This window comes from Furipterus horrens, unplaced genomic scaffold, assembly GCF_987537825.1.
Source record: "Furipterus horrens unplaced genomic scaffold, mFurHor1.1.pri manual_scaffold_2, whole genome shotgun sequence".
NCBI classification, from domain to species: domain Eukaryota; kingdom Metazoa; phylum Chordata; class Mammalia; order Chiroptera; family Furipteridae; genus Furipterus; species Furipterus horrens.
Window position 1 is genome coordinate 32063375 of NW_028327172.1, and position 132115 is coordinate 32195489.

Here is a 132115-nt window from a genome sequence, read left to right on the forward strand (position 1 = left end):
TTATAAAAGCAGTCCTGAGGTAGTTCAGAGAGAGATTCCTTACGAAATAATACCTGATATTTATTGAGTATTCACCATATGCCAGTATATTAGATTGCTAGGGCTGCCATAACAAAGCACCACAGACTGGGTGGATTAATAACAGAAATTATTTTTCTCACAGGGGGAGACTAGAAGTATGAAATCAAGGTGTTGGTAGGATTGGTTTCTTCTGAGGCATTTCTCCTTGGTTTGTAGGTAGCCATTTTCTTTCTTTGTCTTCACATGGTCTTCCCTCTGTACTCACCTATGTCTATATGTCCTAATTGGATTAGGACCCACTCGAATGACATCATTTTGTTTGTTTGTTTATTTATTTATTTATTTATTTTATTTTTAGAGAGAGGGGAAAGGAGAAAGAGAGGTAGAGAAACATCACTGTGTGGTTGCCTCTCACTCGCGCCCCCAACTGGGGACTGTTGCGTGAAGTTTGTGGAAAGAGATGCAGAGATAATTCCAGCAAGCAGGATGAGTGGCCAGCAATGAACGGAGGGCTGTAACTCTCTCTGGCAATCAGCGATTGTTCACAGCCCGACCATTCCTTTTAATGGGTTGCAGAAAAGATTTTTTTTTTAAAGTAAAACTAAATAGAAACTAAAAAGGCTTACATGGTAACAAACATCCTTCCCATTAAAAGGGATAAACATTAACCTATAGAGCTACAGAACTAAAAGGCTTATGTGATCCCACTAAGAGGGATAAACATTAACCTATAGAGCTACAGAGCAAAGCGGTAAATCACAAAGGTCCAAGGGTCTGTTCCACATCCGATATAGTCGCTAGGGGAGAGAAGACACTAATTTTCAAGCTTCTTTGTTCTTAGAGACTTGTAAACTGACCCCCAAGAATTGTGTGTGGGTAAGGGTCCAAGGGTCTGCACCACATCCGATGTTATCACTGTGGGAAAGGAGGCTTAGGTCTTCAGTCCCCTTTGTTCCCTGGATTCTGTGACTTAGCCACCAGGAGCCGAGTGCAGCCGCTGGTGTTGGCAAGACTCGCTTGCAAGTTCTTGCAAGCTGAGGTCACAGGACACCTGGGCAGAGGGCTTGTGACTTTCGCCTACAGGGGACCTGACGAGCAACCTAGTAATGTGCTCTGGGAATCGAACCGGCGACACTTGGCTCGCAGGCTGACGCTCAATCCACTGATCCACAGCAGCCAGGGTTCTAATGACATCATTTTAACTTAATTATCTTTTTAAAGACCCTATGGTCACACTCTGGAGGGGTTAAGACTTCAAGATATGAATTTTAAGGTCACACAACTCAGCCCCTAACAGTTAGGTACTAATCTATGGTCCTTACATGCATTATTTTATATCAACTCTATCATTGCTATTTTAATCTTATATATCAAACTGAGGTGCAGGGAGAGATTGAGCACTTGCCTAATTATACAATACCTAGGAACCGATAGAGCTCAAGCTTAAACCTGGATAACCACCCATGAAAGACTTATGAAATTCTGAAAGATGAGTTGGAGCTGACCCAGCAAAGATTAGAGGAAGCATACCAGGTAGAGGGGAGTATATGGAAAGGCCCTGCAGTGGAAGAGAGCTTGGCACATGTAAGAGTCAAGGTGATGATGCTAAAGAAATGGGCCAGAGAAAATCACAGCAGTCCTTATAGGCCATTGTTAGGACTAAGATTTTGGTCTTTATCCTAAGAACAAGAGGAAACCATTGGAGGATAACACTACCCATTGGATAGCAAACCACTTGAAGGAAACACAAAAATCTTAGTTTTAATTTTTTACCGATGAAGAACTTGAGGTCTGCTAGTTTTTTCAATACATTGCACCGAAGCCTCCATATCACTCACAATTGCAAGGGTGAAACATTTGTAGAGTTGGTCTCCTGCAAGTGTTAACTATCTAAAATAGGTATATGTATATGAAAGGCATAGGTGGCCTGTATGCTGTGCTGGGTTCCCAGAGGGAATAGGAAAGTTGAGAATTCCAGTTCTGTCATTGAACCAGCTGAACGTTAGTCTGTTGTTTTGGCAGCCTTAAATGTAGAAATGTAGTGAGGGCTACAACTCAGCATTAAACTTCAGTTGGAAGAATAAGACCAAGAAGCTTTGTCTAATGTTTTTTAACAGTTTTATTTTGATATAATTTGCTGTAAAACTCACCTGTTTAAAGTGTACAATGATTTTTAGTAGATTTATAGCACAACCATTACTGCAACGCAGTTGCGGAGTATTTCCATCACATTGAAAATGATGGGGCACTCAAATGTTGGAAAATTTTAGTTTCAGGTAACAGCTAATAAGCTATTGTTTCAGGAACTGGAGCTATGACCCACCTTGATTCTGGGAGCCATAAGCAGTTCCACCTTTGTGTCTCAGGAGGACTGCAAGCAATCAAGATGGTATCTGAGCCACTGTACTCCAGGGTGAGACAACCACTGCCTGGGACACAAAAACCACAGCCCTTGACATAGATGAAAGAATGCTGCAGCTTTTATCTGATTAACCTTTTTCCCTGAATTCTAAACTCTTTACCTACACTTTTCTTCCCCTTATAAAAAGGGTCTCTTTATAATGGAATTGAAGACAGTCTGTCAGGGTACAAACCCACTGTCTTCTCAGATCGCCAACCACCTGAATTAAGCGCCCATAAAGATTCAATCCCTGTCCCAGCGTATGGGGTCTGGTAGATGACAGGCAGCACGAACACTGGCTTCTCTGGCTTCAAAAAGATCCCTACTTTGTTTACAATAAATTCCGGCCTGTTCCCACTTCCATTCACCAATTCGCCTAATGAGTGTATTTTACTGGGTTGAGATAACCTTATAGATCCCAGATAACTCTTAAAAGGAAACGATGACTGGACTCCCAAAGAATATGAATATGGGACATACATGTATGTTTTATCAGTGTGCCAACTATGTCCACGTTTGGTCTGTGAGGAATTCCTTCATCCACTGAGCAAAACACGACCCTACGTGGTTTATTAAGTTTATTATTTAAATGGGGCAAAAGGAGTAAGCGGGTGTCTCTAAACCTGGGACGTGTGCATCTGTGTAGGACGTGAGCACACACCATGTGCCAGGACGTGATGAATAATGTGTATCCAAGACAGGACAAGTCGGTGTCGTTTGCGCCTGCGCAGCTTCAGGAGCGCCTAGAAACCAGTAACTGAAATCCCCCTGCTCGAGACCTGTCACAGGTTCTGCTGTTGGGGCGTCGCCGCTTCAGACCTGAGCAACCACCCGTGACACCAAACGAACCCAGGCCTGGTAGGTAACCGCCACCCCCTCGCTTTTCCTACCCCCAGCTCGCTAGGGGCACCAAGATTGTAAGGCTACGCGTCACGGCCGCTAGGGAAAAGGCACTCTGTTCTAGCCACACTCCGCAGTTTGCTAGGTCTTGTCTCCTTGGTTGGTGAAAGGCTTAGCCCCGCCCCTTTCGACGTCACCGCCACGTATCACGTTTCTACGTGTCTTATGCCTAAAAGCGGAAGTTACGCCTGGAGCTCGCGAGTAAAGTGACAGACCTGAAAGGATGTAGGCTGCTTGAGGAAAGGGGGTGGGCAGGCGGCATTGGAAGGCGCCGGAAGTGGTCGTGTTGAGGAGGGGTGGGAAAGGGGCTGGCCAGCCACTTTACTTGGCTGCAGCTGGCCACCTGGGAAGGGCGATTTTCTCGCTCCGCTCCGAGTGCCTGGCCCAGCCTATCCGATTCGGTCAACATGGATTTCAGGGAAATTCTCATGATAGCTTCTAAAGCACAAGGAGTCAACAACATACCGGTAAGTAGCCGCTGGATCCTAATCTTCAAGTTTGGAATGTGTATCGGTCGGGTGGAACTTCCAGGCATCCGCCTCTCAGCTCCGAAAGAGGAAAGATCTGAACACCTTTATTTACTTTTCTTGGGCATGTACTTCTGGGAACTTAGAGTGAAGATGGGCTGGCGACGAGGCTGGAACCTTATAGCGAGTGGGTTTTGCTAGTTCAGTTTGCGGTTTGGGTGTTTTAGAGTTGAGCGAGAGCTGATGCGTGGAGTCGTGCCTGGCACACAGTGGAATCTAGCGCCAGTAGTTTCTGGCTTCGGTATAAAGTTCTACCCAAAGGTTGGGAAGAAGGATGTATGTTGGGAGATCAGGCGTTTTAAAGACTTGGCCTGATATCTTTTTGGCTGATATCCCGGCGATTTTCGGGTCAAACCTTTAGTGATTTCCCGAACAAGTTCTCCTGATTTGTGGCTCCACCCATTTAACAAACAGGGCGGTTAAATTATCATCTCCCAAGGATCATCTTTTGTGTTGGGAAGAGAAATTGAGCGGATTCCACGAAATCCTTGGCTAACAGCGTGGGTGAGCTAGTTTTAGGTTCCATTTACTTGTGGCCTTCCAGATTTGTCTTTGTTTGAAACCTAGGTTCCATTTGCTCAAGTAATGTTTGCCAATTCTCTAATAATCGCAGAGGTGGTTTAATACTTTTAAAATCGAAACACGGAAATGGTGGAAAGTACTTGGTTTGCGGGGTTGTAGCTATTTTGCATAAACGAATCATTTCTGGATTCTCAGATGGTACCCACAGGACAGCTGTAAACCGATAAATTGCCTTGTGATACCTGTGGTTTGAGCAGTGAGATGTAGAACATGTACAGCTTTCTGTTAGCCAATTCGGCTGGAATTTATTGCGCTCTCACTGTGGTCTGCATTTCTTAGAATTTTATGCATTACAAAATTGTCTTCTGATGCTGGCTCATTCTTTTATCCTTTTGAAAACATTGATCTGAAGATAGTAAAATAACTGGTAAATAAAACTGATATCTATCAGTTTATAATCTGTCTTGCCATCTCCATCCCAAGTACTCTGAATAACCATTCTCTTAAGCCATGAGTCATACTATTCAGGTTGAAGTTCTGGGCTTAAACCTTTGAAACCCTGAGCAACAATTATTTTCTGCATCTGTAAATTTCTGAGACAAGTCAATAATGAACCTGGTAATACTGGACCTTTGAATAAGGTCCATATTCCTCAATCTCAGTGAAGGTCAAAAATAGATGATAATACTAGCTTTGATGCCCAAAAATATTCTATGGAAGAATTAAAGAGTTAGTAATTTCTTATTCTAAAAACCAATAGCTGCTGGGAGGAAAGCTGATATTACTAGAGCAGAAGCAGATTTCAAAATATGTGTATATTTCAGAATATATATTTTATCCATTGATCGATCTATTGATCTGTCAAAGACTGGAAGCAGAAAAGAAAACAGGTAAATTGGTGAGGTCATTTTTACTTTTAATAGATGAATACAGGCATATGTATTACGAAAGCATGCTTTTCTCTGCCCCACCCCTCAAAAAGTATAGAAGTTCATTTCGTTAGCAGCATTATGATCCTTATCTTTTTACATCACATGAAAATATGTCACAAAAGAAACTGTTGAGGAATAGAGCAAGACTTTAATTCAGTTTAACCCATCATCTTCAGCTTGATTCATCTAATTATTCTAAGTTGTATTCTTGATCAGCTCAAAGTCCAGCCTTTTAGAGCACACCATCAGTGCAACAATGTATAAATAATAAGGCCCATGAAAAGTGCTTTCTTTCTGCAGGATTCTTTTTCCTTTTAAGTCGACTGGAGAAAGAGACACATTCTTACAAAATAATATATATAAAATTTTTTGGACACTTGTAAACATATAGAATGTTAACACATACCTATATGCCCACACCTCATATTTAACATATTAATATTTTGCCATATTCATGTTTTTTAAAAAGAAATAAAGCCTAATTGATACAACAGAAGTGTCTCCCAAGCCCCATTTCCTTTTTTAAATATTGTAACATATGGTGCAGGGTAAGAGAGATTCTTATTAAAAAAGTATCCTTGTAAACCCCTATCTAAATAAAGAAACAACATTTCAAGCCACATACACCCTGCTTGACATAAACTTTACTGATTAATTGGTATTCTGAGAATTACAGTCTTTGCAGTAATTGGCAGCAATAGCACCATCCCTCTCTAGTGCATAGTTCATTTTTCCTTTTTAGCCTTCTTCTTCCCCACCTTCCATTTGAATCCTGTCAGACCTGATGTTCAGATTCAGTTTTCATGGTTCCTATGTGAGACCTGTGCTACAGAAAGTTACCACTAGCATTGATTAGAGCAAAATCCAAGGAAGACTAATATCTAAAATACCTGTACAGCCACTTTGAATTCTTTGCAGGGCTTTATTTTTAAGAGGTGTTTATTGTATCTGGCTTGAGAAGCAATGAACATTTCCCTCATGGGACATCTTTCTTTTTTCCTGTTGTTTCTTTTTAAAAGAATTAGTTATTTTTATAATGTTCTAGTTAAATCATAGAAAGGATTGCATCATGCCTAGAAATATTAGGCATGCTCTATTTCCCAGTGGAAAACAGTACAGAATAACAGCTGATCAAGGTGATGAAACCAGTCATTGTCATTAACTCTGTTTATATTTAAAGGAGAAAAGACATTTTTTGTAACCTTGCACTTAGGATTTTCCTCCCTGCCTTCCTCTAGCAAAAAACAAAGCAGTTATCTTGTTTTGATAGAATAACTTAGAATATGGATTCTTCTAGGTTTCAAGGAGCTATAATTAATGACTTGTAGTGCATGAGACAAGTTACATGGTCTTTATCACATTGAGACTATAAAAATGTTCTCAAACAAGATACCATAGTTCTGATGTGACCCTCAAACCAAAAGTAAAAGGGAAGCCTTTATGTGGTACCAGATATTATCAAGATATGGGGGGGCTATGGCCCCTTAAGAATAAAAATATAGGAACTGAAAATGGAGCCTAGGAACTTGAGCTGGGATGGTAGTTACAGATGTCTTCAGGGACCAGATATTGTAAATTTTTGAAGTAGTCTGGATATAAAATGATAGGTCCCAAAAGCCCATGTATTCCAGAGAAACCTACCGTTTATTACAATAGTTCTGTTTTCTTTTAAATAGCAGTATGGGCCAACAAAAAGTTTGTACAGGCAGTGACTTTGTAATTCTTGATCTATTGGGTTGGCCATCAAGCTTGTTTGTTTTTTTCCATAGGATGGCTCTAGTCGTGCTTAGTTGTCTTTAACTTCATTCGAAACAATTTTGTTAGTTTGTATTTTGACTGCTCTCATATCAGTGTGCATTTAAAATAAATCAGCATTGGTGAGTTTTTGTGCAACCATTTTAATATTGAAGAGGGAAGAAGATATGCAAAATTCTTGGTATATTATGCTTTATTTCAAGAAAGGTAAAAACGCAACAAATGCAAAAAAATGGTTTGTGCAGTGTATGGAGAAGGTGCTGTGACTGATCGAACATGTCAAAAGTGGTTTGCGAAGTTTCTTGGTACTGTTGATATTTTGGCCAAATAATTCTTTGCTGTGGGGCTGTCTTATGCATTGGAAGATGTTTAGCAGCACCCCTGGCCTCTACCCACTGGAAGCCAATAGCAGGAGATAGCCGGCATACTCAGAATATCCAAATCAGTAAAGTTATTGGTGAAAATGAAAAGTATGTCTTTATTTTATGGAAAAAACCAAACAGACTTTTTGACCAACCCAATATAATCAGTTATAACTGGATTGCTCTCCACTCTTGGACCTGACAATGACTTATCCAGTGCCTGGTGCAGCTTTGGATTTCCAGCACAAAGCGGTACTTCTCAGCCAGTTTTTTAGGGAAAGGGTCTTTTAGGAACTACTGCCCTAGCAGGCCTTGTTATTTCTCTTCCTCATCATTACCTATATAATCTTTTTCTAAATAATGATGGCAATAGCATTCATATTTATAGTGCTTATTCTGTGCGAGGCACTGATCTAAGCACTTCATATACATATTAATTAATTTAATCACTATAATAACTCTATAAGGAAAGTTGTTTTAAAGATAAGGAAACCTGAGGCCCGAAAAGATGAAGAAGCTTGCCCAGAGTCACACAGCTAATAAGTGACAGGGCAGAGCAGAGAATCTAATTCAGGCAGACTGGCTCCCAGAGTTCCTGCTGTTAATCAGGAGCCTGTGTTGGATGAGGAGAATGTGTTAGATACAGGGTGGTAAGGAAGGTTGTCATCCGTACAGCCTGAACCACTGAACCCGTCCAGCTCTATCCCCCACTCCAGGCTAATATAGTCTTAAGCAGTAACCCTGTTGGTTTTATTTGTGGCACTTCTCTGTGTACACTAAAGTCTGATGGGAGAGGTATTTAAACAGTATTTGAAACTGGTAGAGAAATTTTTGGCCTTTTAGGAAGAGTGCCTGCATGGTTAACAGAAAGAGCCTGAGGATGAAGGACAATGAGAAGAGAAAGGTGAGTGGTGGATCTGTTTGACATAATGGTATTGTTCAAGAGACAGATGGAAATTAGGGAATGGCATTTAAGATTCAGGTTAGAGCCCTGTCTGGTGTGGCTTAGTGAGTTGGGCGTGGTTCTCCAAACAGAACAGTCACAGGTTCTATTCCCAGTCAGGGTACATGCCTGAGTTGCATGCCAGGTCCCAGGTTGGGGGTGTACAAGAGACAACCAATCCATGTTTCTCCCTTTCTTTTTCCCTGTCTTCCCCTTCCGTCCCCTGTCTCTAAAAATAAATTAATAAAATCTTTAAAATTAAAAAAAAAAAATTACTTAGAAAAGATTGAGGTTAGAGCTAGAGATGTTAAGTGTTGGAATTAAATTAGAAGTGAGGCATGTTACAGTGGGAACACTTTTGGACTGCACCAGACCTAGATTCTAATTCAGGACTCTGCTACAAGCTGGAAATACATGGTTGTCCTACCTGGGGCATTTCTAATATAGAAGTTGAATTGAAGGCTCTGAAGTACCTATCTGATATTACATTTTATTATCAGATATATTATGAACACGGTAATAATAAGTTTTACACTTAATACAATAGCACTCCTGAATAGCAGACTTTCTGGTTGTTTTATTTTCACCTTCTTAGCTACCCAGCTAAGCAAGTGTGATGCAAACTATTGGTTTTCCAGGCCTGCATTCATTTTCTGACTATGATGGTTTGAGATTTTAGAAATTGTGTGGTTATTAAAGTTAAGAATATATTCTCTGAATATTTCTAACCCCTAATTCTAACCAGTAAATAGCTCTCTAATGTATGTAAAACCATCAAGAAATTTATATTTTCTACAATGACAACAATATGTTATTTCCTGAGTAAAGAACAGCTTTCAAGAAGGGATTGACTATTGATTCCAACATAACGTATTTGGTGAACACATATTTCCAGACTGGAGGCTCCTAATTTTCTTTTTTATTGAATTTATTGGGGTGACACTGGTTAACAAAATTATACAGGTTTCAGGTGCACAGCTCTATAGCACATCAACTGTATACTATATTGTGTGTTCACCACCGCAAGTCAAATCTATCCATCACCATTTATTCCTCCTATGCCCTTCTCCCCCAACCCCCCGCCTCACTTTTCTTAATATGACTGACAGTATAGTCTCAGCGCAAGGAACTCGTGTTTTAAAGTTACTTAATGTCTTCGAGGTCTGTTGGCTTTAGAATTACAAATCTTGACAAAATCTCTGATACTGTGTTTAAGTGGCATAAGCTTCACTGGTGTGGATCATTCACTGGAGTTCAGCAGAATGACTGAGTTGGTTTACAGTATAATAAAATCAAAGAAATTCTTGTCCAGCTGCTTTTCATGAAGCTGAAACAATGAAGCAGCCTGGTGCCTTGAATCAGATTCAGAATTGGTGGGTGCATCTTGATGTGCTGCTGCTAGAGCTAAATGTGACCATCTGATGCAGGGGAAAGTGCCAAAGAGTCTTCTGCTTTATAAATAGAATATAATGTAATCCAGGCTTGAGGCTTTTTGCAGCATTTTTATTGAGATGTACAAGGGGGGACCCAAAAATCCCAGAATTTATTTATTAAAAAATTGTGTGTGTATTCTTACATCTTTAAACTTCAGTTTCAAAGTACTCTCCATTTGATGTAATACACCTATCGAGACGTTTTTTCCACTGCTCAGAACAGTTCTTGAACTTGTTGGTTTTGATGCCTTTTGATGCTTCTGCCATTTTTTGTTCGACCTCTTCCACATTGGCAAAACTTTTCCCTTTGAGGACTTTTTTCATCCAAGGAAACAAAAAATATTGCTTGGGGGCGGGATCAGATGAATAGGGAGGGTGGGGCATGGGGGTCATGCTGTTTTTGTTCAAAAACTGCTGAACACTTAGGGTGGTGTGGGCAGGTGCGTTTGTAAATCACGCATCATGAAATGGGCAAACGCATTGAAGAGTCTTCAAAAAAAAATTCCCTGAAGCTGAATGCAGCCTCTCACAACAACGCTGTTTGGACCACTAATACAGATGGGTTCCTAGAACACTCACCCAGTAGGGAAGCCTGTGCTACAAGGGGCCCACCCTCCAGAAGATAATTCCGGTTTTTTGAGGGGGTCCCTCATCGTAATTCACATACCATAAAACCCACCCATGGTTTTTAGTATATTCGCAGTTCTTGCAACCATCACCAATATCTGGTTCCAGAATATTTTCATCATCCTCAAAAATAATCCCTTGGACCTTTTAGCAGTCATTTTCCACCCATTCCCCTGTCCAATTAGCGCTGGCAGCCACAAATATATTGTATGTCTCTCTGAGTTTGCCAGTTCTAGACATTTCATATAAATGAAATCATATACCTATTGTAGCCTTACATAGTGATAATTATCATAATGTAAAATGTATAGGCCATAAATAAATGATTATACAAAAAATATATATATTTTTTTATTTTGAAAACCTGCAATAATTTTTACTTGACTGTATCATTAAGTATGAAAATAGACATCTTCAAAAGCGAAGAACTTTTGGAGAATGCTCTGTAAGCTGGTTCTTATCATCCTTGAACTGAGAAATTATAATTATTTCTCTTAACTAAAGAAATAATTAGTTTCTGTAACCATTAAATGTTTCAACAGGGGTTTCATTTTAACTCTTCTGGAGTAAAAACAACATCCTAGAACTTTTAAAATGGCAATTATGTATGTAAATTTAAACAGGAATGTAATTTTATTCTGTAGTCAGTGTTGACCTTTCTATTAACTTATAAAAAGTGTGGGTTATTTTTTTTCTCAAATAAAAACTTTAAAAGGAAAAAACAATATATAGCTGTGGTGGTCAGTTTTATGCTAGCTTTTGGAATTTTTTAAATTTATTGATTTTAGAGAGGAAAGCGAAAGGAGGAGGGAGAGAAGCATAATTGTTGTTCCATTTATTTATGCATTCATTGGTTGATTGTTGTATGTGCCCTGACTGGGGATCGAACCTGCAACCTTGGCGTATCAGGACCATGGGCGCTCTAACCAGGGCGGGAATTTTTTTCTGAGTGAATCTGAGTTCCTGAACACCCCCACCTTGTGTCTTTCTTGTGCTCTTACTTTCCTGTATTTGTGTTCCCAGTTTGTGTTTCCTAAAGTCCAGGGCATGTAGCTCTGGCTCTACCATGATTTTAGGTGATGCACCAATATTTTGCCAATACAGTAGTTGTTTTTTTTAATAGTTACATATTTTGATATGATTTGGAAAAATATAACTAGCCTTCTAAACTAGTCATTTCATAGATATTACTACTTGAGGTAAAGCTGTAATAGTAAGTCGTGGTGTTAGGTCTACGAGCTTTCCTTTTCTTTTTTTAAGATTTTATTTTTAGAGAGGGGAAGGGAGGGAGAAGGAGAAGGAGAGAAACATTGATGTGAGAGACAAACATCGATTGGTTGCCTCTTACATGTGACAGACCGGATGAACTCGCAACCCAGGCACATGCCCTAACCTGGAATCCAATCGGCAACCCTTCACTTTGCAGGGCAATGCCCAACCAACTGAGCCACGCCTGTAGGTCTACGGATTTTCTTAAAATTAATAATAATACAGGTGGAATACTAAAAGGAGAAAAATCATGAAAGTAGCATGCGAATGACTGAAGCTTAGTAAATCTTGTGTTAAGTTGTGCCCCTTGACATTGTTTTCCCGTTGGGGGCCTGTATTCAGCAAGGACTAGCTTTTGTACTAGTCATAATCCCATTACCTGTCCCTTACAGCCCCAGGTTAGGAAGAAAGGTGTCTGTCCTGAAATCAAATTAGGAAGTGCTTATTACTTAATATGTAGATAACAACACAATTTTATTTTAAGTAATTAATGCTAATTGTATATTGGCATTTTTCTGTGGGAAACACTGTATATAAGCTTTGATTTGGCAGGTGAATCTATGGCAGGGACAGGAACGTCTTAAGTCTCAGCAAGGAAAATCTACCCTTCCTCTCCTTCGGGTGGAATGAGTGTGTGCACCTCTGTTTATGAATCTGTATATGCTTTATGCAACTTGATTCATACTCACGGTGGCCTTGCCATTATGAATGTATGACCTTCTTTTCTATGTTTGAGGTTCTTGGAAACCAAGGCAATTTTATAAACTTAGTTAGATAAGCAGCATGCTCCGTCTCCTCAGTCTTCCTTTACTGCTCCTTTCTCCTTTAAGTATTGGGCCTCAATCCACGATGGGAAGGGTCTACAACCAAGTTTATGAAGGTATGATTATTATTATTTTTTTTTTTTTTTTTTTTGAGGATCTCATTATGACTCAGCCAAGAGGACTGGTAAAGATCTCTGGATGCTCCTTTGGGATTTCTTTCTGTCAGGGATGTGTCAGTTCTCAGCATTGTTATCATGCAGGATTTTCAGGTTGGTTAGGGACTACTTCCTTGGCTAGTTGCTTCGTTGGTAGACTGACTGAGCTGGAACTTCCAGCCTGTTTCAAGATACCTTGTCTTTGGCAGCTGTATGGTAAGTGTGGATTCTTTGACTTTCCTTTTAAGAATTTTATATCCATTTTGGTAATCACTTTTTGATTCCTAAGTAACTGAATTTTTTTCTCAGGTTACTGTTTCTTTTTTACCTAGCACAGCAGTAGGTTACATGGATAAGAATGTCATCTGCCTAATAAGACAAAAGAGGGAGGGCACTTTAAAAATATTATTTCCTAGCCCATATATTTAATGTGGGATGGTCCTGGACATGAATCATCTCATTCTGAGCTATTAGCTCCGTTTATCATACTTCTTTAATGATAGTTACTGTATTTTTCTCACTATAAGATGTACCTGACCATAAGATGCTCCTAGGTTTAGAGGAGGAAAACAAGGAAAAAAATATTCTGAGCCAAATGGTGTACTAAAATATTTAATAAAATATAACAATAATATTTCAACCATGTAAAGTGAACAGCAGTCAACCGCGGTATTAAGAACTATCATCACTGTCATTAACAAATGAGGAGAGACTTGAAGGTTCAAGTACTATTCTAGTTTTCTGGGAACCCCAAGAACTCATCATTGCTAGTGTCAGAATTTATGAAGTTCAGTTGCTCACAATCACTGATAGCACTTTCTTCGCTATCTTCATACTGACTCGACGCCCTGAGGTTCAGCAGTAAAGTGGGACATTTAAGCGTCCCCAGGGGTTTCACGTGGGCCCACCGCTTCCTCTTCTAACAGCTGTTGCCACCGCTGACAGGTCAGGTAATACACATCATGGTCTGTGATGCAATATTTACTCCATAAGACGCACAGACACTCTCTCCCCACTTTTGGGGAAAGAAAGTGCCTCTTACGGAGTGAAAAATACTGTACTTACAAAATGGATATGTTTTTCTTTTCATAGTTCAAATGAACAATATTCTAGTGTTAGTCATTTCCCAATGTGGTTACATAAAAAGTGAAGCCCAGAGAAATACTATCTGTGCCAGGATAATGTTAGTACTTTTTGGGTGGTCAGAGTAAAATCTCAGTGTTTCATGTTGTAAGTAAATAACCTATGTAGCCATGAGTCCCTACTAGAAAATCAACTGGAGTAGGGTACTCAGGAGAGAACATAGTTGTGAGTAGTAGTTTTTACTGCTTGTTTCAAACATTGGACTTTGAAATGCTTAATTCTGAAGAAGGCTGCTTTTTAAAAAAGCTTTTATTTGTTTGTTTGTTCGTTTATTGTGAGAGGGGAAGGGAGGGAGAAAGAGAAGGAGAGAAACATCAACTGGTTGCCTCTCACATGCCACCAACCTGGCCTGCAAACCAGGCATGTGCCATGACCTTTCGGTTTGCAGGACAACACCCAGCCCGCTGAGCCACACAAGTCAGGGCGAAGGCTGATTTTTAAATCAGAATTTTGAAACAGTCTCTTCTAAGTGGTGAATGTACTTTACTTATTTTTATTTATTTATTTTTAGCCTCCAGTCCAGGTACCTTTTTAGGGGGAAAAAAAACCTTGAAAATAGTATTTTTCTGAATTTTTTATTTATGCATTATTTGGGGTGTTACAGAGAAACTCTATACATAAAAATGATAATCATATTTAGCCTGAATTTTATGGCCAAACTTTAATGTGTGTTATATGATCCTTTTAATTATTCAGAATAGGTTTTTCAGTCAGCATTTAAACCTTTCTATTGCCTGGCACAGTGCCATTCACTAATAGACAATATAGTTTTAAAAGTTGAATTGTTTATAACTTTTACAACAGTTTTTTTGTTTTTTGTTTATTTTTTAGAAAAGGTATAGTTTGGCAGTGGGTCCTCCCAAAAAAGACCCCAAGGTTAAGGGTGTCCAATCAACAGCTGTACAAGCTTTTCTGAGAAGAAAAGAAGAGGAACTCAGGCGAAAAGGTACATTATTTATAGCCCAACTCTCATTTTAAAGTCCTCCACCTTCCCAACTAGCTTGTATTTACCCAGTGGATGTTTGTAATAACGTAACAGGCTAATGGATTTGTTGTGTATGTGTATGAGTCGACTGTATTTATAGCATTATATATGTTATGTTGATCATTTGCATGGATGTTATCTTTTATTTCCTCTTAAATAAAAGCTTTTTGCGAATAGTGACCATATCTTCTAATTGGCCATAGTAACCCCAATAAGAACTCCATTCTTTGGCCTTGGTTCTGAATCTGCTTCTAGCCTATTTTGTATTTTAATTGTAAAATTATTAAAAGTGCTTCTAAAAGATTGAAGTAAAGGCAATTTTTGAAAACCAGTAACCCCAAGAAGTAAGTAATTTTACTTCATGAAGATGACAAGGAAACCAATTCAACAGCTTTAAGTTTTTGTTGAGTCATTGTAACAAGGGCTAAGGGTACTAATGTTCCCTTAACTTGGTATATTTATTTAGTATAAACTATATTCTATATTTAAAGCTAAAAGCCAAGTTTCTCACTTGCTTAGTCATATAGAAAAACCCATGTGTGACCCACTCATTATGTTAAGATGACTCAATTGATACTTGTTTAGATGACTTCCTCATTTGATTCCTAGATGTCTTCAGACTATAGTTTCAAACTAAATGTTGCTTATGTTTTGGCCACCTGCTGATTTCAGATGAACATGCTGTTATATTCAGATCTTTAAATATATTCTTTTTTGTTCCCTTTAGCCTTAGAGGAGAAAAGGAGAAAAGAAGAACTAGTGAAAAAGCGAATTGAGCTAAAACATGACAAGAAAGCAAGAGCTATGGCCAAGAGGACCAAGGATAATTTCCATGGTTACAATGGGATTCCTTTTGAGGAAAAGTCAAAGAAGAGACAGGCAATGGAAAGCCACACTAGTCAGGGAACAGATCAAGAGTATGAGATGGAAGAAGAGGATGAATTCTTAGAATACAATCAAGCAGCATCAGAACAGGAGTATGAGGAAGAGCAAGAACCTCCCAAAGTTGGAAGCAAACCAAAGGTCCCCCTTAAAAGCACCCCACCACTCATGAACTTCACTGATCTACTGAAGTTGGCTGAGAAAAAACAATATGAACCAGTAGAAATTAAGGTAGTGAAGAAAACAGAAGAGCGGCCTATGACTGCACAAGAACTTAGGGAGCGAGAATTTCTGGAACGAAAGCATAGGAAAAACAAACCTGAGGCAGATGCAAGACTACCTCCAGCCAAAAAGGCACCATCTCAGAAAGAAAGTGTGGGCACAAAACTTAGCAAAGTTTCTGGGGACAAGCGTCCTTCTTCCAAGGGTACTCCCCTTCCTGCTGAGAAAAAATTGAGACCCAGCACTGCTAATGAGAAACCCTTGGGTTTGTCTTCATCCAAATCCATGCCAAGAGAGAGGACCAAAGTAGGATCTGGCAATTGCTCCCAACCCTTGCTTCGTGAGGACCATGACAGACCTGTTTTCAATGGGGCTGCAAAGATCCACTCAAGCACCTATTCACCAGGTGTCCCAAAGACTTATGCTAAAGGGACTTGGAAATCTGCTACTGAGCACAAAGCCAAAAAATCTCCTCCCCATCCTAGCCATTCCAGGCCTGGGCCTATGGTCACCCCACATAACAAGGCCAAGAGTCCAGGTGTTAAGCAGCCAAGCAGCAGCTCCAGCTCAGCCCCTGGGCGGCCCAGCATAGGGACTGCTCGGCCTACAGTTAGTTCTGGCCCCGTTCCGAGGCGCCAGAATGGCAGCTCCAGCTCAGGACCTGAGCGATCAGTCATTGGGACCAAGAGGCCAGCCAGTGACTTGAATCTTTCTGGACGGACAGTCTGTGGTAAAAGTGGCCCTGGACGACCCATCAGTGGCCCAGGTGCTTCTGGGAGATCAGTGGGCAGCTCTGGTGGCCCTGGGCGGCCTGTGAATAGTCCACATGACCTTCAACGACCAGTGAGTGGCTCAGTGCCCACCAGGAGGGCGGTCAGTGGGCCTGGGCATTCAGTAAGTGGCTCAGTTCAAGCTGGGCGGACTGCTGGTAGTTCAGGCCCTGGAAGACCAGTGAACAGCTTGGGACCTGGGCGAATAGTTAGTAGCTCAGCACCCTCCTTGAAGCCTAAGTGCACTGTTGTCTCAGAAACAATTTCTTCCAAGAATATCATTAGCCGGTCCAGCAATGGACAGATGAATGGAATGAAGCCTTCCTTATCTGGCTACAGATCTGCCCAAGGTAAATTTGCCGCTCGCCCTAACAGTATCTATTTGTCACTAGGAAATTGGAAAGCATACTTTTTTTTTAATATACCAGTGACACTGTAATGTATGTGCCCTTTAATGTATTCTTATGTTGATAGAATCCTGATGTTTTGTCTGGTGCCTGAGAATTCCTTTAGTGATCATGGCTTGGACAAATCTTTAGAAAGACACTTATCTAGGGCCCTCTGTGTTTATCCCTGTAATATCTCCAAGTTTAATAAACACAGCTGTGTGATTTGTAAGACAAAGTGAGTGTATATGCCTTATATGGTTCAATGAATGGATTCACCTCTTCATGAGACTATAGAGACCAGTCTTCATGTATTGGAATGTATTTGTAAGCTTGAAGCCTTTTGGTACATTACTTAGTCATCAAATATTTGTTAAGTACCCAGTATGTGCCAGGAACTGTTTAAGACTGCCCTTGTGTTTCTGCTCCTTATAGTGAGCAACATTAAGGCTCTAGTTACTAGACCTTTAGGAATCTACTGTCCCAAGGTGGCACCTACTAGCTGCTAGGTCATAGTTTCTTTGTGGTAATAAGCGTTTGTTAAAGCACTTGTTAGGCACCATGGAGAATATAAAAAGAAAAAAAAGATTTTCATCCATGCTTTGAACTTCCTAATTTAGCTAGAACATTGGTTCTCAACCTAGGATTATTTTAATCCCCAGTGAACATTTGGCAATACCTGAATACATTTTTTGATTGACACAGCTGGGGACAGGGGATGCTACTGGCATTACTAGATAGAAGGCAGGGATGCTGCTATTATCCTACAATGCCCAGGACTGCCTCCTCATAACAAAGATACTTGGCCCGAAGTGCCAGTAATGTTGAAGTTGAGAAAGACGCTCTGAGCTAATGAGACAAACCATGTATATAAGAATTTTTAGAAGAACAAAAGGAATATATACAAAGTGGTTGTTCCCTGATGCTGGTCTATTGTTAATCCTTTGCAAAAATTTTAATCAGTCTTTAGTAAAAATGACAAAAATAAGGATAATATAGTGACTTGTTCCTAAAGTCAGCCTTTACTCAGTTTAACAATGATCCATAATTCTGAGAATCTCTCCTACTTTATTGGACTTTTAAAAAATTTAATAAAATTATAGTGATAATAGATGGTAAGTTGTTACCTTTGGTGTCTTTTCTTTGCAAAATTAAAAGTTAGTGATCCTATAGCTATTTGTAATTTTTTTTTTTTTTAAGTTCCCAGTCTTAAATCCAGAAGAATTTTAGTAAGCAAAAAAAATCTCACAGATACTTGTAAGTAAGTCCTGGGATATACAGGAATTCTCATCGTTGTGGAAATCATGAAACAGCAGGGATAGTGTAGGAGTGAATCTGTGCCATGCACTAGCTTGCTGGCTCCGGCTTTTTGAGAATACCATCAAAATCTCAGTTTACATAGAACTTTGTTGGGACTATTTTAAGGAATTTTTTTGGGGTGGGGGTTGCTATTTTAAGTTTTAATGCACTTATAAATAATGGCTTTTCTTTTCTTAGGTCCTCAAAGGCTTTCCTTCCCTAGTGGTTTTAAAAGGCAGCGAGGCTATGAAGAGGAGGATGATGAAGAATATGACTCTGAAATGGAAGATTTTATCGAAGATGAAGGAGAATCTCAGGAAGAAATATCCAAGCACATTCGAGAAATCTTTGGCTATGACCGAAAAAAGTAAGGCTAAAGAAGATTTTGATATACTTTTTATTTTGAATAACTCATGCTAAGAGGCAAAATAAACATTAATAGTAGAGGCGTTGAATACAATTCTTAATTAGGAACCTTTGCATGATTTAGATTTACTTCTTTGGAATTTAATATCTAAGAATTACACAACTCAGAATTATCTGTGTAGTTCCTTGCATGAGAGCCAAAAATTATTCCTTTTCAAACACTTGTCTTTAGAAGATGTGTATTTAATGTGAGTGAAGCAGCCTGGTATAGTAGAATAGATTGGCTTTGAAATAAAAAAACCATCCACAGAGCTATGTTGAAAGCTGGTCTGATCTGACAACTGCTTTTCTTTGGTGTAAAAAACTTTGCAACTTAAGTGTTAACTTTGCAACATTAACATCTGAGAGCTTGTTAGTAATGCAGGCTCTCAGCCTCACTTCAGATCTACTGAATTCAAATTCAGCTTTATAAGATTCCCAGGTGATATGCACATTAAAGTTTGAGAAGCATGTAAAAGAAAGATCAGAGTTTAAATGCAAGTTCCACCACTTGCAGCTAGGTACTTGAGTAAATTATTTTATATAAAATGACAGTTGGAAGGATTAAATGAGGTAGTATTTATGTAGAACAAAGAGGCTTTATCATAGTGCCTATCCATCAACAATTGCTACTTCCTTCAAAGCCATGGAAAAGAGAAATCCTAAAGGTCTTTTTTTTTTTCTTTTTTCTTTCTTTCTTTTTTTTTAAACACATTTAGTAGAAGAAAGAACTGAATTAAAAATCAGATCTAAAAATCTAATCTAGCCCTGACTGGTATGGCCAGGTGGGTTGGGCATCCTCCTACAAACTCAAAGGTTGCTGGCATGCAAGATGCACCAATCAATGTTTCTCCGACATTGATGTTTCTCTCCCTCTCCTTCTCCCTCTTTCCCTTTCTAAAATAAATAAATAAAATATATCTTTCTAAATGTCAAAACCAGTAACTTTTAAAAAAATAAAAATCTAACTTATATAGAGTCATTAAAGCTGTATGTTCTTGGCCACGCCATTAACCTAAGTGCTTCAGCCTGTGTTCTAAGTCCTTTTCTCCCTTGTGATGGTCGTGAAGTTCCAATAAACCTTATACAAAACAATTTTCACATATATCGTGCTTTTAGGATTTTAATATGAACATAAGTAGAAGTGAGCTGAGAGTAAGCATTGTTGGATTAATGCCGTCATCAGCATTAGATTCAGGAATCTGGGGGTAATAAGGGTTCATTTAATTTGTCTTCAGAAATCCACCCTATTCACCCTCTGCCCCCTACTGTCTGCCAAGCAAGGAGTAATCCTCAGTGTGTTCGACTTAGTTATAAAGATGTCAATTTTAAAAACAGCAGGGTTTAGTTCTTTTAGAAAATTGGATTTTTATTCTTTTTTTAAACCATTGTGATCTCCTCTTCCCAGATACAAAGATGAAAGTGATTATGCCTTACGTTACATGGAGAGTAGTTGGAAAGAGCAACAGAAGGAAGAAGCGAGGAGGTAGGCACAGAACTTACCACATTCGTGTCGTCATGTCTTAAAACTTTTCTGTTTGCTGTTTCAGTTGCACCTTTGGGGGCAGGGGCTTTGGGCCACACAGTTCTGAATTCCAGTCCTGCTTGTTTGCTGTGGGGCTTTAGACAAATTCCTTAGCCTTTCTAAATCTTGTTTCCTTATTCCTAAAATGAGACTATGCTGTTTTTACTGAGATATTGTGAGAATTAAGATAATGTGGACAAGTTGCCTCGTGCAGTGCCTCATCCACGTAGGCACACAAGAACTGCTAGAGGCTTCCTGGCCCTGTTGTAGGACCTTCCTGTTTTTTGTTCTCCATCCCAATTCCCTTCCCACATCAGACACATCTCAGTCTTGCTGTCCTGGGCCACTGCTGGCCTCAGGGACCCGATGAGGGATATTAAATTCCCTCTGATTCCTGTTTGGCTACCTGATAGCAACCTAATGATAGTTTCTTAGGTAGGGGTAACAAGTGAAATAATTTGTAAGTTGGTGAAATACTTTGCCTTAGTTTCAACCCAGATCAAATCTTTTTCTCCCTCTGTCCTCCCTCTTCTGTAGCTAAGTATCAAACTAAAGTGTTGGGAAGGCACAAGCATAGAATGTTATTTTTGTATAAATGTTTCTTGTTCTTTATTTTTAAAAGCTGTTGAGATAATTTCTATTCTATTACTTTAATGGGACTATTAAGGTACTTTGTGTTGAGGTTGCACGTGAGGTCTTTTTTTTCACTATAATTTGAGTCAATGGCAGTGGCTCCTGGCAAATATATTTCTGCTCATCTGTTTTCAGTGGTAAATAAAGTCTTGAGGCTTTTGAGTGCCTGATACATTCCATCTGAGCTCTCAGTTGAAATGCCATTCTCATATTTTAAAGAAAGTAGTAATTTCATGTGTATTAACAGATACCTTTCTTTTATTTTTTATTTTTTCTTTTTTGACAGTTTACGACTAGGTATGCAAGAGGACTTAGAGGAAATGAAACGTGAGGAAGAAGAACTGAAACACCGAAAGGGCAAGAAGCTGAAAAGGTGTTAGCTGCTGCTTTTATTTATTTTTGTGAAATTCTGGAGACACTGCTGCAAGGAAGTCCTGCCTTCAGACTGAAGAAGCCCCTTTATCATTTTAGATTTATACTTGGGTCCTAAGGAGAAGGAAGGCATACTGTATATTTTGAGCATAAAGTATTTTCAAATACTTTCCAGGGTGAAATCTGTAATGCAGATGACATCCTGCCCAATGAGTGCTCTTATGAAGTTAACTGTTCACAGGTGCCAGGCTTGATCCTGATGAGCTATGCACTCTAATGTGGGGCCACTCAACAGTCAGCCAATCTTCTGTTGTTCCTTTGCTATTTTAAAAAGGAAAAAAAAGATTGCTTCTTGACTTCCATAATTATGCTGATGCGTGAGTAGAGCAATGGCCGGCTCCCAAACTTATTTTCTTTTAATGAGGAACCTGGCCCTTCCATGAACGTTGCCAGCAATAAAGTGACCTGTCCTAATCTATATGTTTGGATTGAGAACTTGGAAGTGTAGAGTAGGCTTTATAATTATCACATGGATTTCATCTTTGTGACTCTGAAGTAAAAAGTAGAATAAATTATATTGTATTCTGTATTCATGGATTGGATGCTGAGCATTCTTATTCACTAATTTAGGTGATTAGGCAATTAACAGAATTTTCAAGTTAAAATACAAGTTATGCCATTTAGTATAAGAATATCTTTTCAAGTTTTCTTTGCAGATTTATTATAAAATAGACAATGTCACTGCTGATTTTTATCTAAAAATTCATTTTTATATTGAAGAAAATAATATTTTATTCAAACATTAGAGTTGGAAGAGTAATAGTTTAAAAAAATACGCAAGTGACATGTGAAGCTTCCCTCCTCCCCATCCCCATCCCCCACTGTAAAGATACTTTGGAATCCAAGGTGCCCTTATATCCCGTGATGTTAATGACTTTGCATTTTTACCTTAAAATTCCTTAGCAATTAATGGCAAAACCAAAAACTAAATTCATGTGTATGAAGAGCACCACCTTCTCTTTTTGCCCATATTGCACTTTTATTTCAAACTATGCACTGTGAAGAAATTTTTCCCCCCAGGTAGAAAAGGATGTTCCCTATTACTCGTTTTATACTGGGCTGTGGAACTTCCTTCATTCTCATCTTTCTTCAAGTCCTATCTATAGACTTGCTATCTCTTAAGCCTCAAATCCCAGCAATTCCAATCAGGCTGGCTTTGAGTCTAGCTAGAGAGAAGCCAAGTCTCAAGGAAAGTCAGCAACAGAAAATGAGATGATGATGATGGAGAGCATTTGTCCTTGATTCTAAATGTGGAGGGTTGGGAACAGTGAGACATAAGCTTATAGAACATTGTGGCTACTTTAAGCCATTGAACGGTGGGGATTAAGCAGGAAAGGTTGTTCTACCAAGAATCCTTACTCTTCAGTAGGTCCAAAACTTGTTTTGGTGTATTCCTTTTTATCCATCAAGCTTTCTTTATTCTTCAAGTTTGGCTGTTATAGGTGACCATCATCAGCTTTCTGTCCGTCATGGGTTGGCTATGTGAACCAGTCCCTTAAAGCTCTGACACATTTTGAATTGACTTTCAAAGTGCAAGGATGTAATTTTGAAGTTGAATCCAATGAAAGGTGTCTTCATCACTAGGAATAACACCCTTTCTAATGTTCCACATAGACTGTTACAGTGGTGGCAGAAAATCCTATTAACTGCCTCACGCATCTCAGATACCTTCAATGAAATTGATTTAAGGGTAGTGTGACGTTCCATGTAATAAAACAGGTTGGGAACATTATTTCCTTTGCTGTCATTTATGTACTTTTCTTTCCCACTTCGTTTTTTCTTGGATTTTTTTTTTTTCAATATTCAGAGTCTTTGATATTGGCAATTACAATCAAGTGCTTGTTACAGCTGAAAGATTTTAGGTGGCTTAAATTAACTAGCACTTTACTCAGTGATATTGAGCAGCCATTTGTACAGAAAGGCACCGCTGTGCTAGATACACGTTCCAGAACTTAGAAGAGTCAGGTTGTGTCCATGCATCTATCACTCCTGAGTGCGTTTCTTCTATAATAAAGATGCTGATTTTACTATTATTCAACATCAACATTAATAAAAATGTACTTCTGTAGCTCATTTTTTAAAAAATTGAGTCTTATAAATTAATCTTGGCCTTGTTTCCAAATCCTGTCTTCCATTTTGTTCTGCAATTCCTGATCACTCTTACAAAAATCTCACAAACCTTTCAAGAAACTGGAATAGGCTGTTATTTTATCAAGGTTTACAAATTAAGTGTGTGATTTTTAATGTAACCTTTACTGTTTCAATTTTCAGATTTTCTTAATTCAATATTTCAAGATGTGCCTTTTATTGGGTAATGTTAATTCATGAATGTAGTAATGTCATTTCACAATTGTAATAATGTTACATGATCATGGGTGTGGTATTCTCTAACAGATGATGTGAAAGGAAAGTAGTTTTCATAAAACTCACATGCCTCTGATTGCACAGTCCCACTTGCTTTTAATGTTTCTATGACAAAGCAAGGGGTACTTTCTTTTAAGGCTACTTTCAGAACTTGTCTTAGTATTTTCTCTAAACTATAAATGCAGTTATGTCCATTTGGAGGCCAGGGTTCCACATGTCACAGGCAGCCTTACATGTGTGCTGTGAAAAGGTTCAAAGACTGTTAACAAAAAAGAAAGTCTGTGGGAACTCGAAATTTCATTTTTTAAATGTAAGCCCCAAGATTTTCGCCAAGAAATAAATCAGTTTTTGTATTTTCTAACTTAAAAGCAGCTATTAGTACATTTCTGAAATATAGCAGGAGACCAAAACATGTTTGGAAAGAGAATAAATCTATGAAGAGAGACTGGTTGGTTTATTTTCAATGTGCTGAATATATCAGACTATTTATTTTGTGCGTGAACGTGATGAGATAAATATTCGGGTGTGTAGTGTATAATTAAGAATGGAATATAGATTTCTTTGGAGTTATTAAATCCATAATGTCTTTTACATAATGGACAAATCAAGTTTAGAGACATTTACATAACTTAGCTTGTTAATCTGGTGCTGATGACCTGCAAGAGAATCTACTTTTGCATATACAGGTGAAAGTTTTACAATTTATGTATAAAAGAAATTGTAGGCATTAAAAATATTTTATTGATATTTTCCCTGGTTTGCACTTATTTACCAAAACCCTCCCATCTTCCTTACTTCATCACCCTGAACATTTTTCCACCTAGGATCCCCATTAGACTCATCACTTCAGAGATGGGGCTTGCCTCCTTCCACACAGGCCTCTGTTCGTTCTCCCGTACGCATTCCCGTCTGCTCAGCTCCTACTACTGATACCCTGTCTCCCTCACCAACTCCCAAAAGAGGTATATTCTGAACTGGAGGGAAAACGACGACTGGGTGTAGACTTCTTGCCAAGAAAAGCAGGCTCTGATCCCATGTAAAAAAAAAAGCCTCAGGTGGCTGAGAAGATGAGTCCTTAGGAATATATTAAGAAAATAGGCCCTCCTGATTGAAATTACAGCTCACCATATGTGAGGCAAGTGGGCACAGCCATGCAGCCAGAGGATGCAGGCACTTAATGAAATGCAGGTTGTAAGAAATACAAGAGGTGCTAGTATCCTAGATTGAGAAATTAATAAGAGTTTTGCTTATGGATTTTGAATTCAATTTCTGTAAAAATAAAAAGGGTGATCTCTTCAGTACATAGAGCCACTTAAAATAGTTTAGCAAAAGTGTACCAAATAGTCATCAACAAAATGTGTACAAAACCAAAAGATGTGCTGGTAAGGGCGCACTTCCAGACATGAAACTCAGTAATCCCCAGTCGGCCACAGAATGGGAACAGTCTCATACAGTTTGTTGAAAAAGTATTGCATTTACTCCTGTTAAGGGTGTCCCTCTCTCCTCCCTCTTTAGGGTCAGAAAGCTCTAAACCAGGGGTCCCCAACCTCCTTCCTGGCCATGGACTCAACTAGCATTACCTCCTGAGCTCTGCCTCCTGTCTCCCCACCCCCACCCTGGTCCATGGAAGAACTCTCCCACAAAACCGGTCCGTGGTGCCAAAAAGGTTGGGGATTGCTGCTCTAAGCCACTAGAGGGCTATTAGGAACAACTCTGGACTCAGACACCCAAATTAACTGCATTTATCTTATACTTGGGTTCCATCCTCGGTCTCATAAACAAACTGCATCATCATGAGGACTAAACAGTTAGCTTTTGTTTCTACACATGCCTGTATTAGCAGCAGTCAGTGCTAAAAGAATCATCAGACAACTTCTTGGCTCTACAGATGAGGGACATATTTGAACGAAGAGGCAGCCATGTTCTTAGATACCCTAGCCTCTTGTTTGGCCCCTTCCCTTGACACATAAAAGCAAGTCAAGGAGAAGGCCTGGATCTTAATCTTGACTGCAACTCAGAGCTGTGTGGGTTGGTAAGTTCCTTAAGACAACTTCATTTTTGCCATTTTGTAAAATGAGGCTACTACCCAGCTTAGGTTATTGTAAGGATTAAAATAATTATAATTTAGTATGTAGCTCCCAATATAAAAATGGTATAAGCTTTGGGTTCTTAATAATAGCTGTGGGAAGGCCACAGAGAAATACCCCAAAGAACAGGCTTAAAGTTACTGCAATCTCTAGCCCTTTACCATTTTTTCAACCTTGAACCCAGAAGAAAGACATTATTTGGGAAATAGGTCTAAAGAGCTCTTAAGAATTTCTATCCTTAAGGATATAGAATAGAGGACAATTTGAACTTGGTATCTTAGTATTAATACCAGTCTTAGGGACTATGAAACAGAGGGGACCCAGTCATTTCCATCCACCCCGACTACCTCCCCACCCTCCACCTCCCTGTTTCAAGCTAACAGAATACCAAGTTTTCATCTTAAAAAGGTGCGGTAACTTTACATTAAATGTGACAAAAATAATGTGCCATTACTTTATGTGAAACCAACAACAGGAACTGTATAGCTGGTCAGGTGAGCTTCAGAGCTGCATTACTTCACCAGGATCATTGTTAAGTATTTCCACCGGGGTCTGAAGGGAAAAAGGTATATCAGGTGGGTCATGCTTAGTGTTTGCTAGGTATGGGCTGAGCTAATTGCCCTCCTTGCCAAGGCCAGACAGGGGTAGCTGTGTCCAATTTTGTCACCTAATGCCTCTGATCTCAGTTGCCAGAGGGGCTTACTAGTAGGGGAGCTGACAAGATGCAGAGGAAGGACAAATATACAAGGTCCAACAGGAGGAGAGAGGAGAGACATGTGCCACCAGAACCATTACAGACCAGTGTTTCCTTGAGGGAGAGTTAAGTGTGGGTTGACCTAAGAAATGGTATTGAAGACTGAGCATACAAAATGTCCCATGAGAACAGATTAAGCCATCCACATCAGACAGCTCTTACCCTGGGCCTGAGAAATCTTTTAACTCTACACCCCCAATTTATTTGAAAGAAACTGAAAAAGAACAGAGACTCAGGATAATATGTATAAAAGATTACATGAGAGGCAGAGGTGACTCTCCTAACAAGTCAAAAGTGAATAATAATAGAAGTAGGTAAGCTACTTAAGTTTTTTTAATAAAGAAAAGGGTATTTGTTTCTAAAGTTGCTACAGTTGAATTTTGATGCTTAGTTTATTTATCTTGGGGAATCCATTTCAAAGTCAGACTAGAGAACAAAGCTAAAGGCACACTTACCCCTCCTGGGGGATACTTATATCCCTTCCACATTGTTCCTGCAATGAGAAGCATCCATAAGATAACAATCATCATGGGCTTCTGGCTCAGTTGGTGGTGCGTGCAGGGAAAATGGGTGGTTCTGAGAGGTGTGTTCTATTCCTGGAGTCCTGGGAACTGAGTTGTCTTCATTCAAAACCTGGTGGTGGATGACCCAGCATGACAGCTCCTGGCTGAGGAGCTTTGTGGTCTAGTCTGAACTGAAATAGCTTGCCATGGCCCTTTTGGGGGGCAGAGCTCAGATACCAATTGTGACATCAGCTCCTGTGACCTTGTGAACCAGTCAGAATAAGTAGCCATGGGATGGTTAGCCCGGATGCCAGGTGTGTTGGGGGCTAAGGAACCCTTATCAGAAGGGCCCTGTTCTCTGGTGACTGTGCGTGGTTGGGATCTAGTTGGCATCAGATCTTAATTAATTCATCACCTATCAAAGTTTGGACTACTGGCTTTATGCGGTCAAATGCAAAAAAATAAAAATAAATTCCTGTGTAAAACAAAAAACCAAAAAATACCCCAGATTCATTGGGAGGATTAAGTAGCTAGGTATGCTAGGAGCAATTACTCTATATACAATTGTTAGGCTATTCAAAGAAGAAAAACCTTGCATTTCACAAAATAGCACAATTAAACCTTCGTACACAGTAAGCCTCCTCACAACTTCCCTCAGAAGAGAGGAGAAGGAAGGTGGGCTGTTTTGCTCATTTCACAGCTGGAGGAAATGAGCCACAGGAGAGTTTCAGTGGTTTGGTCAGGACCGTGGCAGTGGCTCAGCTAAACATGCCCATGTAACATGCAAGGCCTTCATTCACATCCCCACCCCTACAGAGGTCTGACTGTGTGGTGCCAATCATCTCATAGGAATTCTGTGGCAGATGGAGGGAAAAAAAAACAAACAAACCACGGAACCACCATCGTGCCTTGCTCTTAAGTGTATCTGGGGCTGGGATTTGATACCCCTGCCTTCCAGAGTAGCTTCCCAGAAAAATTGCTCCTCAGGTTTCCTTAACTCAGAGTTCAGTTTCTTTTAACTATGGGTACATCTTTGGGGAAAAAAAAAAAACAGGTCTGAATGAAATGGGGTGGGATATGAGAAGCCCAGAGGGGACGGTTTGCTAAAAGGACACTGTTATTAATGTTTGCTGCAGACAAGCTAGGCTAATAGGAATGAATGCAGGAGGCTATTAAGTTCAGAGATCCATGCTGACATCCCAGCTTCATAAACAAGTTGGTCTGTATGGCCTTGGATAAACAGTTAAGGTCGTTGCTAAAGTAAATCTTTGTTTGACTGGTTCATGGTTCTGCTTAGTTAAGTTGGCATATTATATGTGCTAATTGTCAAGTTTTGCATTAAATGCTTTTCATGAGTTCCCAAATGTAATCCTCACAAAAAAATAATAAGATACTGAAATAACTCCATTACACAGATGAAGAAACTGAACTTCACAGAGATTATAGCTAGTAAGTTCCAATGTTAGAACTTGAACCCAAACTCATGTTAACTCCAGTTTCAGGATCTTGCAAGGGAGGCATTTACAATGCTGGCCCAATTTATTATAGAGTGTGGGAGGAGGAAATAAGTTAATACATGGGAACAGTCTTTGAAAAGAATACCTTTCTTTTCAAAACAGACCAGTGTGGTTATTGACAAATCTTGGAACTTTGGTTTGCTGTCCTCAGCAGTGCTCCCCGAATTCTCTTTCCCTACCATATATCTCCAATCATTTACCCTCTTAGGGTTTATTATATTTTCCCGAGGAATATAACTCTCCACTGTGAATTCAGGGTGCTACCAAGTTCTCTGGAATGCTAGGAATCCAGCCCCACAGACCTGATCACAGTTGTAGATCTTCATCCAAAGCCTGGCTGCTCCGTTGTGCCTTGCTCTCCTGAACAGGCCACCTCTCTTTCCACCTCAGAGTTGGAGGCTGAGGTCAGAAAGAAACTGAAAGGCAGACGTGGCTCCACGCATTGGCCCAGTAGGCAACTGTCTCTGTATGGGACTGGAAGGGCTGCTGAAAAGTCTGCCCCCCAAGGCCGACCTTCACTCTCCTGATCAGCAACCACTGATCCACTTGGTCTGAAATCCAGAAATCTAGCACTATTTCCAACGGATCACTTATCAATTCTGTAATGCTTTGACATAAGTGATGTTATATATACCTAAAGGGAGGGGGGACTTAAAGATATCCCAATGGGATGGGAAGTAGCCTGGGAAACTAACTTTGTTTCCTGACCTCTAATTAGTGGTGAATCTCAACTCCCTTTCCCCCTTGGTCAGAAACCCCAGCTGGGAGAGTCAGCTAGAGCCAGGACTTCACTGCCAGAGATTTACAGGCAGGGTTATTACTTACCATGAACTCTGGAAACGTGCCCATGTAACATGCAAGGCCAACAAAAAGCATCCAGCCAAGCACAATCATGATAAAACAATTTTAAAGACACAATTGCACAGTAAAAAAACTCTTCAAAATCTTGTTAAAGGAGTATGCTTATGAAACCCTCAGGTGGGAGAGCTCTCGCATGTCAGTTCTAGTCCTTGGCTCCAAGGGATCCACAACTCTCTAGTGGAGAAGCTGGAGTCCAGCAAGGCATTGTGACATCATTGGTCATATGCCCCATGCTCACACCTTGTCAGATCTCGTAATTCCGCTGTTCAAAACCCTCCAGTGGCTTCCTCCTTCTGAGTAAAAGCCTAACAAAAGAAAAAGCAGCTCCTGGCATTGAAACTAATCTGACCCAGCTAGGTCTCAGTGTTGTTAGCTGACTTGGCATTCACAGCTAGGCTATGTGATTCTCCTGTGGGTATAACAATCTCACGAAATCCAACATCAGATGGGTCATTCAGACCATGATAAAATGAGACAAAACAAGTCCATTTCATAATTTTGTCTAAGCAGACAAAAACAAAGTCACCGTACAATCCATGACATACCAAACATCCTCTTCCGTCTGCTAATACAAGTGACTACAGTACTTCTTTACCAATCACAGCTCTACCATCACTTTAGTTTGCCCATCTTATAGATATTTTTGAGATATGCAATCATAGAATTGTCCTTTTTGACAGCACCCAATCCAAAGTGAAACTTGGCTCCTGAAACTCTCCTCCAAGTCATCCAAAGCCCAAAACCTGTTATAATAGGTTCTTTTCAACACTTTTACTGAGCTGTCTCAATGGTTGTCTACAATATCTATTCCCTCACTGCAAGGAGTAGTCAACCCAACTTTTTCAAGTGTGGGTGTTATCATGCATTAGATTCACCCAGGTTTCTTAAAACAGAGTGCTTGACTCCACCCCTAGAGTTTCTGTTTTTGTATGTCTGAATGGGGTCTTAGAATCCGCATTTTTAACAAGTTCCAAGTGCTGCTGAGGTTGTAAGTCTGGGAATGCACTGGAAGAATCACAGCTTTAAACCATGTGTGGCTCCCTCTTATTTCTCTGATTTAGCCTTCTTCTGCTTCCTTACCTCTTACTTCATTCTACTCCAGCCATACTGGCCTCGCTGCTTCAGGCCTCCCCACTTCAAGCCGTCCCAAGTTCATGCCTGTCTTAGGACTGCCTTGAATGTCCTCTATATGAAAACGCTTACTGTTTTACCTCTCAAGGTGATCTAACCTGATCTCCTTGCCCTGTCTTATAAAAATTTATTCCCATAACACTTAATTACCTTCAAACATGGAGTCTAGTTTACTTATTTATATTTACTGTTTTGTTCTCCTCCTACTAATGAAAGAATGACAGCCTTAGGACAGCTGATATTTTTGTTTATTTTGTTCACTTCTGTATCATCAGACCTAGAAAAACATAGCAAATAGGCAAGGCTCAACAAAAGTTTGTCAAATGAATAAATGCTCCTTCCAGCCTTTCACTTTCTTCTCCTAATTGAACCACAGAATTCCTGCCTTTAGGTCTTCCTAATAATACAGTCATTCTACTGCCAGCCCAATCTCCAGACAGTTAAAATAACCAGCCTCTGCGAGTTTTTAGGCCCAATGGCTCAAGCCAGGAATACAAAGCAAGTAACTCACAAGTCAAGGAGATCAAATAAAGAAAGCCACCATATTGCATATCTTCACTTTACTTCTCCAGATGACCTTATCCACCAATCTACCTCCTCTCTTGTTTTCAAAGTCTTTTTCCCACCGACATGCTTACGGCACTCCCCGCCCTAAAAAAAAAGCACCCTCTCCCCCGATGCTGCATCATCCTTGCAACGCTCTCCCGATCTCCCAGTTCTCCGACAACGCTCCCGCGGCCTCCGTCTTCCTTTTCTAGCTCCCTGAAATCTCGGGTTTGAAATTTCATTACCTCTTTCTTCCTAAATTCAACCACAATATTCGGTCTGGATCTTTTTTGATACTCTGCTGAGTGTAACACATCCTTCTAAAAACTCTCTCCCAGAACAGTGCGAGGTGCATCCATCTCCTTTACTGCTTCTCCTCAGGTCCTTTCTACTCCTCTCTTCACAGATGTCCCCAGGTTTCTTTCCAGCAAGCTGGTGCGCGGTTCCCTTCGCGCTAACGCATTTCGGGTGGTGCTCAGGGTTCTCGCTGGAGCGAAGATCCTACTGCCCGCGGAGCTGCCTCGGAGTCCTGGGCGTTGAACGCCGGTTGATTTTCGAGTCGGAGAAGGGGCGGGGCCTTGGACCGCTCAGGAGGTTTGGTCCTCGGCGGCCGCCGTTCAGGAGCCGGTGCGAAAGAACGTCCAGGGACTGGGGTCGCGGAACCTGATTTGGGAACGTGGCTGGAGATGGAATTCGATTGCGAGGGTCTGAGAAGGCTGCTTTGCAAGGTGCGGGCAGCCCGCCGTGCCGGGCGGGTCTGGGGAACCGGGCTTCGGGGGCGTGTCCACCTGGCGGGGCTACCCCTTCGCGGCGTGTTCCCGTTTGGAGCGGAGGGGTGTTGGCCTGAAGTTTGCTGCGGAGAACGGCTCCAGGGAAGCCACTGGCCTCTCCCTCCCAAGTCCCGGGCTCTGGCTCCACCCGCAACTCCGAGGTCCCGCAACCTCCGTGTATCTGCGAGGTCCAGTCCCCACCCAGTGTGAGACCTTACGCCTCCAGCTTCTGTTGGTCTGAAATAGCCTCCAGCACTCACCTGTCCCTTTAACCACTTCCTTTTCTCTCTGCTAAAATGACCTGTCCCATATATCTTGACTTGCAGTCTCAGCCTTTGTATGACCCAACTCCGATGTCACTCCCTGAAAGAATCACTCCCTGCTCTCTACTTGCTTTCAGAAATACGAGTTATCACATTGTGGAGTAATTATTGATTTACGGACCTTACTCATGCTTCTGAACTCCTTGACGCCCGACTCGGTGCTTCCCCTAGCTCTGTGCCTGCCAGAAACGGAGGTGCTAAATAACTGTGCAGGGAGTGAAAAGACCTGGGCAGACTTAGGGATGAAGACGGGGCTTGAAGGCCCAGAGAGCCTCTTAATATTGAAAGGTTAAGTGGGAAGGCTGACCCAGAAGTCTGACCTACATTTCTGGGGCATGACTGGCGCCAGTTTCCGGGTTAGCCCTAGCTCTCTCATTTCCCACCAGTGTCTAGTCTGAGGCATCCCCCCCTTTTCACCTGTTTTCTAGTTAAGTGATTCTTAATGTTTCCTAAGACTTCCCTCGTGCGAAAACCACTCATTTGTACCTTTTTGTTGTTGTTGTTGTTGTTGGATTTGCCTGTCTTATTTGTTGGGGCAGTTTGCACACGTGTGCGAGATTTCAAGCCTCATGACTGGATGCGATTTGAATGATTCTATCTACTGTGACAGGTGTAGATCTTGTAAGACGAGACATATCATCATGCTTAGAGTTAAACTCTATCTTCAGACAACATGAAATTTAAAAAACCACGCTATCAAGTTCTTAAATGAGGGAACATCATGTATTGTCCAGTGGCAAGAATTGTTAAAATTAATAGTAGAAAAAGAACCCAATGATTTTTGTGGAACTGGAATGAAGGAAAAAGACAAACGAGAGTGATTTTTCTCGAGGGTGGGAATAGACTTGTAGAGGAATTTTTTTTTTTTATCATTAATGCGTAACATAAAGTCTGGCACGTGGGCGCTAGGTATTTGTTGGATGTGTAAGTTAAGGAAACCAGTTAGAAACAAGGCTAATATTTCTGAAGTTCCTTAGCCCTCGTACTAGGCAAATAATATGATAACTTAATATCTAGAAATAATTTTAGTGCTGAAATATCTGTGAACAATACATTAAAATCAAACAACCATATGGAGAATGTGGAAATTTTTATTGACAACAAATGAAATCTATTAAATATTTCAACCTAAATAGATATCCCAACTTCATGGATATGAAGAAGTCAGTTTTATCCAAATTGATCTTTAGAGTCAATACAATTCCGATCGAAATTCTAACAGGTTATTTTGGACAATTTTCAAGCTGGTTGTAAAATTCATTTGGAAGAGCAGAAGGCCAAGAATAATTTTGACAGTCTTACAGAGGAAGAGTAGGTGTGGGGACTTGCTCTGCAGCTCTCAAGACTAGTAATTAAGGTTGAGTGTGTTATTGGCTTAGGATAGACAAATTAACCAGTGGAACAGGACTAGAGGGCTTAGAAGCATATTCACACGTTTGGAAATGCAATATGAAACAGAAGAAGTGCTGCAGATAACTGCGGAAAGGAGGATACAGGGACAAATAATTACCCATATGGGAAAGAAATAAAAGTAGATTGCTACCTTTTATCAAACTTAAAAATTCCCTGTGGTTTAAATATTTACGTATACATGACAAGCTTTAAAACAGAGAGAGATAAATGTGGGGGAGAATTTTTATGGATTCAGAGTATGCAGACATTTTAAATATTAAGACATAAAATACTCAGACTGATAAATTTGACTGCATTCAAATTAAGAACTTCTAGATACCAAAAGACAGCATGAAAAGAGTAGAGTCAAAATATAATACAATCTTAAAGAAGAATTTTGTAACATATAACTGACGAAGTATTGATATCCAGAATATTTAAATTAACACACTTATAAATCAATAAAAGTAAAAGAAAATTGGACAAAAGACATGAATATTCTTCTTTTAAAAAACAAAAGAACCAAGGAAATGAAGGTATTGCTCAATACATTAGTAACTGTGGAGAAGCAAATTAAGGTCATGGTAAAACACCGTTTTCCCTTAGTAGGCTGGCATAAATTAAGATAATTTCAAATGATTCGGAGGAGGTGGATGAATTGGAATTTTAAGCACTGCTGGTCGTTAAATGGTTATTTAACCATTTTAGGAAACAATTTGGCCTTATTTTATTGATTTGATCATGTGTGTTTTATGTCTCATTTACCTCTTGGTAGATATCAGAGGGAATTCAGACTATATGAAGCAAGAGACATTTGTAGAATTATATTAGAAACAACCCACATGTACAGTGACAGAAAGGAAGGATAATTTGTCGTATGTTCACACATGGAAAACATTGAGTGAATATACAATATTCACACATGCAGCTGTGAAAATGAATGAGCCACAATGTGCAACAATACATATGAAACTTAGAATATTATATTGAGTGAAAAAAAACAGGCTATGTACAAAATTATATTTTGATAAAACCAAGAAACCAAACTAAACAAAAATTAATGAACTGTGTTGTTTAGGGATACACAGGTGATAAAACTACAGAGGGTAAAAGCAAAGGGACGTGAATACACAATTCAAGGGAGGCAGCTGAATGGGGAGAAGAAGGAGTACTCCTACAGATGTAATGGTATCGGAAAGGTCTGTGTTGTGCAGTATGGTAGCCACTAGGCGCTGTGGCTATTTAAATCATTACAATTAGATAAAACTTAAAATTTAGTTTCTGAGTCACACCTGCCACATTTCAATGTCCACAGCCACGTGTGGATGTGGCCGTTGTATCGGACAGCACACATACAGGTCTTTTCCATAATGGCAGAAAGTTTTGTTAGCACTGTTCTAGATTATAAGTGGGTGGGTTGGTGCATGGGTGTTTATTATTCTTCAGATGTGTGTATGTGTAAGTATGTGTATATTTGTATATATTATTTAGTTTATAGTAAATATTAAGTTTTTAAAAACTCTCTGGTTCCCCAATTCCTATTTTTCACTCCCTGGCTGAGTTACCTTGGACAGGTAACTTAACCTAGATTTGCTCACTCCTAAAATGATAAGATTGGGCTTGATCTGGAAGATTCCTTCCTACTAAAATTTTTTTAATGAAATGATGCCACAAAGTATTCCTCAATGTTCCCTACATTAGAGCATTGTCAGAAGAGTATTCTTGATATTCATAAATATCAGTCTACTAAATAAAGATACTGTAGTATATCAGATACAGTTAAGATTTTTGTAACACCAACTTTTCAGTCTTACTAATTTTTATGACAGTATAATTGCTTTAGTTTTAGAATCTCATGGGCCATTTTGTCTCTGTAGTGACATGCCTACACTCTTCAAGCACATGGCATTATCTGAGGTACATTTCCTTAGAGAATATTATGCAGACTTCTCTTAGGTGATTCAGGAGCAGTAATGGAATATGTCTTAATATTACACTAAGAAGATATCTGTTTCATATAGTGAAAATGACCTGAATATTTTTTAAAGGACATAAAATAGACCTTTTCTCATTGGATGTCAAAAAGGCAAATCACATATTTGACTCGTGCTAGTGACTTGGGTCTTCAGCCCTAAGTAAGAGGCTTTTGCCATCTTTGGATAAACTTTTATGGCAGTTTTGCAATTCATTCAATTCTGGTATCTAGTTATCTCTTTAGCTATTAATAATCATATCTTCAGCAGATGTTAAGGATGTAGAAAACAGCTTTTAGCATTAAGTGGAAAACAAAACAAAAATTGTTTTTGTTTAGATAAATGGGTGTTCCAGGTGACAACAATGCAGCCTTTTGTACATTAGTGTTTGGAGTTGGGTGGATTTCATTCACTTTTGTTTATCCGGAATCAGGGACACTGATTCTGGGGCTCATTTCACCCTGCTGTAGTCAATACTGATCAGTTCTTAGTTTTGATGCTCAATCCTGTGGATCACAATTCCTTTTTATATCCACTGTACTCATGTCGATCTGCCTCTTTGTTAACTCCTGTCCAATCAGCCTACATTTATTAAAGGCATACCCTGTGCTAAGTAAGTGCTGTGGGGAGATACAGAGATGAAGAGATGATTCCTGCCCTCAAATGGTTAATAATCATAGGCTTTTTCTTCTGCCAAATTCTTTCCCATCTTAAAATGACCTTAGAGGAAGAGAAGAATCTTCCCTGTAATTTTCTGTACCACTCTAGACTCTAAGGTGAATGGTAGATAGCTTTTCCTAGAGGCCTTTCTTTAACTTAGATATGCTTATGCTGTTTCATCGTTTCTGGTCTGTACTTCTTTGTATACATATTTTGTTTAATATCTCACTTTTACATATCTTAATCATGAGATCTTCATAAATGCCTCTTGACGTTGGTGGGCAGTAGAACTGTCTCCTTTGCAGTTTAAAGTTCTGAGAGAGGAAGCAGGATCTATTAGCAGTCATTCCCCATTTTCTCTCAATCTCCCCCTGCCCTGGGCGCCCACTACTTTCTGTTTCTATGCGTTTGCCTATTCTGGATGCTTCATATAAATCATACAATATGTGGCCTTTTGCGTCTGGTTTCTTTCACTTAACAGGTTTTTAAGGTTCATCCATGTTGTAGTATGTATCAATCAGTTCTTTATTTTTATGACTGAATATTCGTTTTATGAGTACATCACATTTTATCTACTCATCAGTTGGTAGATATTTGGATTATTTTCGCTTTTTGGCTCTGTGAATAATGCTGCTATGAACAGTTGTGCACAAGCTTTTGTGTGGGCACATGTTTTCATTTTTCTTAGGTATAGACCTCAGAGTCAAATTACTGGGTTGATGGTAACTCTGGGTTTAATCTTTTCAGTAAATGCCAGACTCCTTTCCAAAGCGGCTGCACCATTTTATCACCAGCAGTGGTATATGTATACGTGGGTTCTGATTGTTCCACATTTACTCCCACACTTGTTATTGTCTGTTTTGTTTTTTTTTTAATTATAGCCTGTATTTTTATTATAGTATGACTCTTCCAATTTTTTTGTTCTTTTTAAAGATTGTTTTTGCTGTTCTGGGTCCCTTGAGTTTCCATATGCATTTAAGAACAGTTTTTAAAAACTTTGCAAACAAAAAAGCCAACTGGGATTTTGATAAGGATTGTTGATTATTGCCTCTGTTGGGGAGTATTGTCATCTTAACAATATTAAGTCTTCTGTATGGCAACAAGAGATATCTTTCTATTTATTTATACTTACTTTATTTTCTTTCAACAATGTTTTGTAGGTCTCAGAGTCTAATTTTTGCATCTTGTTAAATTTACTCTGAAGTACTTTATTCTTTTTTATGCTGTTGTAAATGTAATTGTTTTCTCAAATTCATTTTAAGAATGGTAATGTACTCTTAACATACTTTTTAAAATGTTATTTAGTCCTCAGCTCAAGTCTTTGAGTTGGGTATTATATCTCTTTGCAAATGAGAAAATCAGTTCAAATAAATTAAATGATTATGCCCGCAGGGTAACCCAGGTAGAGTTTCTGGGAGTGCTGCAGGATGAATGAGGAGACACTTCACTCAGCTTGACTGCAAACCCTTGCATGCGTATGTTCTTTCTTTGAAACCCAAGATGCAGTGCCAGGGGGGTTGGAAGGGAAATTCAGGAAGGCTCAAGTGAATGAATGAGGTGTTCAAGAGTAAGAGTTGGATCTTGAACACTGGTGACAGGAGTGGTAGGCACATCCTGCCCTACTCCTTGAGCCTTCAGGTCGTATTTGAAAGCAGTTTCATTTAGTGATTAAAGGCCCAGGTCTTAGGTTTGAGCTCTGGCTTCCCTACTTAACTTGCTGTCTAACTCACAGGTTATTTTGATCCTCTGGCTTTCATTTTCATCTTCATAGTGTCATTATTGAAAGGATTAAATCAAATACTATTCATGTTGGTAAAACTCAGAGTCCAGAACCTAGTACATAGTAAGTGTTCATTTAAATGTTAATTGTAATAGTTTTGTTGCCTCTAGATTTATTCTTATTCAATGTTCATTTTTCTCTTTTTCTCTTTTCAGTACAAGTTCAGGGATCTAACTGTGGAAGAACTAAAGAATGTGAATATGTTTTTCCCACATTTCAGATATTCCATGGACACATATGGTAAGAATCATATTCTCTAGTTTTTGCTACGTAATATAAACTGTTAATTATTCATTCCTAGGGAGCTACAAAATTATAATTTCTCATTTCTCTGTTTTATCCCCTGATTTTCAACTATACTTTGTGACCTGTGATCTCTGAGGAAATTTAAGATAATACAATTTATATTGTATTAATTTTCTATTGCTGCCATGACAACTTAGCACAAATTCAGTGGCTTAAAACAACACATATTTACTGTCTTACAATTCTGTAGGCCAGAAGTCCAGCACAGGTCTCTGTAGGTTAGAAGTTTGGACTGAAATCAAGATGTTGGCAGGTCTCAGGTCCTTTCTGAAGGTTCTGGGAGAGAATCCATTTCCTTGCCTTTGGTCAGTTTCTAAAGGTCACCCTTGTTCTTTGGCTCCAGGTCTCTGTCTTCAAAGCTAGCAATGTTGCATCTCTGACTTCCTTCTGTAGTCAGATTTGACTATCCACAGCTAGGAAAAGTTTCTGCTTTTAAGGGCAAATGTGATTAGTTTAGTCCTACTCCTTCAGAGAAGGAAAACTCTGATTCCAAAAAACCTCCGCTGCCTTGCGGCATACCTCTTCAGGGGAAAGGCTAAGGGAGTAAACCCCAACAGAAAATCCGGAGCCGGAGTCCCTAAGGCGGTTTGACGTTGTAGTCAACACCGGCAACTCCTGCGGCGCACCTGAAGCCAAGCTGTATTGACTCCGTCTTTCCCTTGGACCCTTCAGCTGCGAAGAGAGGGGGGGTCTGCTGCATGGACAACAGCAGACCCTCCATATCACCCTGCCCAGGCTCTGTAGCTTCAGCTTCACTGGAGAGGACACTCCAGCGTCATCGCAAGATGTCAATTCAACACGGGAGGAGACAGATACCGTGTCACTCCCGAGTCGGACTGCACAGCCATTCTCGGCGGTGCAGATAGACTCTTAAGAAGCTACACCATCGTCTCTCGAGATGGATGGCTGCCAACGACGAGTCCTACTCCTATAATACAGGATAATTTCCCTTCTCAGGGTTCTTAACTTAATTACATCTAAAAAGTCTCTTTGCCAAATAGGATTAACATATTCACAAGTTCCAAGGATTAGGGTATTGGATATCATTGGAGGCCATTATTTTGCCTGCCACATATATGGTTGATTCAAAATAATTAACAACAAAGTTTTAGTTATCTTGTTCACTTAATGTAGAGGGTCTGGCTACCTAAGAAAGATTTTACTTTACTATCTTTCAAAAATTTCTGCTCACAATCCACACTTGGAAATACATTTTTTATCATGACCCCATATATACATAACTAAACTACTGGGGACACCTGGCATTTTGTCTTTTGTTCATTTCATTCCATTTAAAAACAAATGCTGATTAAGACTCAATAAATTAATTTCAGGACCCATGAATTAGTCAAAACACACAGTTTTGAAAAACTTCTTTGTTTTACATGGGTATGTTTTATATTTGAATTAGTTTGGGTTAAGGAAATGTACCTAATTCAGATGTATACATTAGAAATTTTGAGGAGTTAATGAAGTATTTCTTAGGAATAGCTAATTTTATATGTGGAAGAAATTATTAGATTCTGGCCCATCTGTGACTGGCCTGTTTTGATTGGCAAAGATACTTTTTAGATGGGGAATGTAACAGCTGACTGCTTGAATATCAGATATGTTTCCAAATGTTTTATCTATGTTATCTGACATATATTTTTTTACAGCCAAAGCTGTAAGTTAAGTATTATCGTCTGTATTTTTCGGACTAAAAAAAAAACAAGACTCAAAGAGTTTAAATAAATTGCTCAAGGTTACACAGCTAGTTAGGGATAGAGCTGGGTTTGTACCCATGTCTGTCTTGCCTTCTGCTTGTCCCTTTACAGTGTGTTTCTTCATTATATAGATTTATTATTCTAGTTAATTCTTATTCTGACTTCACCCTGTCTAGAGAAAATGAGCCATGGTGCCATTATACCCTCAAGCTATAGGATTTATATTGTCAATGTATATTTTATTGTTAAAGACAATGATAGTCATGTATCTTAATCACTTTTATTTTAGCTTTTTGAATAATTTGGACAATAAATATTTACACCTATAGTTTCTCTACCACATTTCTAGATTATTCTGTGTCCCTGAGTAACAATCCCTGTTCCACACATCTTTCCATTTTAATTTTTGCCATGGAGTGATCTCTTCACCTATTGTTACCTTTCATCTATGTATTATAGTTCAAGGTAAACAGTTGTACTTTTGTACCGTCTTGGACTTGAGTTTTCTGTCAGCTTGGTTTCATCTTTTCCCTTTCTCATAGATCATCAAATCTACTTGGAATTTTTTTCTTCCACTAAATATTATAGTTACTGAAGTACTAAAGGAATACATTCCAAGGCAGTATGATAGCTTGGAGCCAAAAGTAGTCTTTCTGTATTCAGTTCAGAGATTAGGGCATTAGTTCTCCACCAGTGTGTCCCAGTTATTGATGGGTGAGTGGAAATTTCAGGGGTGTGAAGATTGAATAAAGGCTGAGAATAATGGAGTTGGAGAAATCAAAGAAGATAATTATTGATCTTTCTAAAAGGTCAATTTAAAAAATAAAGTTAACATTTTTCTGTGATTATAAAAGTTATAATCTGATTTCTGAAAATGACTGTAACTGATTTGTTATATGTGACAATTATTTGATAATGTCCCTACATTTTATAATCCTTTTTTCACATTATCTCATTAGGTCTTTATGACACCTTTATTATGCAGTCTTGATTATGGATGATCAAACTGAAGATCAAAGAGAGTAAAGTAACCAAAAGTCACATGCGTCTAATGGGGAAGGTGGACCTAGAACTTGGGATTTCAGTATTTAAAGTCCTGTGTTTTTCTGCCTACTCTCTCTGCATTCTAAGAAAACAGCATTGAGTAATTTCCTTTTGTTAACATCTTTACTGATTCCTAGATTGTGGTAATTAGAAATTATGTGTTTCTGTATATGTATGCGTGCGTATGTGTGTTACCTGCCGTTGAGCCAGCTTTGGCTCCTGGCAACCCTACTTTAATGCACTTCTTCCTACTTCTGATTGCATATTTTGAGGCTTTTTTTTCCTTTCAGTTTTCAAGGATGATTCCCAGAAAGACCTGCTGAATTTCACTGGTACTATTCCTGTGATATATCAGGGTAAGTATGAAGTTGAGAAATTGTGGGAATTTTCTCAAGGAATGGTTTAATAAGATCTTATATTTCTTTAGTGCCATAATATTCCCAAAAGTGTTTTGACATGTGCTTGGTCTATACAGAACCTTATTGAATATAGTAGATTACTGTCCCAGTCAAGAAAGGCTTAGATTAATATTAACAAATTCAATCAAATCAATAAATATTTATCAAATGAAATTACTGGGCATTTGAAAGAGGAGGTGCATTGAAACGGGGCTGAGGAGGATCCAGAAACCCAATGGGAAGAGAACTGTGGAGTCTGCTGTCTCTTACAAAGGGTTGAGCGCTATGTAGTGAGAATACGCTGTCCAAAGGGCACGACGAAGCTGTATGTTGGGGGACTTTTTCAAAGTAGGTGCTTCGGTATGGTAGTTCCTAGATTATTAGAAACCTTCCTTAATTTCTGCCTCTCTCTAACGACTTGTTGCCCGAAGCACACTCGTGGTTTATGTCCCACCATGACACCTCCTTTGGCACAGGAAATGCATAAGAATTTAGTTTGGTTTTTACACATAGGAATGTGGTTTGAGATAAAAGTAAGCAGTGGGTTCTGCAGAATTTGCAGTGAGGTAGGCAGAAAAGGTATAAGGTTTATTTTTATTTTCCATTCATGCTCCTCTCCTACCAAGCTGTCAGACTATTTTCTGGCTGCCTGGAGAACTTGACCCAGACCTGCTCCCCATTACTCACGTTTTGCAGTTCGTATGTTTCGATGTTAGAAAGAGAAGGAATTCCTACCCACCCCAGTGACTGACTGACTGACTGATTGATTTCACAATTCTTACCCATCCCAATCATTTCAAGGGTGGGTGCATAATAAAAGAGGAGCTTATAAATTTAAATGAATCGTTGCTCAGTAGCATTACAGTCTCTAGAACGGCGTGGGGAGGTACCAGGAGGGCACGCAAGGTTATCTTAATACTGTCGGTAAGATACCCTTCACTGGACGCTGACTCTCCTAGTGCCATGGGGTCATGTCATTGATTCTTATGCTGCCTGGGTCTTTCGAGGTAGTGATGGTAGCTGTTCTACCTTTTTATTGGCAGTACACTTTTCTCTCTCTCTTCTTTTTTTTTTTTTTAAGAACTTTTGGGATTTATTTTATTTGGGTGTCTCACAGTGGTTAGAGCCACTCTGTCTACAGAACAATCACAGCACAGGAATGCACCACCAAGACTGCCCAGAAAGGTCTGACCAGCTGAATCTTACTTCTTAAAATACACATATTCAACTGACAAATGGTGATGCGCCTCACATGCAAATCTTCTGACTAGCACCAAACCCTCGAGCAGCACCTTCCTTCTCATTCTTCTGGAAAACCAGACTCAGTCAAATCTCCCTGGCTCCCTAATAGTCCTTCAGCTCCCCATTTCCATCTCAGTGCACTCAGGGTAGCCTCCTGGAGCAGGAGACAGGTCGGGACTGCTGGAATCAAGCCCAGCTACCCAGGTTCCTTTATCCCCTTCTGCCTTCGGGGTAGGACTCTACAGCGAACCTTAACCCTCAGACCAATTCCCCACTCTAATTGGGGGAGGAAACTTGAGAGAGCCAGAATTCAGCCACCTGATTAGTTAACTACTGTAGGACTCATTTTGGTAGAACTTGATTCCTAAAAAACACTTCAGTGAATTTTTTTTTAATGGTGGAAGGAAAGGCATCTGAGGGCTGCTGATGCATGCCCACCCACTCCCGCACACTCTCGCCGGCTTGCTTGCATGCACTGGACCTCAGCAGAGGGAGGTAAGTGGTGTGGTGTCTGCCAAACCCACCTGGCAATTCTGGGCAGGGCTGTTGTCCCTGAAGATTCAGTTAAACTTCTTTCCGAAGTTCCACCTTCACTTTCTGTCCTGAGTGCGTGGTTGTGAACACCCACTAAGAGCTGATACCAAGGCCAGAAGCAGCTGAGGGGTGGGGGAGGGAAAGGGCATGAAACCCAAAGATAACTAGGGCGTTTTTTCCCCAGCAGGTCAGTTTTTAAAAAAGAAAAACAGAAAAAAAAAAAAAACTTATTCAGAATCAAGAGAAAATACTATGTGAGAACCAGGCTACGGGGCTGCCCTTCCTCAGGACCCACAGCTTCCTCATTTGTTCATATAGAACAGTGAGACATAAAGGCCCACAGGACTGTGTGCTTGGGATGGGGGAGGGCCCTGTGTGGCACAGACCAAAGGGCAGAGGTGCAGAAAGCTGTACCTCCATCTGCCGCCATGGCTTAGGGCCTCCTGTGCACCCACAGAAGTTCCAGAGAGCCTCCACCCAACCCGGTACACAAAACATCTCTCATGCAGACAGGCTCTTTGAAGGCCAACTTGGGTTTTTCCCTTTTCCATTTTTTTTTTTTTTTAATTCTCACCCAAGTATATGCTTATTGATTTTTAGAGAGAGAGAAACATTAATCGGTTGCCTCCCATACATGCCCCGACCAGAGATCAAACCCACAACTTAGGTATGTGCCTTAACTGGGGATCAAGCCACCTTTTGTTGTATAGGATGATGCTCCAACCAACTGAGCCACCTAGCCAGGGCTTTCCCTTTGCTTTTGACTAGAATTATATCAACTCATTGTGATGCACACTAGTTATTTATTGCTGATCAGATGGTCAAAGTTTATTACCTTTCTTGTCTATCAAATGGGCCAATATAAATGGTTACTCTCTGGTTCTATGATCACATTACTTTATAATCGTGGAGTTATCTACAGACCAACAGCTATGCCTATCTATACCTGTATTGTAAATATTTAGACACTGTATGGTGACAGATGTTAACCGTGGTGACATACCTCAATAAAACATTTTTTAAGTAGACAAAAATAGGAAAGGAGTATTGAGTCTTGATTGGCTCAGTAGGACCAAGGTTGGGAGAGATAAGGAAAAGGAGAAGAAACAAAGAAAACTTGAAGGAGCAGCCATTGGCATAGATTGAAACTCAGGAAAGCATGATGTCTTGGAAGCCATGAGAAGAAACTTATTCGAGATGAAGGGAGCTCTTGGTACTTCAGAAGCTTCTGATACTTCAAATCTTGCTGTACAGAAACAACCAGTTTTGCCTTGTGATCAGAATCCAGAGCAGTTAAATTGGAATCATAGTGGAGATGCAATAAGGAAAAATAAGAAGTAGAGAGAAGGAGGAAGAAAAGGAAAAGGATATAGAAGAGAAACTGGAAAAGGAATAAGAGGTGAAAAACGAAGAAAAAATGGAAAAGGAGGAAGAACATTTGGAGAAAAGATTAGTTATTAAACCCCTCCTGGACACTCTCTGGGCAAAGTTTAAGTTGCATTTGAATTTTTTTTTTAAGGTTTTATTTATTTACTTTTAGAGAGAGGGAGAGAAACATCAATATGCCCTGACTGGGCATCGAACTGGCAACCTTTCATTTCATGGGTTGGCATTCAATCCACTGAGCCACAACAGCCAGAGGGGGCTAAGTCAATGGTTTTTTAAAAAGAGGGAGAAGTTCAATAAAATATATGAGTGGAAATATAAGAGAAAGCTCAAGAGAAGGGGACAGGGAGAGAGAAAGAGAGGGAGAGAAACATCTATGTGAGAGAGAAACATCAATCCGTTGCTTCTCACATGTGACACATCTGGGGACTGAACTCGCAACCTAGGCATGTGCCCTGACTGGAAATTGAACTGGCGACCTTTCACATTGCATGATGACACCAGTCAACTGAGCCACACCCATCAGGGCTAAACAAGAAAATATTAACTTTTTAATTCTGCAGAGAACTGGATGAGAGGAGTGTAGAGAAGTTTCTAAACATTCTGTTTTTACACTACTGTGGATTTGAAGTTTTATAGTGTAAATTCATTGATTTTATTTAATTAAAAAGTCAGTGAAGAAATTAGTAACCTCTGTGGAAATGTTCATAAAATAAAAGGGAAGTCTATTATAGAGGAAAAAAAAGGAGTGTGTTCTGAGAACTGCTGATATGAAATAGTTGACCAACATTCAGGACATTTCTGTAGTGTACTGATTTTCGATCTCAACTCCATGTTAGAATTACACTGGAATCTTTTTATTTATTTGGTTTTTTATCCTCACACAAGGACATTTTTTTTTTTCATTGCTTTTAGAGAGAGGAAGGGAGATAGGAAGGGAGAGAGAGAGTCATCAATGTGAGAGATAAATATAAACATCAATTGGATCAAACCTGCAACCTAGATATGTCCCCTGACCCGGAATTGAACCTGCAACCTTTCAGTTACAGGGCAACGCTCCAACCAACTGAGTCACACTAGCCAGGGCCATGGGAAGCTTTTTTAAAATGTCCACACCCCATCCCATTGAATGAGAAACTTTGAGGGAGTGGCCTGGGTATTGGGATATTTTGAAGTTCCTTAAATATGTCTAATTTGCAGAGGCTGCTGGGTACTATTGTGCTTAGGGGAGGAGTAAGTAAGCAAGATGGAAAAAGTAACTTTCAGTGGAAGGAGGATTTCCTTAGTAAGAAAAGGCTGCAGTGGAAAAGAAAACGTTTTATTTATACCTGGCCTGTTTTCAAAATGCAAACATTGTCAACCCTTCATGGTCAGAGGCGGATTTAACGGCGGGCGCCCTGGGCCCTGACTTCTGAAGGGCCCTGCAAAACCCCAACTTTACACTTTTTTATTTGTTTTAAAATATGGTTAACATGTATTTTTTTAAAGGGCCCAATATTTTCTCCTCAACCGACCTTAATCTGCCTCTGTTCATGGTACTAACCATGTCATATACTGTTCTAAGCATTGTACTTACATACATTAACTAATTTCATCCTCACAATCCTATGAGGTAGGAGCTATTATTATTCCCATTTTATAGAGGAAGGAATTGAGACATAGAAGTTAAGTTGCCTAAAATCATACAGCTATTAATGTGTGAAATCTATGCATTCTCGCTTCTAAGCAGACATGTTCTTAAGTACAGTGAGAGACATGTGCAATAAGACTATGAAAGCAGGAATAAATATCAGGAGATAAAAGAGCTAAGGTAACTGATCAGATTTTTAGCTGAAGTTTAGTTTTTGCATTTATATTAAGTTCAGCTTTGGGCTTCCTGGCAACCAAGGCAGTCAGATTTCGGCTCTCAGTAGGCGTGACATCCATGATTACAATTGGAACTGCACACCGGTGAGTTCCTGTCTCAGTACGTTAACACTGAGGGACTACTGGACAAGGTGACTGTCGCGGTTATTTTCAGCTCTAAGTCTATGAATCAAAACTAGCTTGTGTGTTCTAGTACCTGCTATTAGTGAGCAACCTGAGGGCCAGTATCAAATTCATCTTTCCTTATTCATTTATTTTCATTTTTTTATTAATTCAGTCATTCTTAATTACATAAGAAAGTTGTATTGAGCAGCCAGTATGTTAGACACGATCCCTGGTGCAGGGGATATAGAAATGGATAATACATAATCCTTTCCTAGGAAGAAGTTTACAATGTAAAAGGAGAGATAGAACTGTAAGCAAATAACTTTAATGCAGAAAAAGTATAAAAATAGAAGGGTCCACTAGCATTCAAGAAAGGTGCAATAGCTCTGTTTGGGTGAACAAAGACAGTTATATAGAGGAGATAGTGTATCTCAAACTCCTGACACAATAGGTCTTGTGAATATTTATTGAACTGAATTGGATATCTTAATTAAATTTCTTCAAATATTATGCCGGTGACTTAATGGGAACATATTTCCAATGTTAATCTTTATGAAATGGGGAAAATAGGACTTGATTTATATAAATCCTTTTTATGTAACTTGACTACACATCTTAAAATGCTACCTAGCTATACCATAGATAAATGTATATGCCTTATTATTGTTTGAAGTGTGTTATTTTGTCTCAAATAGGTAACACATACAACATACCGATTCGTTTGTGGATCTTGGACTCTCACCCTTTTGCTCCCCCCATTTGCTTCTTAAAGCCAACTGCAAATATGGAAATCTCAGTTGGAAAACATGTGGATGCTCAAGGCAGAATATACTTGCCCTACCTCCAAAACTGGAGCCATGTAAGATCAATTTGGATTTTCTTTTAAAAGTTATTATTTTTCTGAATATTTATATTTGATCCTCGTGAATCAAAGTAACAAATAAATTACTGCATTTTCTTCCAACAACATTCTTCATATGGGTTTTTAAAAATAACTTGAAATTGAGCTGCAAGTGATCACCCAGGTCCCAGAACCCTGATGACAGCAGACTGCCTGAAGCTGTTGTCTCCGGGCCTAGGAGCCAGCTGTTGCTTGCTCCCTATCTTTTTATAGTTGTTTGCTGCTTGATAAAGCACATGGAAAGCCACTGGCAAGGTATTGGGCATTATTTCCTAGTCCTGGTCTGTTAAAGATTCTTATGTAATCTATGCATTTATTTGTAGTTTTGCCTGTTAATGACCTACAATAAATTGAAACACATAATTTTCTTTTATGTGCTTTATTTTAACTGAGCATTAAATTTTTAAAATTCATCTATGTTGATTTATGTAACTGTAATTTCCTTGTTTTGCAAATCTTCATATTATGCAATTTTGTATTCTGCATTTTTAATCTACCATTATATTAAACATTGATAAATCTCTAGGAATGGAATAATTGGATCAAAGGTTATAAATACTTTGAAGGCTATTCTTATTTAATGCTAAATTGGCCTCCAAAAAGTAGACAAAATGTTGCATATCTACAATGAGTAGAAATCACCCTTTCTCTAAGAGAACGCATTATTAAAACAAAATAAACCTTTGCTCATCTTTTTACATTTACTTTAAAGTGCTCTCATTTTTATAAGTAATTAAAATCTTTATGAAAGGATAAGTTATAATATATTTATATGTACTCAGAAAGTTGGAGAACAGGAGGACAGAGCTATATGAGAGTCAAGTGAGGTTGCTGTAAAGGATGGCATGAGGATTATCACTTCTTGTTTTCTATATATCTGTTAAAAAGGTGTGCACTTGTGGACACATTTTACTTCTTTTATGGTTTCTATATTTTTCATATATAAAAATCCTTTAAAAAGAAGGAAAAAAGAAACAGTAAAAGAAAGGATTTACACCAGTTTGTCAGTAGTAGATTTTAGGTGGAAAAACATTGACCATTTATTGAATAGTTCATGAATTTGCACATTATTTGTATTAGTTGATGATTTAAATAAGATTTTCAGTTAAATGTTATGAGTGGATCTTGATAAAAATTAGTCTATTGGAAGGCCAAAAATGACGTCTTAATCTTAATGCTTAGTTCTTTAGTTAGTTGAGAAATTAAAATCTTTTTCATATATTTATCGATCATGTATGTTTTTCCTTTTTTGAATTGCCTCTCTCCTTCATCCATATTACCCTTCCTTTTTTCTTTTCTTTTTAAAAAACTATTCCCAAAAGATATTTTGACATCTGTACCCTGTTATGGGAATCCATATTTCCTGTTCCTTCTTTCTGATTTTCTTGGGCATCTCTTTTCATAGTTTTGTTTGTTTCATAAATACTCAGAGATAGTCCCATAATCTAATTGGGGTTGTGCTTGATTTCAGTCAGACAGTATTGATTTCATTTTACTGTTCTGAGCTTCTGTGTTATAAGCTAAAACTAGTCTTAAGACATTACATTATTTAAATTACCGTATTTAAAATTACTAGTAATTTTAAGTTCCACATACTCTTGTAAAGTTGGAATTATAATTATATAGTATAATTATATGGAATTTTGGAGCTAGAAAGAATCTAGAGGTCGTGTAGGCCGAAGATTACAGACCTTTTTCCCTAAGAGGTTCAGTGGACTGTGTTAGACCTATAGAGTTTTGTTTGAATGGCACAGTAGTTTTGTCCTGCTTTGTTTTATTCTTTTCTTTCTTTCTTTCTTTTTTTTTTTTTTTGTATGAGTTTGAATGCCTATACATGTACTCTTTCCAATCTGCTACAGTAGCCACCTTCACACATTATGTTATCTGCTTGGTCTTAAAGGTGTTTGTTTGATCCTAATGGCCTCCCCCTCTTAATTTTAAAATAATGAAACCCAGACACTGAGAATTTAAGCACGTTTTAAAATGAGCTAACTACTAGATATTCCCAGCAATAAGAAGCATTGATTTTCTACTCAGACTGTATAGTTTGCATGCATTAGCTCATTTGTTTCTCATAAGAGCCACTTGGGATCTATTATTCACATTGTATTGCTGATAAGACTGAAGAGAAGATAGGTTAAATGAATTTCACTAAAGTTGCTTAACAGTTAAATGAAAAGAAACAGTAGCAGGTTAGATAATACTTATCAGTGCTAATTTTCTGATTTGATAATGGTTATGTAGGAGAATGTCCATTTTTTTGTTTTGTTTTGTTTTTCTTTTAGGCAATATACCCTACAGTATTATTAAATGAACTCAAAAAGAGCCTGGAAGCTTTGGCTAGAAATAAATAATAAAGGCTTATTCAGGAGTCTTGGGGGGGGTTGCAAATTGTAAACACAGCTAGGCAATACCCAGATTTTTCCAAAAAAGAAAGAAACGTTAAATAAAAAGTACATTCTTGAGAAGAATCAGTCCTGCTTTCTTAGCCTCCAGATTGGCCCAAGATGGTAATAATCTTTTAGATGACCAGGGGTCTGGGTTTCAAGTGGTCTGGATACATGAACATTTTTCCTTAGTCCTTTAGAGGGTAATTAGAGGGCTAGCTGGAGGTGTGATATCTATCCAGGCATTGACACAGGACTGAAAAGTTCAAAGTTTTAAGTTTCCAGGCTTATTAAAACAAGAATAGAATTATTTCCTCATACCTCAACCTACTTGATTTTAGTAATTTAGCAGCTTGACTACACTGATTCCATTTTATTTCTTCACTCTATTCCCCGGTGTTTAGGGATAAAGAGGTATCATATTTGTAGTTTACTCTTAATTGGCTCAGAAAAATAGAGAGAGAGAAAGAGACTAAGAAAGCAAATGTGATAAAATTTTAGTGATCTGGATAAAGAGTATATGGCAATCCTTTGTACTATTTTTGCAATTATTTCAAAATAAAAAGTTAAGGAAAAAAAAAAAAAGACAGACCATTCCCTAACATAGATACTTGCTAGTAAGCACATCCATGTTATTTTCCCACATCTTGGAGATGTGGATTTAACATTTCTTTCTTCGTTTTTCAGTTAAAAGAATTAAGTAATTTTCAGTTGAAAGTATTTAAACAGTTGAAGGTATCACCTAATTTCCGTGGTACGTAGTTTTCAAAAAATGAGAGCATAACGCAATACTTTGTTTTGACTAACTAGGAAAATGTATAGGTTGACAAGGTAGTATTTGTTAGCAAAATTTTTGCATAACTCTTCCCTTTGTGTGGTTTCTGCAGCCTAAGTCTGTCCTTGTAGGATTAATTAAAGAAATGATTGCCAAGTTTCAAGAGGAACTTCCCCTGTATTCTCTCTCATCATCTGATGAGGCACGGCAGGTGGACTTGCTAGCCTATATTGCAAAAATCACTGAAGGTTTGTATTTTTGTTAATCATACAGTTATGAGTTTGTAATTTCTCATTAATAGCCTTTACTCTCTGCTACTTTTATTTTTATAAATAAATAAATACACGCACACGCACGCACACATACACATACATATATTTGTGTTGAATCAAAAATTCCTGTACATCTACAGAAACCCAGTAGCCACTGTGCAAGCAGAGCATGAATAAAATTAAGAGTTACTACTTATTAAAAAAAAAAAATTCCTGTACATCTATCATAGGGTAAGTTTTACTTACCATACAATTCCAATGAATATGGTTTCTTAAAATGTAAAAGATTACTCTTATACTGACAGATAAAACAGTTTTTGTTTTGTTCAGAACCACTTGATATGTAAAGGGGTAGGCAAAAGTAGGTTAAATTATTAGCCATTATTACCTAAAAAATAAATCATACGTAAGGATACAAAATAATAACAATAATAATGAAAAGAAGACAAATAATACAATAATTAATAAAATATTATACAAGAATAAACTTTCGTCTACTCACAACTGTAAACCTACTTTTGCCAACCCCTGTATTAATGATCCTAAACCTTTTTCATTATATGTTTATGTGGCTTTTTGCCTCATGTCAATATATTGAACCAGAAACTCTGTGATTCTCAGTGTTTCTCATTGAGTATGAGGCAAAATACCCATGTTTGCAAAATGTATAAGGTGTTAAAATACTTTTTACATTTTAGACTAGAGCAGTAAGAATCAAAATGTTTTTCAGAATTATGAAAATCTGTTTTTTTCAGTCTTACATAACATTTTTAAATGTTGGGAAGGATGATTTCCTTTTAAAAGGATAGCCTTTATTTAGTGGAATATGTAATATCACATTCCTGTCTTGCTAGCATTTCATTTGTTAAATAAGTATTTTTGAGTGCCTATTATGGACTAGCACCATGTTTTTTGTCCAAGATATTGAACCTTGATGTATTTTTTAAAAAGATGCTAAAAAGGTTTTTGATTTTACTTTAAAATTGTCATGTTCATTCATTTTTCTTTCTAGGCGTCTCAGACATAAAGTCAAAGAATTGGGCAAATCATGAGAATAAAACAGTAAAGAAAATTACTGTGGTTGGAGGTGGAGAACTAGGAGTTGCCTGCACGTTAGCAATTTCAGCAAAGGTATGTAAGCATAGTGATTATAAATACACATATCATATTGCTACACTTTTAGGTAGTTTATGTTCAGTATACAAGAAATGATGGCTTAATTTTGTCATATGGGAAACATCATTTTGTCTTAAAATATATTTAGTTAGTTGACAAAATAGCTAAAAGTTCTCATTAAGTTAGTCATGGAATAGGCTTTGAAAAGTGGTTTGAATACTGGGCTTATCAACCTAATTCAAGGGAAACTTCAACTTCATATTTATCTGAGTCACAAATTCTTTTGTTTTCTGAGTCATGCTGCTTTTTTTTTTTTTTTAAGATTTTATTTATTTTTTTACTTTTAGAGAGAGGGGAAGGGATGGAGGGGAGGGGAGAGAAACATTTATGTGCCACAGAAACATTGATGGGTTGCCTCTCCAACACCTCCAGCTGGGGACTTTGCCTGCAGCCCAGTCATGTGCCCTGATGGGGAATCAAACCCATGACCTTGCAGTTTATGGCACGACGCCCATCCCGCTGAGCCATACCAGTCAGGGCTGAGTCATACTGCTTTAGTTAAACTCTTATTTAAGAGCTTAATTTTAGCTCTTCCTAAGATTATTCAATAGAATTTTTTAAGGTTGCCTTTTTTCATGTAATTACTCTACTTCCTTTAGGATCATAGTTCCTGAGTTGATAGTTTGAGATTTGTTTATTTTTCATCAGTCCTTTTCACTAGATATTTTCTATATAAATTATTTTCAGGAAGGCATTTAAACCCCCTTCCAGAGTGGTTCAAAGGGCCCTTCAGGGCCCACTGTTATGGTAACAGCATGTCTATGTCATTAGAGGGATATAGCCCAGAATAGAAGAGCTGTCCCTTTATATATTTATTTGGTAGCTAGCATTTGGTTTTCTGTTCTCTTAAAATTTGATTGTTTGCCACCTAAATTTTCCCCTTTCCTTGTCATCTAATTTCTTTCATTTACGACTCACATATGTTTTGGAGATAGGTCCTACTTTAGCAAATAATTAAATTATATCCAGGAAGCTAGAATTTTATATCTGGCTACCGAGAACAATAGAGTATATGCTAACTTTTGACTTATTTATAGCTTCATTTCCCCCACCCTCCATCTTTATAGACTGTTCCTTCTTAATTGGAATTGGAATTGTTTTCAGTTCTTTTGTTACTAAATAGAGTGCTTCTGTAAACATTGCTTTACAAGTTGCTTATTTTCTCATCTGAATTAATTTTTAGGTTTACATAATCTCAAAAGTAATACCAGTGAGTCAGAGGGCATGGATATCTTTTATGGCACTTACTACATATTGCAGGATTGCTCTTTGGAAAGGCAGAACTAATTTATGCTACTAATAGAAATGTGCACATCATCCAAAATTTTGACATCTCTCACAATACTGAGTTTTATCAGTTTTCTTTGTTTTTGTTAAGTACAGGAAGGCCCTTTAAAGTCATGTTTCTCTAGCTGTTAGAAGAGTCTCCCTGTCGGTATTACTTTGTGAGCTGTCTAGATGGAAATTGTTTTTCCATTTTTCCTTTTTAAACATTAACATTTTAATACAAGGTACAATATTCAAATAGTGCAACAATACTCAAATAATAGCCATAATAGTGACAACAGTATGTGCTAGTGGTGGTAGCAGCAGTAAATAACCTTTACTGAATGCTTAACTAGTTGCCAGGCTCTCGTCTAAACATTCGACTCATTTTTACTGCAACCCTGTGGCTTAGGTACATCATTACTGCCATTTTACAAATGAAGAAACCAGAGCATAGGCAGGTTACCCAACTTCCCCAAAGTCACACTGTTAATAAATGGAGCGAGGATTTGAAGCTAGGCAATCTATTTATAGAACTTATATTCTAGATCTTTACGACTTAATATGTGTCTTTCAGACCAGCAGCATTGACATCATCTGAGATCTTATTAGAAATGCATAATCTCAGGCTCCACTCCAGACTTACAGTAGCAAATCTGCATTTTAACAAAATCCCTGGTGATCCATGTGCTTCACTGATCTACTAAATGTGATCCTTTAAAGCTTGAGCTCTGCTCCCAACCACTATGTTACAATGCTTCATTATTATTGCTGTTGTTAGTAATGGACATTTAGGTCGTTTCTAGTCTTTTTTTTTTTTTTTTTCTGAGTTTATTTGAGCCGAGCTGATGATATATTCTGGGAGCAAAACTTCAAATGCTTCCTCCATTCTTTTGAATATCTGTATACTTACATATTGTAGCATTATCCTACATGTACTAATGAACTTGTAGGATAATTTACATAAGTGAAATTGATGGATAAAGGAGTTACTGTGTTTTTTAATTTTGATAGAAATTGTCAAATTATCTTGTCAGTTTATTCTCATACACATAGTTTATGAAAATACCTATTTTTTACTGTTAAACTTGGATCTTTGCATGTCTGATAAATGAAAAATAGTAACTCAGTTTTCTTTGCATGTCTCTTACAAGTGATTAACAATAATAAAATTAATAAGTACAAGTTAGAGAAGACTTCTCTCTGCCAGCCCTGTGTCACATAATTAATCCTTATAACCCAGGAAATAAGGCCAAGTTCAGTGACTTGCCCAGCGTTACAGAGCTAATAAGTAATCTAGCTGGGTTGTTTTCTTAACTTCTACACTTCCTTCCTGATAATTTGGTAGATGCCTTGGTACTCTCGCTCCTGCCATCTAAGGTAGGAGAGATCCTTAGATCCCTTACTACTTTGGAAGAAGACCTTCCACCAGGGTAATCTGATGTGCAAGATATTCCATGTTGTCATTTACAGTCAGCCCATCTTGGCACCCAAGGACCCATCTACAGAAATGGGGAGATATTTTCCATGAGCTCTCTGGGGAGAGGGCTGCATGATAATTGGATTTTATTTTAGATTTATGGCTATTATCCTTTTTTTAAATATGTTTATTGATTTTTTAGAGAAAGAGGAAGGGAAAGAGGGAGAGAAACATGGATGTGAGAGAGAAACATTGATTGGTTGCCTCCCATATGTGCCCCAACTGGGGATTGAACCCACAACCTAGGTATGTGCCCTGACTGGGAACTGAACCCCCACCTTTTGTTGTATGGGACGATGCTGCAACCAACTGAGCCACAGCAGCTAGGGCTATCCTTTTTTTCTTTAAGAGAAATTTGGCATTAGTGTTGACTTTCATGCTAGAAATGAGATGCTAATATAAACCCCCCCCAAAAAAATTACTCTAAATACTTTCAGAATGTAAATTATAACATCAAAGTGAAAATATAAACTCAATAACGATAGCAAACATACTGAGTACACCAAGTGTTCTTTATTACTTGTCCCATCAAAAGAAACCTGCAATCTGTGGCTTCTGATTCAAGCCCTGTTAGATCCCAGTTTTCAGTCGAGCGTGAAGGATCACATTATTCTAGTTCATAATAATTTCTTGCTTGTTTGTCCCTTTTAATGTTATTTCATTACTTTTGCTTCATAAAACAGCATGTGAGTCCTGTGTATTCTTCCATACCCCTCACTTCTGAATGCATTTCAGTTGAGTAACTGGACATGTCCAGAGTAATGCTCTTCTTTTTCTCATTGTACTGTACAGGGCCTTGCAGACAGACTTGTCCTCTTAGACCTTTCAGAAGGGACTAAAGGAGGGATGATGGACCTTAATATCTTCAACCTGCCTAATGTGGAGATCAGCAAAGGTCTGGTTTTTCTGCTTAAAACGTGTATGCCTTATTTGTCCTTGTATTTAAGTCCTAGAATTTTTATTGACTTTATTTTTTAGAGCAGTTTTAGGTTCAGAGCAATATTGAGGCAAAGATACAGAAATTTCCCATATATACCCCCTGTTCTCACACATGCATAGCCTGCCCCACTGTCAACATCCCCTGCCTGAGTGGTAAAATTGATGAACTTTCCTGGAAACATTATTATCATTCAAATTCTGTAGTTTACATTAGGATTCACTCTTGACATTCTACATTCTGTGGATGTGGACAAATCTATAATGACATGTATTGAACATTGTATCTTAGAAAGTTGTTTTTCCTAGTAAAAAGCTCGGAAAATTTCTAGGCAAGTGTAATATGGAAACTGAGAAAAGAAAATTAAACAAGGCCAAACAACTTACGGCCAGCTAGTGAATTTTAAGATGTTATGTCCCTAACCAAGGACACTTGAGAGCAAATTGGTCTATACCTCTTCTCCCTGACCAGAGAATACATAGCTTAAGTGACCTTGGCCTGGGAGATAGAGAACAGACCCAATTAATGCCATGTGTGCCAGCTAAACCCAAGGACAGGTCAAGTCGGGGAAACAAGTAACAAAAACCTGATTAGAGCCAGGCAGACCCAAGATAAAAGTAAAAAGTGAAGCAAACCAAAGAATAATCTAACTCTCCTGTATGCTCATTTTGATGCATCAGCATATTAAAAATGCACCTGGAAAGCTGATAAATATTCTGCTCAAAATCTCCCCTAAGATTCTCCCCTGCAGAGGAGAGATAAAACTCTCAAAACAAAAGATCTAAGTGCAGGCTTGCTCTAGAGCATGCCCATTCTCCTTCCCAGGTGTGAACTTTTTACTTCCTTCTAAACTCCAAGGGTTCCCATAAGACTTGCAACCAGGGGAGCAGTGGAAGCTGGAGCTTGTCCCAGGCTTAGCCCGGAGCCTGTCTCCAAGACCTGCCTTTTCTCTGACTTCCCAGTGAGCTAACTGCAGCCCCACCTTAGCTCACTCCTTTCCTTTAACATTTCTAGGGAGCCAAAGCAGAGCCCCGCCTAGGCTCTCTCCTGTTGCTTCTTCAACCCTAAGTCCTTCCTTTGTTTCAGTGTCCCCAGCTTTAATGAAAGGACTCTCAAAATCACCTGGACTTGTGTTGCGAAATCTTTCCTACATGAAATCGAGAACCCACACACTACAGGTCGGCCTAAGGCAGACCCACTCTGGGGTTAGGCCTCTGTTTGGTAACAGTTTCTGCCCTAAAAATCATCTGTGTTCTGTCTAGAGTACTAGAATTTTAATGCTGAAAGTAACTTAAAGATCACCTAGTCTAGGCCCTGGTCCTGTAGCTCAGCTGGTTAATGTTGTCCTGATACACCAAGGTTGCGGTCTCGATCCCAGGTCAGAGCGCATGCAAGAATCAACCAATGAATGCATCAATAAATGGAACAACAAATCGATGTCTCTCTCTCTCTCTCTCTTTGTCTCTCTCCCTTCCCCTCTCTAAAAAACAATTAAAAAAAAAAGATCACCTAGTCCAAAGCCCTGAATTTTACATATTTAGAAACTTAAGATTCAAAAAAGTTAAGTAACTTACCCAGAGTCATACAGAGACTACAACTGATTATATTAACAAGCATCAGATAAGTAAATAATATTCAGATTAGTCAGAAGGATTTATTTTTGTCTCTGTCAAATCACTTTAGGAGACTGTTTGGTACATGGACTCTAAAGCTTGTGAGTCCATTTAGGACATGAAGAAATTGTTTCTTTCTGTGTGTCTCATTTTAGAATATGTTTATTTACTCTGCTTCCTTTTTCATAATATATTGGTTAAGAACACTGGTTTTAGAGTTAGAGAGATGGGGTTTGCATCCTAGTTCTGCTACATTATAGCTCTGACATTTGTCAGATTATATAATCTCTGAAAGTTTAGTTTTATCATCTTTAAAGCAGGAATTATACCTATTTCTTGGTATATAGCAGAAGTATTAAACTAAGATTCTTTTCAAAAATTCAATTTACGTTACTTTCACTAAGAATATATTGTGAAAATAAGTTTTAATAACAACAAAAAGGGTTTTTGTATCAAAATTTTCATGTTAAAAAAGTAACATCTTATATTTTTAATTAAAAAATTTTGCATATATTTTATTATGTACATATTATATTAATGCAGACATATTTATGTAGGTAAATACTATATTTGGGGATATGGGCTTAAAATATTTTATTACCAGAGATACATGATCAAAAATATTGGAAGATCATTGAACTAGAAAGTGTTTACTCTAAATACTCTAAATACTAGAAAGTGTTTATTCTAACCTTCCAAAGTCAGGTGACAGTGAAAGTCAGGTTGTAACATATAGTTAGTAGTTTGGCTTCCCCTTGCATTTCCTTACTTAAGTGTGTAAGAGACAAAGAAACTAGTGACTCTCAAACCAGTAGGAAATAATTAACAGCAAAGGAAAAATGTAATTTGAATCTTGAATTAGGGGGTTGGTCTCCGAGTCAACAGGAAAGCAAGGGAAAATGTTAGCATACAAATCAGAAAATGACACTCCGCAGCTCATCACGAATGGCTCTGAGATCAAAAGAGAACTAGAGATATGTTTGTCATCAAATCCAAACACAGGGACTCTGGGACTCTTCAGAGGTGAGCTAGAAGTAAGTTTATCACCAAACCCAAACACAGGGCAAGGGAGAGCTGGAAACAGACCCCTCACTAAATTACCCTTACCCTTAGTTAGTCACATTAGATTGTAACTCCTGAGTATCCAGTAATAGAGAAAAGGGGGAGTTTGGGGGGGGGGGACGGGACTACTTGCATTAGTATAAAACCAGTTTGCTTTTTCTGCTTCGGCGCACATGCCCCTGGCTGGCTCTGCCCAGCTCTGCAGACCTGTGAATAAACAACGCCTCGGCTACTGCTGAAGTCCTGTGTTGTGGTGTTTTTATTGTGAGCCTTCCTTACAGGTGCCCTGTATCCATTCACCATACCTTCCAGCTAGAATGAGACCTAATGGTTCACACGTCTAAATGTACTAGGAACAACAGTAGGTCAGAAAAGTTGAAATGATATCTCTGGGTTATAAAAATTGGGTGTAATAGTTCTAGCAAGCCTCTAGATCCCTGTAGGACACAATGAGTTCCTTTTCTTTCTCTAAAGACAGTACAATAGTTGCTTTAATGAGGCTTTTGTAGGCCTTATCTGGAGGGTCCCTGAGGGAGCGGGGTATTCTCTTGTGCCTGTCATTTCCAGGTACTGAAGTTCTTAAGGGACCTTTTAACAATTCCAAATCACTTTAGGGGACTGTTGAGTATGTAGACTCTAGAGGTACTGAGGCCATTTAGGACGTGAGGAAATTGTTTCAATAACTACTGTTCTCAAGTAGTTGAAAGAAGAGAATCCTTGGAGCAGATATAGAGGTCATGGTGCTTGCCTCCAAGTAGGGAATGTTGAATGAGTGCACACTACCTTGGGGCAAGTTTCATGTTGCCCCTTGTTAATTTTGGTTGCACATCCCAGATAATACTTAATTTAATTCCTATGACATGATATAGTGTTAACTAACATTTTATGAATATAGTCTACAAAATGGAGAAGTGCATTAATAATTTTGGGAAATTGAGCTCAATGGGAAATTTTAGTAATGTCCCATCAGAACAGGTATCGATTGCAACTGATCATCTTAGAATTGTACTTTACTCCATTTGGATATTTTTTAAATAGCTACTAAAACATTGGAGGGAGGGATATACATATTGGGTCGGCCAAAAAGTTCATTTGGTTTTTTTCCACAAGATAAGATGGCTATAGTAGCACTTAGTTGTCTTAACTTCATTTGAAACAATTTTGTTAGATTGTATTGTGACAGCTGTCATAAGTGTTCATTTAAAAAAGTACTTATCAGCCCTGGTTGGTGTAGCTCAATAGTTTGAGCACCAGCCTCTGAACCAAAGGGGTGCTGGTTCGATTCCCAGTCAGGACACACGCCTGGGTTGTGGGCCAGGTCCCCAGTTAGGGGTGCATGAGAGGCAACCACACATTGATGTTTCTCTCCCTCTCTTTCTCCCTCCCTTCCCATCTCTCTAAAAATAAATAGATAAAATCTTTTTAAAAAGTTAAAAAATATTTGTCAAAAGTGATGAATTTTTGTGTAGCCATTTTAATATTGAAGGTGGAAGAAAATAAGCAACATTTTTGGCATATTATGCTTTATTATTTCAAGAAGGGTAAAAATGCAACTGCAATGCAAAAAATGACTTGTGCAGTATACGGAGAGGTGCTGCGACCGATCAAACATGTCAAAAGTGGTTTGCAAAGTTTCATGCTGGAGATTTCTCGCTGGACAATGCTCCACAGTCAGGTAGACCAGTTGAAGCTGATAGTGAATAAATCGAGACATTAATTGAGAACAATCAATGTTATACCACGTGGGAGGTAGCTGATGTACTCAAATCGTGTTGAAAACCATTTGCACAAGCTTGGTTATGTTAATCGCTTTCATGTTTGGGTTCCATATCTCTCTTGGCAGCCGTCCGTCTCGAGAGACGATGGTGTAGCTTCTTAAGAGTCTATCTGCACCGCCGAGAATGGTTGTGCAGTCCGACTCCGGAGTGACACAGTATCTGTCTCCTCCCGTGTTGAATCGACATCTTGCGATGACGCTGGAGTGTCCTCTCCAGTGAAGCTGAAGCTACAGAGCCTGGGCAGGGTGATATGGAGGGTCTGCTGTTGCCCATGCAGCAGACACCCCCTCTCTTCACAGCTGAAGGGTCCAAGGGAAAGACGGAGTCAATACAGCTTGGCTTCAGGTGCGCCGCAGGAGTTGCCAGTGTTGACTACAACGTCAAACCGCCTTAGGGACTCCGGCTCCGGATTTTCTGTCGGGGTTTACTCCCTTAGCCTTTCCCCTGAAGAGGTATGCCGCAAGGCAGCGGAGGTTTTTTGGAGTCAGAGTTTTCCTTCTCTGATGTGCCCTGACTGGAAGATCGAACCAGCGACACTTAGCTCGCAGGCCGACGCTCAATCCACTGAGCCAAACCAGCCAGGGTAAGGGTTCCATATAAGTTAAGCAAAAAAAACCTTCTTGACTTCTATTTCTGCATGCGATTCCTACTTAAACATAACAAAAATGTTCCGTTTTTAAAAAAATTGTGATGGGCAATGAAAAGTGGATACTTTACAATAATGGAATGGAAGAGATTGTGGGGCAAGTGAAGGGAGCCACCACCAACCACACTAAAAGTCCAGTCTTCATCCAGAGAAGGTGATGTTGTACCTGTGGTGGGATTGGAAGGGAGTCCTCTATTATGAGCTCCTTCTGGAAAACCAAACGATTAATTCCAACAAGTACTGCTCCCGGTTAGACCAACTGAAAGCAGCACTCGACAAAAAGCATCCTGAAGTAGTCAACAAAAAATGCATAATCTTTCATCAGGATGGTGCAAGACTGCATGTTTCTTTGCTGACCAGGCAAAGATTGTTACAGCTTGGCTAGGAAGTTCTGATTCATGTGCTGTATTTACCAGACATTGCACCTTCAGATTTCCATTTATTTTGGTCCTTACAAATTCTATTAATGAAAAAAATTTCAATTCCCTGGAAGACTGCAAAAGGCACCTGAAACAGTTCTTTGCTCAAAAAGATAAAAGTTTTGGGAAGGTGGAATTATGAAGTTGCCTGAAAGATGGCAGAAGGTAGTGGAACAAAACGGTGAATACGTTGTTCAGTAAAATTATTGGTGAAAATGAAAAATGTGTCTTTTGGCCAACCCAGTATGTACATGTGAATATGCAAATATGCTATACAGGGTGGGGCAAACGTAGGTTTACAGTTGTGAGTACACAAAACAGTTTATTCTTGTATTATTATTTACAATTGTATTATTTTTCATATGAATGAACAACTGTAAACCTACTTTTGCTACACCCTGTATATATGTACACAAATAGTTATGCTTTTGTATGCATAGACTAAATCTGGAGAAATACTACGAGATTTTTAAGAGTAGTTTTAGAAGTCAAGACTGGAGAAACTGGTTTTGCATTTATTTTTTGCACTTAATCTTTTTATCCCCCGTTTCTTAAAAATTGTGCTAAAAAGTATATAGCAAAAAGTTTACCATGGCGACATTCCTTTTTGCACTGAAATACATTTTATAAAAGAGACACATTCTGAGGATCCTTAAAGGTAGTTAAACTAGGTAAGTAAATGATTTCAGTCGCTTTGCAGTTCCATAACAGGAATTTAGCAACAACAAAACTCGCTTTTGAAAAGAAATCTTGCCATTTGCAGCAACATGGATGGATGTAGAGGGTATTGTGCTAAGTGAAATAAGTCAGCCAGAGAAAGACAATATCACCATCATGCAATATTGGGGGTGACTTGTGTCTGGCTTATTTCACCTAGCATAATGTTTTCAAGGTTCATTCATATTGTAGCGTGTATCAGTACATCATTTTCTGTGGCTGAATGGTATTCTATGGTGTGGACATACCACATTTAATTTATGCATTTATCAATTGATGGACATTTGGATTGCATCTTTTTGCTATTGTGAAAAGTGCTGCTATGAATGTTCATGTACAAGTTTTTGTTTGAACATGTGTTTACAGTTCTTTTAGGTATTTACCCAGAAGTAGAGTTGCTAGGTCATATGGCAATTCTGTGTTTAAGTTATTGATAAATTAATAGTGTCCTTTTCAAGATCATTATTATAGCACATAACGATCTAAATAGCTCTATTTCTTTGAACACTTTCATATGGATGTCTGTCCTGTTAGTAGACATTTGTGTTGTTTGTATTTTTGTGATTACAAATAATGCTTCAGAGAACATTGTTATGCAGAAATCTTCGTGTACTTCTCTAGTGGGATAAAGTAGAATTACTGGATCAAAAGGTATGTGTTTTTTAAATTTGTATTACTAAGTTGTACCTATTTATACTCTTACCAACAGTGTATGAGGGTTCCTGTTTTCTTTCTCTTGATTACTTTTATTTGATATTAGACATAGGTAATAGAATAATTTCCCTATGATATTATTTTTATCATGTCATCTTCTAGCTGAAGACATTATTATGCTTGTCTCTTATCCCTTAATAATAATAATAGTTACCATCATTTTAGAGAATCAATAACATGTGCTAGATACTTTATATATATTCACACTTCATTACTTCTCATAGTTTATAGGTGGCTCAGAGAGATTATGGCTTAGGTCACACAGTACGTACTAGTTCTATGACTTTGAACAAGTTACTTAACTTCTCTGTGCCTCACATTCATCATTTGTCAAATGGGGATGATATTGACCCCATAGTGTGTTGTGGCTTATTTTAAATCAGTAAATATATGGGAAGCTCTTAGAACAATATCTGGCACATAAAAGTGATATGTAAGTCTTAACTATATCCCTTCCAGTTCTTCCAATCCTTGAGTTTTTGACTCATCACCAGATATCTATTCCAAAATTAGAACACAGGAATTACTTAAGAGGACACATGAAGAACCTTAATTAAAATCCATGAGTCAGTTTTTGGAGCTACCATCCCCACAATTGTGTTAGATTATGAACTGAAATTGGGTAGTACATTTCCCAATGGACAATTGCGCAAGTGCTTTCTTCTGAAACTTGTTTAGAAAGATGGCCTTAGAGGCTTAATTAAGACTGTAAACCCTGGCATCTACTCATTGTCTCCCCAAGATGCTAATAATTCATTTACAGAGGTTGAACCAATGCCATTCTGCTTGCTTTATAATAGTTCTCTTGTTTCTGATGTTGATAATGTCTGGCTACTGTTTTGACATGTACTTACTGTAAAACATACTGTGCAACAGAGAGTAATGTTGTAAAATAGCATATGTATGTTTGAGGATCACAGCAGTGAACTCCAGAGAACAGCTTTTTCTAAGTCATAACAGTTGCTTATGCATTAAGTCCTATTGAAAGAACCTAAAGCCAAGGACAGTAGCCTTCAGTGTAAGAAAAAGTCAGTAAAAAATGAGCCAAGACATTTTATCTTGATTTAAAATTTTTCAAACTATTTTTTTTCTTTTTGGAGTAGAATCCTTAATAAATAAAACAGATACAAGCAGAACTACTCTGCTTGAAGTTAAAGTAAATGGCCTGGAGCCATACCTCCCAGTCTTCTTTTCACTTATTCCCAGTCCTCCCAGGTGGCCTCTGAAGCACTTTTAAGGAACTCTAGGACTCCTAAGCTCAAAGTTTTAAAATGAGTGATATAATTGATTGTAAGTTTATTTTGCCTGTAGCATATTATTTTCCCTAATAAAATTGTGGGTTACATAAAAATTAATTCCTTGTTTGTAGGTTCTGGATCCTGTAATTTATTTGGTTTATCTTTATTGCCGCCTCCCCCCTCCCCACCTTGGGATACACTCTTGCTCTTAACTCTCTGATGGCAAACTTCAGCATCAGATTGATCCAGGGGCAAGTGTGCCTAACAGCTTTCTACTTGAAGAAAAGAAAAGCCTTATCAACACGAACTTGATTAAAACCTATATCTTGAGCCCTAGCTGATACGGCTCAGTGGATTGAGCGCTGGCCTGGGAACCAAAAGGTTGCTGGTTTGATTCCCAGGCAGGGCACATACCCAGGTTGCAGGCCAGGTCCCTGGGTGGGGGTGTGTGAGCCACAACTGATGGATATTTCTCTCACACATTGGTGTTTCACTCCCTCTCTCTCTCCCTTCTCCTCTCTCTAAAAAACACAAGCAAACAAACAAAAACGTCTATATCTTGAGCTCAGACTGTTTCTTTTTATTCATTTTAGATTTGTCTGCCTCTGCTCATTCCAAGGTGGTCATCTTCACAGTTAACTCTTTGGGTAGTTCTCAGTCCTACCTGGATGTGGTGCAGAGAAATGTGGATATGTTCAGAACCCTTGTCCCAGCTCTCGGGCATTATAGTCAAAACAGTATCCTGCTCATTGCATCTCAACCAGGTAAAAGGTTTTATTTTAAATGAATTTGATGGTCCAGTGCGTCAGTAGAATTGCCATTACTGATAAAAGTCATAAAACTAGATTGTAAAGGGATGACTAGAGTATTCAGTTAAATTGCTCTTAAAATGAACAATACATTACATGTCCTGTCATATAGTGAGTTCTTATGCCTGGCATTAACTAGAAGATTGCAAATCACAGTTTTTTAATGTAATACTACTATTACTATGTTCCAGGTTGTTAGACAGGCTTTCCTCAGTGAGAAAATAGGTGAACTCCCAAGAGAAAAATGCAGTGACTTATATGAAAGGTCTTTTGTTAATCCTGAAGTGTCATAAAATGTTAGTGTGCCAGAGTACATTTTTAACAGTTTGTATTTTAAATTGTTTTAAACCATTTTACCTAAAAAAGAAATATTTTCAAAGAGTTAAGTGTGGTACTGGACTCAAATTGGTGAAGAGATTTTTTTAATGTTCCCAGAATAGGAGTATGGTGTGCATTTCATTTGTTTTCCTATAGTAATTGGTTGAGAGACACTGGTCTCTTTAATTCCTGACATCCTTTTGGCATGTAAGAAGAAAGTAGTTGTGTTTTTGTTCCTATACTGCATAGTGGTGGTATATGAACCAGTATTTTAATTTAAAGATAGAAATTTAGCCTAAGATTGATGTAAAAGAGAACTTGATCAATGGAAAAAAAATATCTTCTGGTTTTCTGTACCCAGTTTTCATCCTTCTTGCTTAACTAATCTAGGAAATTATTTTCCACTCTTAACAACTTATATTTAACAACAGAGTTATGTTAAATCATGCTGAAACCTCGTTCATGTTTTTAATGTACATTAAAAACATATTATGCCTTATCGTGCATTTAAGACCTAAGAATAGTGCATACAACTTCTAATTTACTCTGTAAAATAATAAATATTTGTTTATGAACTAGGCTAGAGTATTTTTTTTTTAATTTTACATTTTCATCTTGTGTGCAATATTTAGTGGAAATCATGACCTATGTGACATGGAAACTGAGTGCATTTCCTGCAAATCGAGTGATTGGAATTGGATGCAATCTGGATTCACAGAGGTTGCAATATATTATTACAGATGTCTTGAAGGCACAAACTTCAGGACAACAAATATGGGTTATTGGTGAGCAGGGAGAAGACAAAGGTAAGAAATACACTTTTATTAGTTATATTAATAACCTAAGTCACTAGTGGCTATAATATTCAGATACATCTGAGGACTCAAGAATTGTGGAGCTTAGTTGGTTTTTGCTCCACATTTGAGCGCCTTCTTGGTAACATGCCCTGTGTTGTGAATAGAGTCCTCAAACATGTTATTCTAATTATATTTACTTTTCTGGAAATTTACAATTAGGCAAGACTCCTTAGCCAGGTTTTATATTTCCTAAAACTTTCTTTAAATTCAAAGCTTCCTGTATGTTTTGATGCCTAATATTAACAGCTATTATGTCTGGGTTAGAGGTAACTTTTTTTTTATTGTTTTTCTATTATAGTTGTCCCAATTTCCCCCCATTGCTCTCCCCTGCCCCACCTACCCCCACTCCCACAGTCAACCCCCACCCTGTTGTTCATGCCATGAGTCATCCATACCTGTTCCTTGACTAGATCCTTCCCCTTCTTTTCCCCCTGGGTTAAAGATGACTTAAAAATTTGTACTTTTCTGTGTTTTCTAATTTTGTCATTATAGATATGTAATATTTGTTTAATTTTAAGAAAATTATTTTAATGAAATAGAGCAGTATTTTAAATCTGTGTAAATTTGTACTGGTTACTTAAAAGTGAATGCCAGCAAGAGGCTATCGAATAAACCTTTACCAAACCTGACAGTGTAATTCAAGCAGAACTACTTTTCAGGTTCAAAATGCCCTTTGAGACTAAACACTAATCAATAGGACCCTAGAAAAGGGTGGTGAACAAGAACTTGGAATGAATGTTGAGGGATTTAAATAAGAGCGTGACCTGAATTTTGCTCACTAATCCTTTTGAGTTCTGGTTCATGCTGATCTTTTGCTAATCTCATTATTGCAAATCTCCCAGTTAGTTTGCTCTTTCCCCCCTTGTCTACCAAATTAATAATGATATTAGCCAATGTTTACTATATGCTTTCACACATTAATTCAATCTTCCTAAATTATATTCTTTTCAAAAAATTTCACTGGCTTCCTCTGACCAGACCATTAAATTCCTTTGCTTGCCATTCAAGGAGTCCCAAAATATAGCCTTAATTTTCTTTCCCAGTTATAGGTATGGAGGTAGTCATGTTATTAAAGAGATGGAAGGCATCTAAGGGATCATCGATTATAATTTGTTTTAGGGAATCAGAAATGGATGCAGGAGGGTAAGAGGGACCTTCTCAGGAGCCCATAACTTTCCAGGTCAAAGAAGGACTAAAACCCAGGTTTTGTGCCTCCTAGTCCCACCCCACAGCTTTGCTTCAGCCTCAGGGATCTTAGCCCACTGCATTGACCTCCTCCATAATCCTTTTCCCCTTCCTCTCAGCATATTTAAATCTCATCTGTCAAGGTCTCAATCAGGAATCCCGTATTTACACTCTGAAGTTTTTCCTGATTACATCATTCTACAGTGATTTTTTTTTTTATTCCTTTGAGTTAAAAGTTATTATTAGCTATATGGTAATTAACAATTTATTGTCTCATGACATTTATTCTTTTATGAAACTGCTGTTTATTCTGATCCAGTTTGAATTTTGAGTGTGCACCTTCTCTTTATTAAAAGTGTGTTATTAAGCTGTTCTTTTCTAGTTGAAAAAGTCATACATTCACATCATGAAAAAACTAAATAATACAAAAATACATACAGTGGAAAATGTCTCCCTTCTATGCCAGACACCCAGTTCCCTTTCTCTAAAACCAGTCACAGTTACCTGTTTCTGGTATAATCTTAGAGAAATGTTCTGGGCATAGACAAGCACATGTATGAAATGTATATCATACATTATTCTCTACCTTGCCTTTTACTTATCGATATGTCACAAAAATGATATGTATATGTATACACACATATATGTATGTATATCTACTTCATTCTTTTTAACTGTGGGATACACCACAATTTATTTAACCAGTCCCCATAATAAGTGACAATATTTGAATGAATTAGAATGTTTCACAATATGGTTGCATTAACATCACGAATTGTAGAGAGAAAATAAAGGATGATGTGACAATAAGTGAATCTACAACACCATGCTGATGCTGTTAGAGCTATTTAGATGTCTAGAAACTGACCCTGTCTTGAGGAAGCTTAGGACAGGTCCAAGGGAAGTAGAATAAAAGCACAAGGAAGGATATAGTAATTCTCTCTTGAGCTCTCAAATGGGAACTAGAATAGAGGGATGTAGGTGCATGTGAATTGGGGTCACGTAATCCACACTCAGTTATTAAGAACATTACCGATATCACTGAAGCTACCTATACTTCTCAACCCATCTCCCTGTCTTCCATCTAGATACCACTGCCAGATCATTTTTATCCTGTCTTCTACTTTGTTTCAGAGATGTTATGCCCGTGGATAGGTATACTTAAGTTAGCCCTGAAGCCAGAAATGGATTAGAGGCTCCCTCTGCTGGTTTCATGTGTAGACAACAACTGGTTATATTTTTGTTTAAGTAATACCACTGCAGTAATAGCAATTATAATTATTATTTTATATTGAGTTGCTACTATGTGTATTAAATGGTTTGCATATCTTACCCTAGGAAGGAGGTGGTGGTTTTCCAAATTAACAGATAAGGAAGATTAAAACTAATTTGCTTATAAAGGAATCTAGTAAGGGCAAAACTGAGGTTTGAATGCTGATCCACTCCAAAGCTGTGCTTTTGCTTGCTGTGACTTAATTGGATAATTTATCTAAAGCATTTAGTACACTGTCTGGCACTGAGTAAGTGCTAGCTGTTATTACAGTAATCAGCAAGATGGTGATGAAAATTGATAAAAGGACATGGAAAACTACACTTTGAAGTAAGGCAACATTAGGATTTGGAAACGTAAGAATAGTAGGTGTGTAAGCAAAATTATTCTCTTCAGGTATTTCAGAGACAAATGACAACTACAGTCACATGATATACAAGACCCTTTAGGATCTGTTTCCTGCTTCCTTCCCCAGCATCATCTTCTGCCATTCTGCCAGATATTCTATGCTAGTCAGGTGGTCATCTTGCAGTTTCCCGAATGGTTCATGCACTCTCATGCCTCCTTGCCTTTGCACCTGATGCTTCCTTTCCCTGAACATTCAGTCACTTTACTAACTCCTGCTTACCCTTCAGGACTGGGCATGAATGCCACCTCTCCCAGGAAGCCTTCCTGAATTCTCCAGGTTAAGTAAGTTCATGCCTCTGTTATAAACATTCTCACACTATGTTATAACAGCATGTTTACCTGTCTCTTCACCCCACCAGACCATAAGCTCCTTGGAATGGTCTCAGTAAATGCTTTGGAACAAATGAATGATCTTGATGCCATCTGGTGACCAATAGTCATTCATATTATGCCCCACGAAATTAGTCAGCAAAACATGTGCTTTGGAGCTGCTGTTTTCAGCTGTGATATTGAAATCATATGTGAACTACAGATAATTCATTAAAATGGTGTTTTAGAAATCTAAGGCTGGACCTCAGAACAGTGTTAGATCACCTACTTTGGGCATCAGTCTTATTGAAGGGGTAGGTGTTATATGTAATGGAAAAATTTTATCCCAAGGTCATTTTTCATTAAAATTTTGAGGTTCAGAGGATTACTGTGCTTGAGAAGTGGACCCAGAAAGATTAGGATTGATTTTAGATATAATGTTTGAAAGGGCTTCTTAAACTAGGATGGATTCACATTCAGGAAGTTTGAAGGGCTGGGCAGTCAGTGAACAAAAAATGAAATAGTTAAGTCCATCTAAATTTAATTGGAAATTCTAATGAATATCACAAGCAAAACTGAACATAGTGACACTTTCTCCCTCTTTCCAAACATTCTTTTCTCATGGCTCTTATAAGTCAGGATTCAGAGAGGAAAGATTCAGAGTTTGATCATTGTGTAATATATAATGGCAGTAATAGTCATTATTAACACATTGCGTACGGGTGGCAAGAATCCTCGTCATTTCTAAAAGGCATTTAAATACCCCGGTACGCAACGTGTCAATGTCCAGATGTTGTGTCCTTTGTCTTTTTTTTTTATACCTATCTTTCCCCTTTTACTCATCTCTCCAAGGTGTGTAAAGGCTGTATTTCGTTTAATAGATATTTTCCTGCAATTTTCTATTATTGTGAATATACTAATAATGTACTAATATTTTTCTAGAAAATGATTCATGTATAATCCTTGTATTCAAGTAAAACAGTTTTTAAAATCCCTCAATATGTCCACATTTATTTATATTTTTTGGAAAGCAACTTTTGGTTTTGTGTTTTTCAACTTAATTAATGCAAGTGTATTTTCCTTTGTTGCAAAATTTAATGGATTGTGTGTGAGGTCAGTTCTGTATTATCTCCTGTATTATCTTCTTTTTTAATATGTTTATTGATTTGAGACAGAGAGGAATTGGGGAGGGGGAGGAGAGAGAGACAAAGACAGAGAGAGAGAGAGAGAGAGAGAGAGAGAAGCCAAAACGTTACTGGTTGCCTCCCATATGTGCCCCAACTAGGGAGTTAACCTATAACCTAGATATGCGCCTTGGCTGGATATCGAACTCCCAACAGGAAGATACTCCAACCAACTGAGCCACACCAGCAAGGGCTCTCCTTGGTAAAGAATATGTGTGAGAGGACACAAAAGATAAACGCATGGTCCCTGTCCCCTAGAAGCTTATAATCAGTTTGAGGAAGGGAGGCATCTGTATACTTACGGTGTACTTTGTTCACTAAATGGCCTAATTTTGAATGCAGTTTAGAGACTTGTATTTTAAACATAAGGTAGTCATATATCTGAAGGTATTTTTGTTTTGCTAACTTAAATAAAGATTCGTATCAAAGAATGTCTTCACACAGATGAGAAACAGGTGAATATTAGAAAGGTTTCAAATATTAACTTTCAGTTCAGTATTGAAATGTTATATAAATATTGAGTTCACGTGCACAGCTTTGAATTTTGAATTGTTTTTATAATTAGTGTAGTAGAGGAAATGGGTAACACCAAAGACGCTCTTAGAAAACAGGATCTTGCCTGTCTTAACCACTGTGGACATCTAGCCCAGAATAGGTGGCCAAATTATTCCTCACCTTGTGAAAGAAATTAGTCTGTGTGGTTCTCAGCTGAACAAATGTCACAGCCTACTGAGGAGAAAGATTTCTCCTTTAAAATGGCCCTGGCAGAGCTATTGGTGATGAGAAAGAACCGGTAAGTAGGCTGCAGCTAGACTTTGGGGATCATGTGTTTTGGGGATTCCAGCTCAAAGTCTTTTTTACCCCAGGCAGTCAGTACAACACATTTAGTGTCATCAGTGGAAAATGTGACTATTGCTAGAAGGGGGGAAATGTTTATTTAAAGTTTAATACAGTTACCCTTGACTGCACACAATCATTTATCACATCTTAATCCTATGAGACTTATTGACAAAATAGATTTAATTTTTCATTTACTTTCAGTGACCAAATGGGGTGGCCAAGAAGAAGTAATGAGTCATAACTCTCAGGTGCAGCTGTCCAGCAGGTAACACTGAGTGTAAATTTGCATTTATCCAACTAACAGTCATGGCCTTTGTTGCTGACATAAGAGCTGTTTACACAGCACGTGCTTACTAGGCTCCTGCAGACAAAACCAGCTAGTGTGGACAAATCCAAAAGTACAAGGGAGCAGTGTTTCCTCTTTTTGATTTCTTATCTGAAAGTGAGTCCAAGAGTGCTTTGCAAACTTTATTTAAGACACACAGTTGACACTTAAAGGGCAGAACCGGTTACTGATTTGCAGACAGTGATTCACTGCTTTTATATTTAAACATCTGAGGATATTGAGAATTTTCTGAAATGTAGAAGAGAATTTCTGCATACCACTTAAAAATTAATATGTATTTTTTAATCACACATAAATACATTTAGAAATTAGTCTAACATGAATCGATAAGCCATATTGTAAGTTCAGGCAAAGACAAAAGTCTAATGCACAGATCCTTGTACCTTTTGCTTTATTCAGAGGCCTTTTGGAGGTCTGTAGGTTGGACTAGATATATTTTTTCGTGCCATTTTTTGTTTCACCATCACATAATCACATACTTTCCTGCAGTCTGGTGGTGAAGATTTTTAGCTTTTTAAACCTTCAGTGTATTGCCCTGACTGGTGTGGCTCAGTGGGTTGGGCATCGTCCCATGAACAAGAAGGTCACCAGTTCAGTTCCGGTCGGGGCTCATGCCTGGGTTGCAGGCTAGGTCCCCGGTTGGGGGCGTGTGAGAAGCAGAGTCAGTCAATGTTTCTGATCAGTTTTTCTCTTGCACATCAATGTTTCTCTCTCATCCCCCCTCCCATCCCTTCTCTCTAAAAAATAAATAAAATCTTTTTTAAAAAACCCTTCAGCTCATGGTTTTTAGAATATAACAACTGGAAAGAATATTCTTTTCGATAAGAGTTGGATGTTGTACAGTCCATTCAAACCTGATTCTTTATACAACCTTGTAGTTATAGCTTTTAAAAGGAAGACATTCAAACATGTTTTTTAAATTTATGTCATTTTTTTAGTTACAAAAACAATTATACTATTATAAAACTGTAAATACTGCAGATATCTATAAAATAGAAAGTGAAAAGCTGGGATAATTTCATTCTCTAGAAGCTATCACTTTCAACAGTTTAATGCCCACATGTTCAAGTATTTTTTTCAATGCTTCTGCAAATATCATTGTTTTTATTATTTTTATAGTAATAGATTTATGTCATTCATATTATTCTGTAACTTGCTTTGTTTCCTTAATAATAAGTCTTGGACATTTTTCCATATTGTACACATAAATCTACTTCATTTTTCTCAACAACTACATGGCACTACATTTGGTAGTGATTTATTTAACCAGACACTTAAAAAAAATTTTTTTTATTTAGTACTTATTTTTGGAGAGAAGGGAAGAGAGGAAGAAAGAGAGGGAGAGAAACATTGATGTGCGAGAAAAACATCAATTGGTTGCCTCTTGCACGCCCTCAACCTGGGACCTGGCCTGCAACCCAGGCATGTGCCCTGACCAGGAATTGAACTGGCAACTTTTCTCTCTACAGGATGGTGTCCAACCCACTGAGCCAAGCTGTTCAGGGTTAACCAGTCTCTTTTGATGAATTGTTTCCAAAATTCTTTCTGTCTCAAGCAAGACAAATGTACTTACTTGTATATCTTTGCACAGTTGAGCATATTGCTGTAGGACAAATTCCTGCAAGAGGAATTTCTAGGTCAGATGTTGCCATAGATAACACCAGCAGTTACGGGAATGCCTGTTTCTTTGTAGCTTCTCTAAAAGTAGTTACCAATTTTTTAAATATAGTAGTTACCAATTTTGATAGGCAAAAGTGGTGTATTTATTGTTTTAACTCATATATGGTTAAATAGTGGTGGTGGTGATAATAACATTACATTACTATGTTAAGCCATTTTTATTTCCCCCTGTGAACTGCCTGTTTGACATTTTTTTAAAAACTGTAATTATCAGTTTACCTGTAGGTTTTCCTAACAATTACTGTATAGCTCTAATTTCTGTGTTATAAAAATATATACGTAATACCTTAACTAGAAGGTAAAACTAAATGCATATTTAGTTTTCTGAGTTGTTTGGTTTTTTTGTTTTTGTTTGTTTGTTTTTTTGTAACCTAGAGCCATGGAATTATTAAGGGGAAAAGGTCAAAGATCCTGGTCTGTTGGACTATCAGTAGCTGACCTGGTTGACAGTCTTATAAATAATAAAAAGAAAGTGCATTCTGTATCAGTTTTAGCAAAGGTAATTGCTATTCTTATTCTCTCGTTGTATTTTTAAATTGTTATATTATTAGCATAAAACCAGAAAAGGAGCTGTTCACACTGCAACCAAGTGTCTTCAATGTCACCAGCCTTTAGAGTAACACATGGGAGGTGACAGTTTGGTCTCAGCCCTACCCTGCTTGGCTATGGAAATCCTGGACTTCTACCACGTTTCTCTTCGCCAACCCCCACCCCGCCCAATGTAATTTTGGGGAATTCCCAAGAAGCACTTCCATATTACATAAACTTCTTCTGGTTGTCATTTATCACCTCAGCCAGCCAGAACACCCCAGTCTGGCCCTCAGTCTGCATTCTCCAGCCCAGTTTGTCCTTTACCACTTAATCCAAGTCCCTAAGGCACAGCTAAGACCAGGCACAAACACTTAACCAAATTTTCTTGAAAACTTAGGAATACCAGGAGAAATAAAATGTGGAAAGGAAAACTTAAAACAGATTATTGTATTTGACTGCACACAGGCCCAGTCTGTGCCCCTCCCCAGGAATCTACTCTGACAGTCTTTTTCCTTAGCACCTCCCCCCCACTCACTACCCATATTGCAGGGGGCTAGCTCCCTTCCCATAAAGGGGATGTTTCTGACCAAGTCCTTCCCATTTCACAAACAATTTCTGAAACAATAACTTGAGTTTAGAAAATAAATGAACAAGTTTTTAAAGAAGTTCAACTATATCACTTTGTATTAGGGCTATAAAAGCAAGAAAGTAACCATATTTATGATATTAACTTCTTTGGAGTGATTCAGCTCTATTATAATTAATTTTATTCATTTCAGGGATATTATGATATAAATAGTGAAGTGTTTTTAAGTCTGCCTTGCGCCCTTGGAACCAATGGGGTATCTGAAGTCATCAAAAGCACAGTGAAAGAAGACAGAGTGACTGAGAAGCTCCAAAGCAGTGCATCATCACTCCATGATCTCCAACAACAGTTAAAACTTTGAGTCTGAAGTTGAAAGTTACCTAAAAGGAAAGGTCATTTAATTTGCCAAAATGTATAAGGTTGAGAACGTCTGTATCTTATTACTTATCCTTACAAACTGCTTGGTTAAGGTAGATGCTTTCTTGGTTAGTTTTGTAATTTGAATTCTTAGGGCGTTAGATAAGGAGGGAAAAATCCAATTTTTTAAAAAGTATATTTTATTGATTATGTTGTTATAGTAGTTTCAATCCCCCCCCCCCCCGCTTGCTTCCCTCTGCCCAGTACCACCTTTCCCTCCAACAATCCCACCCTCCCTTAGTTCATGTCCATATGTCGTGCATGTAAGTTCTTTGGTTTCACCCTTTCCTATATTATTCTTAACTCCCCCTGTCTATTCTGTACCAACCAATTATGCTTCTTAATCCCTGCACCATATCCCCGTTTCTTCCCCTTCCCCCTCCCAACTGACAAAACTTCAAATGATCCCCATACCTATGATTCTGTTCTATTCTGGTTTGCTTAGTTGGATTTTGTTCTTATTTTTTAGATTCATTTGTTGATAGTTGTGAGTTTGTTGTCATTTTAATGCTCATAATCCTGATCTTCTTTTTCTTAAGTAAGTCCCTTTGACATTTCATATAATAATAGCTTGGTGATAATGAACTCCTTTAGCTTTACCTTGTCTGGGAAGCATTTCATCTGCCCTTCCATTCTAAATGATAGCTTTGCTGGATAGAGTAATCTTGGTTGTAAGTCCTTGCTTTTCATCACCTTGAATACTTCTTACCAGTCCCTTCTTGCCTGCAAAGTTTCTTTGGAGAAATCAGCTGATAGTCTTATAGGCAACCCTTTGTAGGTAACTCTCTGCATTTCTCTTGCTGTTTTTAAGATTCTCTCTTTCTCTTTAACCTTTGCCGTTTTAATTATGATGTGTCTTAGTGTGGTCCTTTTCGGGTCTAGCTTGTTTGGGACTCTCTGTGCTTCCTGGACTTGTATGTCTATTTCCTTCGCCAAATATGGGGAGTTTTACTTCATTATTTTCTCACATAAGTTTTCAATTTCTTGCTCTTCCTCTTCTCCTTCTGGCACCCCTATGATTCAGATGTTGGCATGTTTAAAGTTGTCCCAGAGGTTCCCAAGCCTCTCCTCGTTTCTTTCAATTCTTGTTTCCTCATTCTGCACTGGCTGACTGTTGTTTTCCTTCTTACGTTTCAAATCATTGATTTGAACCCAGGTCTCCTTCCCTTCACCATTGGTTTTGTGTGGATTTTCCTTTATTTCATTTAGCATAGCCTTCAATTCTTCCCTTATGCACTTGTCATACTTAAGCATATCCATCAAGCCTGTGAGCATCTTTATCACCAGTGTTTTGAACTCTGTTAGATTGGCTATCTCCTTGTCGCTTAGTTCTCCCACTAGAACCTTGATCCAGTCTCTCTTTGGGGCCATACTTCTCTGTCTCCTCATTTTGACAGGCTCCTGTGTTTGTTTGCTTCTGTGTCTTAGCTGTTGCTCCTGTTACGTTGTAAGGGGCGGAGCCTTATGTTTGCTCCTCAGTAGAGGGCGGCGACCTGTTTCACCACTTTGTGGTGCTGTATGTGGAGGAGGGGTCTGAGAGGGAACAATGTTGCTTGCTCAGCACTCGTCCCTTTTCCAGGCAGTTCTCCCACTTTGTATGGGACTGGCGCCTCTCTAGTTGTTGCCCTGGCTGTCATCCCCAGAGTGGTTGGATCTGCAGACACTCTAGGACCGTGGGGGCCCTTTAAGCAAGCGGACTCAGCTGAGAGACCAGCTGTTTCTTCCTCTGCCTCAGCCCCCACTGGTTTGCACAGTCAGAAGCAATGAGGCTTGATCTTCCCATGTGCTGGAACCATGAGCTGCATGGTCTGGTCTGGGGCTGGGAACACTCCCCAGGTGTCCCTCCTGACTTTAAAATGTGTGACTGTGCTTTCCACTGGCCTGCCACTGCCACCGCTGCCACCACCACACTATGTCTTCTCTGCCCCGGCTCCACCCCTCCTACCTTTCTGGATGAGTATTTCTTCTTTATATCTTTGTTTGTTGGACTTCCATGCAGCTCGATTTTCTGGAACTTCTGCTTACCTCTAGATTTGAGGAAGTTATATTCCTTCTTCATTGTGGAGGGAGACGCAGCGTGTCCAACCTCCATCTTGGCTGGAAATCACTTTCTGTATTCTTCAAAAAATCCAATTTTCTTGGTTGTTCTTGGGATACCGATATTGTTCTTTAAACCGGTAGCAGAGATAAACACTATGTGCAAAATGCGTCATGTAAAATGATGTATCTTCAACTAAAAGCACATTCAGCACTTTGGAAATATTTTGAAAGCAGTACATTTTTAGAAGAAAATTACTCTTTGACAGTTACAGTAAACATGATGAGCTGAAGGCCCAGTATGGACCCACAATTTAAGGTATAGTTTCTTCTTTAAAATACAGTTGGAAGTAATGGTAGTAACACATTTTGTTTTCCCTTTTCAATTAATTAGCTACCAAAAATATGGAAAAGAATTCTACATGTACTTTAAAATAATAAAGGGAAAAATGAAATTTTTTTAATATATGAAGATAAAGTGTAGTTTAACTTCCAGTGCGACTGTCCTTTTTGAAATTTTTTATACTCTCTTTCTGGGCTATATCAGATCTCTAACATCTCAGACTCACTGTATATTAGTAGAATCATAGAGAATGTGTATTTTCAGTGAAAATAGATTGTGAATGAAAGCCAAGCAGTTTACTTTAAAGCTAAAATATGAGGGGGAGTGGTTGGATGGACTGATTATTCTGAGCAGATCCTTTAATGGATCCTAAAGAAATTATCAGAGTACATCTACATTGATGATTGGTCAATAACAATATCTTCATATGTGAAAGATAGCATATTTTATACTAAGGTGGCATGCAACTAATAGTAACAACTAACATCAACACTTCTATTTCAGTCAGTGTGTGAGCACTTTATTATTTTATTGAATCCTCACAGTAACCCATCGAGGTGGGGACTATTATCATCATTTTATAGAGTAGGAAATTGAGCTTTAGTGACCAAGATCTCATGGTTAAAGGGCACTTATTCACATAACTTCTACTTTTCTAAATATAAGAAGAGGGGAAAGGCCTAGTCGCCAAAATAGTCACCACCAAACCCTAAATTTGGGGTTCTGTACTCTTTCATTCTCGTGTAGGAGCTGACTTCTTTTCCAACATAGTTTTTATGAAGATTAATTCTCTGACTTCCCAGACTTGCCCTCAGCAAATAGAGAGGGGTATGCACTGAAGTAGGTGTTTATTTGGTCATTCAGGTATTGCTGACTGGAAGCCTACCATACACCAGGCACTGCATCTTTAGATACTGCAGATACAGTGGTGAGCAAACCTGGACTAGGTACAAGCTCTTATGTTCCCTATAATTAAGTATGGGAGACATAATAATCAAATGTCACAAATAAGTGTACAATTGAAAATGTAATAAGTACTGTGAAGAAGTCCAGGTGCTTTGAAAGCATATCATAAGTAAATCCATAGCTGGTGAGAGAGGTAGCAGCCCAGTGGTTTATAAGGGCAGATGCATCTTAGATAGAAAACAGTCAAACTAATGCTGATTTAGTATAATAATGGATGCTTATAATGATGGCTTAAATCATTAAGAAAGGGTGAAATTATATTCAGTGTCCCATGCTTAAGAAAGTAGGAAAGTATTTAAGATGCTTGGAAAGATTCCCACCAGAATTAACTAGAATAAAAACCTTAGACATTTGAAGGGATGAGCATTAGTTCTGTATAAGTTCACTCGTTGCCCATTTGTATGAGATAGGAAAGTAAAACTGAAAGAACAATTCTTATGTTTTTTAGAAACACAACTAGCCTTCTCTAATATCAGATATCTAATGAGAAATTAGGTGATTTCTATCTAATGGGCTCTTAAACAGTAACCTAACTACAAGATACTGTATTACAGATGAATTGCCAAGAATTCACTACATTAATTAATAAAGAAACATGTCAGTACAATAAGTACTTACTGAACATCTGTTATTCGAACTACTACTGTATTAGAATCTGAGTATTCAGGGATGAGTAACAGCCCTTGTCCAACAGAAACCCACAATATAGAATTAGTTCTGTCAGATAGTTCCTTGTATCAAATAGTTCTCTGAGTGTTGAATATTATCAATCATGTTGTATATAGTCTATATACAAGTCAAGAAGCAGTTCCACCGCCACCTCACTATGATTTGGTGATAATTTGACATTTATGATGCTGCTATTAAATTCCACTTTTTTATTTTTCCCCAAATCATGCAATGTCTCTTGTTATGATTTTTAGTGGAGCTTGGATTAAAATAATTCTTTGATATTATAGCAGAAATAAATATTTTATTTTCCCAGTTTTACATTGTAGTTTTCCTTGGATATCAAAAAATAGCGAATAAAAGAAATCTTGACTTTAAAATCACAGGGGGATTGCTAGTTTATTGAGTGGAAGGAAATTTATTCAGATTGAAGAGAAAGATTCTATCATATAATTCTGTGGTCCCCAAGATATTTAGTTATTTCATTTTAAGTGGCTTACGTGCAAAATGAAGAGACTGGATTTCGTTGTTTTCAAAATAAAAGATTATTTTTAGCCAGAAAACTTTTAAAATAGTATATTCCCTGCATTCCCTCAATTGATAAAAGCAGAGTTGCTCTAAGTGAAGGTACTCCTGAGTAAACTGTGGCTTTAAGAACAGTTTGAAAACCACATTGCTTTTAAGTGACATAAAGGGGGTGCAGTGACAAGATAGACTGCTTTATAGTTTTGTTGGACTGGAGTTGTATGCTTTACTATGTTGTCCATATTAAAAAAAATTATACCTATTGGATTAGTTTTTATTGTGTTTGTGTGTGCGTGCAACAATTTATAATTATGCTTCCACACGGTTTCAGTTATGCCCACTTTGTGGATGTGACCTTCACTTAGGTGCCCGCTTAGAAGGGAATTAATACCACAGCCTCATTAGCTTCATTGGCACTGGGCTAAAATCATCCAAATTACCATACGCACATCATCAAAACCAAGTTTTACAGTATTTTGAATGACTTTGTACTCAAAACTGGTGGTGATGTGCAATGACCAATATAAACGACTATGAAGAACTCTTATTGGTAGTAGAAATTCAATTAAGATCGAGTTCTCGTGCTGTACACGGCAATGAGGATTTGAAGATGAGCCTGCCTTCAAAGACTTGGACTTTGACAGTGGACAGGCTAGTACACAAATATAGTGCAAGATGGAATGCAGCCTGTATTATCATTTATGCCTAGGGGCAGAGCAGAAGTTCTGACTCAGGGGAATGTTTTCCTGGAGAAGAAATGACTGCCGTGCTTTCTGTGAAACTAGTGCTCTGCACTTTTCCCTTGTTAATGTAGTGTTTAAACTTTTCAGCTTCAAACAAACAAACAAAAACCCTGATAATCAGAGAGATCCCCTGGGCAAGCCACTCATCTTAGAATTGTTAAAAACTTCAGCCAGAGCTAAAAGTGCATTTGGCTGCTGTTGTTACAAGGGCAAGTCAGTGGCAGATTTTTCTGACTCCCAGTCCAGTGTCCTCCCATTTGATGAATCAGTCATTAAAGTTCATTGTTAAGACCTTCACAGTACATTTTCCCCATCCTGCACCAGCTCCCCTAGTCCAAGGGAAACTGAAAACCTGCCGACCTGTCCCAGCTCAGAGTTTCGACCTTCGGGACAAGCCGCCCTCATCAACGCGACCCGACCGCACCTGAGCAGCAGGTAGGTGGGAACCAACCCGGCTTCGGGGATTACCTCGGAAGTGACGTAAAGGAAGCGGAAGGTGTCTGACAGCTGACTTCCTGTTAGAGGCGGGGGGGGTGGGGGGCTGGCGACTCGGTGTGCTGCTGTGTGGGGCGGCCTGGGGCAGCCCCGGAGCGGCTGAGCCCTGCCTGCGGGGACAGAAGCCGCGAGGTGGCCGCCATGGCGGTGTCGGAGAGCCAGCTCAAGAAAATGGTGTCCAAGGTGAGGCCGCGAGGCGTTCGTCCCCCAGCGCGCGCCCACCGCCCCCTTCCGTGCTCGGACGGGCCTGGCCCGACCCAGTCCAGCGAGCCTCCCCAGCGGTCCGGGATTCCCAGTTTGGCCCTCAGAAGCCTTTGCGTCCCCAACCCCCAGATCCCTAGTGCCGGAACCTCTATACGGGGCCAGTGAAGGTGGGGGGCGGCGACAGTCAACAAAGACTTGGAGCGGAGGCCGTCCGCCACCTGCCGCCAGCCTTCCTCTCTGGGTTGAGTTTGGAGCAGTCTGTGGGGCAGTATAGTTTTCGTTTTCGTGTTCATAAACACAAAGAGAAGGTTGTGCTTAATTCTCGATCTGGGGCAGACCTGCACGCCCATGTAGGGATCCGTCAGCCTTCGCCCTTCCCTCCAGGGCCCCTTGAGATTGTGTCTTTCAGTTTTGCATTTCTCACATAGCTCAATACCTGACCCGCGGGGGATCGGTAACTATTGCTTGAATAGGCTCGATTTTAAATAAAAATGTTCAGAGAATCCAAAATACCAGTACCTCCCTACCTCGGGTAAAATAAATAAAATTGCATTACCATTTAAGGGACTTTGATTTGCTAAGAGTCACTGTCTTTTATTTTTTTAATTTCATTTTTAAATTACAGTTTACCTTCAGTATTAGTTTGTATTAGTTTCAGGTGCACAGCACAGTGGTGAGACAACTATACATAGTCATTACAATATTATTGACTGTATTCTTTATGCTTTATTTTACATCTCCGGACTATTTTGTGACTACCGTTTTGTACTTTTTAATTCTTTCACCTTGTTCACTCAGCCCCCCAACTCCTCACCTCTGACAACCATCAACCTGTTCTCTGTATCTATGAGCCTTTCTGTTTTGTTTATTCATTTATTTTGTTCTTTGGATTCCACATAAAAATGAAATCATATAGTATTTGTCTTTTTCTGTCTGACTCATTTCTCATAGCATAATACCCTCTAGGTCCGTCTGTGTTGCCACAAATGGTAAGATTTCCTTTTTATGGCCAAGTAATATTCCATCACATACATGCACCACCTCTTTTTTATCCAGTCACTTGGCTATTGTGAATACACTACAGTGAACATAGGGGTGTTTATGTGTTTTCAAATTAGTGTTTTGGGTTTGTTCAGGTATATTCCCAGAAGTGGAATTGCTGGGCCATAAGGTGGTTCCATTTTAATTTTTTCAGGAACCTCTTGTTTTCCACAGTAGCTGCACCAATCTGCGTTCTTCCCAATAGTGCTGAGGGTTCCCTTTCTTCCGTATCCTTGCAAACACTTGTCATTTGTGGATTTATTGATGACAGCCATTATGACGGGCTTAAGGTGGTATCTCATTGTGGTTTTAGTTTGCATTTCTCTGATGATTAGTGACGATGAGCATCTTTTCATGTCTATTAGCCATAAGAATAACTTTTTAATTGTATGCTTCTTAAAATGTGAATATATTTGCTTTGACCCTAATTTATAGTCTTCACAGTTTGAGACGTGTATTTTTTCATATTTTAAAAAAACAAGCATTTTGTCTATTAAAGCAATGAATTATTTTGATAATTACTTCAAATGTGGTACCTGATACCAGAGTGAACTGGGTGGATTTTTTTCTGCTCCTAAATTTACCAAATCTAATTTGAATAAAACATGTGAAGTATTTGAGACTTGAATCTTCTGTAGTTCACTGAGTTAGCTTTGGATATTTCTCAAAACAAGAATGATAGAAATTGGAGTAATGTAAACACTTCAATATTAATGAAACACTATTATATATAAGCTTCTTTCTTTGAAAAAAAATTTTTTTCTAGCCCACAGTCTTTGAAGAAAACATAATCTCTGTAAAGAAAGTGGTAGTTTTCAAAATATTGCTTCTCTTGGTTGTCTAGTATCTTCTAGGCTTTTTGATTTTCTTTTGATAAAGTAGTTATCCTTAGTTGTAGATAAAGTTTTGGGGAGCCCAAGAAGATTGTGGCCCAGACCTATGTTGTAACATTTATATATATATCACTCTTTAAAAAACAGTATATTGTTTTACATACTGTGTAACTGAAGCGTATCTGTCCATGCCATTTTTTCTTTAAATTGATAGCATAGTATTAAGTATTTACATATAAAGACAAGAATATTCAAATATTGGCTTTGAATTTTAAAAACCATAATTAAGAGTTCTAGGCTTCCTCTAGAGGAGCCTGCCTTCCTCTCCCTTCAACCTCTTTTGACCCTAAGACCAAAAAGAATGTAGGGAAGAGGTGGGGAGAGAGCATTCTACCAATCTTTTAGTTTCTGGACCAATATCTGAAAAACTGAGTCTCCTACAAGTGATGATGTCAATTCAGAGTATCAGCATTTTTTCTATCCAGCCTATAAATAGGTGGTAGGAATAGTAAGTAGGATAATAGAAGCAATCTATAAAATTTTGTCCTCCTGATAGAGGGTTAGCTTCAGGTGTTACTCTTTCAGTTGGGTGTGATTCCATGTAGAAATTGCTTTATTTGATTGTGGGACCACCACACCCATCATGACACTTTGGGCCACCTGCCTTGACTTACGTCATTTTATTTTATTTTGAGGTACAATTGACAAAACATTATATTCTTATGTATTTTTACAGATTATTTTTCCTTTGAATATTATCTTAGATGCCAACTTAAATACAACTTTTTAGTTAACGCCCTTCTCTCTCTCATTAGTCCATCTTGCTTTACACAAATAACTCTCTACTTTCAATTTTTCATATAGGCAAGTACCTGTATTCTTAAATAGTGTATATACAGCATTCCTGGAGGTAGAGTCACTTACTGCATAGGTGAAAGAGCTGACATTTAAGATTGCTGTGTGCCTTACACTATTTTAGCTTTTAGGGATACAACAGTGAACAGACAAAACAGCTACACTTTTGGAATTTAAATTCTCATAGAAGACAATAAGGAACTCTATGAATACATTAAGTAGTGTGTTGGAAGGTGATAAGTGCTCTGGAGAAAAGTAAAGCAGGAAGGGAAATAATAGAAGAATGCTAGAGGGTGAAGATGAGATGGGCTACAGTTTTATAGAATAGTAAAGGAATGCCTTTATGAGAAATCTGTTTGAACAGAAACCTGAAAGAGGTGAGGAAGCAAACTAGAACAGTCTGAAGTAAGAGCATTCCAGAAAGGAGGAACAACAAGTGCAAAGGGCCTGAGATAGAAGCTTGTTAGGCATGATAGAGGAACAACAAAGGAGGTGAAGGGGGCTGGACTGGAGTGAGCAAGGGGGAAAGTGTAGGTAAATAAAGGTGTGGGATACGTGGGAGGGTCTTGCAGGCCTTTGTAAGGACTTCGGCACGATGGGAAGACTAGACTGTAGGAGGTTGAAGGGAGGCAGAGATATCTGTAAAGAGGTTGTTGCAAAATGGTGGCCTGGGATTGTGGCGATGGGGAGGTAGTTAGAAGTGATCAGATTCTGGATATTTTTGAAGGCAGAGCTAACAGGATTTTCACTGTAAATGTGAAGTAAAGAGAGGCATCAGGTATAACCTGAAGGTTTTGGTTCTGAGCTGCTGGAAGCGTGTAGATGTGGAAGACTTTGGAAGGGGTAGATTTGGGGGAAGGTAAGGAGTTCAGTTCTGATCATATTAAATTTGATATCATTATATATCCCAGTGTAGATATCAAATTGCCAATTGTATATACATGTCTGGATTTCAGGAAAGGGTTTCAGACTGGAATTTTAAAATTTGGGACTTATCAGCATATAAGTGGCATTTAAAGGCATGAGAGAGACCACCAAAGGACTGAGCCCTGGGGCTTAATAATATTAAGAGGGTAGGAGAAGGGAAAAACCAGCAAAGAGACAGAGAAGGAGCAGCAAGAAGGAGGGTGGGGTAAAATTTAGGGAAAAAAATTTCATGAAAAAAAATCATAATTTCTGGACCAACCTACTAATTCACAGGAAATATAGAGGGCATAAGAGCATATATATTAAACTACACCAAGGCGGTGCAATTAGCAAAATGCAAACCGTGGGAACCTCTATAGGACAAATGAACCAATTTCATCAACAAATTCCAAGAAGTAAAAATAGAATTGGGCCCATCATCTAATGAGTAGATAAATAAAATTGATATATTTAATAATAATGGCACATTTGCTATAAAAAGAATGAAGTACTGATACATGCTAGCACATGGATGTACCTTAAAAACATGATAAATGAAAAAAGCTAGTTATAATTGGCAACATAGTATATCATTCCATTTATATGACATGACCAGAATAAGCAAATTGATAGAAACAGAAAGTTGATGGGCAGTTGTCTAAGGGGAATGGGAGTGCAGGGCAGGTGGAATGAGGGGGTAATTGCTAAAGGGTACAACTTTCTTTTGGGGTTGAGGAAAATGTTCCAGAATCGATTGTGGTGGTAATTGTACAACTTTGTACTAAAAACCATTGAGCTTGATATAAGTCACTTTAAATTTGGGAATTAAAGCTCAATAAAGCTGTTCTCAAAAAGGAGGAATGGAGAGAGAAGTTATAGACTAAAAACCCCTAAAAGACACTTTAACAAATTACAGTGTGTGGATTTTATTTGGATTTTAATTCAAACTAAGAAAAAAAAAAAAGTGACGTGGATATACCTTGAGGATATGCTAAATGGAAAAGGTTAAGCACAATATGATTTCACTAATATGTGGGATATAAAACTGAAAGAAATAAATGAATAAACAAGAAAAGCAAACAACTATAGACAGCCCTCGACAGTGTGGCTCGGTTGATTGGAGTGTCTCCTGTGCACCAAAAGTTTGGGGGCGAGATTCCCAGTCAGGGCATGATCTCTGGTTGGGGCACATATGGGAGGCAACTGATCGGTGTTTCTCTCTCACATCAATTTCTCTCTCTCTCTCTCTTCCTCCATGTCTCTCTAAAATCAGTAAACATTTTAAAAATTAAAAACTATATATATCCTCACAGACAAAGAAAGCAGTATGGTGGTTACCAGTGGGAAGTCGGGTATGGGGATAGTAAAGGGTATCAAATATATGGTGACAGAAGGTGATTTGACTTCGGGTGGTAGGCACGTAGTGCGATATACAAATCATGAGTCATAGAAATATTCACTTGAAGCCTTTATAGTCTTATTCACCAATGTCACCCCAATGAGTTTAATTTTTAAAAAGGAAAAAAAAAGACATGAGACCGCATTAATAGTTGATAATATTAAGAGAAAATGGTGGTCATTTTAGTGTGGTGATAGCATTGTGTTGGGGGGGGGGTCATTTTTATTATTTATTTATTTATTTATTTTTAGAGAGAGGGGAAGGGAGGGAGAAAGGGAGGAAGAGAAATGTCATTGTGTGGTTGCCTTTCATGCACCTCCAACCAGGGACCTGGCCTGCAACCCGGGCATGTGCCCTGACTGGGAATCAAACCGGCAACCCTTTGGTTTGCGGGCTGGCGCTTAATCCACTGAGCCACACCAGCCAGGGCTTGTGGGGTTTTCTTAACGTAAAGATTTGTTTATTTCTACTGGGGGAAGGAGGAGGATAAATAGAACAGTTTCCAATTTGCTTAGCATTGTCTGCACACATACCACATGCTTACATAAACATACACACACCAGAACTACCCCAAGCCAAAAAAAAAAAAAAGAGCAACCAAGAATCAAAAATCAAAACACCCTCAAACTGCACCAATACTTTCTATTTTCCAAAAGAATAGATCCTGGGAGGATGTGCAAAATGCAAAATCAAATGACCAAAAAATGCTGAACAAATGGCATTATTAATGTACAAAAGAAATTACTGAACTAGTAACAGTTGATGTTCTCCATGTCTGTAAAACTTTGGAAACATATAGCTGATGTGTTAAATCTAGTCCATGCCAGCTTCCAAAAACCAGAAAGGATTTTCGTTAGCTTCATTCTTTGATGCCTCATCAAAATTTCCTACAAGATCTGGAGCATCCTGCTCCTGCTCATGTCTCCTTGTTTTGGTGATTTGCTGTCCAACTCTTGCTGAGGAAACTTCAGCTAACTTCATAAGACTTATTAAGCTGTCAGCACCAACTGACTTAATATTCCAGGCAGCATTTCTGTGATTGGTTTGGCTTCTGCATGACTGGTAATTGCAAACAGGTTCGTGGAAAGGGAAGCTTGGACTTTGGGACAGTTGAAGTGAGTAACTGTCCTATCATCTTTAATTGTGTTTACCTCTTTAATACCAGTGATATTATTCACAGCCATGTTTTTTTAGAGCACTCTGGAGTGTTTTGTCATCAACTGTAACTATTCTGTATACCACCTTCTTTCTGCAAGCTGCACCCTTGCCACTGCCCTGACCTGAGCCTGAAGTCTGGCTAACTTGTCTTGATTTTTGCTCTTGGTAAATCTGAAGGAGGGAGGGTCCTCCAACACCAATATGCAGCAAGAGCAAAATGGCTGCCTCAGTGTGTGGGTTTTTAAAGTTCTTCTAAAGAAATATACTAAAATGTTTATGGGCAATAGGATATGATGTGTCAAAATAATATAGGAAGAGGAAAGGATGAATGAGATTATAAATGAAATAAGATTGGCTATTGATTATTGTTGAAGCCAAATGTAGGATAACAGGGGGCTCATTATACTATTTTGTCTACTTGCAGATGTTTAAAATATTGCATGATAAAAAGGCTTAAAAGGAGAGAATAGAGCCCTGACCAGTGTGGCTCAGTTGGCTGGGCATCGTCCGGCAAAGTGAAAGGTCACCAGTTCAAATCCCGGTCTGGGCACATGTCTGGGTTGCAGGTTTGGTCCTGGTCAGGGTGCTTACCAGAGGCACCCAGTCGATGTTTCTCTCTCACATCGATGTTTCTCTCTCACATCGATGTTTCTCTCCTTCTCTTTCTCCCTCCCTTCCCCTCGCTCTCAAAATAAATAAATAAATAAAAATTGTGGGGAACCGCTCCTTGTGGTTTAGGGAATTGTAGCCCTCGCCGTGAGCCTGACTTGCTGCCCCACCCCCCCACCCCATCCCCGCTTGTTTTTAAGTCTTAACAAAAGGCTGTGCAGGAGACATAACTGAAAGCCACTCAGAGGGTTTCCATGGGAATTGGATTTAAAGAATGCTTATTATGCTTTAGAACTTGCTCTGCTTTTCTTACCTCTTAGTTAAGTATAAACAATCTATAGCAAGGAATGTATGGAACCTTGTACCTAATGCCAGTGTGGCGTCAAGATGTTTAATAGACCCTGACACAGACTGGTCACTGCGCCCTCTGTACTGGAACTTGCAATCTGTTATTGTCAACTGTATCCAAGCGCCTAAAAGCTATTGATGATTCATAAATTTTGACCTTGTATCTCCCATGGATACCCTTCTCAATAAAAAGCATGAGGAACGGAGGTCTTGTGCTTAGTCCACTAGAGGGAACAGCCGCCTCCCTACCCCCCAGACAATATACAGTGTCCTGAGTAGATTTGTTCCGCTGTGGTTGTGAAACCTCTGCTGGACAGAGTAGTTTCCAACTGAGCCTAGGGCGTTGGAGGCAACTCTGCCTCAAAAAATATAAAAGAATAAAATCTTTTAATAAATAAAGAGAATAGAAACAAACAGCAGTCAAAGTCAGCAAAGGTAAGCAGCTCCTCAGGAATTTTTGCTATAGAGAGAACTGTGGTTGTAGCTGGATGGGGAAGGAAGGTTAGGAATGTGTTTGTGTGAATAAGATGGGAGAAATAAAAATGTTTGTGTGCTAAAATACTGATCCCATAGTATGGAAAAATTAGTGCTTCAGGACCGAAGAGAACAAGAAATGCCCAAGTGATGTCTTTGAATAGACCTGGATTTGTTCCCTATTTTTTCTTGCATTTTCTTTCTTACTGTATGTTTATCAATCTTTATGATAATTTCTGAGATTTCTTTGACTTTATATTAAAATCTTTCTATTGAATGTTTCTACTCTTACTTTTTTTTATGTCCAAAGTCTTTCTTTGAGCGTCCTTGTGCTTCAGAACAGAAAGAGTTCGTCCACCCGGCGCTAGCAGAGCCAAACATTGAACACTGAGAATTGCAGTGGAGAAATATTGGCTATTTTGATGAATGGTGCCATCCAGCAGAATGGGAAGCTAACGCTTAAAAGTCCGAACTTCCCATTGGCATTTAGGTTACAAATTATATAGGGCAAAATCACAAGACACTGGGTTAGGAGCTTGGATTCATGCTGGGAGCTGATTGGTTGGAGGTAAATCTTCATGTTGAGGGCAGTTCTAAATTCCTTTCCAGAGTCACACTCTCCGGTCTCATAGGAAAGTAGCCAGGGGGTTATTCCAGGTTAAGGCTCAGGAACTGAAACATAACTTCAGACCTGTGATCATCAGTCAGGTCCTGGCTACTGTCTTGTGCTGCCTTGAAGGTTGCTCATTATGGGGGAAAGGCTAGGTCTCTGGGGGGTACACATATAGAGAGGTGATATGATTTCTAAAGCTAGGATTTAAAACTGAATTTTATCAAAGGCAGAAGAACCCTGGGTTTCACTTGTTTCATGAACACAGTGTCATTTCTTCCTTCTTTGAAGTTATTAATCCTAATTCTTTTTGAAATTTTCTTCTGCTTGCATTATTTCTGTTACTTATTAGTTTCTTTTCTGTATGTTTTGGTCTCTGAGATGCTTCTGGAGTCTTTTCGGAATAGCTAACTCCTCCTTTTTAGGAGAGAAACACTGAAAGCTGATTGAAAGCTTTGTATGCCTGGATGGAGTTTGTCAACTGGTGAGCTTCAGAATACAGTATTTCAATTAGATGGGGGTCCCCATCTCCTGATCTCCTAACCTGCCAAGAGTATGTAAGCCAGGTTCCTAGTTTTCTCTTCGTTCTTTGTTTTTGTTTTCCAGGTTCCTAGTTTTCTGGAGTTGAGTGATACAAAGCGGGAAGGTGAAAATGCAATATAGCAAATGATAAGTGCAAACTAGTTGGTCTCGGCAATAAATGTGAGAGTTTGAAGGAAAGGGCTAAAAGGAATTCTAGAAAAGGATTCATTGAGAAGAGGGAGAGAGATGCATGCTAGGTTTTTGAGACTGATTAAGATTTGATATGGTGGAGGACCTTTTAAGTTGGAAGAAGAACTAAAATGGAGTTGAGTAAGGATTTGAATAGGTGCCAGGAGAGAAAGTTATTAAGATACCTTTAGGCTTTAATTAATGATTGATTAGTCAGAACCATTATACTTTTAAGAGTGCTATTAAGAAAAAAAGATTTTAAGAAAATTAACCTAGCAGTAAAATAGGTACATTGGTTTTAAACTTAACTTCTTCTGTGGTTTTGCTTTTCAGTACAAATACAGAGACCTAACTGTACGTGAAACTATCAATGTTATTACGTTATACAAAGATCTCAAGCCTGTATTGGATTCATATGGTGAGTTTATGTAATAAAATATCAATTACCGTACTTTGAGTTTACTTCTTTTGTTAGTGATTGCAGGTTTCCCATTTTCCTTTTAAGATTGTTGGTTTTTCCGTTGTAGGACCAATCCTTCACCTAATATAAGTATTGGGGGAGTAAAAAACTACAAGATCTAATTACAGCATCATAAATTTGTGTAGTTATTATAAGTTTTTAAAAAGCACTCTAACATAGAGCTATGCAAATTTAGACCTAAAGAGGATGTTAAAAATAGTTTAACTCATCATCTCCCAAAGTATTTATCCATAGTTGCGATTCTGTCGTTAAATTTGAGCAGTTATAAACAAAATTAAATGGGCTTCTTTGCAGCCATGTTGCAGTGTTTCTCAGAGCCTTTAATATGCTAATGTGTTATACCCCATCAAGAGGGGAGAGAATTGTAGTGTATCCTAAAGTTAATCACCTCCCCCCCAACATCTCTTTATAGTCTTAGGAAGACATTTAATAAAACTATATGCTAGGCTATCACTTTATTTTATAGAGAGGAAAACATTTTTAAAATATGATCCTTAATTCTGTAGAGTGCATAGGTGACAGTTTTGTTATTGAGATGAAATAAACCTTGATTTTAAGTAAGAATTGAAAATACCTAAAGTTCTTGTTTGTTGTTTTTTAATAGTTTTTTTGTCCCCACACCAGATGTGCCAGGGTCAAGGGCTCCTATCCATTATGAAGCCCTTGGCACTGAGGACAAGGAGCTGATTTTTGTATCTGAGACTCTCACTCTAAACTCCACCCATCCCTAGGGCTTTAAAAACATTAGGTCCTGGTGAGGAGAGGTGGGAGGCAAAGGAGGGACAGTCAGTCCTGAGTTTCCTGAACAACAATGTAGACAAGAACCAGAAGTTCTCTTCCAAACCTAGGGCACAGTTCTACCTCATGTCCACATATTGTACTGTGGTATCTAGATCTGCAAAAAACAAACCCCAAAAAAACCCTCATATTACCAAAATTAGTTTATTTAAAGATGACTTCAGTGGGGGAGAAAGTGACTGGACCTAGAATTTTACTGTGATAGTTTCTATTGCGTGATAAAACATACATATATATTTGTTGATCAAAACTGGCAAAAATTTCAACATCATTGAAAAAGTCTTACATAGCTTTATATGGCTAAATCACGTCTAAACCATTGCTATCAACATGCTTTTAGAGTAAATGAAATCACAAATTAAAATAAGGTCTTTTTTGTTTTTTATTTTAGTACAAAATTGGGGTAAATTACAGTGCAGTTTATAATTGTCAATAGTAAGTAAAAGAACCAAGGTCAACAGTACTGTGTTCTTGTGCTTCGTACACAGCCTTTTCCCTACGTTATACAGTGTTCATTCCAAATCATTATTACAGATAATAGCAGTCCATGTACTACAAATTATATGTGCCCTAATTAATCGATTATAGTTAGAAAAACTTCTGTGATATGGTATGAGAAATACTTGTATTAAAAGATGTCTGTATTTGTGGATTTTTTTTTCTTTTTAAAGAAATTAGGATTGAGAATGATAGTAGGGCTAAACATATGGGAAATCTAAAATTTTATGATAGTAGATTAACATTAAGTATGGTATCAGTTGATATTTATTTTTAAGTAATTTTATAATCATGTTAATTGGGGAAACAGCTCATATTTGCTGGGATTGTAGCACTCACATCCATTTTCCCAAGTAATTCAAAGCATCTTTTCTTTACTCATTCAAAAACTGATCCCACTGAGTGACTCAACAAAGGATACTCTGTTATTGGACAAAATGGATGATACATTAACAAGTTATCCCATTTCAAGGGTAATAATGAGTTTTAACCAGCATTTCTGAAAGAATATCTTAATGGGAACATCTATAAAAGTGCTCATGTTTAAGTCATTGTTCTTCCCTTTCAGTGTTTAATGATGGCAGTTCCAGGGAGCTAATGAACCTCACTGGAACAATTCCTGTGCCTTATAGAGGTAGGTGTCTTATGTAATTTATGTTTCCAGTATAAATGCATTTGATGCACATAATATGTTGCTAAAGAGTTACAAGCAAATTAAGCTTACTTTCTCATGATTTTCATGATGTTGTAGAGGTTTTAACTTCTGTTGAAATTGAACTTCATTTGGTAGCAGCACCTAATATTTTCAGCTTTTTTTCCCCCTTCCTACCAACTTATATCAATAAGTGCCTCCTTGTGCTGGAAGATTTTGAAGTTTCATAGTTGGAATTTTAGAACTAGAAAGGGATCTTACATGCCTCCTAATTCAGCTTCCCACCCTATTCAGACTTTCCTGACAATGGTAAGCTATATAGTGTAGTAGCTAAGACAGGCTTTACACTCAGGGTAGAGGAAGGTTTCAGTTCTCACTTTATATTAGTCTATCAGGTTTGTGACCATGGGCATCTATAACATTTTGGATAATAGTATCTAACAAAAAAATGCATTGTATGCACAGGACTTAGCACAGAGTCTGGTATATAATAAACATGTATCAAAAGTAGCTATTATTTCAGGTTGTAATGTTGGTGATAGTTTGATGATGGATAATTACACCTTTGTTAGCCAGTTAGCCACCCTCTACTGGAATACTTACAGTGATAAGGAACATTCAGTTTCATAAATGACTGTTCTGTTTTTGAACGGCTCTGTGAATTACTCCTTGTGACTTATTACCACTTGTGTCTCTAACTTAGCCGTTAATTTTATATAGTAACTGCTATGCATGAGGCATAGTGGATAAGGGTTATGTATACAAAGATAAAGGATGTACCTTCTCTGGAAGAACTTACATAAATAGGGGAAACAGAAGGAATAAATAGGTTCTTATAATATTCTGTAACTGCTATAGAATAATAAAATATAAAGGCGCTGTGAGATTACCAGGAAGAACAGACCATGTCAGAAGATAATGGAGGAAATGACATTTGAACTTGGTGTTAAAAGATGAGTCAACCATTCATAACAGAATGGACATTTCAGACAGAGAAAAAAACACTTGAACATCACTGAATAAAGCAAGTATGATAAGATTAGGGAGAACTGAATAAAATTCAGGGTTACTGACTTTGCTTTTAAGAAGTAAACTCTGGTTAGGGAACTAGGTAATGGGGGAAAAAGGGAGGCAGGAAACTATGGTAGACATAATTAAAGATATTTACTTCATGTGTGTGTGTGTGTGTGTTTATAAATTTTATCTAAATCCTTCTTTGTTCCCTCAGCATTTTTCATATGGCATAGTTCTTAAGCCCAAATAATTCTGGGGAATTCTTCATTTTCACAAAGCAAAGAATTCTGGTTGGTGGAAACAAACTTATGTTTCCTTATTAGGATATATTCTGTTGGAGTTTTTTTTTTCATTGTAGGAGTTGTTTTAGGTAAAAAATAAATCCACAGTTCCATAACTGTGCTAATTTCTTTATATAAGATCTATATGTGTGTATTTATATGACGTAGAACTGTTTCTAAGAGGAAAACACTGTTCAGTTTGATCACATATAGTCATATTTCTCAACCTAGAGCGATTCTATTTTATAAAGCAAAAAGAAGATCACATCATTGATTGAATAACTACACTGAAAATGCCATATGTATTGATCAAGTTGTAGCCACCAATCAGCATCTGTTTGATAGTTGGATTAGCTTTGGCAAGGGAATTGTATCACTTTCTGATAGGATACCATAATCCATGGCCTTCCTTGTATAACCCCTCCCAATGAATCTTATTAACTGAAATGACAAGAGTCAAGTAGCAAAGGATGGATTTGAATTGAAAGATAATTCATGAAGAGTGCTTTTAAGCAGCAAGCACACACTAGCAGAGTAGTGATCAATTAACTCCTTAATCCTGCTGATGTATTTTACAAACTGAAAATTTAAGAAACTGATCTTAAACAACTTTGAACTGTTAAAATATTTGCTGTTATTTTTTTTAAGCGTTGCTTATTTGTAGTTATCTCTTGCTTACCTACTACGTCATATTGAAAAATATTAAGAGTAACTGAAGTTTCTTTCTCTCTCAGGTAATATATATAATATTCCAATATGCCTGTGGCTGCTGGACACATACCCATATAATCCCCCTATCTGTTTTGTTAAGCCTACTAGTTCAATGACTATTAAAACAGGAAAGCACGTTGATGCAAATGGGAAGATATATCTCCCTTATTTACATGAATGGAAACATGTAAGTATTAACAGTGTTCTGTGAATTTGTTGTATTTCATATTTTGCTCAGTAGCATCTACTTTTTGTTAACACTCAAAGAGGATTCCAGGGAGGAGATAAGTTCATATAAGATCATTTATTACTGAGCTGAGTAACTGGAAAAGGCTGTCCAAAACAAATACAGTCATGGGCCATATGACAACATTTCAGCCAGTAACAGACCACATATATATGATGGTGGTTGCATAAGAAATAATGGAGCTGGAAAATTCCTATCGCCTAGTGATGTTGTAGCTATTCTAACCTTACAGCACAGTGTATTGCTCATGTGTTTGTGGTCATACTGGTATAAACAAACCTACTACGCTGCCAGTCATATAAAACTAGCAAATGGAATTATAGTAGCAGGCTACACCATCTAGGTTTGTGTAAGTGCACTCCATGATGTTCACACAATGATGAAATCCCCTAACAACCCATTTCTCAGGCTGTATCCTCATTGTTAGGTGGCGCATGACTATATCTTATGTTTGTAGAGCTTGGTAATTTACAGAATATGCATAGTCACTTTCATCTGTTTTAGCTGAACCTTTAAGTATAGATATAATTCATATAGTGGGAAGTGCATTTCAAAAAATAGTGTACCAACGGCATGTATTTGTAAAACTGTTCAAATCTCATTACTCAAAGTGTTCCTGTCAAGAAGGAATAATGGTAGGAAACTTGTTTCTGACTCTGATACTAAAGCTCTGGCAGACCAGTGTTCCTATCAAAATAACTAGAAAAGCCAAAGTAGAAACAACACCTGTGGAAGGCTTTGGAGAACCACTAAGGCAATCAGGACTTGAAGGGTCAAGATCCTCTAATGAAGGGAACAAGAGATAAGCAAGAGATAAGCCAGCATTCTGCCAGTTTTCCCTAGGAGTATTTACTGAGACGCTACAGGCTTAAGAAGCTGAGAATCTGGGCAGAGGGCCTCAGCTAAGAGGCAAAGAAACATGCAGAGTTTCTAGCAGTTTTACAGAGCTGAAAAGACCAACAGTTGCTGTTCTGTGTACCAATCCAGCCAGTACTTTAAGAGCCAAAATTTGGAAGAAAAGGAAGTTACAAAGAAATAAATCAGATAATCTGAGTTTTCCCCTCAGAGGATATGCTGAATTCCTAAGCTTCAAAGACAAGATGCTTAAAAACTAAGTGGAAAACCTCTGAAAAACCAAGCCAGGTTCTCAGCAGTGTCAGGTTGAAGCGGCAATAGGAATTCGGAACCTTGTCATCAAATGGGGTTGTAGGTACACATCCTAGGCTCCTAGTTGATGCCACTGGAGGAACACACCCCAAGAGTGAGACGTCAGGTACGATGAGCCTTACAAAACCCCAACCTTAAATAAGCTCAGTCTCTGATTATATTAAGGTGATTCTCACAGAATCTGCCTGTCAGAGGATAGGTGAACCCTTGCTGGAGGAAGATAAATTGTCACAAAATGTAACCAGCATACAATTTAAAATTAACAAGTACATCATACAGAGGGAAAAAAGACAATAGAAACAGGACACTGGCACCCCCAGCTAACCCAGTTATCAGACAGACTTGGAAATCTTAGAACTGGAAAACAGAATAATAGAAATTACGTACTTAATGGGATTAGTAGCAGATTGGACCCAGTCACAGTAGAGAATTAATGAACTGGTAAATGAATACTTCATATTTTTTAGTGCTATTCACCTAGGAATAAGACTTACAAAAGATGTATAAGTCCATTATGGAGAAAATTTATTCAAAGACATTAAAGAAGACTTAAGTCAGAGGAGAGAGAACCTGATTCGTGGAATAAGAAATGTTGTTTCCCTTCAAATTGATCAATATGCTAACAGGAGCTTTTGTTTCTATATGTATTTGTTAATTTTGTGAACATGCTGGACTAGATGGCATGACATTTCATCACATGACTCAGAATGGTGTGCAATTTAAAACTTAGGAATTGTTCGTTTAAGGAGATTTCTTTCCATTTATTATCATCAGACCATGGGGAACTGGAACTGCAGGCACTGAAACCTTGGATAAGCGGGGAGTACTGTATACAGAACAACAGGCTTCCTACGCATAACTAAATAATAAGTAAAAATCACTTAGCTTTATTAAATTAATTAAATGAAATTTTTGATTTTGGGGTCCTGTTAAGAAAATGATCAAGCTGAGTTGAAAACTGACTTTTAAAATGGCCCAACTTTTCCATCTTGCCGAAAATGAAATCTGTAGCTGGTTTAAACTTGCTTTCTGTTTTTAGCCACAGTCAGACTTGTTGGGGCTCATTCAGGTCATGATTGTGGTGTTTGGAGATGAACCTCCAGTCTTCTCTCGACCTACAATGTCAGCATCTTATCCACCGTACCAGGCAACAGGGCCACCAAATAGTAAGTAGAATTGAGATTTGATTTTTAGGCGCATGGAAACAAAAGAAAACAGAAAACTTTATTAACAAAATGTTTTTAATGACTTCACTTTGCTTTTTAGCTTATCAAGTTAGTGGATTTTTTGGAGGTATTCTGAGGCCCCACATCTGCATGTACAGACTCTCACCAAAGACTGGCATTTGGGCTTTCGTTTGTGGGTAGAAATCTAACTCTGGGTGTGCCGGATTCCAGAATGGGGGAGAAGGAATGCTGGAATAGAGCTAGAATTTTTTCTTTTTAATTATGCATGCCTTGGAATAGCCTTATTTGATCACTTTGGAAGCAGATACAACTTGTGAAAGGTAGTCTGATCTCTCCTTTTCTTTACAACTTCAGGATCAATGTTGTAGATAAGAATCAATAACCAAGTCAACTAAATCATTCACACTCAGCTATTCTGGGTATACACAATTGGACATTTAGCTCTCAGCTTTCTTTTTAGTACAGCCAATTCATGATTTTACCTTGTGTGGAGGAGTCGGGGCATGGAGTCAGCTCTGGTTCTCCCCTAATTGGTGTACATTATGTCTATTATTTCTGGGTTTTTTAAAATAATTCTTACTGATACTTTAAGATCACCCTGGATACTTGAGAATTGGTTGTACTTACTGGTTTTGACTTTATTAAACCTGCATTGATTTCATTGTTTTGAGCTGTGATTATTTTTACAAATTTTGTTTTAAGATTGTATTTAACCAGGCTTATTTGTCTTATAAATCAGATTATACGAGCTTTAATTTTTCTGATGAGGATTATCCTCTTCCTTTTTAATTCATTCTGTTTTGAGGAGCATCTTGACTCATAAGCTGAATGGCAATTTAACAGAAAGAATTTCCTGAACCTGTCTCCTTTTCCTTTCCTGCCCTCCCAAAGTAAGCTCGGTTTTAGGGGTTAGTACCACTTCTAATAAAGATGCTAGGTATTCTTTTGGGACAAAAAATTTTCATCTTAAATTCTGTTGACTCCAGTACCCAAGGTTAAATAATCTCACTCATATAAGTTTGAGATATCAAGTATTTCCTAGTTTATCATTCATGTTTGTTTGCTCGGATAAAATAGCAGTAGTAAGTAACCTTTTCAGAAATTTAGGCAATCTCCTAAGCAACATTTTTTCCCTAAATTTCTTCCAGTTTTATATTGACATTGGAAGTGCAGCATTTTAGAAAGAGACCGCACTAAAGAGATCACTATTGCAGTTCAGTTTTGTACCCTCTATAAATCACTTAAGTAATCTAGAACTAATTTAAGTAAATTACTAAAAGACAAATTTATTGTCCATCCATTCCAGTTTTAATACTCTTTATACATTTAAACAATATTATCATTAGGTGTAACTGTAAAGAAATGAAAGTCAGAATTCCATTTCCCACACACACCAAAAAATAGCTCAGGAATTTGGATACATACTTAAATATTATCTTTTAGTTGAGAAAGTATATATTTCTATTATTACTGTTACCATTATTTAAGACATATTTTTGTAAAGATTTTATCATTTTTAGAGAGAGGGGAAGGGAGAAAGAAACGTTGATGCACGAGAGAAACATTGATCGGTTGCTTCTCGCATGCCCCCAATCAGGGACCTGGCCCACAACCCAGGCATGTGCCCTGACTGGGAATCGAACCAGTGACCTCTTGGTTTGCAGAACAATGTCCAGTCCACTGAGCCACGCCAGTCAGGGTCATTACTCAAAACATTTTGATCTCCTGTTTTAGAATGACTTTTTGACCTAGTTATGAGTCGCATTGTTAAAGTGTTATATTCAAACCTCATTTTTTGACAACTAACAGTAATAGACAACATTTATTGAATGGTAACTGTGATATACAGCTAAGCACTTAACATTCGTTTTTATCTAATCCTTATATGTTATGTGTATTTATCTGCTTCCTTACCAGTCTTGGATCCAAATAACATTTGTTGTTTCCCAAAATTAAAATTTGAAGACTTTAGTAGAATTGTTAGCTTTTCAGAACCTTAAAAAAGGAAAATTGCTTATAACCATGGGGTTGTGGTTTTAGATATGTGAGAGAAACTAGCATGGGGGGAGTAATTGAATATGTATGTTGCTGACATTTAATAGTGACCTCATTTTTTGATGTTCATAGAGATAAACTGTGCTTTGTTTCTAGGGCGGAAAAAAGAGATACTTTGTGTTATCTAGCAAGTATAACATTTTGGGAGACTTTTTTTCTTTCTGAAATAGCCTTGAACATCATCTTAGCTTCCTTATACTTAAGAAAAATTTACTTATTACATGGATACATTCATCTTAACAAGGCTGTGAACTCTGGCACTTGGCGATGTATGCTCAGCAACTCTGGTAAAGACTTCTCAGGTCTCCCACCTGACTTGCATTCTGTGCTCTAAAGGTTTATTTCTTGATGGCTCCCCTTTTCTTGCCTTCAGGCCTTGATATTCCTCTACCAGATCACTTGTTTACCCCCACCTCTTGGGTTTAAATTAGCTGCCTCCTGTGTGGCCCTGTATGTAGCAATCTGTGCTTCTCCTGTCATAGCACTTATTACTCTGTGCTGTTGGTCTTTGCTCACTTATCTCCCTGACTAGACTAGAAGCAACTTGAGGCCAAGTTTTCTTTTTTTGTCATCAAATTCCCAGTGCCTGTCACATAGAAAGCACTAAAATCTTTATTAGATTAAGGGCTAATTCATCATTCTATTCAGTGAGAAAATTTTCACTGAGGATAAATTAATTCTCAGACAAGTCATTTCCAGTTAAGAGCACAATTAACTTCTCTTCCTCTGTTGGTTAGCCTTTTGGCATCACTGACTAGTTCTGTCATTGGCATTTTCTTTGAAAATAAATATAAAGCATTTTTTAAGCTTGCTAGATTTGAGCCCCTTTTCTCTGGTATTTCCAAGCTTTTGTTTTGTTTTGTTTCATTTTGTTTTGTGTTTAACCACTTTAACTGAATATAAGTTTTGTATACTTGTAGTAATTTGAAGTCTCTTAAAATCCTCAATCAAGCCAACAAAACCAGCTGGGCTAATCGGTCAACACAGTCTAAAAAGAAATATCAAAAGATGTCTTAGATATAATAAAGAGATCACTTTCTAAGCCTGTTTTGGACCAGAGTGGGACAGACTCACCTTCTAAATTCTAAGTTGAACCAGCTCCTGTCTCAAGTTGGAAACTCCTTGAGACCTTGCAGAGTTGAGCAGGTTGACCTATTTGCCAGTTAGTCCTTGTTGGGATTGTCACGTGTTGTCATAAGTCATGTTAAATGCTTTGAGAATTATGTGATTTGCAGAGCATTATGCTTGAAGTAAAGAACTAATATGAGTGGAGTGTTTGTTTTGGTGCTGAGATTTATATTCTTTAATAGTACAAACTTTTGCTGTGGTTTGACAGTGATGTATATCTCATGTAATAACCCATGCATCCAGGACTGTGTATATTATTTGAAACTGTTAAAACTTATTTCAGCTTCCTACATGCCAGGCATGCCCAGTGGAATCTCTCCATATCAATCTGGATACCCTTCCAATCCCAGGTAATGAAAATTGATCTTTTGAATAATTGTATTAGAAATTCTACTGTTTGTCTAGAGTCAAAATAACAGGTGCTAACTAGGGCATTGAAGAAAATTTAGTTACAATTTAATGGAAGATAAGACTTGGTTCATTGGTGGAATTTTAAGGTATACAAGAGCATAGTTCAAAAGGAGTTTTTTCCATTCTGGAGGAGTGCGGCTTCATCCCATTTACAGAAAGGAAAGTGATGGGTTAATGACAATGATCTTGATTGGATTTGGACCTTGAAATTCTTGCTCTTTACCTTTAAGAACAGTGTTGGTGACTCAGAGGTTAATGGAATACTAATTATAATGAATTCAACCAGGAGGATAATATTTTAATACCCTTTTTAAAAACTTAGCTTTTCTGTAAATTACAGGGAACATATGATGGAGTCAGTCTTGTCCCTATAATATTTATTCATTTACCAATCTTTATTTGATAATAACATAACACAAGTAAATTAACTGAATAGTACAGTCAGTCTGTGAATAATGCATGCTAGAAAATCATGAGTAATAATTCTTAATCCATGTTTTAAATGTGTACTTGTTCCATTGATAATCTAGGAGTAGTTTCAAAAGGTGGTCTTCGGGCAGACTTAAAGTGCAAGATTGGCATATACTGGTGCCTCTATGAGATTTACAGCTACTCTTAACAATGAACAAGAAATTTTTAACCCTGCTAACTCTTCTTAGCATCAGATAACCCTCACAAATAAATGCAGCCACATTTCCTAAACACTTGCTATGACTAAATATATAGATTTACAAATATAATATACAGGATCTTATAACTTAAATTTAGCGAACTTATTTATTTCTGGGACTTTCTTAATTTTGGAGACTAGCTTTCTAAGGTAGTAAGCATTCTGTCACATCAAGCAGAGACTAGATGAACATCTGTTAGGGCCAATAGAGGAAAATTCCTATAATTATAATATATAAGCAGGCTATAAGTTTTAGATTTCTTGAGGCCCTTAATTTTCTGATTAAGTTCTAGAAATGGAATCCTGTTTGAAGCCCTGAAATTACAAGCAAGCCTTTATAATTAACACTTGCTAGTAAGGAAGTTCAGACATGTGGGGAATAGTTGTTGGAAGGACAATAAGGAAACGGACTTCTGAATAATAAAACCATTACAAAGAAACTTATAAATAAAATTGAAGGCCGAAAATATTGACAAAAATATAACTTATTCACTTTTCATGTGTAACTATAAAAGTGTTTTGTAAGTCTACTTATACAAAGTTCCTTTTTGAGACAGCTATTTTCAAAGATTTGATGTGTTTTTCGTGTGAAACATAACTTCTCATCTCAAAACATAACATGCTAATGAGTTGTGAAGAGCAACTATATTCAAATTGCCATTGATATCTTTATGTATATAAAAGATCTTGGCAGAAGAGCTTCAGAATATGTGTATCTTCTTCCTTTGTCCTGAAGGAGAATTAATAAATCAGTGACTGAAGAGGATTGTTTATCTTAATGAATATGAGAATCTTTATTCTTGTTATAGAAACTTAGACTAGATGATCTCTAAGGTCTTCCAAGTCTTACGATCTTTCCAAAGTTTTATTAGCACCTGCAGCATGTATATAAGGAAACTAAGAGGTATGTCAACAATGGTTGGTGCAGTTTTGATATGTGTACTAGTAAGCATGTATTAAGCTTATTAAAAAACAATTCCTGATATCAGAAAAAAAAACAAAATGGTAAGTGCTCTGATAAATAGAGCTTTCAAGGCGAGGTCCCATCTGTTTGGAGGTAGGAGCTTAGATATAGTTTCATAAATGCAAGAACTGGTTTATAAGGTTGACCTTAAAGAAGAAAGTGAGGTGTTTAGAGGTGGAGGGAGCAACAAAGAGTAATAATATTTGGTAACTGAGAGGAAACTTACCAGTTATCAAGTCTAGCCCGCTCATTTTATGTAACCAAAGGTACAAAAGCCAAAAGGCAAAAGCCAAAAAAAAAAAGAAACTCACCCAGGGAATACTTTTGTATGACTGGAGATATAGGGTTGTGAGTAGGAAACTTGAAGAGACTTAGGTTCAGCTCGCCTAGTATTCCAGATCTCCCCAACCTTCCTTGATCTCTAGCTAGTATTGATTTTCCATACTCCATCTCCTGAACTTCTGTTTAGCATTTGGTATTTCCTTTATTCTATCAAGAGTGCTTACAGGGATCATGCCCTATTTTGATTATTAGTTTCCTGAGGAAGAGATGGATTCATATCTTAGCTCCTACCTAAAGCACTTAGACACAGTGTCTTAAATATAATAAATAGTACATTTTGAAGAGGTATATAAAGAAAAAGGGGAATAAGAGTGTTGGAAAATTCTTTTTAAATACACTGAGGCCAAAAAGTGCTCTTAAATTTTTGAAAAAGATTTGCTACCTAGGGCGAATTGCTTGATAACACACAAATATAGAAAACAGTACAGTAAGGAGTTCCGGTCAAGATGGCGGTTTAGGTAAGCATGGTACTTGCCTCCTCCCAGAAACACATCAAAATTACAACTAAACTACAGAATAACCATCATTCAAAACGGCCTTAAATCAAGCTGAATGGAAGTCTTACAATTAGGGAATTAAAGAAGCCGCCACACTGAGACTTGTAGGAGAGGCCGAGACGTGGAATGGGGTGGTTCATACCCACAAGTGGTGCGTAAAAATCAGGTGGGATATCTCAGCTGCAGAGGTTACCCCTGAGAAGCAAAGGGTCCCAGGCACCCCAGCCCAGGGTTGCAGTGCTGGGAAGAGAAGTCTTCATAACTTCTGGCTGTAAAAAACAGTAGGAATTGAGCTGAGCGAGACAGAGGCTTATGGAGTCCCAGGCAGTTCCTCTTAAAGGGCCTGCACACAGACTAACTTGAACTTACTGCCCCTGAGCTCCAGCGTGGGAGCAGCAGCTCAAAGAGTGCAAGAGACATATGGGGAGGAACTGAATTGTCCCACATCAGGGCAAGAGCTGGGGGGACAACTTTATGCCAGACAGAAGTGCTTGCAGAGGCCATTGTTCCTTTGATGAGCCCTCTCCACAGAGCCAGCCAGGTGGGCACCATATTTGAGACTCCATCCACCTGGGTCACACTCTTTGACCCACCCTGGTGATTCCCTGAGGCTCTGCCTCACACAGCTTTCAGACCCATCCAAGATGTTTCCAATGGCTTTTGCATACAAATGGCTTTCCTTGGCTCATGCTTCAGCCTTTCCTAAAATCTCTCAAAACAAGCAGCCAAGCAGCATCTGGCCTCAGTGGGCCCCATATCTCTTACTCAGTAGTCCCAGGCTTGGCACTTCAGTAGCTGGCTATGGTTGACAGCTTGGCCTCACCAGCGCACCTCTAAGCCCAGTGAAGTAGCAGCCATCTGCAGATCCCTGTAGCTCATGCCAGGTGGCCCCAGGCAGAACACAGGTGGTGGCTGCCCTTGGCCTGCACCTCCCAGGAGGCCCCAGAGCCAGCACACTTAAGTGAACAGCTTTAGACCACATCAAAGCAACACCACCCAACCACCTCCACAGGCAACACACTGAAGGGGTGAATTCAGCAGGCTGAAGTAGTCTTGCCCTGTGGGGTAGACCCTTGCACAGCCGATCCTCCACTGTGGTCGGAGCATGGTGGTCAGAGGGTCACAGCCAGTCCTTGCAACTGATCAGCATGGGGGTAAATCCCTCCCATTGGTGTACCAAGGGCAATCAAGGCTCAACTACAAGAGGAGGGAGTACACAGCTCACACGAGGAGGGGGCGGGTTGGCAGCTCAAGTGCCCAGCTTAGGTGATCAGGAAGGCTGTGCTACTCAGCCCTACAGAACACCTGCTACATTAGGCCACTCTACCAAGCCTGGGAGATGTAGCAGCTCTACCTAATACATAGAAACAAACACAGGGAGGCTGCCAAAATGAGACCGAGAGATGGTCCAAATGAAGGAACGGAGCAGAGGTCCAGAGGGAGAACTAAACAAAAATGGAGACAAGAAATATAGATGCAGAGTTCAAAACACTGGTTATAAGGATGCTCAATGAACTAACTTAGTAAGAACTTCAACAGCATGAAAAAGGATCAGTCAGAAATGGAGGCTTCATGAACTGAAATAAAGAATAACTTAAAGGGAATCAATAGTACAGTAAATGAAGCCAAGAATCAAATTAGCAATTTGGAATATAAGGAAGCAAGAAACACCCAATCAGAACACAAAAAGTAAAAAAATCCAAAAAAATGAGGATAGTGTAAGGAGCCTCTGGGACAGCTTCAAGCATACCAACATTCACATCATGGGAGTACCAGTAGGAGAAGAGAGAGAGTAAAAAATTGAAGACCTCTTTGAAAAAATGAAAAAATAATGGCAGAAAACTCCCGAACCTGGTGAAGGAAATAAACATGCAGGTCCAGGAAGTGCAAAGTCCTAAACAAGATGAACCCGAAGAGGCCTACACCAAGACACATCATAATTAAAATGCAAAAGGTTAGTGAGAGAATCTTAAAAGCATCAAGAGAAAAGCAGTTAGTTGCCTACAGGGGAGTTGCCATAAGATTGTCAGCTGAGCCCTGGCTGGTGTGGCTCAGTGGACTGAGTGCCAGCCTGTGAACCAAAAGGGTCACGGGTTCAATTCCCAGTCAGGGCACATACCTGGGTTGCAGGCCAGCTCCCCAGTTGGGAGTGTGCAAGAGGCAACCACATGTTGATGTTTCTTTTCCTCTCTTTCTCACTCCCTCTTAAAATAAATAAATAAAATATTAAATAAATAAATAAAAGATTGTCAGCTGATTTCTTAAAAGAAACTTTGCAGGCCAGAAAAAATTGGCAAGAAATAGTCAGTGATGAAAAGCAAGGACCTACAATCAAGATTACTCTACCCAGCAAAGCTATCATTTAGAATCGAATGATAAAGGGCTTCCCAGACAAGAAAAGCTAAAGGAGTTCATCGCCATCAAACTAGTATTATATGAAAAGTTAAGCCATCTTCCTTAAGAAGAAGAAACTAAAAGATCAAAAATATGAACAATAAAATGTCAGTAAATAAATATATATCAACAATTAAATCTAAAACAAACAAACAAACATGCAGAACAGAAACAGACTCATAGATACAGAGAATATTTTGACAGTTGCCAGATGGGAGAGAGTTGGGGGATGGGTGAAAAGGGCAAAGGTGTTAAGATGTACTAATTGGTTGTTACAGAGTAGTCCTGGGTGTGTAAAGTACAGCATAGGGAATATAGTCAATCATAATCTAATAACACCTTTGCTGGTGTGGTTCAAGGGGTTGGGTGTCATCCTACAAACCGAAAGGTTGTCAGTTCAGTTCCCAGTCAAGGCACACACCTGGGTTGCAGGCCAGGTCCTTGGTTGGGGCGTGTGAAAGGTAGCAGATTGATGTTTCTCTTACACGTTTGTATTTCTCTCCCTCTTCCTGCCTTCCCCTCTCTCTAAAAATAAATAAATAAAATCTAAAAATATTGGGATGATCACTAGTAAATTATGTAATATCTAATCACTGGGGCGTATACCTGAAACTAATAATAATGTATGTCTATTAAAAATTTTAAAAATGATAAAATCCCCCCTCATCTGCGGTTTCACACTTGCCGTAGTTTCAGTTACCCGCAGTTAACCACAATCCAAAACTATTAAATGGAAAATGCAAAAATTAATAATTCATAAGTTTTCAGGCACCTGCTGCTGGCACTATGATTAAATCTTGCACTGTCTCATGGTCTTGCTTGGGACATAAGTCATCCCTTTGTGCAGCGTATCCGTGCCCACTGGTCACTAAGTAGCTGGCCCCCGTCAGTTACCAGATCAACCGTCGTGTCCTAGTGCTTGTGTTCAAGTGAACCTTATGTTACTCAGTAATGGCACCAAAGCACAAGGGTAGTGATGCTGACCATTTCTCAGGGTTGTTGTAAATGGCATTTATGAAACAATGTTGGATCGGAGATGGGAGGAGAATACTTCTACAGAAAGTTCCTTCCAACTCGGATATGAGTACGTGAGTGACACAAAATTTCCGTAGAGTGAGAGAAATTTTTTTTAAACTTAAGTAGTGTTTTCAGATCAGATATTCACAAAGGCTATCAGCAAACCATAAGCAAGAACTAAATAGTGTCATTTCCCTGTATGCTAGGAAATCAGAATGGAAGAGTTCTCTTACACAGTATTTGTTGCTTCCCAATCTGATGCTGTTTCACTGCCCTTAAAAATACTCCGGCTGCTTTCTGCTGCAGTGAAGGTGGCCCTCAGGTAACCAGGGCCAAGCACAAAAGCATTTTAATCATTCACTGTGAGAGCAAAATCAGAGTGTCATCAAGGGAATTTCTGTAGAACTTGGCTTGTATACTGTAGTCATTAACTGGTAAAAGAACGACATGTCAGGCTTAATTTCCTAAATGGGGTTCTAAAGATATTATACTACAGTGCTGGATCATCTCAGTATTTAATGTTTCCTGTTCTTGTCTTCAGTGGCTACCCAGGCTGTCCTTACCCACCTGGTGGTTCGTATCCTGCCACAACAAGTTCCCAGTACCCTTCCCAGCCTCCTGTGACCACGGTTGGTAAGTAGCCTTCAAAACTGCTTCTCCACGTAAGGAAAGTCCGAGTCTCCTATTGTGAAAAGTGCATTTCATTTTTTTTATTGAATAAATTTGACATGAAACATTGTGTAAGTTAAGGTGTACAGCATGTTACTTTGATGCATTTATATGTTGCAGTATTACCGCTGTAGCAATATTATTGTCTGTATTTACTTCTCATCACAAGTTTGTATCCATAAACACCATTGGTCTTATCCCCACCCCCAGCCCCGCTCCACTCCCCACCCACTTTTTACTTTTACATTGAAATATTAGAATACTCCTTAACAGACAAACTTTTTTTCTTTTTTTAGAGGAAAACCTCTTAATGGTAATTTACTTCAAAAGCCTTCTGAAAGGTTTCTCTGCTTCTGTCCTTGGCTTCCTACATCTGCTTATAGCAGCAGCAAAAGTGATCCTATGAAAATAAACAAGTCACGTCACTTCCCTGCTCAGGCCCTTTCAGTGTTTACCTGTTTCACCTGGAGTTCGGTCCCAAGGTCTTAGGCCTCCAAGGCCCAGTGTGATCCTGCTCTGCTCCCCCTGTTCTGTGTGTGACCTCATCTACTGCTCTTCTGTCTTAGGCTTTGCCCACTGCCTCTTTCCTGTGCTTGGAGCAGTCAGACCAGGCAGCTGCCACCATCACCACCAACCCCTAACACACACACGCTCCCAGCGTCAGAACAGGGCTGTATAGAAGTTCATCAGGAAATATTTTGCTGAATGCCTCAGTGTTTATTTTTCTGTTACATTTTCTGATAAATTACAACCATCTGAAATCTGAAGTATAAATGCCCACCCCCAAAAAGCATTTTCTCCCACTGTTTTTGTCATTGATACATTCCAGTTACTGAGATTCTAGTGGCATGGTTTTGATTGTTTTTTTACTTTCTCATCTTTAATGTAGCTCTTTTTCTACAATGTAATTTAAATGATTAAGTTAGAAACCTAGTGGTGGGAGATCTTAAAACCATAAGCAGACACACTAAATCTTGTGAAGCCCTTAATTTTGGTCCAGGCGGCATCTGTAAAATGGGAGCAGGGCTGTTTTGTCTCCCTGTTTCTCGTGAGGTGGTAGTGTAATCCCTCTGATTGTGGGGGACCTCGGTTTCTAAAGACCCTTTGTGTGTCAGCTCCTCGGTACAATAGGTATAAGCATTTTAGAGCTTAGAAGAGATGATTTCCAGGTGTACGTTATCTCAAAGGAGTTCTGTTATCAGAGAGTAGTTACCAATGTCTTCAATCTTGATTTACTTATTAGGATTTTGGAAACTTCAATATAACTGGGGAGGGGAATAACAAAATGAAGTGCTTCTGGCCTAAGACTTGACCCTGAATGGAATACATTGTTTGGACACTTTGGATCTGTCATTAAGATTCTTTTCCTTGAAAGAAATCATATAATAGGTAATTCATATCTTGAGGAATAGTTCTTTGAATCAAATAATCCATGAAGGTTTATATATGCCTTTGGGATGTGTAATATAAATTTTTCCTGTGTTCAAGTGTAAATCCATTTCCAAATGAAAAGTTTTGTTTTATATATGTGAAGTAATGCTTCTAATTTATCTTAAAAGATGCTGTCAAAAGAATAAGCCCCAGATTTTTACATGCAAGTCTTTTTGGTATTTCTAGTGTAAGCATTACATAAATCTTTAGTATTCGAAACTTTTTCCTTGACACTCATGCTGTGTACTTTGTTCATAGTTCCTTTTTGAGACTGGAAAACGTTATCTTGTCATTTGTCCCATATCCCACTTGGGCATTTTTATTCCTGTTCCTAACATAATATTAACCTACTTGCAAGGGCTCATTTCGGAATGTTTTTAGTAGAGCTATTAACTGATAATAATAATGGCCAATGAAAGCATTGGTTTTCATGGCGTTACGTAGTCATTCTTGGTTTCTAACCAGCCCTGTCTGCTTCAGGGTCTCCCTCCCCTGTGATTTGAATGCATGTGTTGCATCTTACAGTCATGTTTCAGATTCCCTAGTAAGCTAGCCTAGAGTTTTTCTTTTTTTCTTTCTTTTTTAACCTATCAAATACTAGCATAAAATCATTGGATAGGTAATAACTTATTGGTCTTGCTACACAGGATTTCATTTCCACTGTCGCCAGGGGACTTTGATTTATTTCTTATAGGGAGCTATGTTAGGGCTCAAATCGTATCTAACTTTTGGACCATATTTTTAAAGCAAAACACAAAAAGACGGTCATTTAGTTTTAGCTATAAGCCATATAGTGCATACTAACCAAAATCATACTTTTAAAATGGATTTTACATTTACAGAACAGAATAAAACTAATTTCTTCAAAATTCTAGTTGTTGAGGACTTTTTCCATTGTCTTGAAAAGTTACTTAGTGTTATACTGAATTTGTTCATTCATCCCTACTTTGGTAGTCAGCAAGTAATAAAAGAACAAATTATTCAGTTAGCAAAAAAAATGATATCTAACTGGTGATAAGTATTGGAACTTAACACAAAGATCCTTTTTTCTATTACTGGAGAATCAAAAGAGAAACTGCTTTTTCCATGACTATGTTTATCTTAGTTAACCCGTTTCACGTACAAGATCCCTAAAAAATGATGGGTGTGAGTACCAGGTGAGACATTAGGTGGTGTCTTCACTGCCGCCGCCACCAGCCTCTGTCCAGCAGGAGGAGAGGTAAAAGTTTGGCAGTCCCTTAATCCCAGTCTCAGCAGAGTGCGGAAGTTCTCTTTTGAAGGTCAGTCTCTTTCAGGAGGCTGTGTACAATAGATACTGTAGTTGATTTATAATTCTGAATCCCAGACTTCAGGCCTTTGACATACATACAGGATGATTTTTGGTTTATTATAGTTTAATAATGATAACATTGAAGAACGGGTACTTACCCCCAGTTTTATTTTTCTATTTACTGATTTTTAATTTTATTTTTTGTCATCTTTTAGGACAGTCATTGGCTGGGAGCTATCAGGCAAGATGTTTGGGGAAATATATAAACATTCAATTAAAGATTCCCCTTCTATCACATTTAACCTGGCACCTAGGATATATGAGCACATTATATTTAATAATTTTGGAGAAAAAGTTGTACTTTAGCAAGGTTTGCAGTAACACCTTGCATCATCTTATGTAGAATGATGTTTGAGTTTAATATAATTCATTTAACTTTGTCTAAAATAACTAAAAGGTGGTACAGCCTAATTATTGGGTTGCCATGGTATGACACACCCAACAGGAGACAATCTGGTCTTCGTTCTTTACTAGAAAATTAAGAATGGCAGCCCCTAGAGTTAAAGCTAATGCCTCATACAGAATTTCTCTTGGAAAATCTTCCTAAGCACTGTGTATCTCAACCTCAGAGTTTAATAATGCCATTTGAAGATTTTGTTTCTAAACTCAATCATAAACAAGGATCAGAAACAATAAGATTGGAAGGGTATTATCAACAGATATTTCAAAAACCTGTTTCCTGGATTAATGAATTTGGCTTACGGAAAGTGTCCTTCCGGGATATGGCACCCTGGGCACCTGGCTCATGTGGGTGGGCTAGTGCACACTTGCATGTGTGTGGGTTCGGGCATCTCATCTCCACTCCTCCACACACTTCTTTTGGGGATACCTGTCTCATCTTCAGGATAAGTAGCACTTTCTCCCAGTCCTGGGCAGTCAGTAAATTATGGTGCAAATATGCTGAGGGCTTGCTGTGCTAAATGTTAAAATCTTTATCTGCCACAGTAATCCAAAAAAAAGTAATGATAAAATGTTGAAATATTTTTTTTAAAAAAGCCTTCGTGTAATTTAACAGCGGATTTTTAGTTGTTGTTTTTTTAATCAACAAATGAAAGGAGGGAGAAGCTAATTCATTTGGCTTCCTGTTGTTATTCCAATAGGATATCTCTAACATTGTAGATTCTTAAGTTATTCTCTTTTCACAAAATAATTTTAAGGAATGACTTAGATTCTTGCCCATTTTTAAAGGTGGAATTTTATTGCCTTTCAGATTAATTGGTCTTTGTGCTTATGCCTGCCAGTAGCATCTTTCATCATTTATGATTATGATAGTTGAATGATTTTGTAGCATCATTTCTTTTTTGAAGTAGTTATTACTTTTGCATCCTGTTTTTAAAAGGCCCTTCCACTTTTGGAAACTTGATTTTTTTTAATGAAAACTAATATAAATCTTTCTTTATGGTGTGTGCTTATTTTCAAGAAGTGTAAGCATGCGATGGCTTCCTTTAAACTTTCTTACTGTGGTTACAGAAACTTTGTAGGGCTTACCTAAAGAGTTAAGTTTTAAATTCGGATAGTGTTTAAAAAGATAAATTGAGCCCTGGCTGGTATGGTTCAGTGGGTTGAGCGCTGGCATGCGAACCAAAGGGTTGCAGGTTCAATTCTCAGTCAAGGCACATGCCTGGGTTACAGGGTACATCCCCAGTTGGGGGCGCATGAGAAGCAACCACACATTAATGTTTCTCTCCCTCTCTTTCTCCTTCCCTTCCCCTCTCTAAAAAATGAATGAATGAATGAATGAATGAATAAAATCAATCTTTAAAAAAAATAAAGATAAATTGAGGGAGCCCCTGCTTTCTTTGAAAGTAAGTTCCATAGCCTGAACAGAACCTGGCAATAGTATTAGAAGCTTACATATTCAAACTATAAATAAAAGCCTTTTGTAAGCAGCTTAATGAATTGACTTGGTTTGCACTGAATCAGAATGCCTTTATAGTTGTGTGAAATGTCCCTCCTACTTCAGAGATTGTTCTATATTTTTGTTTTGCTTTAATTATAAAAGGAAATATGGGCTTGATCCAGTGATCCACACGGGTTTGATACAGTTTCTGAGTAGACGGTCAGTAAGCTACTGCTTGGGATTGCTTAGCCTCATAGTTTGCTCTTTAGCATAAATGTCAGACCAAAGACTACTGTGGGTCTGAGCAAGTAAGATCCTAAGGAAAAATGCTGGGCAAGGGATTCACTTCTACTGGTTCAAGGTGAGGTCAGAAAAGTTACTGTTTGATTAACTTGTATTTGAGTTATAGGAAGTAGTGATCATTAGTAAGTACTGTTAAAAGATAAATAAAACTAATTATCTTAACTGTTTAAAGATCGTTTTAAATCAGGTATGGCATAGTGCACTTTGAAGATACTGGCCTAAATTATCCATTAAGTTATCATATCCATTGATAGAGTATTGATTTCCCTAGAGGAAAAACTGTATTTTCTAAGAATTAATTTTAGTGCTCAGATCCTGATATTTAAATGAGGTTTTGCTTAGGACTGGTTCTCAAAATCTGTGCTGCCTTTCCAATGGCTACTACTCTGGAATTGTGGAAGGGGAACTGTGCAATCGGACCCTGCATGGGTAAAGGTCCTTGTGTGGGGACTTCTGAGGTATGCTGGTTTGCCACAAAGTCTTGATCCAAGGATCATTCTAGCAGGTATGAAGAATATTAAAATTTATCCGAAGACATTTAAGGAAAAACACTGTTTTAAGAAGTGATCCAAAAGAAGATGAGAATCTTTTACCACATTTTTTGTTGTTGTTTATATAAAAAGTCTCTTGAAGAGTCAGGATTCATTGAATTTTGAATTTAATGTGGGTTTTCTTTTTTGGCATTCACATTTCAGATCTTAATCATAATTCTTTTTAGAAGTGATGGATTTAAAGTTTTCAGATATGCTGTGTAATAAGGTCCATGTGTGATGAGGAAAGGACCAGGCACTGCTGCCTCAGCTTGGGTCCCATTCTGAGTGTTAATGGCTTTAGCTGGGGACTTATTTGGTGCTGTATGGTAGCATTTGCCTTAACATATTTATAAGAGAAACTATGTTTTTAAAGATGGGGCTCTGAAACTTTAGCCTAAGTATAACTTGATCCATTTTTATGGAATAATTTTAACAAAGTTTGTTGATGTGTTTATGTTAGAGAACTACTGGCTAGCCATGAAAAGACCCTTAAGTTTTTATTAGTTCAGATGACTTCTACACAGATAACTGGAACACTTGAACTGCTGCATATGATTGACCACACATTTGAAACAAGTTTTAAAGTTCTTTAATGCCTTCTTATAAAATAGGGACTTGATGAGATACCATCTTCACTAGTCATTATTTTATAAGTTACCCTTTGGGCACAAAATTCTAAACTCTTATAGAAATTAGCCTTTTTGCTCCCTTTACATATTTTGATTCAGCCTAAATTCTGTTCAGATGAACAGATAAATCCAAGTCATATTGAGTCTTTGAAAGGTTCTCATGAAATAAGAGTTAACTCTCTGGTATGTTCTATTACGCATACTTTGTCAGTAAGAAAAGATGTTACATTTTCACACATCCTCATCTGAGGTAGACTGACTTGTTCTACAATTGCCATGAGCATAAAATTTTTGATTAAGTAAGAAAATGCCCTCAGCTAAGGACCTCTGAAGTCTGGGAAGCCCATAAGACCACCCTCTCTCTCGACGCCAATAGCAAGTCTGCGGGTCCCTAAGATCACACTTAGGTATGATAATTCTCTAGGACTCACAGAACTTACTAAAAGCCGTTATATTCCAAGTTATAGCTTATTACACCTAAAGGATTAAAATTAGCTGAGGGAAGAGATGCATGGGGCAGTCCAGAAAGTTCCAGGAATGAGGATTCCAGTTGTCCTCTTCCGGTGGAGTCACGGAAGCTTTCCCAAGCCTTGATGTCCAGTTTTCACTGGAGCTTGGTCATACAGACATGAGACCGCCCGTATGACTGACCTGCAGTCTCCAGCCCACCAGAGGTTGAGCTGCTGCTGCGTGGCCCAAAGGCCCTATCATGGACTCTGGTGTGGCCCAGGGCCTCTCAGGTAAACAAAGCAGGACATTCCAAGGGCCTAGAGGTCACCCTAGGAGCCAGGGGCAAAGGCCAGACCTCTCTTTGGGTAAGGTAAATTTTTGCTACACAGAACCAATTTATTTTCTTTGAACTTTGAAAAATACCTGAATACAAAAATGAAAAAGTATGTTTTTAAAAGATTAGGCTCTTCCAGAAACTTCCTGCCTGATAATGTAATTTCAAGATGAGAAGGGCAACACAGAGCACTGGCGCAGGAGTGCACGCTTACCCACCCATGAAGTGGGCTATACCTGCCCATGAGGTGGGGTACTGCTCACTTCACCACCAGGAACTGGGGGGAGTCCTATACTGTGAGGTTTTTAGTTTTTTGTTTTTGTAATAGAGAATAGATTGGAAACTTACTCTGGTTTGTATATCCAGAGCAGAAGGCTGTTACAGAAACCACTTAATGTTTATTCCACCTTGTATTAATTAAGTTGTTAGAATAAAATTTTCTCAGATTTAATTGCATTTGCATTTTTTTCTAATCTTTTGCATTTGAGAAACCAGAATTATAAATTAGTTTTCACCTCCCTGACAAAAATGGCAAAGCAAAGCAAGTCAGAGATTGAATTATGATAATATTTCCTGGTACAGATTTGGCTGTCCTATTAGGTACAGGAACAGTAAGTATCTTTAAAGAATTTGACTCCAGAAGGGCTTAAACACTGAATTGCGGTAGCTACTCAGACTGAAATGGGTAAATGATAAGTGATAGTTTTGAAATCCATGATTTTAAATATCTCTGTTCACTTTTCAACACCCTTTCCAGTACATGCCCCTTTCAAGACAATAGTTTTCAAAGTTCAGTCTTCTGATTTACAGGCAGTAGAGAGATCGCTCAGATCTTTCATTTGGTTTAATACTACCTTGTTTATTTTGCAGCTCATATGTATTTGTAGGCAATTTCAGTGATTACCTTCTTCTACATCCCAGCACAATGTAAAAGAAAGGAAGGTTCCAAAGAGCACATCCTAAGGACTTCTGACCACTTGGCACCTTGAAGCTGTTTTGCTCCAGGACTCTTCCTGGAAGATAACTAATTCTGTTGGTTTCAGGAAATCATTCCTCAGCAGTTTGACACTCGTGTGTTTACTGTTTAGTTTGGAGTATAATGAGGATTATATAGTCCCTCCGTTTGGAAAAGTATGCTTTTAAACTGGTAACTACACTAAGAACTTTGAAGAAAGCAGATTCTATTTGCTGTGCTGATGTTTGGGGAATTAATTACAGTTAACAGAGGACAGATCATTTGTGGGGATTAGAAAGAGGGAGACCCTTATAGGTAGAACTGGTGAACACTGGGTAGTCTGCTGTCCTGTACATATGCAGTGTTCTTCAGACAGACTGACAAAGGACACTCCTCCGGAAAACCTGGCCGGCTTACGGCATGAATAGCACGAGTTGTGATCAGATGGGACAACACTGAAGAGCACGTATAAAGCTGTTTGTAGTGCAGTTTGGGCTGCACAGTTTCCTCTTACAAACTGTACCTTGGGACCAGGAAGGGGCTGGTAAAGGATGAGAACATGAGTGATGAGAGTTGGGGCATGATTTTGCAAACAGACTAAAGGGACTTTTTCACTGTGAATGGAACTCAGTGTCAAAAATTTTTAGCCCTGGGTGGTGTAGCTCAGTGGATTGAGCACCAGCCTGCGAACCAAAGGATCACTGGTTCTATTCCCAGGCAGGGCACATGCCTGGGTTGCAGGACACGTCCCCAGTTGGGAGCACGCGAGAGGCAACCACACATGGGTGTTTCTATCCTTCTTTCTCCCTCCCTTCCCCTCTTTCTAAAAATAAATAAAATATTTTTAAAACATTTTTCAGCTTGAAGTGGCAGTATACTTTCTGTTAGTCTGAAATCATTCTTTATTCACTGTGGGCAATGAAGGTTAGTATTCTATGATTAAACATAACTGAAAATCAAAATACCATTTATACATTTGCTGATTAGGACCCTAAGTCAAGAACATTGATAGGCATAAAGAGAATCCATATTTATGTTAAAGAAAGGACGTTTTGAAGAAAATATCCAGGGAATACATTTATTGATCTGAAATGTGCAAGAAAATTAAGACTGTGGTTAGGAAGTTATTTAAAAGAGAAAAGAATCTGAGAATAAACAGAAGTTTATTAGTTGTTGAGTTTTTTGGATGTCATTCTCTTTTGTTCATCTGGTAAAGAGTAAAGGACCAAAAACCTTGCAGAAGCAAAGCCTTAGTAACCTGTATGTTAGTTTAGGGAAACTCTTCCAGTTCTCAGTCTTCTCACAGGTGTCTGCGGTGGGTTCCTGTCTCCTGCAGCTTTGCAGTAAAGCCTGAGAATGGACTTGGCCTAAATCAAATGTTTTTTCTTAGTATAAATTTGTTGTTCCACTTGGAGGTTTGTCATCTGTAGGGACATAGTCTCTGCTTCATTGATAAAATAGCTAATTGTTGAGGCTGTAGGTAGATAAAGTGGGTAAAAATGTGAATTAGTAATCTCATAAAGAGAAAGTATTTCTGAATCAACTCAGATTTTATTGTTATTTTGCATGAAATTGTGACATTTAACACTTAATTTTTCTTTCCTCCCCCTTTGACAGTATCAGCTCATACTTTGTCTTTTTTTAATTATATTTTATTGTTTGTGCTATTAACAATTGTCCCAGTTTTTCCTACTTTACCCCCTCTCCCCCCAGCATCCTCCCCTAGTCCCTCAGGCAATCCCCACACCATTGTGCCTGCCCATGGGTCATGCATATATGTTCTTTGGCTACTGTATTCCATGTGCTGTACTTTGATCCCCAACCAGTTTGAACTTCTGAATCCCTTCACCTTTTACTCTGTCTCCCAGACCCCCTCCCTTCTGACAACCATCAAAACATTCTCTATGAGTTTGTGCCTGTTCTACTTGTTAGTTTATTTTGTTCTTTAGATTCAGTTATTGATAGATATGTATTTATTACCATTTTATTCATAGTTTTGATCATCTTAGAGAAGACCTTTTAACATTTCATATAATAATAGTTTGGTGATGATGATCTCCTGTAGCTTTTTCTTGTCTGGGAAGCTCTTTATCTGTCCTTTGATTCTAAATGATATCTTCGCTGGATAGAGTAATCTAGGTTGTAGGTCTACTTTTCAGATCACTTTGAATAATTCTTGGCCAATCCCTTCTAGTCTGCAAAGTTTCTTTTGAGAAATCAGCTGACAGTCTTATGGGAATGCCTTTGCAGGTAACTTAACTGCTTTTGTCTTGCTGCTTTTAAGATTCTCCCTTAGCCCTGGCTGGTGTGGCTCAGTGGATTGGGCACCGGCCTGAGGACTGAAAGGTTGCCAGTTCAATTCCCAGTTAGGGCACATGCCTGGGTTGTTGGCTAGGTTCCCAGTTGGGGGCGTGCGAGGGGCAACAGATCAATGTATCTCTCACACATCGATGTTTCTCTCCCTCTTTCCCTCTCCCCCTTCTCTAAAAATAAATAATTTGTTTTTAAAGATTCTTTCTTGTCTTCAACCTTTAACGTTTTAATTATGATGTGTCTTGGTGTAGGCCTCTTTGGGTTCATCTTGTTTGGGACTCTGTGCTTCCTGAATCTGTATGTCTACTTTCTTCACCAAGTTAGGGAAGTTTTCTGTCTTTATTTTTTCAAATAGGTTTCTAATTTCTTGCTTGCTCTCTTCTCTTTCCAGCATTCACATGGTGCGAATGTTGGTACACCTGAAGTTGTCCCAGAGGCTCCTTACACAACCCTCATTTTTTGGATTCTTTTTTTCTTCTTGTTCTGATTGGGTGTTTTTTACTTCCTTATGTTCTAAATCACTGATTTCTCAGCTCTATCCCCTCTACTGTTTATTCCCTATAAATTGTTCTTCATTTCAGTTAGTATACCCCTTCATTTCTGACTGGTTCTTTCTTCATGGTTTTAGTGCCCTTTTTCATGCTGTTGAAATTCTTGCTAAGTTCACTGAGCATCTGTATAATCAGTGCTTTGAACTCTACACCAGCAGAGAACACTTGTTTCCATTTTGGCAGCCTCCTTGTATTTGTTTCCATGTAAATCTGCTACAAACTCCCTGGCTTGGTAGAGTGGATTAACGTAGTAAATGGCCTATAGGGTTCAGTGGCCCAGCCTCCCATATTACCCAAGCTGGGCACTCGAGGTGCATCTACCATGTGGGGCTATGTACACTCCCTCCTGCAGCCAAGCCTTGATTGCTGGTGGTAGGTCAATGGGAGGGTTTTACGCAGGCCAGTTAGCTGCAAGGACTGGCTGTGACCACTGACAACCTACCTCTGACCACTGTGGAGGATCAGCTGTGCAGGGGCCCACTCCACAGAGCAGGACTTACTTCAGCAGAGCTATGTGTCCACTGACTCTGCTCCTTGAGTGTGTAGCTTATGGAGGTGGTTGGGTGGTGATGCTCCGAAGTGGTCTGTAGCCATCCACTGGAGGCACAGGCTCTTGAGCCTTCCAGGAGGTGCAGGCCAAGGTCAGCCACCCAGGGCCACCCAAATAAGCTACAAAGGAATCAGCAGTTGGCTGCTACTTGTGCTGGGCTTGGAGGTGCCCAAATGAGTCCAAGCTGTGAGCCAAGGCCAGGTGCTTTGCTGCTAGTGCTGAATCTGGGGCCACTTAGCAAAAGGTACGGGGCATGCTGAGGCCAGATGCTGTTTGTTTGAGAGAATTTAGGAAAATCTGAAGCATGAGCCAAGACAAGCCATTCGTATGGAAAAGCCTCTGGAAACGGCTTGGGTGGGCCCTGAAAGCTGGGTGGGCAGAGCCACAGAGAATCACCAGGGCAGGGCAGTGTTAGCCAGGTTGATGGAGTCTCAGATATGGCACCCACCTGCTGGCTCTGTGGCTCTTTGGTGGGAGCACTCAGAAAAGTCAAAATGGCCTCTGCCAGCACTTCTCCCCCACCCCCAGCTCTTACCCTGATGCCCAACAATTCAGTTCCTCCCTGTATGTATCAAATGCCTTTCAATCTGCTGCCCTAGTGCTGGAGCTCAGAGGGAGTGATTCCAAGTAAGTCTGTGGGAGGGCCCTTTAAGAGAAACTGAAACTAGCAGTTTCTGTCTTCCACAGCCTTCATCCCCACTGGCTTTTCCAACCAGAAGTTGTGGGGACTTATCTTCCTGGCGCTGGAACCTTGATGTGTGACTAGGACCCCTTGCTCCTGAGAGATCTCTCCCTGTTTTTATCCACCACTTGTAGGTGTAGGACCAGGCTGTTTCACATCTCCACCCCTCCTACCAGTCTGGATGTAGTTTCTTTAATCCTGTAGTTGTGGGAATTCCATTCAGCTTGATTTATGATGATGGTTCTGTGGTTTAGTTGGTTTAGCTGTAACTTTGATGGAGGTGAGCCGTGTTTACCTATGCCGCCATCTCAAATGGAAGCCTCTCCTTTTGTCCTGTTTTTGAAGATTCCTGTGAAAGAAATAGAAGCTTGGGAAATAAGCGTATTTCACCTTTTTTCCTGCAGGTCCCAGTAGGGATGGCACAATCAGTGAGGACACCATCCGAGCTTCTCTCATCTCGGCGGTCAGTGACAAACTGAGATGGCGGATGAAGGAGGAGATGGATCGTGCCCAGGCAGAGCTCAATGCCTTGAAACGAACGGAGGAAGACCTGAAAAAAGGTCACCAGAAACTGGAAGAGATGGTTACCCGTTTAGATCAAGAAGTAGTAAGTAACTTACTGAATAGGTCCAATTTTCAGGTTGAATTGTAGGCAGAGCAGAGTGTTCTGTGATACCTTGTCACACTGGGCACAGTGGGGGATAGTCAGGGTTCAGTGAATTATACATGTCTTTTCCAGCATTTGAATATAGCTTCTCTGTAGCTTTGTTTAAATGGAGCCTGTTTGAAATGTAGATGGTGGTATTTAGAACATTTTTGCTTGTATCTTCACCCTGGGGGGTGATGTTTTGCCCCAAAAGATGGCTGTTTTTTGAGAACTTGATTTGCCATTACCAGGAAGTAAAAATCTTAAGAGAGCTCTTAGCCATGGTAAGGGTCTGCAGACACTGGTGCAGACGTCAGGGTTAGTCTTTACTGTTTCCCAACGGTGTTTGAGCTATATTTCAGGTACCTTCATTGAGCCCTTCTAACTCAGTAATCCAAAGTATATGGGAGACTTAAGAGTTACATGTTAATGTAGTGTTTGCAATCTTTAGCTCTTAAGCTTTCTCACCCTTGATCAGGATGCTGTGCCCTGAATGATCAGCAGAGCTCAGCCCTGTGACTTCAGCACTGGCGTAATTTGAGTGCCAGCTTCACTCTGCTTTCATTCCCGTGAGGGAGAATTTATTATAATAAATGTGCGTTTTTGATGAAAGGGTTAAGAGCTGTGGAATATTTGAGGGCTTTGGGGCAAGTGACTTGTTATGTGCACATTAGTCTTACAAAGTGATTCTAGCGTAAAGTGAGCTTCCCAGTAGCCAGCTAGTTTCAGAAGTTCAGGAAGGTGACAACAGTACAACTCCGAGCCTGGGCGACCACTCATGGTATCTAGCAACCAGTATTCAGGTGTTCAGGGTTGTGTGTGTTGAATCCTCTATAGCCTGGGGAGGAGTTACTCCTCTGTGGCAGATGCCCACTTGCTTGAAAGAAAGGAACCTTGGCTGGAAAGTGGTCTGGTGGTTTAGTTTACAGTATCATTTGTCAGTGGTAAGTGACAAGATTATCGTTGCCACTGAAAATGTTCAGCTCAATGCTATTTCCAACATCACCCTGTTTTCACTCAGTAGACTGTTGTAGATCACACCTTTCCCACTACCTTTGACCAGTGTGCTGTCTGAAATATTAATCTCATCCATGAGTTGTTTAAACATTGCTTTTTTATTAGCAAATCTATTTCTGTGAAGTTGAATTGTAGATGTCTGACAAGCAGATAATTATGTACAATGAGTATAAAGTCATCATGCTTGGATTGTTCTGTTTCAGGCTGAGGTTGATAAAAACATAGAACTTTTGAGAAAGAAGGATGAAGAACTCAGCTCTGCTCTGGAGAAAATGGAAAATCAATCTGAAAACAATGATATTGATGAAGTTATCATTCCCACAGCCCCACTATATAAACAGATCCTAAATCTGTACGCAGAGGAAAATGCTATTGAAGACACTATCTTTTACCTGGGAGAGGCCTTGAGGCGGGGAGTAATAGACCTGGATGTCTTCCTAAAGGTATGTCTTTCTCGCTCTGCCTTCCAGGATTTTGGAACTTCTAGAGGCACTGACCTTGAAAACCACAAACCAAGAGGGTTTCTCTGTGGGGTGGGGGTTAAAATTCCTAAGAGGGAGCGATACATGACTGTGAGCAGTGTCTTCTCACCTACAGAGGACTTAGTGGCTGTGTCTCTCCTGTCTTACTGCTTGTGTATCTGGGTGGGTCAGGAGGTACAATCAGATTTCCATTGGTTCTTTCAGGTCATACCATCTAAGCCGAGACCACTGACTACCCCCTCCATTGTTTTTCTGATAATTTTCCTTAGTTACCTAGTTTTAGATCTGTGTTGCCAGATCAAACAGCCCTGCCAGGTTTTGGGCTGCCCTGGTACTAAAGCCCTTCTGAATGAAGGCTGTTTCAGGGTTAATGCTATTGTGCAGACTTGAAGGAAAGAGCCTGGGAGGCCAATATAGCTACTGCTCCCTACTGGCTCGTAAGGAGCACAGTTTTAGGAATAGCAGTAGACACCCTTTGGATATTCAGTCCAGCTGCTGTAGGTGCTTCTGTTGGGTCACTTGCTGATCTTGCCTTTCTCACTGGGAGTGAGGGCCCACGCCACTCTTGGACCTTGTGCAAGCACATGAATGGCTGGGTAAAGACCACGAGGGGACTTCCCTTCTACACACCATCCCCTGCTTAGGTGGCATAGCCTAGGGACAGATGCACATGGAGAGGAGGCAAGACAGGTATGCTGTTTGCTAAGCACTGGATGAAAGCTGGCCTTGTGCTGCTCACCCCTGCCCTTCTGGTCACGTGAGGACAAACAGCCGTAGTTACGAAGATTTGTAACTTTTGTCTGGATCACAGTATACATTTCCCTGGCATCGTGATAATCTCAAGATGTAGCTCAAATTCCTGAGCCAGACCCTGCAATATGGTGCTTTTCTTGTGAAGTGTGTAGGTATATGTGTAGTAAATATAAGATCTACTTTCATTAATAAACCTACAAGCATAAATCTAGTGGAGTTTAAAAAGCCACATGTAATGAAGAATTTGTTTCAACGGAAGGTTGATATAATGAGTTTAGAATTCTTAGATCCCATTTAGGTTACAAACTGTGTGATACCAAAGCCATTCTAAACTGTTGAAACTTTTTCCCTCCTTCCCAGCATGTACGTCTTCTCTCCCGTAAACAGTTCCAGCTGAGGGCACTAATGCAGAAAGCAAGAAAGACTGCCGGTCTCAGTGACCTCTACTGACCTCCTGATACCAGCCGGGGATTGAGCTCTTCTGAAAGCGTTCTTCTCTTCTCTTCTCTTCCTTTCTTGGATCAGTAGGTGCCCAGAATAAGTTATTGCAGTTTATCATTCAAGTATAAAATATTTTGAATCAATAATATATTTTCTGTTTTCTTTTGGTAAAGACTGGCTTTTATTAATGCACTTTCTATCCTCTGTAAACTTTTTGTGCTGAATGTTGGGACTGACTATGCTAAATAAAATTTGTTGCATAACTGTTCTCTTCTTTATTGAACATCTTTAGGAAAAATCCATGAGACCTTATTAAGAAGCCTGGCTTTTAATTTAGCAAACAAAGCATAATATATCCCATGTAAGTTGAAATTTATTTATTCTGTAGCATATAAAGTGAGTTTAGTTTAATATGGGATATACACATAGAAATCTCAATTTTGAAATAATTTAAATGGAGGGATTTGGGTGACTTTTTCTGTGAAAGGTCCTGGTGATGCCCTCCCACAGTCTTGGCCTAAATTTGTTTCCTTCCGAGGCCTCACTGAACCATGACTTCTCATCAAGAAGAAAGTGGCAGGTGGCCAAGCTATATACATTAAGAACTTATTTTAACTAGGCAAGATGGTCTGGCCACAAATAAGGAGGAAGGTACTGTTTTATTGTGATTTAAGGACAGTCTTCCTGGCAGGTGGTTCTGTTGGTGACCACCAAATGAGCTCTATTGTCCTGCAGAACTCATCTCGTAGAATTTTCTCTGTCAAAATGAGAGAGCTAGAAAGTTCATGAGGTTGTAAAAGACACATACATGCTAATTTGAGGTGTTTTTAAGATACTTAGGGAGCCAGGCAGCCTACTCTCTAGTTCTCCCAAGAACAAAACAACCACCTGAGTCTCAGTCATCACTGAGGGGTTTATACAGTTTAGATCTTTTTAAAAAAATTAAAATCTACTTGTAAATATTACCAAAATAAAAACTAGCAAGTTCAAATCAAGGTTTAATTTAGTGTCATTTAGAGTTACTTTTGACACTTCTATATTTACATTGTAGAGGAAGTTACAACTTTTAATAGCACATAAATGCACATGTGTGTCAGCCTGGCAGAATGAAGAAAGTAGCATACACTTACTTGATGAAAAGAATCCACTTGTATATATTCTTTTGGGCCAAATGGCAACTATATATAGACACTCATACATACATACATACATACATACACAAGGCAAGTACCACATCAGAGGTACCAAAACACCTTCTTTAACTATCTCTTCTTCCATTACTTCAGACCAGTAGCTTTAAGCAACTTTAAAGCTTCAGCTTTTTTTAAATTTCCCAAAGAGTTTCTGCACTGTTTTTTCAAATGGGCCTCCTCTTCAGGGGTCAGCTTGACCTTTATGAGGTCTGTAATACCATTCTCTCCTAGGATACTAAGGGACACTAAGGAATACTTTTTTCATTTATTCCATAAAGGCTCTGAAAGTAAAAACTTAAATATGATTCCTTTTTCTTTCTCACTTACAACAAAGGTCTGCAATATAAGAAACAGCATTTGCTGGGTGAGTGAGTATTTAAGAGATTGGTAATATGAATTATGGCAGAAAAATAGACCACCAAGACATAGAGCCATTTAATATCGACAGTTAAGACATATATGTTGTTCAGATTCATCAGCCATCTTTCCACACAGGTCCCACCCTCTTGCCATGTTTGCTGGGAGCCTCCCTCTTTTACTCCCAAACCACTTCAGAATTTGTTTATTCCCATTGAGTTAATTCCATTGTGCTTTAACCTCTCCCATTCAGACTGACGGAAGGATCTTACTCAGTCTGGAACTTCCCCCTCTCAGGAGACTAACTGCTGGTACTTCTGTGACTAGGTGCTGCTTCCTTCCATCTCTTCGTTGGACGTAATTGGACTGTTAGAGAACAACTCAGAATGTTGCAAGACCTACCCACAGTGATTCCCAATGTTACTAGACTTTTGTAGAGTTAAAGATGCAAGACTTACTTTTATCTAATTGAATGTGATAAACACCACCCTAAACCAGGAAAAGGGTCTAAAAAGATAGGCCCCTCCCTCTACTTCACCTCCACTTCCATCCCTTTCTTCCGCAGCAACAAAGAACAGACTTTTTAGGGAGAGAGGTACTTTCACAAGATCAACCTCAAAAATTAATTGTTCTTTTACCCCTATTTTATGTTAGTTAAATAATTTTTCAAACTTATGGTGGAAACTGGATGCACTTTCCTAAGATTCTTCAAAATACTTCCCATTATATCAACTACAGGCAGGGCAGCACCCCAAGAAGTATATCCTTTCATTTCAAGCAATTCAGGGCCACTGTAGAAGAAGTCACGGATCTAAGTTTAGAAGAAACACTTGTCACTGAACATCCATTTTGTGGGAACCTATCTGACAGTGCCACAAAACTGAAATTTGCCATCAATAATTTCTAGAAATTTCTTATAGGGTTTGGTTGGTTACTTAAGAGAAACAGGGTTATGAGGGTAAGTACGGAGATCCAGAAATTAATATGAAGTCAATTTTATCACTACCAGTAAAGTCTATATAGCGACAGTTTAAAAGAATATATTGTCAGTCAACAGTGAATGCCAACTATGTGCTAAACAATAAGAGACTCATACCTCACTGCTTAAGGCTGTATAATCTGATGACTATAATCACACAAAAATAAAAGAAGTGCTAATGAAAGAAAAATATGAGAAATGTAACTATATATTTAAGGGACCTAATCTCATCCCTCTGGCAGAATTCAGAACTCACTAACTTCCAAGGGACTGAAAATGCAAAAAGGAACATCTCACCTGGCGACTGCTTCTCTGAGAACTCTCTCCCACTGCTCAGGATCTTTATCAGTCCCCATATCTGAGTTCAGATCCTTCAGAGGGACCCCAGCAATGTTCACATCACTCCACACAGGAACTAAGAAAAAGAACAAAAAAATCTACTTATTGCCTGGTATTATATAACAGGATTTTTTTTACACCTTAGCAAAACTGTTATAATTGCCCTAAATAGTTTTCAACTTGGATTGTTCAAGAGAACTATCAAAAAATTCAGATGTCCAAGTCCCAGCTCATACCTGCTCAACCAAAGTCTCCAGGGATGGGGCCCACAATTCTGTTATCTTGGCAGAGATTTCTCCAAACAAGAGTGACAGCTTTGAACTTCAACTATTGATGTTTTAACTTTTTTATCACTTCAAATCCTTTTTCATAGCCAGGGTTTATAATAGGTGAATTTCAAGGGTTCTTAGCTGGAAGAAACTAAGAAAAAAAGGACTGCTATGACCATATTACCCCTCCTCTTCCCTTTAATTTTTTTTTCAATTAATATGAGGAATTCATGTTAGTTTTCTGAACTAGACTAGCCCAAGTTAAATATAAACTACATCATGTTAGTGCTGTAATTATCATTTTAACCACACATACAGGATTATAGTAACATTCTCATTTTTTTTTCACATTTGTATTTCTAGTGGATGATAAAAATAAAAAATGTGCCAAAAATTAAAACACTGGAAATGACATCATTCAGAAATTCAAATGGACAAAGATATAAAAAGCACTGGTAATAGTGATTAAGTAGCATCTATAAAAAATATTAATGATATGTACATATAACTTTATAATATGTATTATATATAAATTGTATGTACTATAAATAATTTCCATATATACATGTATATACGCACATACCTTTATTTAAAACATAGTTGTATAAAACAGCATCTATAAAATTTAATTATTGCGGCTACAGGATATAGAGATGTAAGGTATTTGTTAATAATAACTCAGACAAGAAAAAAGGGTAAGAAGCTACAGTACAGCAAAGAAGTGACACCAGACTAAAACTGAGACAAAGAAATGAAGAATACCAGAATTTAAAAATAAGGTTAATATTAAAAAAGAAACTATAAATTATATTTTTTCTTTCTCCTCTTAGCTTCTACAAAAGACAAGCTGATAATGTAACCCCAAAAACAATCACTTAAATACTTAAAATTAAAAAAGGAATTAAAATAGTATCCAATATTTTAGAAAATATCCCTTTAATGCAAAAAAGTGAGAAACCAAAGAAAAGAGGTCATAAGACACAAACAGCCGAATGGCGTGCATAAATCCAAACGTCAATAAAACAATAAACCATTCAAAAGACAGATTTTGAAATTGGATAAAACGAAATTAACATCATTGCTCTGTAGAAAGGACACATTTTTAGATCTAAAGTTATAAATAGGTTGAAAGTAGAAAGGTGGAAAATGATACACCATACAAACAGCAACTACAGGGGAACCTGAGTAGCTCTAATATCAGACAAAATTTTAGCCAAAAAAAATAATCTTACTAGAAACAAACAGGGACATTTTGCAGTAGCGGAGTTAATTCATTGGGAGGACATAACAATTCTATACATAGACCCTGAAATACATGAAGCAAAAACTGAAGGTAGAAGCAGACAACTCAATAATAATAACTGAAAAACCAAAACCATGCCCCAGCTGGTGTGGATCAGTTGGTTCAACACTGGCCTGTAAACCAACAGGTTGCAGGCTTGATTCCTTCCTGGTCAGGGCACATGCCTGGTTTGCAGGTTTGGTCCTGGTCGTGGCATATGCTAGAGGCAACCTATCGATGTTGCTCACATCAATGTTTCTCTCCCTCTCTCCCTCCCTTCCCCTCTCTCTAAAATCAGTAAGTAAAAATTTAGAAAAGAAAATCAACACCACACTGATTATGGATAGAACTACTACTCAGATAATAAGCAAGGATATAGAAGACTTGAACAGCACTACCACCCAAGTAGAATTAAGTGGCATCTTATAGTAACACTCGACAATAGAAAATATATTATCAATGCGCATGGAATGTTTTCCTTGTTATTAATATTTTTAATCCTTACCTGAGGATATGTTTTTATTGATTCTAGGGAGGGGAAGCAGGGGGTGGGGGAGAAACATCGATGTGAGAGAGAAATATTGATTGGCTGCCTCCCATATGTCCCCCGAACTGGGATGGAACCTGCAACCGTTTTTGGTGCACGGGACAATGCTCCAACCAACTGAGCCAGGGCTGGAATGTTTACCATGACAGACCATATGCTAAGCCACAAAATAAATCTCAACAAATTTGAAATCATAAAATATAGTCTCATAACCACACAGAATGAAATTAGAAATAGCAACATAAGGAAATTGAGAAATTCATCAATATTTGAAAATTAGGACATACCCCAAGTTAGCGATTTTCCACTGGTGTACTGCAATAGCCACGCTGGTGTGCTGCAAGAATTTTTAAAACATGCCTATCTGATTTAGTCAGGGGCACTGACTTCTTTTCCCTTAGGTTGTCAAATAAAAAAAAGACAACAGCCAACACAATAACTGTCTGGTGTGAATGAATCAAAATTATACCTATTTTTTTGTCAGACCATCAAACATTATATTTTTGGGTGTGCTGCAGAATTCAGTAATTAGTTTGTGAGTGCCATGAGATGAAAAAGGTGGAAAATCGCTGCCCTAAGTCGCCAAGGGGTCACACAGAGGCAGAGGCTCTATCCTTAATCCACTCCAGTGGCTGGAGGTGTAATGGACATTAATGCAAAAGATGCTGAAGACTGCCTTCAACCCATATTTTATAAAATTATGAAATAAAATTTAAATAATTTTAATATCAAAATTAAAATGAATAAACTTAATCATGTACTCAGTTTTGGCCTACCCACGGAGAAAAACTATCCCAGATGATCTTAAAATACAGTGATTTGACTGAGTATCCCAGCCTAGATTTCTAAGTTCCAAATTCAATCAGCTACCTGTTTTGACATTTTCTCTTGAACGTCTTCCCAGATTATTTCAAACTTAACATGCCCAAAATAGAAACCTTGATTTTTTTCTCCCCTAAACCCAACACCCCCTCCTACTTCCCTCACTGACTCCCAGCCCCTTGAAAGCATCCTAACCCAGTAAATGAAACTACCAGCCAAGCAGTTGTTCAAGGAAAAGAATCTAGAAGTCGTTTTTTATTCCTTCTTGCCCCTCACTACAGATAATTTATCAGCAGTCCTACATATTTTATCTCCAAAGTCTATCTTTTGTCTACTTTGTTTCAGCAATGAAGAGTCTAGAACAATTTTGGAGAGTCAGGCAGTAAACTATACTGTTACTTTCACTTCTGCACCCTTAGTAATCTGAAAAACAGCTCAGATATGACTTAGAATGTAAACCCCGAAAGTCACATGATTAAACAAATTATCTTTTTATACACCCCAGTGTTAAAGAAATCTTCATTATAAGCAAACTAAGTGCTCATCAATTGGCAAGTGGATAAAAAAGCTGTGGTACATATATACAGTGGAATACTACTTAACCATAAAAAAGAATGAAATATTACCTTTTGCAACAGCATGGATGGACCTAGAGGGTATTACACTAAGTGAAATAGGTCAGACAAAAAAGACAAACACCATATTGTTGCACCTATATTTGGAATCTAAACAAAATAAGCAAAATAGAAACAGACTCATAGATACAGAAAAGAGGCTGACAGTCGACAGAAGAGAGGAGGTTCACAGGGATGGGTCAAAAAGGTGAAGGGAATAGAAAATACAAATTGATAGTCACAGAACAATCACAGAGATCTCAACTACAGCATAGGGAATACAGTCAATAATATTGTAATTGAATGGGGCCAGGAGGGCACTTGAAATATTGGGAGGACTGCTCTGTAAAGCACGGCTGTCTACTACGCTGTATATCTGAAACTAACACAGAAAAATATTGAATATAAAAAACGACTTTCCACACAAAACACATGTTACATTAACAAAACAGGAAAAGATTCTGGGTATATTGGTAGTTTAAAATTTAATACTCCCTTTTTTATACCAAGTTACTAAAACCACCACCATCACCCCACAAAATATTCTTCACTGAACAGTAAAAGCTGACCTGGATTGGAAACAACAATCAGTTTGCAGAGAGGACTGTACTGGGTGATACTAGAAATCACTGACTTAAAAGATGGACACATTGTGATGGACTAAATCAAGGCGTATTTCTCCTTTTATCTGGTGTGCACCTGCTGTGATGATCACTACACTGGAGTTTGCAGTGACAAGGGAATCTGGGGAAAGATTTAATTAGAAAATAGATTATGGGAGAAAACATCTTCCACTTAAGTACACATTTCCTGTTCAGTTCAATCACCACACTCCATTTACTCAAGAGTGGGCTCTGCTAGATCTTCTACTATGCTCATAGCACTCTTTCAATTTCAGGAAATCAGTATTAGTTATTTTCCCTGTACATTTTTTAATCTCCTAATATATACCTTTTGTACTTTTTAGGGTTATAGGTCAAACATACCTAAGGCTGGTAAATGAGAATGTTTACTTAGAGACAGATGTGGTGTGAAAAGATCCTTGAATAGGGATCTTAGTTCATTCATTTGTTCAAATAATTATCACCTGGGTGCCAAGTAAATAAAATACAGTAGTTAAGAGCGTCAGCTTCTGAGTCAAATAGAACTGGGTTCAAATCCTCACTCCATCACTTTTAGTTAATCTCAGTTTACAAATGCATCATCTGTAAAACAGTTGTGCTGAGGATTAAACAATATATGTAGTGCTTAGCTCAGTGTCTGACACAAAGTGAGCAATGAATGATAATTGGGCTGACAAGTATTACTGCTACTCCCAGGAACTTACCAATGTGGTAAAAAAAAAAAAAAAAAAAAAAAAAAACCCTTGTAAACAAATGAAGTACAACCTGATGAACTCCGAACAACATGTAATGAGAGTACAGAGTATGGAGCAACCAGCTTTTAAGAACTGGGGAAGTCTTCATAAGAGAAATAAAGAGATGCTTCCTTAGATATTCATGTAGTATTATAGTATTTAATTATGACATTAACCTTTGCTAAAAACAATATTTGGCATTTTCATGAAAGGGCTGTCATGTTGAACATCAATTTGCCTTCATCAGCATCCATAAAGGCAAATTCATCACTCAAGCCCTAAAAGACATTAGTCAGGGGCAGGGGGTGCGGGGGGCTTTTGATTCATTGGAGAATAAAAGAAAATTCTTATTAGACATAGTAAATCTGTTCAACGTTCCATCATGATACAAAAGTCAGAAAAGAAGAAATACAAGTTAGAAAGAAGGAAGTTTCAGCTCCTGATCGAGGAAAACAAAACCAGAACAGTCTCTGAAGGTAGTGAACATCTCTTCAGCTTAAGCTGAGGCTGCACAGTGGTCAACGGTAAAGCAGGGATTCTGTAGAAGAAATCTCTCACCAGACTATGAGCTCCTTGAAAACAGGCAGTCTTACTCATCTCCGCCCTAGTAATTAGCACCTATTTGGCACATAGGAGCTCAATAAGTTTTCTGAAAAAATGGATTAAATTATAAGGCCCCTTCCAACTCCAAAATTCCATAGTTCTATAATCAAGCAATGCTAACTGCAAAAACTAGTCAATATGATATATTTCTAGCAAGCTAGAAATATGTAAGAAAGAAGGAAAATAACATATTTGTATTTGTAAAAGAAACACTAGAGGATTCTACACAAGAAACTAATTTAAATGGTTGTCTCAGGCAGCTTTGGGGGAAAGGCTGGATGGAAAACTGGATGAAAGTGTGACTTTTCCACATACATATTTTTATGTTTTACTTTTTTAACCATGTGGACATATTACCTTTTGAAAATGTTTTAAATAACCACATATTCTTTTTATTTTTTTGGTTTTTCAATTACAGTTGTCCCCTTTTCCCCTAATTTCTCTCCCCCACCCAACCCACCCCCTCTCCCGCAATCATATCCCTCCCCGTTGTCCATGTCCATGAGTCTTTTATACGGGTTCTTTGACTAATCCCTTCCCTTACTTATCCCCCTTCTCTCCCTCTCCCCTCCCCCCTATTGACTGCTATTCTGCTCTTTGTTCTATTTAGTTCCTTTGTTTGTGTTGTTCTTTAGTTTCCTGTATTAGGTGATATCATATGGTATTTTTCTTTCTTTGCCTGGCTTATTTCACTAAGCATAATTCTCTCTAGTCCCATCCATGTTGTTGCAAATGGCAGGAGTTCCTTCTTTCTCTCTGCTGCATATTATTCCATTGTGTAAATGTACCACAGTTTTTTGATCCACTCATCTACAGATGGGCACTTAGGTTGTTTCCAGCACTTAGCTATTGTAAACAGTGCTGCAATGAACATAGGAGTGCATAAGTTCTTTTGAATTGGTGTTTCAAGATTCTTCGGGTATAATCCTAGTAGTGGAGTCGCTGGTTCAAAAGGCAGTTACATTTTTAATCTTTTGAGGTAATTCCATACTGTTCTCCATAGTGGCTGCACCAGTCTGCATTCCCACCAACAGTGCAGTAGGGTTCCCGTTTCTCCACATCCTCGCCAGCACTTGTTGCTTGTTGATTTGTTGATGATGGCCATTCTGACTGGTGTAAAATGGTATCTCATTGTGGTTTTTATTTGCATCTCCCTGATGGCTAATGATGTTGAGCATTTTTTCATGTGTCTATGGACCTTCTGTATGTCCTCTTCGGAGAAGTGTTTGTTCAGGTCCCTTGCCCATTTTTTAATTGGGTTGTTTGTTTTCTTGATGTTTAGTCGTATCAGCTCTTTATATATTTTGGAAATCAGTCCCCTGTCTGTGATGTCATTGGCAAATATGTTTTCCCATATGGTTGGTTTCCTTTTCATCTTGCTGATGTTTTCTTTTGCTGAGCAGAAACTCTTCAGTTTGATGTAATCCCATTTATTTATTTTTTCCTTTATTTCTCTTGCTTTAGGAGATGTATCCGTGAAGAGATTGTTACGTGAGATATCTGATATTTTCTTGCCTATGTTTTCCTCTAGGACTTTTATGGTGTCACGGCTTACATTTAAGTCTTTGATCCATCTTGAGTTTATTCTTGTGTGTGGTGTCACATATTCTTTTTATCTATATTATTACATTTCTCACTAAAAATGAGTTTGTACTAGTACTTAGCAAAAATATTCAAGTATCTATCAATTTAAGTACATGTCCAACTTACATTGTTGGATCTTTTTACTTTATTCTAATGAA

At 38.4% G+C, this 132115-nt stretch overlaps 4 protein-coding genes across 7 annotated transcripts; 3 read left to right on the forward strand and 1 right to left on the reverse strand.

Moving 5' to 3' along the window:
* Positions 1–3530: 3530 nt before the first annotated feature.
* Positions 3531–22818, forward strand: SPTY2D1 (SPT2 chromatin protein domain containing 1). 2 transcript variants are annotated; one of them, XM_090263291.1, is made up of 6 exons: positions 3531–3789; positions 14586–14700; positions 15467–16963; positions 18497–18665; positions 20112–20189; positions 21148–22818. In XM_090263291.1, the coding sequence occupies exons 1-6, from the start codon at positions 3730–3732 to the stop codon at positions 21239–21241; spliced, it is 2013 nt and encodes a 670-aa protein (XP_090119417.1). In that variant the 5' UTR covers positions 3531–3729; the 3' UTR covers positions 21242–22818. The 2 variants fall into 2 exon arrangements, with proteins under 2 accessions (XP_090119417.1, XP_090119421.1); XM_090263295.1 differs by lacking the exon at positions 3531–3789 and adding an exon at positions 8206–8324.
* A 4151-nt stretch (positions 22819–26969) lies between these two features.
* Positions 26970–29412, reverse strand: MISFA (mitochondrial sheath formation associated). The gene is made up of 3 exons (XM_090267632.1): positions 29344–29412; positions 28829–28917; positions 26970–26991 (listed from the first exon to the last, which is right to left on the reverse strand). The coding sequence occupies exons 1-3, from the start codon at positions 29410–29412 to the stop codon at positions 26970–26972; spliced, it is 180 nt and encodes a 59-aa protein (XP_090123758.1).
* Positions 29413–31656: 2244 nt separating this feature from the next.
* On the forward strand, positions 31657–74836 carry UEVLD (UEV and lactate/malate dehyrogenase domains). The gene is made up of 12 exons (XM_090263297.1): positions 31657–31784; positions 38110–38194; positions 41301–41366; positions 47237–47400; positions 50717–50852; positions 51889–52007; positions 55591–55693; positions 64516–64686; positions 65682–65855; positions 71304–71367; positions 73504–73627; positions 74439–74836. Exons 1-12 carry the CDS (start codon positions 31743–31745, stop codon positions 74604–74606), a joined length of 1416 nt encoding a protein of 471 aa, XP_090119423.1. The 5' UTR covers positions 31657–31742; the 3' UTR covers positions 74607–74836.
* A 5645-nt stretch (positions 74837–80481) lies between these two features.
* On the forward strand, positions 80482–122274 carry TSG101 (tumor susceptibility 101). Of its 3 annotated transcripts, none has more exons than XM_090263308.1 (10): positions 80482–80623; positions 89922–90006; positions 91934–91999; positions 94047–94210; positions 96477–96603; positions 100091–100157; positions 106644–106735; positions 119077–119279; positions 120539–120778; positions 121931–122274. In XM_090263308.1, exons 1-10 carry the CDS (start codon positions 80582–80584, stop codon positions 122018–122020), a joined length of 1176 nt encoding a protein of 391 aa, XP_090119434.1. In that variant the 5' UTR covers positions 80482–80581; the 3' UTR covers positions 122021–122274. The 3 variants fall into 3 exon arrangements, with proteins under 3 accessions (XP_090119434.1, XP_090119440.1, XP_090119442.1); XM_090263314.1 differs by having other exon boundaries at positions 100106–100157; XM_090263316.1 differs by lacking the exons at positions 100091–100157; positions 106644–106735.
* The last annotated feature ends 9841 nt before the right edge of the window (positions 122275–132115 follow it).

What these genes read in the sequence shown, in the direction of transcription:
- MISFA (XM_090267632.1), bottom strand. Translation starts at nt 29,412, where the DNA reads ATGATTGTGCTTGGCTGGATGCTTTTTGTTGGCCTTGCATGTTACATG. An exon ending in GCACGTTTCCAGAGTTCATG is followed by an intron (nt 28,918 to 29,343) that starts GTAAGTAATAAC and finishes TTCTGACCTCAG; the next exon opens with CCTCCAACTCTGAGGTGGAA. An exon ending in TTGGATGAAGATCTACAACT is followed by an intron (nt 26,992 to 28,828) that starts GTGATCAGGTCT and finishes TTCTCATTGCAG; the next exon opens with GAACAATGTGGAAGGGATAT.
- SPTY2D1 (XM_090263291.1), top strand. Translation starts at nt 3,730, where the DNA reads ATGGATTTCAGGGAAATTCTCATGATAGCTTCTAAAGCACAAGGAGTC. An exon ending in AGAGGAACTCAGGCGAAAAG is followed by an intron (nt 14,701 to 15,466) that starts GTACATTATTTA and finishes TGTTCCCTTTAG; the next exon opens with CCTTAGAGGAGAAAAGGAGA. An exon ending in CAGAAGGAAGAAGCGAGGAG is followed by an intron (nt 20,190 to 21,147) that starts GTAGGCACAGAA and finishes CTTTTTTGACAG; the next exon opens with TTTACGACTAGGTATGCAAG.
- TSG101 (XM_090263308.1), top strand. Translation starts at nt 80,582, where the DNA reads ATGGCGGTGTCGGAGAGCCAGCTCAAGAAAATGGTGTCCAAG. An exon ending in TCAAGAAAATGGTGTCCAAG is followed by an intron (nt 80,624 to 89,921) that starts GTGAGGCCGCGA and finishes TTTGCTTTTCAG; the next exon opens with TACAAATACAGAGACCTAAC. An exon ending in ACCTGGATGTCTTCCTAAAG is followed by an intron (nt 120,779 to 121,930) that starts GTATGTCTTTCT and finishes CCTCCTTCCCAG; the next exon opens with CATGTACGTCTTCTCTCCCG.
- UEVLD (XM_090263297.1), top strand. Translation starts at nt 31,743, where the DNA reads ATGGAATTCGATTGCGAGGGTCTGAGAAGGCTGCTTTGCAAG. An exon ending in TAATGTGGAGATCAGCAAAG is followed by an intron (nt 55,694 to 64,515) that starts GTCTGGTTTTTC and finishes TATTCATTTTAG; the next exon opens with ATTTGTCTGCCTCTGCTCAT. An exon ending in CAGGTGCAGCTGTCCAGCAG is followed by an intron (nt 71,368 to 73,503) that starts GTAACACTGAGT and finishes TTTGTAACCTAG; the next exon opens with AGCCATGGAATTATTAAGGG.